Raw genomic sequence first — 144179 nt, 5'->3', positions numbered from 1 at the left:
GACCTCTGAATCGCTGCTCATGTCAAAATATTCAAAATGAATGAACAATCCTGGCAATTCAAACTGAATATTAAGCTACTGCATATGACGGAGGACAACACATTTGTGCCCCGTGACACAAATGTCATGCAAAATAACCCCTGTGAGCCAAAAGTGCAGGCTCCAGGGTGCTTGAATAGCTCTGTTGCCATACCCACCTAGTATTCAGACCTTCTTCTTGAGAGGGGCAGCCACTCAAAATAAGATTTATTTAAAGGGGTTCTTCTCTAAAAGGGAAGGAGCTTGTTTCAGAAAGCAGGTAAGCTGAAAGACTTTGCAGTGTTTCTAACTATCGCTCATGCAAAGCTACTTTAGTAGAGTCTGTGTATCTGAGTATTTGAGTGCAGATTTGAGCTCAAACTGCAGGTGCCTGACTCCTGGGCATGTTTGCCCTGAACGAAGAAAGTGATGCGTCTCAGAAAGCAGAGCCCACCTGATCCTGAACACAAGCGGAAATCGCCTCCTGTGTATAAAAGGACAGCTGTACAGGCTGAGCTTCATCTGTGGATCCACTGAGTCAAGCCTAGGATCAGGTGTTTGCGCAAAACACACTTTAATTTGTTCCCAGACAAAGTGGGTGGTGAATCAGCTGGTGGGTGGCTCTTCCAAAGTGGTAATCTTGTAGACAGGAGACAGACCACTGATGATGTAGGGAGTTGGAGGTGTGGTGCTGAGTGAATAGCCTCATTTACCAACTCGCTCTGCTGTTAAGTGTACAGTAGCCAGTGTTTATATTCAAAGTCTGGGTTTGATGTTTCTGAACTGAATCACCTCCTTTGACCCTGCCAAGGTCTCCAAATGAAGTAAAGACTGACATTAAGTTTATTTGTTTTGAGCTGGATGTAAAAGTGGTTTCTGTCTGGTTTAGGTCAGGCAAATGTCATCAACATAAATGGATTTGTTATTAAGGCAAATAGCAGCAAGAATGTATACTTGTGGGAGTCAGTTATTCAATCACAACTGTCCAACTGAATATCCAGCTGCTGACCAGAGTTCTGGTGTGTAGGGCCAATAAATAAAATTGATTTAGTTAATATGGTTTAAACTTCTTCCAGGTCAAACATCTTGTTCAATGTTAATTGCATTAGGAAGCAGCTGCTGGATAGAGTATAAACTCTGTGCTTAAATAATTTTTTCATACACTAGAAAAAGAAAAGAAGTTGAAATAAATGAACAGGCTGCTTTATGTTACATTTAACTTCTGTTTACATGTAGTCTGAAAACTGAAATCTTAAATATTAAAAGAAGGAGAAGAAAAGAAGACAACAAATAGACCATAGTTGCAAAAACTGTGCATTTTTATGGGACCCTGTTCTGTTTTATCCTGGACATATCCCTCCTAAAGCCAGTTCCAGCTCAGCACTCCTCCAAGTTTACAGCACATCAGTCAAACTGACATGTCTGAGCTGGCTAAACTGGGATCAGGAGCCTCTTCCTGGTTTGTGTGCATTGACACTGATGCAGGCTGCAGAGGAATGTCTGTGCAGCACTGACAGGGATGTTTGCATAAAGTTGATGAGGTTTATTTAACGCCAATTTCTTATGTTTTCTTTTCCATAAATGCGTTAGTCTGTAGCTGATTATTCCACAGAAGATTCTGGATTAGTTGCCCTTTTGGATAGAGTGCTGGCTGCAGTTTGTGGGCCGTAGCTGCAGTGGGTGGCATTGATTTCAGCTTGACTTGTCTTCACTGCTAACCTCACTAAAACAAGCAGACCTGCAAAGTGCTTGGCGAAGGCGACGCCGAAAAATGCGATCTAAAGACGGCACAAAACAACCAGCAGCAACTAGGATTTTCTCTGCTGTCATCAATCTGAAAGCACAAACCGGTATTTAAGCACACTGTCACATTATACCATTTGAATCAGTGTGCGGGGTCTTAATGTGGCCCTTTCTTTTGTACAAAGCCTGCCCTAGAATGATTCTTAGTGCTTTGAAACTTCCTTCTCCATCAATGAAAGGGGTGAAAGAAAGAAAAGAGAAAAAGCAAGCAAGTGTGCCAGTGCCCTGTCCTTTAATTTTCCCTGAAGCCCTTTGTAAGGGACTTGGTATGAAGTGAAAGCACAGTGTGCAGCTGTCCTCTTGGCCCGCTCCTCGCTTTTTTTGTGAAACGTCTTCTCAAGAATACTAATAGTGATACCAGCATCATGGAGTCCACCCAGCTGGCAAGAAAACAGACAACAGTTATTCTACCATCAAAGAAGGCCATTTAATGTGACACAAGTTACTGAGCTGTGTGTGCCGACTCCTTACCAGGGATCTACTTGATATACAGGAGGTCAATTCTTGTAGTACCGTACCTTGCAGAAGACAACTAGAGGCTCTGAGGCTCATATTGAGAAAGTTTATGGAAAAAACTAAGTGATGTGATAACATATATGGCTGTTTAAACCATCATCTTTAACGCTCTTTGCAAATTACAGCTTTATTGGATCGGTGGTATCAGCAAAGCACTAATCAGTGCAAAAGCTCCACCTTCCTTAGCTGTTAATGACGGAGATTGTGATCTCCGTCATTACAAGAACAGTAAAAATTAAAGATTATCAGTGGTGTGATTGTTGCTACTGCTGGACTCGATGTGTTGGATTGTCTGCGCTGGGTTGGGGTTTAAAATTTGGCATTGTAAAAACACACTGGTCTTCCACTAAGAAACAGAGATCCTGTTAGGCACCGGATAGTCATGCTGATTAGAGAGCGAGAGGGAGAGAGGAAATTTAAATCCACCAATCAAATGTCCACCAGCTGTCAGTTGCTTCCACCTGTGTCACTCAAGCCCGGTTAGTTACCATGGTCATGGCATTTTGTGTAACTCAGAGTATCCAACCGTCCAAATCTCTCAAACGAGCTTCGCTCACCTCTTGTGAAACTGCTTATATCCTCTACACAGGTTTAAAAAGCATAAGGATCCCAAGTCATTGCTCCACAGTATCTGTAATTTTTTTTTAATGTTTCTGATGTTAAAATTGTGGTCGCAGGGGTGAGATAGAAATAGAGATCACTTTCATTTTTCTCCAGAAACCCTCGATCACTCAGATGCCTTGAGATCTAAAAGTGCAAGTCTGTTGACTTGGAGGAACAGAGCATTTGAAAAAAGACTAATTTTCCTATGAGTCAGTGATAAAATGACATGTGTGGCATGAAAATTGTGGCCTCTGCCACAATTTTAAGTTTCTGCTTCTCCCACTATGTCAGTTAATCACTCGGTATACTGTAAATACTAAACTTTCTTTTGAAAGAAAACACAAGCAGGCGTCACAGGTTTTTACAGTGCTTGAACTGTGTTTCTATGTTTTTTTTGTACAGCAATATACAGTCAGATTGCTTGCTTTGCAATGGTGCCACCGGTTATTACCACCAGCCTCACATTGTACACATCCTCGTCATGGTGCCAAAACAGTTCTGACCCATTTGGGCACAGAAGGAGACCAGGGAATCCTCTGGGTCCTGTGGTTTGTGGGCTGGGTCTTAATGCGATCAGGATTATTTAGGCGTCTGTCGTTGATGCTCAGTCTAGTTATGCTGTTGCAGAAAGCATTCTTCTGTTGGGGGAGAGTGCTGCCATCGTGCTGTGCTGTTCGTTTAGGCTGAGCAGAACATTGCAGTATAATGAGATTATTAATGGTATTTACTCCAACTTCAAGTGTTGTGGCTGAAGTTAATACTATAAAGACTTGTATTGTACAGTGTAAAATTTCTGTTTTATAATAAAAGAAATTTCTTATCCGACAACTTTAGGTAGCAAGATTAAAGGTCTAACCTTGCACTATCAGTGTTTCTGGTGAAGTGTGAGGTTGGTTGAATATGACACTGACAGGAATACTGATGAAACACCTTGACGACTGTTGAAACTGTCCAGTATTTAATTGTTTTTCAATGACGGCCCAATCAGGAGGTTGTGTGAAGTCGCTGTGGATGTCTTGCCACGGCTGCTGGGTTAATAACAGGGCCAGGCTGGTGACGGAGAACTGGCAGGATGCCGCTGGGCTGAAACGCCGTGTCATTAGCTCCTGGAGGTGATGAATGAATTGTGGTCAGGAACCTCTGCTTCCAGCTTCCTTTCGAAAACCAGAGAAGTTGGTCTTTTATACTGTATGGCTGAGCTTTTTTTGGGACACGTGTGTTTTACTCAGAGCTTCTGCTCCAAAGTTACAACTTAAAACAAAAGGTCTTTCTCACAAAATTTTATAGTTATTGTATTTTTTTAATGTTTAAACTCTGTTGCCAGTTTTCTAGTGTGCTCAGCTAAAACTAATCCTGACTTATAGGAAAAAGGCCTGCTGTAAATTGTAGTTTTATGAGAACCATAATGCTCAGTGTTTGTTGAAGCAGTTTCACTGATGTGTTGAGGCCAAGTTTATGGTAAATTTAAAAGCTCTGGTATTATACTGAGACCTGTTTCTGACATTTTATGGGATAGAAATTACATTTGTGCAGCTAATAAAACATTATTACAGCTCCTTTATGTCAGCGGGATAACACCAAGTCTGTTCAATATAATGTGGATAGTTATTTCAGTCTTTCAACTGATATCCTGAAAACTGAAACTGAATCCCTCAGTTTTCTTATGTGTCTGGGACATTTGTTCCTTCTTATAGGTTAGATAAGATAAGATGAACCGACACAACATATGACCTCCGATGTCAGAAATCATTGTACTTATTAAAAATCCATTTTTATTTAATTCTACATATTTGTGAAATTGGAAGAAAAATATCTGCTTTTCTTCTTCATTTTATTTATTTTATTAATATTTTATTGTGTTTGCCTTTTTAATCTCCACAGACATGTGCAGATACTTCCACTTCTTTATGCAGTCTGCCATCTCACACTGGCCTTTCCCACCCAAACTCTACGGTACACATACGGTACGGTGTCTACATTTCCCCTGATCACTTTTTGATTCCATAAACAGAGACTACAAAAGTGCATTGAGAAGTGGGAGCATGATTCACTTTTCTTTTCTTTTTATTAATTTCCAGATGAGGTGGAGCAGCTCCACGTGAGCATCCCCCACTCAGGACCAGTTGTTGCTCCACTGAGCAGCTCCATTTCCATCCCTTGTGTGGTGTCTCTGTCCCCCATCTCCAACTCCACCTCCGCGACGCCTGTTGTACCGAGGGTCAAGTGGTCAGTCATATCAAGGGGGGTTGAAACGCAGATCTTAGTGGTACGGGGTCACAAGGTGAAGGTCAATGAAGCGTACCGAGACCGAGCGGCGTTGCTCAACTACACCTCCTTCCCTGATGATGCGTCACTTTGGTTGGGAGATCTGCGCTCCAGCGACTCGGCTCACTACCGCTGCGAGGTGCAGCAGGGCCTGGAGGACGCCAGTGACCTCGTGGAGCTCAAGGTCAAAGGTAACGCGATGAAAGACATGGCTCATTAGTAAAGTTTGGGGTAGATTACACAGAATTATTAGAGACTGTGTTTTTTAACTACAATTCTCAGAAAAAGAAAGAAAAACCACAAGAAGGATACTGACTCTGCTAAAACTCCTGTGTTTTGAAATCATATCGCAGTTTGATTATTGGTTCCACACTGTGATTTTGGTAAGAAAATATCTGAATCTCTCATCTTAGTAGAATCCACTGAAAACTGCCTGAACCCAAAGATACCCAATCCTCTGTGTAATGATAATTAATGAGTTGTTTCTAGTTGTGTAGCTCAGTTTCCAGCTCAGTTTCTTTCCATTTAGTAAGATGTCTTTGTTCCTGGAGCTTTTCCAAATTATTGACTTAAAACAGTTGAAACAGGTAATGCAGTTAATGTATTTGTAGGTATGTTATTATGTGCATGCTGTGTGTGTTTTTAGGTGTTGTGTTCCACTACAGAGATGCTTTGGGTCGGTATGCCTTCACCTTCCATCAGGCCCAGAGGGCTTGTGAGGCCATCGGGGCACGAATCGCCACCGCCGACCAGCTGCTTGCATCTTATTACGACGGATATGAGCAGTGTGACGCGGGCTGGCTCGCAGACCAGTCTGTCAGGTATTTCATCACCTGTGTGCCCTCTGTATCATGCTCACAGTACAACTTATTAAAAAGACAGAGATAGATAAAACATATCTTACAGGCTCATGCAGCTGATATAGATGTTTTTGTTGTTTTACTCGACTTCTTGATATAAGTTTGTAATCACTGACGTCTTCATCGGTCAGACAGTGTTTCAGAGGTTGCTTACTTACAAAGTATAGCGGTACCGTTCTCCACCTGCCCCTCAGGTGTGCTTCACATCTCAATACAAACAAAATTATCTTACTATGGTAGCAACATTACAAAACAATGTCATATTATACTTACCTAACATAAGAAACCACTCACCAACCTCTAAACTGACCCATTTATGCACCTATAACAACTTCATTAGCAACACACTGTCCACCCTCTTTAACTGTATAGTGCAATATTCATTTCTGTTAAACATACACCCATACAGTAAAAGAGGCTCATGACAATAAAATCTAATTTATATGAATGACACCATCTAACAATGATGTAAAAAAACATTTTATATAGTAGAACAGCACCTGAGTATTGCAAGGGACCCACAAAACTAGTTTACTGTATTTAGAGACTATATCAAAAATGTAATGTCAGTTAAATAACTGTATAAATGTACTTAAGGCAATGAGATTTGAAACTATGTGTCAAACCCACAAGATCAAAATGGCATGCCATTATATGCATGTTGTCGATATACATAGGTAAATTGGAGTTGGAGTGGAGTTATGAAATCCTGTATTACCTACCATCCATCCATCAGCATAAACAAAGGAAACAATAAAGTAGCATGGGCATGTAGGCCTTTTAGTATGATAAAAAAAACCACCCAGACTCTTAAATAACATTATAGTTATTGTATATAGTTATTGTTATATGTAAATACATTATATTTGTGTTGCTCTATAAGTACCCATGTGTGAGCTGGTTATTGAGTGGCCACAGAGTAAACGTGTCATAACATTACCAGTTGGTAATGTTGCAGATTTACCAAGCTATCGCCAAATGCAGCATTGATGTTATGTCACATGTTTGTCGAGTCTTAAGTGAGGATGATGGTTGTTTTGCTGCTTTGTTGCAGGTATCCAATCCAAGTGCCTCGTGAAGGCTGCTATGGAGACATGGATGGGCAACCAGGAGTGAGAAACTATGGGACAATGGATCCAGATGATCTGTTCGATGTTTATTGTTATGTAGACGAAATTAATGGTAGGAATTTAACAGTTTAATAACTTCTATATGTAAATAGTAGGATTTGGGTTTTTTGTTTTTTTGCCAGTAGGCTTAATGCAATAATGATACATCTGGCCTAATTTGTCAGTAAGTCAAATTATACATTTTACATTTGGAAAACGGCATTAGGGATCTGTGATGGACAATAACTATTACAATGATTTTATTTAGTTCAAACATATAATTATATGTTTTTACTTTCTGTAGTGAAATGTCATGCGTCACATCAGATAAAAACATGCCACTTACTATATACAAATATCCATTATAAATTAAGACTGGCACATAATTGCAGTCGTGCCATTATGTGCCAGCATTTTACTCACTTGTATCCAGAAAAAGTAAAAGACTGAACAAATTTTCTGTCTGTAGGGGAGGTTTTCCATGACTTCATCCCACAGCAATTAACATTTAATGAAGCGCAGTCGTACTGCAGAGCTGCAGGGGCAGAGCTGGCTACAACAGCACAGCTTTACTTGGCTTGGAGTGAAGGACTGGACCATTGCAGCCCTGGCTGGCTGTCTGATGGCAGCGTACGGTACCCCATCATAACCCCAAGGGAACGCTGTGGGGGTGCTCTGCCTGGCGTCAAAACTCTCTACCAATTCAGCAACCAGACTGGCTTCCCAGAGCCATCCAGCCTTCATGATGTTTACTGTTTCAAAGGTGATAATGTTGTGCCTTTAAATGCAAACTGTTGATTGTTAATTTGACAAAAACTCTAAAGTGGACCTTTTATGATTTTCCCTTTTTTGGCTCGTATTTACTCAGTTTCTCCCTGGGATTAATACAGTTTCTCTAATTTGATCTGATTTAACAAGGCCACAGTTTGATATAATAACATCCTGCTTCAGATTGCAATAAATACCTGGCTTCAAAAAGGTCTGGTCTGTAATCTACAGTGGCTTGCAAAAGTATTCGGCCCCCTTGAACTTTCCCACATTTTGTCACATTACAGCCACAAACATGAATCAATTTTATTTGAACACGTGAGAAGTGGAACAAAAATCATACATGAGTCCAAACATTTTTTACAAATAAATAACTGAAAAGTGGGGTGTGCGTAATTATTCAGCCCCCTGAGTCAATACTTTGTAGAACCACCTTTGCTGCAATTACAGCTGCCAGTCTTTTAGGGTCTGTCTCAACCAGCTTTGCACATCTAGAGACTGAAATCCTTGCCCATTCTTCTTTCCAAAACAGCTCCAGTCAGATTAGATGGACAGCGTTTGTGAACAGCAGTTTTCAGATCTTGCCACAGATTCTTGGCTGGATTTAGATCTGGACTTTGACTGGGCCATTCTAACACATGGATATGTTTTGTGTTAAACCATTCCATTGTTGCCCTGGCTTTATGTTTGGGTCGTTGTCCTGCTGGAAGGTGAACCTCTGCCCCAGTCTCAAGTCTTTTGCAGACTCAAAGAGGTTTTCTTCCAAGATTGCCCTGTATTTGGCTCCATCCATCTTCCCATCAACTTCCCTGTCCCTGCTGAAGAGAAGCACCCCCAGAGCATGATGCTGCCACCACCATATTTGACAGTGGGGATGGTGTGTTCAGAGTGATGTGCAGTGATAGTTTTCCGCCACACGTAGCGTTTTGCATTTTGGCCTAAAAGTTCCATTTTGGTCTCATCTGATCAGAGCACCTTCTTCCACATGTTTGCTGTGTCCCCCACATGGCTTGTGGCAAACTGCAAACAGGACTTCTTATGGTTTTCTGTTAACAATGGCTTTCTTCTTGCCACTCTTCCATAAAGGCCAACTTTGTGCAATGCACGACTAATAGTTGTCCTATGGACAGATTCCCCCACCTGAGCTGTAGATCTCTGCAGCTCGTCCAGAGTCACCATGGGCCTCTTGGCTGCATTTCTGATCAGTGCTCTCCTTGTTCAGCCTGTGAGTTTAGGTGGACGGCCTTGTCTTGGGGATCATTTCTGAATGATCGCTTGAACAGTGCTCCGTGGGATATTCAAGGCTTGGGAAATCTTTTTGTAGCCTAAGCCTGCTTTATATTTCTCAATAACTTTATTCCTGACCTGTCTGGTGTGTTCTTTGGACTTCATGGTGTTGTTGCTCCTAATATTCTCTTAGACAACCTCTGAGGCCGTCACAGAGCAGCTGTATTTGTACTGACATTAGATTACACACAGGTGCACTCTATTTAGTCATTAGCACTCATCAGGCAATGTCTATGGGCAACTGACTGCACCCAGACCAAAGGGGGCTGAATAATTACGCACTCGCCACTTTGCAGTTATTTATTTGTAAAAAATGTTTGTAATCATGTCTGATTTTTGTTCCACTTCTCACGTGTACACCACTTTGTATCGGTCTTTCACGTGGAATTCCAATAAAATTGATTCATGTTTGTGGATGTAATGTGACAAAATGTGGGAAAGTTCAAGTGGGCCGAATACTTTTGCAAGCCACTGTATATGATGGCATCTGTATATGAAGATAACCTGGTAATCTCAAACACAGCTTGAAACTTGGCTTGAAGGGAGATGGGCCCAAACATATTGATTTAGACAGAGAATGAACTGAGAGTTCATATCAAAGCCCATCATCAGATAAATAAGCATTATTTTGACTGTTATGACTCATGAAAAGCTACTCTAGAAGGGAATAAAAATATGATGTTGGAACAATATGTAGTGCATATTTAACAAGAAAGAAAGCATAACTAGATTTGTTTGTTCCATATTTCACATGTTACATTTAATTGTTTGTCTGCTCTCTGCAGAAAACAGAAATGCTTCCACTGACTCTCCGATGGACTATGTGGGCACAGAACCTGAAGACATTGAACACAATGTTGTTATTCTTACGGAAAAATATCAAGAAATTCAGTTGAACCAACTAGCAGAACAGGTGGAGCGAGAGGCCCAGAGCATGCTTGAATCATTGCCTTATTTTACTGTCTCTGTAACTACAGAAAGCCCGGTTGATACACACCCAATGCTGATATCAGACACAACAGAGTCTCCCCTCCACACAACGCCTGCACTACACGAGCCGCTCGACCAAACTTTATCTCCCACAGAAATGAGCTACGATTCCCAGCATCCTACAGCACTGATGAGCAGCACTATCACAGAAACCCACAATTCAGCAGAGAACACATCATTTCTGCCCACTGATTACAATGAAACATATTCCAGCCAGAACTCGAGTCTCACCTTTCAGCAGTCTGAAAGACCCACATTTGAGCCTGAGATGCAGAACCAGACAGAGCCAGACACAAATATTGAAGTAAACACAGAGCCATCTGGAACTCTGAATGAGACCAAAGAAGTACAACAGACCACCCTGTCTTTTAACAAATCAGAACCCAACTACAGTGAGACCGACAGCAACCGTACTAAAGAGGACAGTTTATTGGAGGCTACTACTTTAACCCTTAACCCCATGGTTGAAGTGGAGCTGGAGGAGACCCGTGTAGACTCTGAGCAGATGTTTCCCCCAACTGAGGCCTCAAAAGAAGAAGAAGAAGAGGCAACACTTCTTACACAATTATCCCAAACTACTGAATCTACTCCGGAGGTGCTAACCTCAGTGTGGGCTCCTTTGGATGGTTCTGGAGATATTTCTGAAGGTATGTGCATGTCCCACAAAAGTTCAAACATTATTATCTTAGATAAATTACTTTCTTGTCAAGAGTTAGGCTAGCATGAGATATCCATGTCACATTTTATGTTTTTTATTATAATAGAAGAACTAAAAGGGTTATATTCTGGACTACCTTCTGGCTAAGAGCTGTAACGTCCTAGAGTTTGGTCACCTATGTGAAGAGGGCAGATTTTGTTACCTTCTGAAAAGCTAGCTGTTTTCCTGTTTCTAATCGTTTTGGTCTGAAGGTCAGAGATTGACAGTAGACTTATTGTTTCTTCTAATTTTTCTCATCCAAGCAATTAAATATACTTCTCAAAAACAATATGTAATCCCATAATGTTCTATGCTCTTTTCCAGAAAGCAAACTCGATATGAGTCCAGCCAGTTTCATCTCCACATCAGATTCCTCAACTTCTGGCTTCACCACTCACCCGTCTCCCATTGCTTCTGCCAGCAGCACCCATGCTGAACCTCAGACAGTGGTTCCACATTTGACAGCCTCATCTCAGTCACCCCTTTCTGACAAACTGGGCTTGGATATTCTTTCTACAGCCTCACAGCTGTGGGAGTCCCCCAACTCTAAACAGGAGGGAAGTGCAAGCTTAGAAATTGAAGACACGCTCAGTTTGGAAAATGAGGATAAAATGCTGCCCACATCAAAATCTGAAGACCTGCAAGTGTCTGGAGCAAGTTCAGTTACCACTCGCTCTCCAGACGTCTCAAACACTTCTCACTCATCCACCAGTTCGCCCACAGCACTATATCTAACATCAGGCTACAGAATGTATTTGGATACTGTGACCGATACTTATGAAGAAGCAAGTGGTCATGTACCTGATACACTTAGGACCACCCTTCAAGAAGACATAAAATTTGCTCCAACCTTTGAAGGTGAAGTGTCTTTAACTCTTGAAGAGGAAGCCAACATTTCCGTTTCTCTGGAAAAAGAAATAAAAATTTCCCCAACCCTTGCTCTTCAAAAAGAAGCAAATTTTTCTTTAAATTTTGAAGAAGAGAACATTGTTTCTCCAACGGTTGATTTTGAAGAAAATGTTTCCTCAGCCCATGAAAGTAATGCTGTCCCAACTGCTGTTTTTAAAGATGAAGAAGCTAATATTACGCCTACCTTTGAGTATGAAGAAAAGATAAATGCTTCTTTAACCCTTAAAGAGGAAGCTGATGTTCTCCCAACTATTGTCCTTGAAAAAGAACCTAATCTTTCCTCAAACATTAGCTTGCAAGAAAAGGCTAACACTTCCTCAGCTCTTGAAAAAGAAGCCAATATTTCTCCTACCTTTGAGTATGAAGAAAAAGCCAACACCTCTTCAACCCTTGAAGAAGAAGCTAATGTTTCTACTACCTTTGAGTATGAAGAAAAGGCTAACACGTCCTCAGCTCGAGTCTTTGAACAAGCTAATGTTGCTCCTTCCTTTGAGTATGAAGAAAAGGCTAACATGTCCTCAGCTCGAGTCTTTGAACAAGCTAATGTTGCTCCTTCCTTTGAGTATGAAGAAAAGGCTAACACGTCCTCAGCTCGAGTCTTTGAGCAAGCTAATGTTGCTCCTTCCTTTGAGTATGAAGAAAAGGCTAACATGTCCTCAGCTCGAGTCTTTGAACAAGCTAATGTTGCTCCTTCCTTTGAGTATGAAGAAAAGGCTAACACTTCTTCAACCCATGTCTATGAACAAGCTAATGTTAGCACAGCTCTTTTTACTGAGAAAGAAGCTGATGTTTCCTCAGCCCTAGAAGAAGATAGTGATTTTTCCGAAACTGTTGTGCTTGATGAAGACGAAGCCAACGTTATCCCAATCCGTGTCTTTGAAGAAGAGGCTACTGTTGCCCCGACCCTCGAAGATGAAACTAATGTTTCCCCGACATCTCAAGAGAAAACTGATGCCTCTGAGGACTTCGCCATCTTTCCTTCCAGTTCTCAAACATCCAAGTGGGATCTGTTGACCAGCACAACTCAACCCCAAGAATCTCGCAATGAGTACAGCCAAAAAACCTCCACAGCAGCTTCAAGTTCTTCTCGAGGTACAAAGCCCACAAAGACGACCACTGTCGCCACCACAACCACAACCGCAGCTACCACCACCACCACCACACACCGGTCCAGGCACACCTGGAGCCCAACCACCACCACCCCCAAAATGTTGATACCACCAGTGGGTCACGCTCTGGAAGATGTTGACATTACTTTCACCCAGCCGCCAACTCTGCTTATCATGCCCAATGAGAGGGCAGCCGTAGGCGGTACTGGGAAATCTTCAGGTAATGTTAATGCCACTTTCATCAGTCTAACCGTCCTCTTCCTGCTCGACACAGTGATGCACTAAAACTCCTCGTCTTTCCTCTGCCCAACCTGCCTCTGCTCCATTTTCTGTAAAACACCCGTCCTGCTTTTCAAATGACTTCCCACGTTTTTTTCACCTGTTGTCTCAGCAAGCCCACTCACCCTTCTGACTCTTCCCACTTCCCCTTAAACACTCCTTACTCCTCTCCTTGTGACTCCCCCGCTCTACCCTCCAAGATTCTCACACTGGGACAGCTCCCATTTGACATTTGTCCACAGTCCAGTCTTGTTATGCATTATGTTTTTTCCTCATCCAAAGAATGACTTCTGTGAAGTACTGTATTTACTAGTGTTTTTGAATGACGGGTTTCTTCTCCAGTGAGGACCTGCCAGAGTGATGGTTATAGCTAAATTCATCAGATTTTATTTGTAAATCATCCATCTCTGGACCTAACAGGTGCAAAAGATATTATAAAATCATTTTCTTCTTGCTATCTTTCAATTTTCATAGTATCTTTTCCATTAATTGGGAAGCAACATAATAAGGGACTTAATCGTTCTCTGGAAAGTAACAATTACTTTGAATGTAACAGCACTGACCAATGAAGCTGCAGTAATGCTTTATATTTAAGTCTTAACTGATTTTCTTTCTTCTTTTTCATTGCTGTTTTAGTCACTGTGGTACAAAAAGCACAGATTATTATGTTTACAAGCACAAAACCTTTTCATTGTAGATTGCACGAGTGTTTGCATTTAGCAACATGTTCACGTGTCCTTTTGTCATTAATGTTTCATACTCGACTTAAAAATTGTTGTTTAATCACAGTTGTTCTAGATTTGTATTGTGTTTTTAGGTCTAATAATGATAAAGGCAACAAATCTTTATTGGTTTCTTGTCTTACCACAAGTTGATAAATGCATTACTTTATATTCCTTCCCTTTGGTACATTCGTTTTTTTGACTTCATGTGGCAGCTGTGGATATTGATGCATTGTATGGAAGCTTATTTGTTCCACAAAACAAACAAACAAACATAAAACACAGTTCTCATGGTTTTAAATTCATCTTTTAAATGAAATATTTTTGAATTTTAATTCTCTTATTTAAAACTGCACTTTATTTTTCCATTGGAGCACTTGGCTTCCATATAATCGGGTTTATTGAATCTTCAAAAGAAGCAGCTGCCATTGTGGACTCAACTTCAAGAAATATGGGAAATTTAGGATGGAAACTTATTTAAGAGAAAAGCTGCTTTTAAGCTCTTAACATCCACCAGGTCACCAACAAACCATTTAAGGCTTGACTTGCATTTCATCAAGCACAGTTTCAGAAACTGGAAAAAGTCGACCTCAGAGTTCTTCTATTAAGATTTCCATGTGGGTATGTCAATAAAGGCCACTGACAACCTGGTGTATGTTAATATTGTAAGTCAAACACTATTCAGAATAATTCAGCTTTTGAAAAAAAACTAAGATATCGTGTGGATCTTGAGAAACAAAATATTTACACTAAAAATCTTTACTGAATGTAGAATTCGAGGTAAACGAAATTGAGAACTGTAGATTCGAAATCACAGCAAAAAAAACGTTAAAAAAAATCAAAATCACAGTCGGATCCAACTTGTCTCATGATGTAGCAGTAATGTTTATTGCCCCATGTGCACTCCTGACAATGTGACAATGTCTGGTCATGCTCCTGACTCGATGGCAGGTGGTGTTGTGGGGGATCTACTCCCAGACCTGAATCTCAGAGGCTCTCAATAAGATTCAGGTCTGGGGGATGTGTGGGTAAATCAATGGCATCAACGCATTGGTTCCCCAATAACTGCCTATACACACCGGCCACCCACTCTCAAACCAGAATGCGTAATGTTTGTCACAGCTTTTCCAGACTTTTTCGCCTCTGTCACAGAAGCTCAGTGTGAACCTGCTCTTTTTTGTGAGGTGAAAACGGCTACAGTGGTGGACCTGCCAGTACTGGTGTTCTCTGGCAAATGCCAATTGAGTTGTACGATGCTGAGCTGTGAGCACAAGTCCCAGTAAAAGATGCTGTACTGTCACGCCACCCTCATGGAGTCTGGATCTGATGGTTTGATCAGAAACACGCACATAAGTAACCTGCAGGAGGTTAAGGTTTTTGATAGTGCTTCTCCTGTTCCTCCATCCACATTGGAGCAGAAATTATTTTGCTGTTGGCTTAATGCCCATCTACAGCCCTGTCCAGCTCTCCTCACCGAAAAACATGTGTACTGGTATCTCCTCCACACTCAATAGTCACAATAGTCTGTGGCCGCCATATGCCAAACCTTATTACTTTAATTTGGACCCAAGCGGGCTTTACTTGCTGTTGTTTTAACCTCCTGAGACCTGAACTCTTTCATGGCATGCATTTTTAATTTCTCTTTGCTGTTTGGGCTGATTGGGACCTGATGAATATAAAAAAACAAAGAATTACCAGATTTTTTTTTACCTGATTTTTGTTTCTGAGAAAAATGAGATCCACATATGAGGACATTCATTTTAAATTTTGATAGCGCAGTGGAAGTATAATGTCCTCGTAAGTGGATATTAGGCCCTTGTAGAGCAAAATTTTGTATTTTGGTTTAGACAGCCCAAAATGTGATGTCCACATACAACACATGTGGATGCCAGGTCCTAGGAGGTTAAGTAAAGTTTATATATTTTAAGTAAGTAAGTAAGCTTTTCATGGTTTTACTCCACAAATGGACTCATAAAGATGAAAAATATGGAAAACATGTGCATTCTCCAAGCTGCACTTCTATTACAAGACAATTTTCAAGCATCCAAACTGTTTGCCTTCCCCCCAAAAACCTCAGTATTACATAGATTAGTGCATGCAGAAGCCTTTCCTATTTCTCATACATAATTTCAGCTTCAGCACCATAATTAAGCCTTTTTTGGGGTGAATAATAATCTTTATACAATGGACTCTTCATGGTGATAAAATACTGCAGTCGGCAGCCTAAAGAGGAAAGGAGGCAGAGAAACACAATGAGAAAGTCATCAATCATTCAGTAATTGAAATTACTAGCCTTGCATTGTCGTCTGCAGACAAGTTATTGTTGTGTTGTTTGACAAAAGGGAAGGAAATCGGCTCACAGATGGAGCCGTGAATCTAAACTCTGTTTCTGTTGAAAAGCAAACAAAAACAAGTCTCAGATGTGAACACCGTCACAGTATAAAGTTTCATTTTTTGATAGGTAAGACTTGAAAGGCACCTCAGTGGTTTTCCATCCACCATCTGTGTATTCTTCATCAAAACTGAATGATGGTTTAACTTTGAGTGCACGTGAATCTCATTTGATTCGTGTAAAGCAGTTATTACCTTTCATACACACGATCTGAGCAATGAAAGAGATTTCTGAAGAGAGCAATATGTGGGGATAATGACAGGCAGCACATAGTTCTTGTTTACAGGGTGTCAAAGGAAGCAAACAAACCGAATCCACTTGTAAAATGTTTAATTCCAGCTTGAACACTCATGGTTTCGTTTTTCCTTTGTTTTACAAATTTAGAAAAGCAAAATGAAGCTTCAGAAGTGTTTTTCTCTTTAGATATCATCTGATTGTGATAAATATAACAAGATGCCAGTAGACATTCCCCAACCCCCCTGCAGACCCAGAACTAGATAAGCAGTTAGGAAAATGGATAAATATACAGTACACACGAAGTATTCACAGTGCTTCACTTGTTCCACGTTTTGTCCTGTTACAGCATTATTCCCAAACCCACTAAATTCCTTTTTTGACATTGAAATTCTACATACAATACCCCATAATGACAAAGTGAAAAAAGTTTGCTTGAAATTTTTGCAAACTTATTAAAAATCAAAAATCAAAAATATAACATGTACATAAGTACTCACAGCCTTTGCTTACGACTTTTTTGAAGAACCTTTAGTAGCACTTAAAGCCTCTTTTTGACTATGATGCTACAAACTGGGCACACCTGTTTTTGGACAGTTTTTTTCTTTGCAGAACTTCTGGAGCTCCATCGGGCTGGATGGGGAGCATCGGTCCGCAGTCATTTTCAGATCTTGGGTTGAAGACTGGGCTCTGGCTGAACTAATTAAGAACATTCACAGAGTGATCCCGAAGGCACTCCTTTGTTTCTTGAGTTAGTGCCGAGGGTATTTGTCCTGATAGAAGATGTCCAAGGTCCACAGTACTCTGGAGCAGGTTATCAACAAGGATGTCTCTGTACATTGCAGTATCCTTATTTCCCTTGACCCTGACTACTCTCCCAGTTCCTGCTGCTGAAAAACATCCCAGCATGATGCTACCACCACCATGCTTCACTCTACGGATGTTATTGTCCATGTGATGAATTCTGTTTGGTTTCTTCCAGACATGGCACTTCATGTTCAGGTTAAAAAGTTTAGTTGCCTTTTAGCAAACTCCAAGTATGCCCTCATGTGCCTCCTACTGAGCAGTGGTTTTAGTCTGGCCGCTCTACCATACAGGCCTGACTGGTGGAGTGCTGCACAAATGGTTGTCCTCACAGGGTAATGCTGTTACTCTGTCAATGTGAACAGAGTGGATTCTTGGTCACCTCAATGATTAAGGCCTGTCTACCCCAATTGTTCAGATTGGCCAGGAGGCTAATTCTGAGTCCTGGTGGTTCCAAATTTCTCCCATTTACGGTTGATGGAGGCCACTGTGCTCATTGGTACAATCCTGATACAATCCTGTCTTGGCGCTCTACAGACAGTTCTTTGGACTTCATGGCTTGGTTTGTGCTCTGGCATGCGCTGTTAGCTAAGAGACCTTATAAAGACAGTTGTGTCTTTCTAAATTGTTTCCAGTCAACTTAATGCACCACAAGTGGACTCCAACTAAGTTGTAAAAATGTCTGACTTTGATGAACAGTGGAAACAGTATGTAACGTAGCTAAATTTTCAGTGTCAATGCAAAGGCTGTGAATACTTTTATGTTTTTGCAGACATGTGATGCAAACAGGGAATTTGCAGAGTGCCTTCTGGTGGACAAACTATGCAATGTCAACATTTAGCACGGCTGAAGGGTGTTTCTTTAGTTTTTTTCATCTTTTTAAAATTTTCACTTATAAATGTACACAATTCAACATTTTAATGAAAAGCAGCAGCAGGTCAGAAGGTGGTCAGTTGAATATTACTGTCCAATGACTTTAAAAAGGGCATGTTTTTCTCATCTCATCATCTCATCTTTTGATTAAAATGGTAAACAAAGCAAACAAAAGAGTTCATTGTACCACTGGCACACCAGCAAATCAGTGCATACCGCTTAATAAAATGACCAGTGGGCCCTTTTTTTAATTGTTAGAACCACAGGGCTCCATATTATAGGAAACAACCCCCCCCCCCCCCCCCCCACCCCCCCAACATTAATACATCCATGTCTAGATTCCCTCTTCCACAAGATTTTTGAGAGCGTTTATTACTAATGAAGAAATGAAGAAGAAAGAGAAGGAAGCATCGCACACATGCCAGAAGACGATTTGACGATTTTTCCCTCTCAGGCCACGCTGTAAAGGTTCTCCTCTGCTGCCATCTGTTGGCTAACATCGACCCTGATGCCCTTTAGTTTCTAAATGGTTCCTGCTACATTTACTTACAGCTGTTTACCTAATGTCAGCATACGTGCTTCAACTGCCTTCTAATTAACACAGGCACCAATTAGACTTACACATAAATGAAGGCTGTCTTCCTGTACATGTGTAATTATTCAGTTACATAACAAATGAGTCTTTGACCAGTGGTTTCAGGTGCACAGTGATTTAAAGTTGCCCTCTGTTGTGTTTCAGATGCCTGTTTGCTCAACCCCTGTCTTAACGGAGGCACCTGCACGGACAGAGGTGGTCACATTAAATGCCTCTGTTTGCCGACGTATGACGGAAACTTCTGTCAGGCCGGTGAGCTCGCTTCTGCTCTTTAATGGACGTTACATATGATGGGAATCAGCCAGAAGTTTCCAAACAAAAATAAGCCAAGCAGTAATTTTCTTACAATGCAGCCTGAAGTGAAAATTATATAATTATTCAGTATAAAAGCCTGCAGATACATCTGAAGACTCTTGTTGGTTTGGCTGTCCTGTTCTCTTCTCTGTGATGTTTTCAGACCGGGAGCGATGTGAACCGGGCTGGGATAAATTTCACGGTTTCTGCTATCGACACTTCAGCCAGCGTCTGAGCTGGGAGGCTGCAGAGCAGCATTGCCGCATGATGGGAGCTCACCTGGTGTCCATAATAACCCCTGAAGAACAGGCTTACATCAACAGTAGGTTTCCTTAACACATTTGGGAACGAGAAAACAATGTGGCTTTCATTTCTTTCCTCATAAATTCAATTCCACTTCTTGGTCAACAGACAACTACAAGGAATACCAGTGGACCGGTCTGAATGACAAGACCATTGAGGATGATTTCCACTGGTCTGATGGGAACCCACTGGTGAGGAGGTTTTATTATGTGTGCAAAAAACAAAACAAAACTGCAGAGTACAAAAAAACAAAAACAGGGAAATGCTCAAACTGGAGAACCAGACACCCGGTGTATTAATTAAGATCTACTTTCTATTTATCAAGATTCTTTTTCTTTTGCAGCCACGATAACTAAAATATATTGTTTCTTTGTGTTTGCTTCGTGATTAATTTTAGTTGCCTTGTAGTCTATTTAAGTTACTTGGAAGTTTTGATGTCAGATTGCATGCTATCCAGCACCTGTGCTTAGTTACATTTTTCTGGGTTCTAGAACATCTGAGGGTGACGGAGAATGAAACACTGATGCATTTGCTAGGCAGGCACTGAGATGTGACCGTAAAATTGAACCTAAAAGGCAATTATGTCAAGTGGTAGCACAAACAACAAGGGAAAAAAAAAGACACAGTGAAAACAGTGAGGAATCCAGCGACCCCTTGTGAATAAGGGAGCATCTGAAAGTAGCACATCTGTAGGTTATTATTTATGATGGCCAGGATGATCATGAATGAAAATCTATTATCATAACGAGTTTTGCTGTTTATGTTTTTCTTTTTGAAACCTCTTATGTAAGACACAAACCAAGCAGGATGCAGGAAGGCACCAGACTATTAAATATTAACTACCTCAAAGAAGAAGAGGAGAATGAAAACATTATGTATATTATGCTTTTTCAACTATTTCTATTGTGATTATTGTTTCTTTGTATACACATAAAAATAACATACATAACACATACCTCACAGCTTTATGAGAATTGGTACAGGGGTCAGCCAGACAGCTACTTTCTCTCCGGAGAGGACTGTGTGGTGATGGTGTGGCACGATAACGGACGCTGGAGCGATGTGCCCTGCAACTATCACCTTTCATACACCTGCAAGAAAGGCACCTGTGAGTAACACTAATGGGACATCATTAAGAGCACTTCATTACTCATTAACTCCCTCGTGAGCTTGATGCTTCGAGCTGTTTTCTACTTATTCTAGCCCAGAGAAGGCACTTAAGCATCTTAACTCCTCCCACAGCCTCCTGTGGACCACCACCAAGGGTCAGAAATGCCTCCATATATGGAAAAGCTCGACAGACTTACGAGACCAACGCCGTGGTGCGCTATCGATGCGCAGAGGGCTTCCAGCAGAGGTTTAACCCCCTGATCAGGTGTCTGTCTGGAGGGTTCTGGGAGAGGCCGCAGATCCTCTGCTTGACTGGTGAGATAAGAGAAAAATCAAGAAAAGACATGAAACATACATTTAATATTCAATCGTCTTTTAATAGCTGATATGAAGTGATTAATAAATGTTAAATTAGAAGAAAAAAAGAGCAAATTCAGTCTTAACCACGGTGATTTTTTTCTAATTCAGAAGACGGGGGCCTGCTGTCAACGACCGACAACGATTTTGCTGCAGCCGAAGATGATTTTGAGGCCACTAAAGCGACGCTGCAGTACTGGGACATCAGGTTCTAAAAGTCAGCCGTGCTCTTCTTGTCTTGCTTTCTCAAACTTTGTTACTGTAACGTGACAGGGTGTAAAGAATCAGGTGCTTTTTACCAATGAACCAATCAAAACAGGATAAAAAACCCCCCACAGACGCACAAAAAGACACAAAGCAAAACTTCCCACCAGCCAATGAGAACAAGACTGAGTGCACAGGCAGGGAGATGAAACGCCCTATTTCTTGTCCTTTGTAATATTTTCTACCGTGTTTGGATAAGTATGCTTTAAATAGTTAGCAAAAAAAAAATCAAAAATTCTCCCAGTGATTCCCTGTTAAATCCCTTTGACTGAAAAGAAATAAATGTGTGAACTGTTTGTTACCAGGTCAGCTCTAAATCTATTTTTTCTCATTGTTATATCAAGAACCTTTTTAACAAAATGGTGCTAAAGTCTTTGAGACATTTGTAAAGTATCCAGTAGAAATGTTTTGCTGTTCTTTGTGTCGTCTTCCTTCTTTGTCAAAGATTCCTAAAACTCCAAAGTGAACCTTCAACAAACGCTCAATAAATACTGTACATAGAGTCCTTTTCAAATGATGTCCGCATTTTCCAGAGAGAAACTTTTCGTGTCCGGCAGACGCAGTTTTGTTCGTCAGCTTTATGTTGTAATAAAGTTTTGTAGAACAGAGCAAAGAATAAAGCTTTCTCCTATTTCACCTTCAGTGCTGTGTGTAGACTTCATGTCATGTATTGTATTTTCTGCCAGTGTGTTACCTGAAACTACAGTCGTGAGAAAGGAAAAGTACACCTCTGTCAGTTCTGAGATTGTCCGCATAAGGACATTAAAAAAATCATCTGGTCCTTAGCAGGTCTTAAATTGATTTAAATACAACCTCAGATGAACATCGTCACATGACATATTACAGTGTGTCAGTATTTATTTAAAAACTAAGCCAGAATGCAGAAGTAGTCTGTGAACATTGCAACACCTTAAATCATTCTGTTGGAGATTTTTTGCTGTGCTCGAGGTCACTGTCCTGCTGCATGACCCAGTTTGAGCTTTATTTGTCAGACAGATGGCCTCACAGTTTACTTTACAACACTGTGGTACACAGAGGAGCTCATGGTCGACTCACTGAATGCAAACAAGCCCAAATCATTAGCCCTCCACCACCGTGCTTCACAGTTATTTGTCTGTCATGGACTTTGATTTAACATGTTAAGTGAGGCCTTTGGGGTTTTTTTTTCTTTTCTTGCACTATCTGACCTTGGGTTGAATTTTCTGAGACACCCACTGCAGGTAAGATATGATTATTTGTGTTATTACACACCAGTAAGAGTGTACTTGCAGTACAGGTGAACTTGGGGTGGGATTTTTCACATGCTGATTCTGTATCTTGGCTCAGTATTTGTTAAATACATAATGTAATGGTGAGTAATTTCATGTTTTTAGTTTCCTCATTACCTCGATTTTGACCTGTTGAGAAGAAGATGATTAATGTTCTAATTAATGTTCTAACATGTAAAACCTTTGAAATGAACGAGGGTGTACTTTGTTTTTCAAAATTGTATATTGGTTTTCTGCAGCGGCTGACACTCTGTTGTGTTTCTATGTGATTCCACTTTAGTAAGATATACTATAGACTGTGTTTTTAACTAGGTTTTTTTGTTAACATAAGGAAACTCTGAGGATAATATGGCTGCTCATTCTTTAGAAATAAATCACCTTCATATTTGCAGCTTACTGAATTGTGACCTGTTTCTCCTATACCATCACCAGAGAAAGAAAAAGAAAAAATATCAGTCAGTAAATCAAAAACTGGAGACAAGTTTTAAACAGGTGAGACTGAAATTTAATTAGTGACACTAATTTATGATACTACACAAATTCATTCATAAGCTAGACGAGTTTTCTTTAGACGAGATGATCATTTCAAAGAAATACAGATCAGTGAAGTTAAAAATGAGGGAAAGGCTGTTCTTAATACTCTTGATAAATTAGGTAAAGTCTAAGAAAAAATAACCAAGAAAAAGAAGAGCTCTTATTTTGAAATTTCCTCAGGGTTTAATGCGTATTTAGTGCACCCAGGAGTCATCTACTATAAATTTACTACATGAATGTTACTTTGTGGTATTTTAATTCAACACAGCTTTCTTCTGCCGTGTGAGCACTGCCGTGTACATAAACAGAATCAGTGTGACTCTCATTTTTATTTCACGCAGTTTAGTGAAGTTTTACTTGCAGCAGAGTAAAATAATCACAAAACATTGACAGCATTAACTGATATGAGGTGAATCCGGTTAGTTTAAACGTAGGTGGCTGCTAAAATCAGGGGGGGAGGGGGGTGATTGTATAGACGTTCCTATTGGTAATCGAGTGATCAATCTAAATGCTCATTGGCTACCAAAATGTGTGTCGTGGTTTCGGGTGGGAAAGTAAGGAAAATTGAGGAACAATAACAGCGAGAAAGTAAGTTTTAATGCATTTTTAATTTATTTTTTTAATTTTTTGTTTTATAGCGGATTAAAGTGTCAGTGAATCAAATGTGCAGTGATAATTGAGAAAGGGAAACTGAGTGTTTTCGGACGCTAGCATGTGCAGCGTTTCAAAGTAAAAGGTGAAAAGCGTCGAGAGAGCCATTTAAACGGGCAAACAGACATAATTGTAATTAATTAATTATTATTTACCGTAAGTATTATTGCAGATACACCAAGTTTCTATTTCTCGATTTGTAATTAATAATAATAAAGAATTTTAACCAAGCGGTATTTTTCAAAGCGATCAATCATAGCTCACGTGCTGCACGTTACAGTTTTTTTCTACCACCAGGTGGCAGCATTGTTCCACGATTTGTTGCACGTGAGAGACTAAATGGCAAACTGTCAGGAGACGACGATGGAGTGTTTAATGTCACAGCTGAGCACTTACAACAACAACAAAAAACGTGTCGCTGACTGCCATACTAATAACCAGAAAGGCTCAAATAAACACAGCTGCTATGAGACTCAGGCACTGCAGTCTCAGTATTTGTTAAATCTTCTTCTACCTTGAATTTTCCACCACTTTCTTTCAAGTAAGTTTCTTGAAATAAAAGGAATAAAATCGTTTGCAGCTATAGAGAATAATCCATTTGGGAATTTCTAATCTGCAACCTACCGAGGTCATACCTCAGACTGCTGTGGATTATAATGCGTTCAGTTTAAAAATCTGTTTTATCTCCTTATTCTTGTATTTCCTTTAATTTACTGATAGAAGGAGGCTGAAACTTCCAATTAATCTTCAGTGTAAGCCTGAACTCTGATTTATGCTAAAAACCTTTACTAATAAAAATTAATCAGTTCATTTAGGATGTTTAGCAGGAAAGTATAAAAGTATAGAATTGTCTTGGTGTGCCGTTCAACACAACGATACTCACCTGCTTTATTAATGTCAACACCTTTGTGTGTTTCAGTATATTTGTTACATCTTGGGATTATTTAAAAGCAAACATGTCTAAGCACAGACTTGGATATGTCTGCTCCACCTCTTCCAAGTGTTGAATTTTCTTTCTGTAACACGTGAAACACACATGTTGTATTTAACTTTCTTGCAGTTGTGTTTTTTAGATTTGCACCACTCTCTTGCACGTTGTCAGTCTTACTTTTTCCTCATCTTCAACTTTATATTTGTTTTTTATTTTCTTTGTCTTTTTTATCACTGCTGTGTATATATAAAAACTGCACGTCTCACATTATAAGCCCCTCACTATGCACTTGTGGCACTTATTTATTTTAAACTGTACTAGTTTTAATGTTTATTCCGCTGCTGTAACGCAATAATTTCCCCTGTGGGATCAATAAACTATCTATCTATCTATTTATATTGGATAGCTTGCCCTCAAGGAATCAGTAAAATCCCAGCGTAACCATTTATAATAAATCATAATTTATTTGGAGTTTAGATTTGCAGTTAAAGTACAATAATTAAAAGTAGAAAGTAGAAAGTTAGATAATAATAAAGTAAGATAAAAGTAGAGGTTTCAGCCACAACTGACGTAACTTTGAAAGAGTAGTTTTGTGTGAAGAAAAACAGGAATTGCTTTTCTTTCCCAGTACTTCCATTGATTTACTTCTGCTTGAAACAGTTCCTCATTAGTGCTGCTCACTGATCACACGTACAGGTCTGTAGTTGCCCCAGGCAGCTTCCCTGCTGTGCACTATATGTGTGTGCAGTTCAGGTCTGTACTATCTGAAGTGATCGAGGGGTGAAGCTGAATTCACAGAGCAGAGCTGATGAGAGTGGTGTCCCTGCCAGAGCAGGACCACAGTTCTCAGGCCCTGAATAGCCTCACACAGCTCGGCCTGAAAGCGGGAGGTCGGTATCCGTCCCCTTTGTCGTGGAGCCGATAACACCGTTCCGGACGGGAGCGCATTGTGGCCTGTGACCCCCGAGGTCATGGGGTGAGGGGAGAGTGAACAGAGGCCAGGCTTTAAGGACTGCTTATGGAGTTCCTCTTTCTTCCACGGGACGCGTGGCTCGCTAATTGAGGAACCACCTCCTCAAACCTCAAGTGTGAGGCGCTTGACGCCCAAAAGTGACTGCTGCAGAGAAGTGCAGGGAGAGGAGTGAAACAAAGGGACAAAAATTGAGTGAAGAGTACTTTTTGTGGCAGTTTTGCTCAGCTCCGTTACTATTTTTTACAATTATTGGTTATTTTTGGCATTTATAGGTAATATTTTAACCTTTAAAATATATACATGTAAGTTGAGTCTTGAAAACTCAGTATGAACTAAATATATGTGTTTCCTAAATGATTATAAAGCTCAGAAATTTGGGAAATCTCCACATTTTTAAAAGCTAAAAATAGAAAACGTTTGTACTGAAATTAACCCCCAAAATTAATGGTTTCTTTCCATCAGCCAATCAGCTACTAGTCAGAGTGAAACTATTTCCACAGGCAAATAAAATGTAATAATAAAAAAAAAACATTTACGTTAAAAATGAGACCATAAATATCAAAATAAAGAATTATTGCTCTTCAAATTTTCTCAATGAAAAGCTTTCTCCACATCACGTGTGGCAGATTTTACACGATTCGATGTGCGATGGCGGCTGAGAGTTTCAGGAGAAACGGAGGATGATTTACCCCCGAAGATATCGCTAATGATCGGGCAATCCTTTCAAGACTTAACACGATTGCGTTCGTCTGCACAAGTAAGAGAAAGAAAGAGGGGGGTGGGGGGGGCGAAGTTGAAAAGGCGTGCCAAGTTGGCTGGGAACCTCGGCACTGAGCTGTACCCACAGCCCTTCCTTCACCCCACCATCACAGCTCGCTGGGATACAAACAGCCTTTGTTGCTGCTCGTGCTTCTGAATTCCAATTTGGAAAAATGCAGAAGCTTTCTGTTTGTTTGTTTATTTGTTTGTTTTGGGTGTCTGATTTCTGGACTTAATACTACAATATTCAGGGATGTAACTGACATGTAATTGCGTGTGTGTCTACAAATTGCATTTTCTTAATTTTGCATTTAAAAAAAGAAAATCATATTTACATTTTCAAAGGTGCTTAAGAGACAGTAATGAACATAGACCTCAGTAAACAGACTGAAGAATTTCAGGCTTATTTTACAGTAATCGGTGAGCTGATCAGAACTGCGGAGAAGGAGGGAATGACCTTTTTTTGAACGTTCGTGTGTATTTTGCAGCAGAATCATTGGAATGGATGAGATTTAATTTAACGTGATCCACAGGTCTGAATCCTCACCAGTTTTGCAGCCTGTTACTGACAAAGACTTTACTCTCAGCATGATGTACCACATTAAGCCTTATGATGGCGTTAGGATAATAGCATTTCCAGTAATGAAAACTGAGATGGTAAATTGCACTTTTTTAAAAAGAGATCTTAATCCATTCATTGTCTGTAATGTAAATGGATGATATCACAAAAAAATCTAGAAAGTAAAATTATTTGGGTGTTTTTAACGTAGGTTATTATGCATTGGTTTTACTGCTTCAAACTAGAGCTTAAAGCAGTTTGAGACCACGGCTCTTGACTAAAATGTCACTGGTTAAGCACTTTTCATGCTCTAAATGTGCAATGCTGCAAACCATACGACTGCCAGTGATGGCCATTAAAGGCTAAGCTCTTGTTCAGTTATTTCTCATAAAACATAAAATAAGGAAGCATCTGTGCTGCTTTTTCTTTTGTTTGTAACACTATACACTGTTTCATGAATACATATCTAACACAAGCATTTCTCTCTCTCGCTCTCTTTTTTTAAAATTTTCAGTCCTTACTGTTTCTCGCTGTCACAGCCAAACACACAATTAGGCCTGCCTCCAGTATTGATTACTAAAGATTAGAATTATATGTCAGCTAGTATTCTTTTTAAAATTAATCATTCGTTGCAAACAGCCAGTGACAAATATCAGAAGGAGTCGTTAGCTTCTGTGGAGTGTAAGGCGAGTGCAGGCTGAGGCTGCAGCAGCTGGATGCAGCTGTATCGGTTTCTCAGCACGATGCAAAGTACGGGCCGCCTGCAGACTGCAGCTTTCAGATCAGCTCCACTGATATAATGGCTTCTTAAATCCGAGCCAATTAGACCCCACGGGGATCAGGCAGTGGCTGTTTTCACACTGCACCAATTTGCGCTGGGGGTGGGAGAGCTGATTGACAGGCAGCCGTGTGAACACGGAGACAAATAGGTTATAATTTGAACCTGTGGAGGTGCAACAAGGAGGAGGCGGCAGCCTGCGTGGGAAACACTTCACGTGGGAGTATAATTTACTGGGGTCTAAACTTTGACCACGTTCAGGGGTTTTTTGGTTAAATGAAATATTTGCACCGGTGAGGTACTTCCTGAAAAACGACTTTATTTCATCAGTTTATCTTCCATGTTGGAAGAGTTGTTTGCATGTTGATGTTCATTATTATCTGAAACCCTCCTTCCCCGTTTCTTTGGAGTTGCAACCCCCATAAACCAAACTCCCCATCTTTGTTTGAACATGTTTATGAGCTGCAAAGAGCTCTTTTATAAATTTAAATACATAGATTTTAAACAGGTATCTCCACAATAGCAGCAAAATGATTTTGATCTTTATTTCTTCAGTCATTTAAAATGAATTCTGCTCCCTCTCAGGTTTATCTTGGCTACAGGATGAGAAGAAATCTTGAAATGCTGAAGCTATAATAAAAAAATAAGATAAAGCAGAATTTCTAATTATTTCTAGTGCAGTAAAAATAATTAAAATCATTAAAAAAAACTTCAAATTGGCTGTTTTTAGTCATTTAGAAAGGGAAAAAAAATCACATTTTTAAATTTCAAGATCAACATGATCGCCATCTGTGTTGAAAATCAGAAAATTATTAGAAGAAAAGTTCAGACACATTGGAAGTCATATTTTTTTTTTGGTCCTATTTTCTGAGTGTTCGGACCTCACGGTGCTGCTCAGTAGCTGCAGTTGCTGCAGAGCTCCAGCAGGAGGCACCAGGAGCTGAAGTTGTACCTCCTGGATGACTGCATGAGAGTCATTCTTTTTGAATATTCATCCTCTGTTTGTGTGAAAATGTCCTGGGGGTGATTGTCAGTGCTCACATCAGCATCATACACGTCTGTTCTCACTGCTATTCCTCTACAATAGCCTTCATAACACTTTTGTGAGCGTCAAACCCCATTTTTAGTGAGATAGTGTAACATTGTTCTATTTTGTGTAATATTTAGTGTATTTTGAGGGTGTTGGGTGGGAGGGTTATTTACTTTTTTATGTAGATGACAGTAAAGACTTGGTGGGGGAAAGAGAAACAGCAACAAAAGGTCCTTGCAGTCTCAAGCCAGCGATACCGTGATTACACCATCAGCTCTCATGTTGTTGCTGCATGACCAAAGTGAGTCTTTAAATGCATTAGCTGGTTAAAACTCAACCCACACACCCCTGATTTTTTCTTTTTTTTATGACACTCTTGGGTTTCGGTCAACAGTGGCATTTTGAGGTCTTAAGACCTCCTCAGTGCTGGTTGTGTACAGTTAGGTCCTTAATTTGCTTGACCAAGACACATTTTGCTGCAGTTTTTGCTGCCGTAGGCACACCGTCACTGAGGATTTTAAATGAAACACACAAAAAAAATCTGTATGTTGTTGAAAGGTTAGACTTTCAGCTTTAATTCAAGGAAGGCTACAAATATGTTGCTTTAACCGTTTCTATACATAAACCACTATTTTCAGAGGCATAATTTTATACTTTTAGATTTAAGGGTTGTTTTTATTGCTTGGATGAAAATCATTTACAGTCAGTGACTACCTGATGTCTAGAACCCATAATCATCACCAAATACCATTTTTTCTCCCTTGAAATTCTCAGCTGGCCCACCTTCCCTGGCTGCTTGTTTGTGGGTCCTTCCTTCTTCAGTTTTGTATTTAATAACTGGAAAGCTGGGTGCTCTGTTAGGTTGAGATCAGCTGACCGGCTTTGCTATCGAAGCACATCACAATTTCTTTGCCTTGAGAACCTCTTAGACTCATTTTGCATTATCTATTGGGTCATTATCCTTTTGCACTGTGAAGCAGCACTTGGCTGAATCTGAGCAGCGATTATAGCCCTGTACACTTCACAGTTCATTCTGCTGCTTCTAACAGCAGTCACATCACCAACAAACACCAGTGAGCCGGTTCCACTGGCAGCCATACGTGCCCGTATGACAAGACTGCCTCCACTGTGGTGCAGTATGTTTGTAAGCCTGTCTATCTAAGCCCAGGACACACTCACAGGAAAAAAAGAAGATTTAGGATTTATCCTCTTACTTAAACAAAGGTTTTTGTTGTTGGGGGTTGAGATGTGTCCTAACTAGTTCACTTAATGTTGGGTGGATTCAAATATACCAGTGTTTGAAAAGATTTTAGAGTGTTTTATTTTGTAAAGTAACAAGTAGTGTCAGATGGCGTGGCATTAAAGTGCAAAATGCCTATCTGAAAACACTGAATTGAACATGAATCACTCAGTTAAAGGTTTTACACCATAATTAATATATTCCTCTTTCCACCACTGTGCATAACATGCTAATAACTGACTGGCTATGACTCTCTAAATGCAGCTGGATCATCACAATTGTCTCTACCACCCTACCCTGTTTCTCTGTATTTTCTTGTGTTGATTTTAAACAGTTAGCACCCCGGTCTCATTTCTACTCGCCAGTTAAGCAGATGCATCCATCAAACGTGAGTTTACGACACATTTCACTAAACAGTGTCCTAAAAACATTATAATCACCACTGTGTTTTTCTTGTGCCGTGCTGGAACATTAACATGTGAAAGCATCGTGTTCCTGTGAACTTATTTGACCTCTGACCTCCCCTCTATGTTTCACAGACAACAAATAGCTGCAGCTGGGATGGAGGGTTCCCAGTTGGTTCTCACCCACGGGCTGACTTAGAGATGTCTGCTCCAAGCAACACTGAGTGAGTAAGAATAAGTGATTATTATAAGTGGTTGTTTCGACCGTTAACGACTTCTTGGGACACATTCTATGTAGTCCCTGATTCACTTAATGTAGTTTAAACATGTTGGAGGCCGGGTCAGTCTAAAGAGACACGGTGGAGGCTAAAATTCAAACAGTTAAACTAGGGTTAATATCAAAACCTGCTCAGATATGTAGTATTTAATGTCCTGAAGAGGGTGCTGTGTTGAAATGAGAGGACAAATACACAGTAGACACTTCATGAGGGACATCGTTCAACTGCCCGTTAACTCCATTATCCAGTCAGCCAATCACATGGCAGCAGGGTAATACATTTAGTCATATTTATATATAATCAAGACAGCATGCTGAAGTCCAAACTGGGCATCAGAATGAGGAAAAAAGGTGATTTTAACTGATTTTGGACATGGTTGTTGGTGCTGGATTTTCCCATTTTCCCACACCACCAACAGAAAATAAAAAAATAATAAAGAGAGAGAAAATCCAGTGAGCGCCGATTCTGTGGGTGAAAATACCTTGTTGATACCAGTGGCCAGAGGAGAATGATCAGACTGCTTGGAAATGATAGAAATGCATCACTCAGAAAAATAACCACTCGTTACAGCCAAGGTATGCAGAAGAGCATCTCTGAACACAAAACATGTCAAACCAGGAAGCAGATGGGCTACAGCAGCAGAAGTTTTCTGAAAATCTTGTGAATGCGATAACTGCTTTCCTTACCTTTCCTAAAGGTCATAAACAATAACACAGGCGATAGAGGCGTGCACCTTTCAATGTTGTGAGGCAAACTTTCCAGATATCTTGTTCAAAGGAGTTTTTCAACTTCACATTTGCACCCTGGTTTTTAAAAATGCTTCATGTTTGTGTGGATAAAAGGCCAAAACAGATAGAAAAAGCTAAGTTTACCAAAACATGGGTGCCTTAGAGACACTTAAAAACACATTCACCATGTTAAATATGCATAGCATTTGACTATTGTACTCTAATAAACTAATCAAACTCCTATACAGCTGTCATGAATGATATGTTTAAGGATGCAAATATATTTATTTCTTCTGCAAACTGGGTTCTTTACCATGTGAAATCTGGAGATTGACTCGCTGTTGGAGCCAGCCTCAAGTATCCACTTTCCCATGTGTTTCATTTCTCCGTCAAGGTTTTCAGTCAAACAGTTTTACGTCATACATACTTGTGAGCACATTGAGGAATTTTTAATGGATAAACAGAGTTGGAGAGCTGATGTAGTGATTAACACATTTGGTTGACAAGTGAAAGTTGCTGGGTTGATTCGAGTCAGACACACTGATTTCTGTTGGGTTTGTGTCAGGAAGAGTATCCGGCATAAATTCTGTCTGATCAAACAGCGCTACTTGCTGTGGTGGCCACAGGGAGCAGCCAGCAGTAGGTTTTTTGGGGTTTTTTACCCCTCAGCCATTAAAGATTGATGGAGTATTTTCGTTATTGTGCTGGGCAGGCTTGACAGACAGGCAGACTTGAGAACAAAGCGATGTAGAAGTAGAGGTGTTTCTCCTAAAGATCTCAGATGAGCTATGATCTACATATGGGGGAAAAGGGTTTATTTTACAGCATAAACATTAAAGTCGCCATTGTTTAAGAAAGGATTAAACACAATAAAGTGTAAAGTCCAGGAAAGCCAAAAATAGTCCCCTTATGAGGGTGCAGGGTGGCAGGAGGTTAAATTTCAACCTCAGCCATGTTTACATCAGGCTAGATGAATGAACTACATTTCATAATATTGTAGTTTGACCACAGCAGAACACATTAACAACGCCAGCTGGTTAGTCCTGCATCTGAGCACCACGGCTCTCTTTCACCTCATGACGTTTTCCAGTTAAGAGTTTTTAGCTCAACCTTGCAACATACACTCCAACTTCAGTTTTAAACAAAGCTACAACCTGAAGCTACAAACACTTCATGTAAGCAGTGAGGCTCCTCGTCACCCTCAAACAGACCTCGAAGTGCAAACTTCTTGGTGACTCCTTGTCGCTGATTTCTCATAGTTTGACCTTGTGGTATATAAATAACTTTTAGAGAAAAATGATTCAGTGATGCTGATAATTTAATCTCTGAGAATAAAAAATAAAGAGCAGGGGGAGGCCTGACAGAAAAATGTAATATGATGTAGTATTTACCTTCTTTGCTGCTCTGTTAATCAGTCATGCATCTTAATAATCTCGACCCCCGCGAGGGTTGAATCTGCTGGCCGACAACGGCGCGATTCAACCAACCGAGCTCTGTATTCATGAGCACGTATTTTTAGCATGTGTTATTGCTTCATACCACAAAAGTAGTTTAATGTTTTTATCTTTAAGATTCCCATTCTGATGCTTTTTGTGTGCTCTTAAACTGCTGCATGTGTTTCTATGTGTGTGTGTGTGCCGTACACGTCTGGTTTAAAGCAGATTTACACAATCAGACTCCGTTACACCAAACAAAAAAAGCCACCACAGCGCGCCTTAAACATGTTATTCAATAACTCACACGGATGCACCAGACAGACACATTCCTGCACGCAGTCGGACGCAGACCCACACAGGCGAGACTCAGACATGCAAACGACACGGCGCACACTTTCTCACAGCGCCATCCAGACACACACACTCCCACAGTGTGACGCAGACAATTTGAAGGGCCTCATCTCGCCAGCCTTTCTTTCCCTGTCTGCTCTGTCTGACCCAGCCTTTTTATATGTCTAATTAAGTAGTCAGACCCTCCAGCGTGCCATGACATACTCATGGCTGATTTCTAGCCATGTTTTGTGCCGGTGTCTTCGCCTGGATGGATCGGTTTTTGTTTTGTTTTTTCATTGCAATCTATGAGATATTGTTTCCCCATCGAGCTCGCCGCCCCCCTGTCAATGGTCTGAAGGATAATTCACAAAGTGTTCACCAGTGTTCACTAGACATGGGTTTGTTTTTTTTAATGGAAAACTAGCAAGTGAAGGACTTCTGGGTGGAAAATAAAATTCAGACAGCTTTCATTTGTGGGGAAAGACTGAGCCGAGCATTCCCATGCATGATCTCTAGCAAAACGTGGCAACAGAAACTAAAGTCAGGACATTCTTTTTAACATGTGTGTTTATTGTTTCTGCACCAGCCTGAACATATTTGCATACATTTAGAAATTAACCGTTAGATTCTGGTGAGCCTGAGCACGCACGTGTTTTAAGTCGACTGCCACCGTCCGCTGAGGACCGACGACACGCTTCATCCTCCTGCCCACCGTCCGGGGAAGACTTCCCCTTTGACCCCTCCTAACTGAGTCCCAACCTCTGAGCTTTCATCACAAAGGGGGGCAAGAGGTTAAACTCCAGGAGACCAGCAGGTCAACAACCTCTTTATCCAGCACTGACCCCCCTGACCCCCACCCCAGCCATGGACAGGATGTGTCAACCTGATATCTGTCTATTATTTCATCAAAACGCACTCCCATCAAGATGTCATACATTTCAATTTACTTGATTTTTGTTTCATTACCATATATGGTACCATGGTTGCGTCCATTTACCAAGATATTTTTCTACAGAGAGCCTATGAAGAGGGGTTTTCAACCATTGCAAACACGCTACCATTTGAGATAGATGATACAGCGTGTTGGTAGAATGCTGATTGGTTGACTAATGAGCCAGAATAGGGATGGGATCGACAGTGAAGTTCATCGGAAATAGGAAAAATGTGAAAAAAGATCAGAGATTGAAAAAAATGCAGTATTAAAAGCACAGACTGGCTGTAGTGGACATTGTTCATCATTTTTAACACTTGGTTTCACGTCAGCTCTTTGTGTTATAACTTTGCTGGTTGGACCAAGAGCAGCACAAGCATGAGTGGCCCACAGAGAGGTTTCGCCTCATATTTTTGACTCTCTGCAGGTACACGAGCACTCAAAGCTGCCAAGGGGCCGCTCATGTGCTGCCTCGGCTGAACCATAATTTCCCCGTTAGTCTTTAAAGAGAAGTTTGAACTTTTTGACCAAGCACAGGCAACTGCTGTTTATTTTGAACCTTTTTCATTATTAGTTTCACAGGAAACGCCTATAACTTTTAACTTTAACAGCTCAATGATTTAAAAAAGGTTCTTTAAGCCTTTATAAAAATGTAGATTTTTAATGTTTGAGCAGTTAATAGGAGTGGATCACTGCTTGTAATGCTGCTACACTAACTTGACTGTTTCATCCCCTGCTCACTGTCCATTTCAGCAAGAATTAATAATACTAAATCAAGCGTGTGAGTCAGCATAAAAACCAACCAGCAGGATTTCACAGGTGTCTTTATGGGAAATCCCAAAAGACCTGCAAGGAAGCAGAACAACAATCACAGGGATCAAAGGTCAAACAACTTGTGGATTTAAAAGGCCATCAACAAGGGTTATGCAGTGCAGCCTCCTCCCGTCACACTCTCCCATGACTCACAAACACGCACACACATGCATGAATGCAAACACTTAAACGTGTGTAGAAAGGTGATGAAGTAAGGAGGAAGTGACCATTGTCCTTGTGCCCTGAGGTCAGACCTCTTGATGTCACACTTAATTTCTGACCTCAAGCAGGGTGAGGACGTTGATATATTCAGAGTTTGTTTTGCATAATCTTTATAAACAGCTTCCATTTATATCTGCGTATTTCTGCAGGTGAATACCTAGTGGTGTGGAGAAATCTGTCCATCATGGTGATTTAAACCTTTACCTAACATATATTTAACATGTTAATATAACTAAAGGTACTTACAAATTCCACATGAAAAACAATAAAGGAAGGACAGTCAGTCCCATTCATTGGTAGATCTGTTGGCTGACATTTAGCATAAAATCAGCTCAAAAATGGTATATCCCCCACCAGTAACTAGTAGAACCAGTATATTAAAAAATCAATTTCTTTTAATATCCCATGACAACGCTTTTATATGGTGTTCTTCCAAATCATTCGATTTATTATGTTAAAGATGTTGCCTCTCTGAAGTGAAGAACTTTGTCTAAACCTGGTGATTCAGTTGGTAGTTAGAATAAGCACAGAAGAGTGCAAACAGTGTATTGTACCCCATCAGTCTTTTATATCTGAGGGGTATTGTTGGGATATTCACGAGGGGCAGGTGTGTAGCTTGGACATCCAAGTTTGTAAATGCGATCATTTCAGAACTAGAGCATGTAGCATTTTGAAATTGATACCATAGGTGGATCTATTAAAGATCTCGGAGTTCAAATATTAGTGAACTCAACCTCAAGGCCAACGTCAGAGGTCAGGTTTTCTGAAAATCTTATAAATGTGATAACCTGAGAATGAGGTAACGTGGAATTTTGAAATTGATACCATAGGTGGATCTACTAGGAGGCCAAGGGGTGGAACTGGCCTGTATTTTTGCCTGTATTTTATATAATCCTGGAGGATTTTAGTCTGAGAAACTTTATTTTCATTTCACAATCCAAGAAAAAAACAAGTAATCTGTAGGATATGTGCGTTGCTGTTGTGTGGTTTGTGCGTTGATCAGTGAGTGATCGGGAATCTTAGAAATCTGTGAGAAGGTTTTTGGCATTGTCAGTTCTGATCTGCAGGAAATTTACAGTGTTTTGTCATCAGCTGCTTGCCATCTAATCCACTCTTTAAAGGTTATTACTCCCAGCTGCACAGTGATTTAAACAAATAGAAATATTTGATGCCAGCTTGATGCTGAGATTCAGAGTATTTCGATGTACTTGTGAACCAAACACTTGTGTAAATGTTTAATCTTCGCATGTTTATATTTTCTTCTTTGCTTTGGTATTGGCTTCAACTAGTGATGTCCTTCTTTGACACGTACTCGTCAGTGGTAAATGGAGTTCTGGTGAAGGAGAAGGTTCCTCTCTGTTTAGTTTCATTTGAACACCAGGCGCACTCAGATGGGATGAAGTCACAGTTTGAGTCAATCAGGATTCTTCATTAAAGTCTTCTTCTATGCTTCGTCTTCATCACCTCAGCACGCAGATGGGGATTTGCTGTTGAACTTGAACCCAGTTCCCTCGCGCTGCCTGATTTCACGGTGGCAGCCTCGAGCCCCCCCGACACCTCCCCTTGTCTCCCCCTCCTCAGCACCATGCCTTCCTTTGTGAAGCTGTCTTCCTTGACTTTCCACATCCCCCGTCTGGCCCTCTGCAGCCTCTTCTCAGCGCCCCCTCCCCTCCCGCGCAGCCATTCTTCACTTGTGGGTCTGGGGGCTCTAGGAGACGGCCTATGGGGACTCGCAATACAGAATGCTAATCAGGCCCTCGGCGGCACTTCCCACGATTTTCCTCCCAGACATGGTCTTTTGTTTTGTTATTGATTCCATCGTAATCAGACGGTTCCCGTAACTTTCCTGCTGTCTGGAGGCCGAGCTGCAGCGCTGACTGCAGCAGAGGGCCTACCTGTCATATGGCACATTCATTCAGGATTTATCTTTTTCTTTAAAGTGAGTGTGCGCACTATTAATTCTCACGTTTACCACAGCAATTGTGGCGCCTAGGCTTACAGTAGCGGTGGCATGTTCAAATACATTTAAGTTGGCACTTTTAGCAGCTAAATTCCCCGAAAAGACATCGAATTTAGACAAATGCACGAACTGAGAAATGTTAATAATATTTTAATCGTGTTGAAAGTGACCTACATCAGACTAGAAACGGCCTTGATCTTGATCGCTCTGTAATTAGGCTCCTGTAAAAGACAGCACACTCTGTAATTGGGCTTACAGCTGAATTCAAGTACTGTAATTTTCACACGAGGAGGCTGGACTGATGCTTTACGATCAGTGGTTTCGCCGTGTAGTTTGCTGCAACATTGCTCACATTTAATGTGCGGGTACACTGAGTTGGGTGACCATCCATCTCCTACAACGCAAAATTATGTTAATTTTCGTGTTTGCAGAACAAGCGAAACTAGATCGTTTCCAGAAATGACAAATGATGCAAATGGTCTTAAAAACACTTTTCATTTCTTTCTGACATTATAAATTATTCTGTGTGGCTGATGTCCCCTGCATTTGTTATTTTTCCATGTATGGTAGACTTTTTTGTCTCTTTAAGACCAAGTTATCCAGTATATTTGAGTTATAATTGAGCTGACATTTGGCTCTCGTGATGACTGCTCAGCTTTTAGAGCCTATTAATTAAGGTATTGGATTGTAGCTTGCTAAAGGCAGGTGAGAGGTCAGTCAGTGAAGCACATGTGCTGGAATCATTTGTAAGACAGTCTAGTACTTCTGCTGATTGTGATTTTCACTTACACGTACAGTATGTGGGGTTGCATGTGAAATTTAATCAATAGCATTATGAAGTAACCACTTTGGACTTTTAGTTTTATTTAGAACAAATCACACGTATTGTTATTAAACCTAAAATGTCAAAATGCACCATGTAGACACATTAGTTCATCAGCATCTGTTACCAAAAGTCATTTCTCAAATTCGGAAGTAATATAACAGGTGTTTTAGATACAGCTTTGTTTTTAATGCTTCCTGATGGTTTGTTAAAGTCTGGTCATCATTAATGTTTCAGAGCTCTAATGTGCAGCGAGGCACAGAGAGAGCGCTCAGCATTAAAATAAACATATTAACTGCAGCAATAATCTCTTATTTACAACAGCATTGCCTTATATTTTTTATGATCTTTATTTTTAGTCACCATTTTATCATCATCTGATATTGTTTCTGATTAGAGTAGGTGGCGCGCTCACAGGGATCATTTTGTGTGGAAGAAGAGTCAGGTAGCCTGTGAAACGCCCTCTTTGTTTTTTAGCCTGAAGCAGAAATCCCAGCCAGCTGACACAAAGAAACCCTCGCTGGATGATAGTTGTCTGTTTTAAGTTCAAACACTCAGCTTAAAAAAAAGGAAAAGAAGGAAAAAAGAAACAATCATCATTTTTATTAATCTTTTAACAATGTGTAAAGTCTGAACCATGATACAATTGCCAAAAACTGGAGTGTTTCTTGAACTTTCTGACCATTTTTTTGCTACACCTGGCATTTTTGTGTAAGTTATTCAGGAAAAAAAACAAACATAAAATGACGTAGCTGTCTCAAAAACTGGCAAAAACCTCGTGTATCAAATACATTTCACTTGGTGTTACAGGGTTAAAATTAGAAATGTGTCTTTTTTTTTTTCACTGATAAGAAGTTTACATGCCTAATTAAGACCACAAGCAAAACAATTATAAAAAACACACAGATGACTGATCTCCATCACTCATGCCGCCCTGTATGAGAGCTGAAGGCCACTTTAATACTGTAGATATTTTTATATTTGTCGTGTTTTTAACACCCAAATCCAACACTCTGGAACCTCTTTTCTTATTGTGACCTTTAACCCTAAAGTGTTTGTGTAAGGAGGTTGTCAAACCAGATGTTTTTTTTAGATGTTGCATCCATCACAGAAGCACCTGGATCCACTGGCCTGCATGTATTTTAAAGCAGCTGTGCCATCCTGTCCCAGACACAACACATCATCCAGATGTGACTCCGATTATCGGCAATTGTGCATTGCGTGTAAACATTGATCAGTGGATGTGTTCAGGAGTTTTCCAGACATTTCTGAATCTCCAGTCATTTTTAAGAGGGCTGTTTGTGTTTTACCAATGCATTTATATTTTTTGAGTATACTGTACAGTGTCATATTTATGCTGTCTTTATTATTAGCCAGTAAGTGCCACTAGAGCCAGTTTAAATTCCAACATTTTACACAATATTTTATTATATACTGAACTACTAATAGCCACGATTTTTAATATTTAAAGTCTTCAATTTAAAAACAAAAATTTCCTCTAAAAGTTGGTTTAACAGATCTATAGAGCATGGACTCATTATAAAACATATCAAACTTCTGGTGTAACATTTTTCTGATTAAATTTGTGCAAAAGAAACAAAATGTTAAATGTATGAATGCTTAAAAAAAAAAAGCAGCTTCCTCATTTCCACACAATAATCAAAGAGACTAATTAATCTTTGACTTGGGGATCTGCTGAGAACACCTGGGTAATAGAGGGAAAAAACAGGTTGTCTTTTTGACTGTCGTTGGAAAAACTGCAGGCAGCCATGAGCTTTGGAGCTGAAGGACAGAACTGAAGGACAGGTAGCGGTAGAAACAAGCTCATCTGGCTGTGTTTCATATAAAAAGTAAATAGGAAACAGATCAGGGTTATCAGGACTACTGGGGGTAAAGCTGGTCATCTAAGCAGAAGGTTAGCAGTTTGAGGCTTCTTCAATCCAAATGTTCAAGTGTACACGATGCATTGGACATTTCTTCTTCACTCCCCTTTTTCACTCGCTATGTGTTTATACACCACTCCGCATTTAATCATTAGTTTCTCTTCTGCAGTGTGTCTTTTTTCCTGTCTGCCTACCCTCCACCCTAACAGATAGGTGCCCCTCCCTGAGCCTTCTTCTACTGGAGGTTTCTTCCTGTAAACCGGGAATTTTCCTTCCCACTCCTGCCAAGGCCTTGGTCATGGGGGTCACTGGATCGATGGGGTTCTCTCTGTTATTGTAGGGTCTTTACCTTACAATGTAAATCCCTTTAAGGCAACTATACAAAAACAGCTGAGCAATGATGCAATCAGTTTCAGATTGTGAATTATTTTCAGTGCTTGTTATCTTTGGTTCACAGTGTTAACATGTTTGCGATCAATTGACAAATTCTTGAAAATGTAGTTTTTTTACCGTAAGTTTAAGCATTCACAAACTTGCTACAGTTTAGCAATAATAGTAGTATTTATTCAGTTGCATCATTTCTAAACCCCAATAATTCAAAAAGCAGAGACACTTTGAATCTTCAAATTAAAAATTAATAAAGAAATAAATGAAGATAGATAATTTTGGTTTTTTATATCATTATCTAGAAGTTTTGAAATTTTAAGATGCATAAATAAAAACTGTAAATTTACGTTTAATTTACACTTTTGAGACCAGTCTCAGTCATACTGTTGAGTCTTATTAGGTACCTCCCTGATATCAAATCATCTCAGAAAACACCATTTAAAATGTTGTGGGATTGAAAGATTAGTGTTTGCATGAGTTTATATAAGTTATAGACACTGTTAATATTGATCATTATTGCTTTATGATTACCATTCACATTCTAGTAGAGATGGCACAATACCACTTTTTTTATGTCCGATACCGATATCCAGAGGTGTGGACTCGAGTCACATGACTTGGACTCGAGTCAGACTCGAGTCATTAATTTTATGACTTTAGACTTGACTTGAAAAAATGTTCTAAGACTTGTGACTTGACTTGGACTTTTACACCAATGACTTGGGACTTGAATTGGACTTGAACCGGTTTACTTGAAAAGACTTGATATTTTACCCCAAATATAAAATTTAACATGCATATTATATAGAGATTGAAAATGTGACGTCATTCACGGGTAGAACCGCAAAGGATTCTGGGAACTCGTGGCAAGCGGTACTAGCGCACGCAGGCTTTCAATTAAAATCAGTTATACAGCGATAAAAAGAAACACAAAAATGTCAAGAAGCCGTTGTATTATTAACTGCAATAGCCGGTCGCATGACAGCCACGGGAAGCCGACGGGTAAAGAGATCGGTTGTTATCGGATTAGTCGTTGAAGAGAAATTGTTCGAGCCATGTTTCCGAAGTAACAAAGAGGCGACTGGATTGCAGCCATTCAAAGATCAAATATAACGTCCCAGAACACTCCAGCTCACAGGTTAGTCTGCTCCAAGCATTTCCACAAAGGTCAGTCTGCTGTTGTAGTTAATGCGTCATTTTTCTTAACATAATTGGTGATATAGGTTACAAGCAAGTCTGGCGCTGAACAGAAATTGTCGCGCTATGCTCCTTTATTTATTGTGCATAAATAGTGAATTGTCCTGACACAATATTGCGTTTCGCTTCTGTTATTATGGTACATTGACAAAAACATATACTTTTATTCACAGGATAAAACAGGTTTTTTGTATCACTAATTGCCCAGTACGATTACAGCATACAATATTATTGTCACTGCTACATTTCTGTGATGCTACCAGAAATTATTTCCACTGCTAATTAATTACCATTGAGCTCAAAGGTCCTATTAATAAACGGTTAACGAATGTGTATTTATGACGACGATTTGTGAGACTGGTAAACTTTTAAAAAAATATCATTTATTTATGTATGATATTTTTGTCATGCGATTTTAAAGCCGGTCCTACAACCGCATCCAAGAATAACATGCAGCTTATCTCAGAACTGTCGGTGAAAATTATTCTTGGAGCTAGGTTTAATTGAGCTGCATTTTAAAGAGGTGCAATTTCACAATTTGTGTATATTTTCTAAGTTCACTATTTTGTCATGTGTTGAGAAAAACACAGATTTAAAAATTACATGGTCTAATATTTACATTTAGCATATAACTGCAACATTATTTTTTCGTTTTTTTTAAAGACTCGAAAGGACTTGAAATTCAAAATTTCAGACTTGTGACTTGACTCGGACTTTTACACCAGTGACTTGAGACTCGACTCTGACTTGCCTGACATTACTTGAGACTTGACTTGAGACTTGAGGATAAAGACTTGAGACTTACTTGAGACTTGCAAAACAATGACTTGGTCCCACCTCTGCCGATATCATAAATTTGGATATCGGCCGATACCAATATGAATCCGATATACTGTGTTTTTTAATAAATAAAACTGTTTTTTTAAATATCTTGCTGCATTTTGTATAAGTTCAAACTCAAGTTAAAAAAATAAACACTAAAGCTATTCTGTTACACCTGTATGCAAAAAATACACTGCACCCAAAATATTTCATAGTTCAGCAATACTGATCAATCTAATAAACTTAAACCTACTCCATCCTCCCTATTCTGGTATTTTAAAGAGTACTTAGCGTAAATATTAAGCAACCTAACTAATAGGGTTGAAACTCCCAGCAAAAAAAAAAAGAAAATAGGGAACCACCCTCCACCTCGTGATGCTTAATCGACGTAATCAACTTTAATTTGATGCAGTGTGAAACAAAATGAACAGAAATAAATTATTTTTCAAGAATAATTAAATAGATTCAACATCTTTCTTCAACAGAACTGCAGACTGCACAGATGGTACCTTCCCAAAGGAAAAAGTACTATAGCTTACTAGGGTATATTAGACTTAACAGTTACTATATACAGTAATGGACTTCTATACATTTTCCATCAGATTAAAACTGGGTGTAAGATTCAGATAATTAATTATTTAAAACTAGACATTTTAAATGAGAATAAGAAAGAAAAGTATGTCTTTGTGCCACCTTTTCCCTGTTAATGCCCTATCGGCCCCCCTGGCTAAACTTTGCTAGATCCGCCCCTGCACAGTTACCAGCCGTCAGCTACGTAGAAAAAGATCCTCGAGTAGAAACTAATATTAAATAAATTCTAACAACAGCTGATCAAGCTTAAACGTCCTGCTGTTGTTCAGCCGATGGTTTCCTCTTTCTGGCACGAAGTGGGTCAAAAACAAGCAAGAGAGACGGTCAGAGACGACAGAAAAGCCGATCAGCTGATCATTGATCAGTTTCACGATTAAAGTAGCAGCAGGAGAGGGAGGGAGAGAGAAGAGGCAGTCGCTCCATATATCAGTTGTTAAGCTTAACGCTGGAATGCTTTACAAACATTCAGAGATGAACTTACACACTTGCTTTACTTCTCTCTGGGATAACTTTCTCGGAGATGAAATACTCAACCAGACCACCGACAGGTCTCGCACGCCACAGCCGCTCTATCACGTGATGCATACTGCTCCGACGTGCCATGTCGCAAGTTTTGTGAGGTGCTTTTTTGATATTTAATGGATCGGATTACATTTTTTATTTCTCTCCGATATCCGATCCAGTAATTTAGGTCAGTATCGGACCGATACGTAATATCGGATCGGTCCATCTCTACATTCTAGCACACATTAATTGCAACGTAGCTAAAGAAAATCCACATATAGTCCACATTTTTGTCTCACTGTAAACATGAATACTTTTATTGATTATATTTAGAAACAGTTGCATAGTACAAAGTAGATCAAGTGCAAAAGAAGCTTCCAAAACTCCTGAGACAGTAGTTTATAGTGCATAATGTTACAGTTGTCCACATTACTCCTAATACAGTTTTTTGCTGCATCCACACAGCATATTGCACAAATTCACTCAAATTCTCCACATTAAAACAAAACAGAATCCAGTGCAGTCGAGCAGTCGTATCAGATTGTCATAAAAGCTGATTTGACTCAAATGAAATGTGGAACAAACGCAGATTTCAGTGTCTTGAGACTGACAGTGCAATTACCGAACGCCACACATCTCCCACTAATTGTTTCTACCCCGACTGACAAAAAGAACAAAAAAATGCTTTTCAGCAACATCCGGCAACACACATTGCACCTGTGCTCATATAGCGCTCATCTCACTCAAACTAAACGTGTACATTATGTGCTATTGTGCAAATATAGCATCAGTACTCGTGTGCACAACACTTCCACAAATAATGCAAATCTAACGCCTCCTACTCGCTTTCTTTTGCATAGATAAAAAGTAAACATTAAGTCGTTTTGATTGGACAAAATACCTCCTGCTGTGATAATAACTACCTTGATTTTTAAAGTGTGCATCACAATCAGAGTGCAATTTAAAGATTAATAATAGATTACTGAGGTAGCGCCAACCCCACAGTACCTTTTTGTACATTTAAAAAAACCTCTTTTTTTATGCTAACACATAAGAAGTGTACAGTGAACCAGAGCTTTAATCCAAATTATTTAGTGTTTTAAACATTTTTGAGAAACCCTGCCATAAACAGAAGCATAAAAAACACTCACATACACTCACCAAATGATACTGTTAAAAATGCGTTGCACACTGTTGTTGTGACTGTTGTTTATTTTACTATAATTTGTGTTCAACGCTTCGTACCCACATATCTGCGCTTTTTAAATAAACATTACGTACTTACTTATTAGACGTAATGTTGATGGACATAAATGTCAAAGAACTTACTTGATGCTTGCAGCGCAGGTAAAATTAAAAACATTTGTCATTGCACTTAAATATCAAATTTAGCTTGTTTCAAGTAATCCAGCCAAACTGATTGTCGACAGTTTGATTGAAACAAAGTTTTACATGAGACAAATTTATTTTAAGGTTAAGAAAATAAGAAAATAATGAGAAGAAAGAAATGTCAATTCTATTCAAATATTAAAATCCTCATCTAAAGAGGGATAAATTGCTAGCATTACTACTAATAATTATACTATTTCATATTTACTGGTTTTTGTTTGTATTTTTCCTTTTTCTCTAATTTCCAGAAATGTACATAAATCTCAGTGATGAGGCGATGGATTTATTTTGGTGTGTTTGTGTGTGTGTGTGAGGGAATAATCTAAGCTGTGACCTACATTAAAATCTAGCGCAGATGTTTCCTGAACAGATGCGCAGAGCCCCTCTAAACACACACACACACACACACACACACACACACACACACACACACACACACACACACACACACACACACACACACAGTCCACTGTAGCATCCTTCAATCTGAGTTTCCGCTTCACAGTATTCAAGAGTCTGTTTGTTTACTTCATTCAGAGTCATCTGTCTTCTTGTTTCTCTCTGTCGTCAGACTGATAACGACGTTCTCGGGCGCACAGGGACCTCTGCGTCCTTTAACAAGTCCAGGCAGTTTTAACCGTCCACTGTCAGGTTGTCCACTGACAGAAGTTGTTACTGTGTTTGCTTTCTAACAACGGTTAACAACGGTGGTTGATGATGTTGTAGTCCTGTGTGAAACGGGCGTCATCACTGACTCAGAGTCTTTTAGTCGGTGTCTCCCAACGCGAGGCAGATTTGAAGCCTTAAAAGAAGAGATGGAGAGGACGTTAGAAATAGCCCAGTAATGATGTACACATCAGTATACGTAAAGACAAAAATATATATATATATATAGGTGTTCATAAGTTTCTGTTGTTATAACAGGAGAAACTGAATATTTTTACCACCAATTGCTCAGATTTAACTGTGTTCTAGTTTACTGCATATACAGTTTGGTTTCCTGCAAGGGTATATATCCATTTTTCTACACATTTTGTGATGCTGGAGATGTTGTTGATCTGGAGGAGCTGAAGGCAGATTTTCAGGATCAGATCATGTGCAGAGACTCGAGCATTTGTAGGGCTCTGAGCTAAGCCTGACATTAATTATCACAGAGCTCAGCGTTACTGTATTGCCTTCTACGCTATACTGTAAGCTCCCAATCATGCTGCTCATAGATGGTACAATGATAGCAGAAGGAACACACACACACACAATCAACCCCTGACAGACAAGAAAAATTCCCTGCAACCCCCAAAACACCCAAACTGCAAAACAATCAAGCTAAACACAAGCTGCTGTTCCAATCATGAACACAACATCTCCTTTCCTTTCCTCCATCATCCCACCATTTTTGTTTCACCCAACAAAGTGTTTTTTTTCCCACGCTTTATTTTTCTCTGTCCTGTTTGTAGCCAGAGAGGAGGAGGAGTGGTGGTGGCTTGAGAAGGTGGAGAATGATGGGGGTAGTGGTGGAGTGTGTGTGTATATGGGGGGTGGGGGGGGGACTGATGAGGTCGTCATGGCAACCCCACATTGGCATGCCCCTGATTGGAGTATGTGGTGGCTAATTATTCAGTGCATATGCTTAAAAAAAAAACAATAAAGTAGGACGTATTGAAATGCAGAGCCGAGCATCGCGTTGTGTGTGATTAACATATGAGCCCAGCGCCGCTTTTGAAGAGAGCAGCCTCGTTTCCAGCACTTAGTGTATAGCCAACATGCGATTTTAGTGATGCAGTGGTGATGTTTTTAGTAACATTTGATCTGTATGTTTAATTTTTTTTCAGTTTATGTTAAAAAAAAAATCACATCTGCAGTCATTTAATCGTTAACTTTGGTGACCCTTCTTCATCTTATTGGATAGCGGCATCTAAACAAATGCACGGGAAGGTTAATACTTGTGTATGATGTGATGATCAAGCCAAACTTTACATTGAGGCTGAAACAAACAAACAAACAAGAACAGCATGCTAATGGCCCTTTGAGCGCTGGCATGGCAGGCGCAGTATATATGTGTGTGTGTGTGTCAGAGGCAATGGGGATGGAAGGTTTGCTGTGTGAAAGAAACCAAAAGGGTATGGGTTTGTAGGAGGGGGGTTACGGTAACAATGGCCGGCATTGTTTACCAATCTCCCTCGTCCATTAATCAGGACGATCCGGCTCTAATTGGCGTTTTGGTTAAGCTGGTCTCCAGACCCCCGTTCCCTCCACTGGCCTAAATAATGGCGTTACGCCACAAGTGCCGCCACACATTGGGGAGGACAATGTGTCGCTTGTCTGAGAGCCCAGGATAGGATCCCCACCCTCTTCTCTTCCCCTCCTTTCTTCGTGCCCCCTGCGCCCCCCAAAATAAACCTTACATAGAAACACAAAGAAGGCCTCTCACTATTGAGATCTCACTGTCGCAGGCTCCCCTCTCCCTGTCTGTCTGCCCCCCCACACCCAATCCGACTTCACTCCCCCCTCCTCTGATTTTTTTTCTCACCCACTACAGTTTTCAACATATAGGAGCTTTATTCTTTCCTGCCAGCTTTAGCTTTAGAGTTGTGGGCTCAGTGATCAGGTAGAAAAACCACATGGGAGGCAATGATTTAAATTCCTGTTAAACTATTTGAATGAATTTACACTGTCCTGTGAACTCCTCTTGACTCCAAATTAAGGGATTGTTCACATGTTCACACTTCAGTATGTGACCTCTTTAGACGCAAATACTGGTGATCAAAGCATACTTGCAAACCCCCCAAAAAAGTAAAACATAAGACTAACATTGCATAATCTTACTGAAAAGCACCACATTTTGATGCAAATTCGAGGTAATTAAGTGTGTTTTTTAATAAAATCTCAAATGCTAGAGCTCCCTTCCTTTTTAGAAATCAGTGTAAGTTAATTAAATTGTCAGATAATTCATGTGGCTACACACCAGCTCATGGATTGTATGCTCGTAATGCTAAAAATAAATAACAAGCCAGAGGAGTTAATATGAACGTAATCTGAGAGCTTCATTTGCGAGCAACAAATGAACAAAACAGAGGTGATATTTTGGGTTATTTATGTCCGTTATTTAGGTTAATTTGCATGTTTCTTCAAAAAATCGGTGCAGCAACACCATTTCTTTGTCAGGCTTTCACACCACAGGGGTTAACTGCTTGTCTGAAGGTTGAGATATTTCTCAGATCCTGTCAAAACCCAATGGTTGGCATCATAATGCATCTTCGTGAAGCCAGAAAAGACAGCATGACCTTTCATCAAATCCGGACAAATTGCGACGTGACGTGTCGTTTAAGGGTTTGAGGTCTTAATTTCCACAAGGAGCGTGCTTTCGTCTGCGAGCCAAATAGGAAACGTGCTGCACATGTGTGAAAACTGTTAAGTGTGAGATTTATGAAGAATGCTGTGTTGCTAATTATGGCTCCTCGAGGGTGTGAGAGAGCATGTAGGTGTTTTTTGTTTTTTTTTCTTCTTCTTCACATCATCAAATGAAGCTGTCTGCACGTGCACGCGGCACAAAAACCACGTGGATGTTCCACATGCAGAAATACCACCACTGGTGCAAATGATAACTCTTTGTAATCACAAAAAAAAAAGGCGCTGGTATAATTTAATGTTGCCGAAGCAAAGCAATCCTAAGAGTTTTCCGCAAAATGGTCGGTCTGCAGCGTGACGACGGGCACAGCGAAAAAGCGACGCGGGAACCGCAGCTGCCCCTAAAAATGCCATCTTGTCGACACTCAAAAGCCACGGGCAGCGCGCTTTCCTCCTATCTCATCCCTTCCTGCATGTCTCTTGGGGCGATCTCTACAATTAACACACTGGCAGTAATTAACACTGTCTTGAGGCGACCAATGGCGCGGAAACGATCGGGACCAACATGAAGTGGGGGGAAGGTGCAGCGCTGGCTGTTCACCGCTCAGCTGCCATTTTGTGCCAGTCTTAACACCTAAGATGGTGGCAGGACTGTGACTTGCCGTGTGGAAGAGGAGGACAAACTGGCACGGGAGGGGTCGGAGAAGAGGAGGATTATGGGATTGAAGAGGGAGTCTCTTATTTTCACTCTTGTAGTCGGTGCATTGCTGAACGGTTACCAAGAGAGGTAGGGAGGGAGAAAGAGGCATGATCGGCAGATAGCTGCCCTACACGCACCGCACATAGAGGAGCAATTCTGCCACACATGGACGCACAAAGACGCACACTCACATCACAGAGGAAGAATAAAGTGTTTGTACAGTGTGGACGCCAAACACAACACCCTGTGTTGGTCTGCTCGTTAAAGAAAAGAAAAAAAACGTGTCATTTACATGTGCTTAATATACACAGCACACATGTGCCCATGCATGAACACACACACACACACACAAACAACACAGCCGTTCTCATGGTATGGTCTGCCCCTGAGCATGCAAATGACATTCATTATGCAAATGCATACAAATCAGAACCAACCATCTGAGAATCGAAGCTGGGAAAAACCACAAAGAATAAAATTAAATGAAGAGGGGGGGGGGAGTGGAGGGGTGCTGTTTTTGGGTGGGGGGGTTACAAAAGTAAGACGGAGCGTGGTGGTGAAAGTGGAGAAAGTACAGTGCGGTCAACCAAAAATAGACAATATAAGCTGCTTCATTAGGCCACAGATACCCAAAGCTGGATAAAAGTCGGTTTTCCGTGTGCAGATGCCAACGAACTCGTACATTTCAGGATCGGCTCAGTAAAGAGGATCTTCCCCAGCAGCCTCATGACTGCTGACGAGGCCCAGATAAACATGCTTTGTGCTTTGTTACATTAATGAAGTCGCGATGGAGCGTAAGAGGTTTGAGAGGAGATGCTGTACATGTGGCTTTAAAGATTTCTATTAAGTATTTCGACAGAGTTACACCAAAGGTGGGATGAGGCATGCGCACACATACACACACATCATCTTTCCTCACTGCCCCTCACTGCTGCCTTGTTTGTGACCATTTCTTTCCTTTAGCAGAAGATCAGCTGCAGAGTGGCATCAACTGGAGTGGAAATGATCCAAATGATGGCAAAGTGCCGCTAATTGCCTCTCAAGGTGGTCTTTGTTTTGTTTCACCTCTCTCGCCACAGCCGCTGCCTCTATAGGACGAGCTCTCTAAAACCCCAGAAGGGCTGCAATTACATTATCAGCCTTTATGAAATGAATCATCCAAACTATTAAAAAAGAGAAATGAAGCCAAACACTGATGAGTCTGAATCTCTCGGCTGGAGATTAGTTTCTGTATTCATGGTCAAAAAATACACGCTGAATAAATGAAAAAGGCCATTATGGGAGGGTGATTGGGAGATACCAACATGTTCTCCTCCCAGGGTGTCACATGCAGCTGGTGCTGCAGGGATCTAACCCAGCCTGGCAGGTGTGTGAATCAAACACCTCTACTATGACCACTGCGACAGAAACACCACATTTGTGCAGATTATCTGGTACAGCTGAGCAAACTCAGCTACCCTAACTGAACAATTGTTTTTGTTTTAGGGTTTTTAAAAAGACTTATGGTCTAAAATGTGCTTATTTTTTTAAATAACTAGATTATTGAGCTAAATTGCTGAGTTTATTCTCACAGCCAAAAACCCTTAAAGCACCTGGCAAAGAAACTTGATTTCACAAGAAACTCGACTGGATCTGACTTCTGATCGAGTGGAGAAAAGAAGACAAAAATGCTGCTATATTACTGCGGACCCGTAATTAGCAGTTTGGGATTGGCCACAAAAAGATTTGAGATAATGAAGCTATCTGAAAAGGTGAAACTAACCCTGGAAAGTGGCTTGTCCTGAAGCGTCAGCATCAGCTGTTTGGAAAGAGTTTGCAAAACAATTTCTTGCAGAGACTCTGAATACATTTAAATTGATCTCAATCGCTTTGGACTTCCTAAAATTGAGGAACACCAATTAAGATCTTTTACTTTCCTAGAGGAAAAGTTTGTTATGGATGTAAATCTGTAAGATCGTTTTGCCAATTTTGGGGCTAATGAGTCATTTTACAGTTCACTGTGAATTCAAGTTCACATTTGGCAAGGACAAGAGAAACCTAAATGTTGCACTCACTCCTGAATGTCAGTCGGAGCTACAGAACGAGAATATCCACGCACTCACTCACCAACCAGCACGAGAACAAATGCAGCAGCACAGGCTACACCCACCACTGTACTATTGCAATGGTTTGTATTGACAACAAGCAGATCTCAGGCATTTTGTGCAAATCAAACACTTATTGTCTTTTTTGCCTCCAGATCCTCCATGAGACACAACACCCCCCTCACCCCCCCTTCTCGTTAGCCCTTATGTAACACAGCATCATACCTTCACGTCATCGCTTAGCAGGATCTTTTGTCCACCTCCCGTCCTCCCGTGCTGCTTCTTTATGTCTCATTTCTGTTGTTTCCTTTTTCCTGTGCAGGCGTGTAATGGGATTCTTGTTACTTTCGGTTATCTAGCTTTATGAAGAATGTACGTCACTCATACAGCTAGATAACCAAAGATAACAGACAACCCCTCAGGCCTGCGTACACCGCTCTCCTCCAGCAACGCTCAGACACACACACACACAACCTCTGATACACCTGTGAGGACAAACAGCGACAGGGGAAAATGCATTAAAGAGCTAATTCAGCAAGACAAAGCTAATTTCCTCCGCCTGCTGCACCGCACGCATTCCAGAGGTGGAAATAATGATAATAATAGTCATATATCTGGAGTGTTAATTGATCACATGGTGTTAAAAACACCTCAGTAAAACGATATGAAAAACAAAGCATGACTAAAGATTCACAGGGGATTCTGCTGGGAAAGCACATTTTCCGAGCTATTAAGTGTTTTTTATATGACTGAAATGTGAGCGTATTCTTTGAGGAATTCAACACAAAGCGTTACAGCCGGCCATCCAGTGAGCTAAAGACAACAACAGTAAAAGTCTTTACGAGGGGGACGGAAGCAGGATGTAAAAATACCCCTGAGGTGAGTCATACACACAAATATCTTTCATAGGGTCCTAAAGGGAAATCCAGAGAAAAATAAGCATATTTGTTTGTGTTACAGCAGGTAAACACAAAGGTGTGTAAAGTCTTACATGGAATTATTGTAATCCTTAAATTGGTATTCATTATTGTGAAAGAAAGCATTTTCAAGCTGGTGTTAAAATCGAAAACTGTGGCTGAACATTACTAAAATATTACTAATGCAAACTTCCACAGCCTTAAAATATTTCCTGGTGACTTTTGTTTAAAAGAAGTGAAAAATCACTTCAGTTTTATGTAAATATCTACAATCTACCAGCTATAGAACAAACAAACAAAAGCTTTACAAGAAGGTTAAAGGCTTAAAAAATATAAGGGGAAAAAAAATCTAAAGGCACTGTTGAATGTGTGGTTTTTATTTAATTATTATTTAGAACCATTAACATCAGACTCCACTTTTTTATTATTTAAAATAATAGAAGATACAGCCTGTGTGTGACATCCTCCACTGATTTATTTATTTATGGAGTTTTGCTGTCATCATTTTAATAATTACTCATTCCTATATTTCTAGATCATTTTGTGAAATAACAGAATAGTCACATAATTATCCAAATGCATAACATCGCATCTCTTTTTAACGTTACACTGTAAATTAAAAAAAGAAAAAAAGGTTTTCAATATTTTTTCATGAAGTCTTTGTTGTGTGTGGGGTTTTTTTTTTATTGGCTTTTAGCGAGAAAGCGAGGATGACGTCACAGGCATCGCTGGCTTTCAATTAATGCGTTAGCAGCGAGGTGTGATGCCTAATTAACACACACGCGCGTACACACTCAGACACGCTATTATGGGGAAGATGTTCTTTGATGCAACATCGTGAAAATAGGCCACAGCTCCCGTCCTCACATCAGTGTCCGCAAAACACACAAAGAGCAGAGCAAACAGGGTGTTTGTTTGCCGGGTTTTTTTATTAAAATAAAAATAAACATGCTTTACGTTTTATTTTGCCCCTGCTCCAAGAGATTTCCGGTAAATGAAGAGAAGTTTTGGGTTTTTGGGGGGGATTTTTTTTTTTTCCAGGGGCATCCACTGGTGGAGATCATAGTGTGGAGGCCGTGACGTGTTAACATCACTTCGAGGTTCTCACACCTGAACAGCGTGGTTTTGTGATTGTGATTCATTTTCTCCCCCATCTGCTGTGTGTGTGTGTGTGTGTGTGTGTGTGTGTGTGTGTGTGTGTGTGTGTGTGTGTGTGTGTGTGTGTGTGTGTGTGTGTGTGTGTGTGTGTGTGTGTGTGAATAATCGTAATATTCCACTTCCTTGTTAGCTGCACTGTGTGTATGTCGGATTTCTGTCTGTAGTAACGCCTGTGACAAAATCATTTACCTGTCACCTGACAGAGAGGAAAAACAAATTTTATTTTTATTTTTTTTGATAAATAACTCTATTTTAAAATGTTAATATTTTCATTTCAAGTGTATTGTTTAGATTTCTATGTTAGGTGTTAATTAAAGATATCCACACATGGTTTATGATTTTAAACAGCTGGACAATAATTAACTTTTTTAAAATTATTTTAATTAAATATTTTAATCGGCTATATGTATTCATTTACTGTTTATGTAGGCAGCGCATGGGCTGATGCATCGTTTAAAGAGGCAAAAAGAGATAGTTTCATTCGAATAGGTTTTCTGTCCCTGAAGGGAAATTACACTGAAGTTTCTGTTAGAGGTAACTTGGCAGCGATGCTGTATAAAATGTTCTGCTTTAACAGATTTCTGGGACCATAAAAGGCTGTAAATGATGAAAATTTGTGCTTCCCTAAAGATTGTTTTTTGTTGTTGTTGTTGTTGTTGTTGTTGTTTGTTGGTTTCTTTGGGGGGGGGGGGGGGGGGGGGGGTATTTCCAAGAGTCACCGCGTTGCTGCTGCTGCGGATCTTTCGTTTAGGTGTTGGTGAAGAAGATAAACAGACGGGGGTTTTTTTAACGTTTTTCTTAAACTGCAATCCAGTTTAAATCACCTGCAGAGTCATCGGGAAGTGAAGATGGTGGAATCATTTATATTCACCTGGAGGTTGGAGAAGAGCCTGGAGTTCCTTTCTGTTGTTTTTAAATGTGAGTTTCTGCAGAAAAAAATGTTAAAGAAAATCAGTTATTTGAATAAAACTACGACAAATGTAATAATAACGGACTGACTTTGAACTCAATTCCACCACGTGAATGGGATCCCTCTCCTCACTCTGTCGTTGGAAAATCCCTGGAAAGCACCCTGGGTGGGAAATCTGCCTACTCGGCTCCTGACAGCTACAAACTGGGCCTGTGTGTGTGTGTGTGTGTGTGTGTGTGTGTGTGTGTGTGTGTGTGTGTGTGTGTGTGTGTGTGTGTGTGTGTGTGGTGCGCAGTCATTCAGCCGCACCTGCAGCTTAACTGACTCTGCACCGGCAACGCTCCTGAGGTGTTGCAGCGGTCCCACTTCAAATTAGCAACTTATCCACTTGTGCATCAGCTGACTTCTCACTTGTGATGCACTTCCGTCACCGGGACACGGCGTGAATGTAACCTGTGGGAGGAGGTCAGTGAACGCTTGATCGTGCACCTGGATTCACCTGTTCAGTTTAACTGCTGAGTCATATTGACACCTATATGCCGGTTCCTGTTTCTTATGTTGCAGGACCACCATCACTACCACCTGGTCCTTTGCTGTACATGTGCACATGTAAATTGTGCTGTTCTGGGGTTCAGTAATGAAGAAGACAGCAAATGGATCCTTTGCACGTGTTTCTTTTGCAATCAGAACAGTTTTTATTGAAGAGAGGATCTAGAATGAGCTCCAAATGAGGGAGCATCTTTTTGGAGGAGCTGCGCGTAACATTTCAATGTCAGTCAGATGTTAAAAAGTCCAAACACACACATGAAGTCTGATTCCCTCTCACACAGATTAAGCGGGCCTTATGTAAGAGCTCTCCGGGCATAGCGCTATGCTGGCACCGGGGTGTATAATCCCGGGCTACATGAAGCCCTGCAGGAGCGCTGCTGGGTTCACGTACAGTAATCACCTTGGCCTTTTTTCATGCTTGCTTCACTGCTTAGCCTTTCCAGTGCGTAATCGGCTGACAGCAAACAGGCCAAACAACACAAGGCTGCAAAAGGCTATGGCGCCCGAGGCCACTCCAACACCATCACCAACACAGGCCGGTGTTAGGCTCTCACTACCACATTATGATTACATATTAGATCAGTTAGAGGAGAACTTATGTTCCTCCAGTCTGTGAACTCTTGAAAATGACGCAACGTGAACTTATGCACAATAACAACACAGCATATGGTTGATCCAAGGTCGGCATCAACGGAAAAACGGAATAGTCCAAAAAGTAAATTCAATGTTGCTTCGTTTGCGTCAGTAAACACCAACCCACTGCTACCAAAGAGTCACCTTTTAGACAAAGGTGGGCTAAACAGAGGGAGGGGAGAGGAAAAAGGGGATCTCAGTGACCATTAATCCCGAGCGTGCAACATAAAATTTTATACCAACAAACGAGAGAGAAAACTTATCGAAAACAGATCACCTGTGACCAACCGTAAGTCAAGAAAAACCCGCTAAACTCACTCCTGCGGTCAGATTTGTGCACACATGTGCTTTCTGGTGCCAAACAAAAGTGTTTGCAGCCACAAGTGAAACTACACGTCTGCGCTGCTGCCATCGTACCATCGTTGGAGCCTTTATCTCAGATGCTGATGGTGCGCATCGTCCGCGCATCTTTTATCTATCAAAAACAAGCCTCACTTGAAGAAAATCTCAAAGCTTTGCTGCGCCTTACGAGTCCTCACTTCATGCACAATGGGGACAAACACATCAGCATGTTGTACCCTTAAAGCCCTCAGTGCTGCTCGGCTCCTGCAGCTTTCTGTTTGTTTTTTTAACCCCGAGTCGTGCCGTCACACACACACACACACACACACACACAAATCACTTATTACACAAAACACGGTTCTTACTTTCTCCTACACGGGTGCAGCAGGGTGTGCTGCACTGGGTTCAGCTGAGCTCCTGGAAAGCGCTGGTCTCTCCGGACGTGCGGCATGCTGGGAGCCAAATGAGCGCGTTCATGAGCGGCGTACAGAGCTTTGTGGCGACGACGCATCGTGACGTCCCACCGGCCCCGTCCATTTTTAAAAATTTTACGGGTCCTCTTTATTTTTTTCTCTCCACTCACATGTCGTCAGACGGCTTCCCTCTACATCCACAGCCCCGGTCCTCCCCGCGGCACACGGGGGAGTTGGGGCTGTCCGCCAGGATGGCTACATCTCCAGCACCGTTGTCTCCAAGTGGTTTAACATCTCATTTGTCCAAAATCATATACGCTGTCCAAGGCCCACCCCCTTGTGAATCAGTGAGGTAACACTGTTCCCACCCTCTGAGATTTTTGATATTATGCAAGACGGACGATGTAATTATCATGCGAACCTATAGGAGCGACTCTCACGCCCCCCAACAGACGCATGCAGAAGTGCATGGTGGCACATCACTCATCCATCAACCAAACATCCCTCTAATTCCTATAGTGTGTGTGTGTGTGTGTGTGTGTGTGTGTGTGTGTGTGTGTGTGTGTGTGTGTGTGTGTGTGTGTGTGTGTGTGTGTTATATGTGTTGATTCTTATTCTTGTAGCATCTCTCTGTATCTTTGCAATAGCATTATAAATAACTGCTATAAATTATAGCAGCACCACAGCTGACAGTCAAAGGAATGCAGTCCCCGTGTCCCCGTGTGTCCCTGTATTTTTATGTTCAGCATCCTGAGGATATTCCCACTATATTTAATATATTATTTGAGTCAGTGGGCCTAAACAGGAGCTTGTATCTACTTCTCAATAGTGCAGCCTGTAGCAGAAGCAAAAACATACTCTCCTGCACGGCTGAATATGGACATCATTTGAGCCTGCCTTGTTGCTTAGTGTTGAAATGTTTCAAAGGTGATGCTGTCTGCAGCTGAAACTTGTAGACAGACTTGAGAGGCGCTTCGGCTTGGCTAATTACCATGATAATCACGCCAGAAGTCTTTTGAATCCGTGAAAGACGAGAATCCTCTCAAACGTAATTGTATAGGATCTCAATATGTCTGTATGCACAGCCTAGACGTGCTCGACATTTGCATAAATGAAGCTAACCCAGCCATGTTGGTCTGTCTAGAACACACCAAGTGTGTAAACTCCATCTACCAAGTCCTTAATGAATCGCTGATAACGATTCTAGCTCTACTCTACACAACAAAGTGCTTCCATTCATGTTTTAATTAAAGGATACAATTAAATTTATTTTTGTGCTTTGTGGGACATTTTGATGAGAAGCCCGCTTGAAGCTCCTCTCCTTGCATGCTGCAGATACTCTGAGCACACTGTTAGATTTGTAGTTTCATCACTGGAGGGTCAGAAGGGCTTCAGGTTACCCGGTTACCCGGTGAAGAGTTGAGGGATCCAGAGCAAATCCAGACACGTTTACTAAACTGAGAATAAAACAGAATTCAGGTTTATCCTCCAGCAACCAACAAGTTCTCTGCAGCGAGGAGAGGCGCGCTCACAGCCGCACCTGCGCGCGCCTCGTTGCCAGGAAACCAGTGTAAGCGCCGACGCGCTCTGAACCCCGAAAAGGCAGAAACGCGGATATTTTACTGTCCCGAAAGTCAACACCAGTGAGCTCACCAGTTGCTTACTAATGTGAATCCTGGCAACTGGGATGTGACTTAGTCCAAGTCAAGTCAGATTCAAGTCTCCTTAGAGAACATTAAAAGAGGACACATGTGTCTACTGTTCAACAGCTGATTGAAAGAAGGCGAAGGAACAAGCTGCAAAAAAGACACAAAAAATCATAAGGAGGAGAGGGAAGTCATCTCTCCTCCAGCATGCACTGCGTGGCGCAGGTGTTGCCTGTTATAATTAGCTGCGAATTACAGACCAGACATGAGCCGCAGAACATAGCACCACAGACAGAGGTAATTTCCATCACACGGCACAGTGCGACGCATCCGACAACTAGAAGATAGCGCTGAATAGCACAGCTGGAAGAGTTGCAAAATATCTGAGTGGACAGTGTAGTCTGAACAAAATGTAGTAGTTAGCCTACAGCTACAGACCTGTGTAGAAGTTAAAGCCTCTATTTACCCCTTGAGTCTACAGAGCTAAAAGACGCTTTCAGAAGAAAACCTTATTACTAATCACTCCCGAGGAAAAATGCAAAACAAATTAGGCTAAATGTACAAAGTCTGAGTGTCATCTAGATTGTAATTTCAATTTGAGCCTGCTGCAGTAGGCTGTGCAGTATTTTAGTCCAGTGATTGACTGAGAAGAAGGTAATTTCACTACTCATTTGTTGCAGTACGTTGTGTAGTTGCCCCAATAAGCCTCATATGCCCAAATAATGGCGCACTTCCAAGCTGAGAGGCAGATTGCACATTTCCCTGTCAGGTGATAAGGAGGTCGAGAGTTTACAGGTTTATTATTAAATATTATTCTCTGCTTCCATGTTATCGCCTCTGGATCCAGTTCATATGGCTTTTGCGGGCTGCCTTCCCAAACTTTATTTGGTTCGTTAGAAACTGGTGAAAAATAATCGTCTTCAGTTTTCTTTCTCCAGGCCGTGGGAAGCAGACAGTCTTTTGGCTGCTGGGTCAAAATCTGTCTCAAACCTTCCGACAACAGTAAACCATCCTCACCATCACCCCATTGATTTTACTGCTGCCAGTCCAGACGCCGGATAGTTTCGCAGCAGCGCTTCACTGAACAGAGAGGAGGCGGTTTTTACGCACATTGTCGAGCGCACGCAAAGGACGCTTCACCTGTCGGTAAAGATGTAAATATGAACTGTAATACATTTTCGCCACCACAAGGATTCAGTGTGTGCATTTGTGCCCGTGTATGCGCTGACTCGGAGCTGGCACCCTCTCACCCCACGTCGCGCCAATATTCAAATTGGGATCCTGCGATTTGAATAGGAGCTTAATGAGATGTGGTGGTGTATATTAAATGAAGGGGGGTGAGGTACCTCATGAAGCTGAAATCCTGCTGCAGATTTAGTGGAGTTATTTAAGAAATGTGTTTTACATTTGAACATAGATGTGTAGGTGAATGTCTGTGCAGGTGTCTGCAGGTCACTGTGAAGATCCAATATATTATCTGACAGGAGACACTTTTCTTTCTTCACAGTGGAAGGCAGTTTGGATGCTTGCATGATGAGGGAGCACCAGCTCTCCATCACCTTCTGGGGTCAGAGCACTTGTCACATATACTGCAGAGACTTTTACAGAAGGCTCTTTTGTGTTGCACAATAATTCAGACAACTGAGTAAAGACTGCACTTTCTCTCGGGGTGTGAGCACTGGAACCAGAATTTGTGACTATACAAAGATGTAGAAGTCTGGCTCTGCATGCTTCAATTAACGAAAAACTACAGTTGTTGAGGGGTTTTTTTCTAAATTAAAATAATATCTCTAGAAAATTAGCTCTGCACCATGTTACATCTTACAGACCCAAATAACCCAAGCATTTTATTTTTTCCAGTTGTTGAATTCCCTCAGCCGTGAATTGTAGCTCAGGGGTGGTCACAGTTCACTGTTGTGTGCAGCCTCTAGTGTATTTTCCCATGTTGCTGCAGTTCCTTAAGAGAAAGTAAAACTAGATCTTTTTCTTCCTGTAGACATCAGTGTCTCAAGTACTGAACCTGTTCAGCTTCTGCTTATTGCTGCCAACCAAAAGCCAGTTTTACACTGTGTAAGACAAACCCCATACAGAGTCCTTTCATCCTCTTGGAACCAACAGGAGCACATGGGGCAATAATCAGCCAATAATCCAAGTTCTACCAAAAACTAACAGATCAATTATCTGTAATTATAAGGTTTTACTGACATTCTCTGGTCTGGAAGTAGATTTTCATCCCCTCATTATGTGGCTCTCCCTGCATGAATGACCCGTCCTATTTGTTAGAAATGAACTTTGCTATGGACTTTTAGTTGCCTGAGAAGCCGTGCTGGCCTGTGCTCGTGAATAGTGGTAATGAAAGACGGTGGCAAACTCTCTCTGACTCCAACACTTGTATTTATTGCTGTAGCTGATTTAAACATTGAGGTGGGTGCTCCAGAAAAAAATACAGAACATTTGAATTTAATTTAAAATGTAAGATATATTTGAATGTAAGATATTCTGAGGATTGGTGTTATAAAAAAATTAGATTAATAAAAGACAGTTGGATATTTTTGAGTTGTTGATGAAGGCTGAAGTTGGCTACACACCATAACAAATTCAATAAAAATGTTTTTTGATATATCTGTATTTTTATAACAGGATCTTTTCTACTGATAAACTATATTTAGGTTTTTTTAAAACTACATTTTTAAATAAAATTGCAATTAAATTTCATGGGGGGGCATTATGAATGAACTGTAAATAGTTAATTACACTAATGTTGATAGGTTTTAGTGTTAATGAACAATATAATGATGGCTCTAATTTACAAACTGTTATTAACATCATAAACTGTAAATAACAGTTTGTAAATTATATATAAACATGATCTGGAAGTTGATCTGGACGTAATTCTTCTCATAATGAACCTATAAGAAGGCAGGTTGGTTGGTGGAAATAACAGGATTGTTAAAGAGTCTGAGCTTTGTGTCCTGCTTTATTTATTTATTTATTTATTTATTTATTTATTTATTTATTTATTTATTTATTTATTTATTTATTTATTTATTCATTAACTTGTCTGTGTCTATGTTCCCTTTCCTGGCTGCTTGATGAAGTTTAGGAACCTAAAATAATTGCTTAGGTTTACGCAAAGGTCGAGGTTTGGGGTCTGGAGTGAGACCAGCCTAACTGTTGCCTCCGCACATGCTTCACTCACGGATTTGCACTAAAGCAGCCAGGCTTGTGCGTCACTCTGACCCGCCTGCAGCAACTCATTGCTGGCTAAACAGCCATATTTGACGTCCTGTGCATGAAAACTAACGAGAAATTAAACCTTTACTTCAAGATGCCTCTTATCGACTATGAGACCACAATTCTATACAATCCATAATAATCTATAATCAAATTTTGTAATACTCAAATCAAATAATAAATCGATCACGATACTACTAATATTCTAATTCTATCGTTTGTTAAAACTACAATAACTATTTAATATTTATTATCAGCGCTGATATAACTCATCACCGGTGTTGTGCCAAAAGTGATTTTCAGTATTTGTGCAAAAAACAAAAAAAAGATTGCCCGTATTTAAACTCCTGTAAATGACTTGTTGGCCTATAATATGTCAAACATGTTTTTCATGAATGATATCGAGTCACTGTGAGCCACAAGCGACGTTTCTGTCACAAAGTAGAAGCTGCAATCAGATTTTATGGAAAAGTGACTTTTATATATCTTTTATTTGTCCAGCTAAAAAGTATCATTGACATTAAAATGTTTTTTAAGAGTGACCTGCTGAAAAAGGGAATTGCAATAAATAAAAAAAAATTCACAGTCTTCTAAAGATAGTGTAAGTGGCACCAGGATTGGATTGGACTCATTATAATGTAGACACAGAGCCAAAAAGATCACGTCTTTGTAAAACCAAAAGAAGAACGAAAAAAAGCGAACAAGCACTGAAATATTTCAGACTTTCAGCTTCGCAGGAATTCAACAGGCTTTTTACCTCAAAGGAAATATAGAGTACACGAGTCGTGAGAAAATAATGTAGAACATGAGATCAATTCATACAGCCTCCATCTTAACTCGGGTTTGTCTTGTTTTTGTAGCATTTTTTCGTATTTATTTTAATCTGTTTTGTGTGCAGCTCTTTGTGAGCACTTGTCTGTGTTTGATAAATAAACGTTTCTTTTTTTTAAACATTTATTTTTACACGTATTAAGTGGAAAACTTGGAGAAATATAATAATCGAAGTTGCCTGGATTCCGTGCTGTACCCAGTGAAAGTCATGCTTAAAGGTGATCCAGCAGATTATTCCTGTGTCCACTCCGCATTCAGACTGTGTAGCAGAACCACGCCTGTCACGCTTAATGTGGATGCTCTTCAGTTTAGTGATACCTTGCGAAGTAATGCACGTATAAACAAATCAAATCAATTTTATTCCAGAGTTAGAAACAACATTTTAATTCCTCCTCTGAAGATTTTTGAAGAAAAAATAAAAAAAGAAGCTCGCTATTAAAAAAATTTCAAACCTGCTTTTGATCTTTTATCTTTATTTCTGAAGTGTTTAAAACAGCTTCTAGTTTGGGACAGATTGCCTGGATATTATTTTTTAATTTGATTTTGAATCGCTCTAACTGATCTCTGATCTTTAAATCTTCACGAGCTCGCCACAGAAAACAAGCCACAAATCAGGTGAACTGCACCTCCAAAGCGGTCACTTACCTGTCCTGTTGTCTCACCGAAACTGTGGTTTACAGCTCACGTCTGACTTTTTTAATCTTTCCATTGTTTCCTTTACTCTCCAGTCATATTTAATCACTTATTGATCACATTCATCTTTGGAAAATGCTCAGAAAACGTTATTATTATTGTTATTATTATTATTATTATTATTATTATTATTATTATTATTATTATTATTATTATTATTATTATTATCATTATTATTATTATTATTATTATTATTATTATGTCTTTTTAAAAAGCGCTGCTGGTCACATGAACATGTGGTCACAGTCTGTGAGGCCACAATCTCTGGTTCTACAAGGCTGTAAACACATTTAATATAAATGCATTTTCCTGCTGAGTGAACACTAAGAAACAAACTATGAGCACTTAAAAACTGAAGTGTTAATTTACCTGCGTTCTTGTCTTGAAACCAGGTGGTTTTGTTTTCTTTTCCGCTTCTGCCATCATGCGGACGTTTTGTGTATTACAGCTAAATGCCGTCTGAATATTTGACTTCTGATCCTCTGCTGCCCCAACAGGATAAAGAATGTACATACGGGGCTTTTCACTGGATGAGTAATAACTACACGAATACGTATTTCTTTCATTTTATTTCCACTGCATTTGTTATGATGTTATGAAATCGTTTGCACAGCTGGTATGAGGTGATATCCTAGGCATTACGGCTAACATCTGCACTTTGGTCTCAGGCTTCCATAGCAGATTGTTACAGTCTTGTGGTTTGTTCAAACTTAATCTGTGCTTCCAAGTTCTTTCAGAGAAAAGAGGCTTTTTACTGCAACCCTTCCAAACGAAGCTATATTTGCTCAGTCTCGTTTTAATCGTGCTGTCATGAACTTGAGCATTTAACATGGTAACTAAGTTGGGTGACCATATTTTGATTTCCAAAAAAGAGGACACTTGACCCAGTCATGAAGAACTTTAATAATACTGTTTGTTTAAAGAGAACTAACATATTTAAACGATACCTTATCTGTGCGGTTAATGAATGGTGAAATAAAAAATGTCATATAGGCTTTTACAAGTCAACAAGTTAAAAAAAAAAGGGAAAAAAAGAGGATGGTTGGTCACCCTATAACTGAGGCCTGTGGAGTCTTAAGATGTAGCACTTGGGGTTGCACGGTCTCGGTTGAACTCTGATGTTGGGAGATCCATAGTGTGTTACCACACACCTGCATGCTTCAGACCAGCAAACTGCCAAAACCTCTGTTTTATAGAGGTGCTGTTGCTTGCAAATGATCAGTTAATTGAGGGCATTTGATTATAATCACCTGCCTGCTACGAACCCTCTTAATTCTTATGGAAGCAGTAAGGGAAGTCCAGAGGAGGCTTTGAAACAGCCCCTTTTCACCATCAATAACATGGAAGAAGAAAAAACCCTGTTTTTTGATAGCTGTTGAGATTTTTTAAGCAAAGCTGGAGGAATTTGGAAGTCAGCTTTTCTTCCAGATGTTGTAACAGTAGGTACAGGACATCAGTACCTCAGCTCTTTTTGTAGCCCCCCCATCCCGCATCATCACTGCAGATTTATAGATGTCTTTTGTGATTGCTGAGAACAAACAAAAGCAGCCTGTCTTCATTTTCGAACTATGTGACGGCATTAATGAGAGGGTGTCTGTGACCTCAGGAGCAGAATGCTTCCTGCAGATTATAATCAAATTCACAGCCGCCGTCTAAAACCTCTCCACCGCTCTCGTTAGCAGAACATCATGTGGTATGTTTGTTGTGACGTTCGAAAACACAATCAGAAGATTTGAGTGTAAAACAAAGCACACATTTTCACAGAATGAAATGTCATTAATTTAGTGAGTATACAGTATTGTACTGTAAATATTGCCTATTTATATCTTATTACTCCCTTCATTATTATCCCAATCACAATATTAAGCTCATTTCCATCTTCATATTTCTGTTCTTGGACTTTACTATTGTCTTTTTTCATGATTCACAGTCCAAAATCATCTAATACATCTTGTTGTGGGTCTTGGTACTGCTTATAGCTTTATCCTCTGTTTGAAACAAGCAAACTTTAACTTCTTCTGATTGGCTGCCCCTCACAAATAGGAGGTTTGAGCAGCATGTGGGAGGAGCTTCTGCGCTCACAACAAAGCTGTGTGTCTGAAATACAATACAATACAATTTTATCTATATAACATGTTTATATCCCTACTGGCCATAGTGGGGATATTCACTCTCACTGACATCACATAGAGCCAAGAGTAGATTTAGTAGATTTTTTAAAAGAAAAAACTGTCTGAAACTAACTGTTTAAAGCAATCTTCAATTCCCTCAACATCTGAAGCACTGCAGTTTTTAATGCTAACACACCTTGTACTTCTGTCATACACTCATATGCCTGGATTAACCACCTGGGGGGCTCCTAGGCAAACTTTTGTTGTTGCAGCCACATATCACGCTAGCACATAGACTGTTGCAGGCTCACATTTATTGTTTAAGTCATTTTCTTTTCAGTGTGCTTTTTACTGCTGTCCATAGTTTTCTGTGACAGCAAATCCAGTACTTTTGTACTCTGACAGGTGATCCACAACACTAAAATGAGCAGAAACTAACTTGGGCTCAAAATAGAACTTACTACACACATTTGAAGCGCCATGGTTTTATTTTTTGAACTGGTCCTGGGTGGCTTTGTATGATTCACAGTCCAAAATAATACTTGTTTTTCCTATACCGGGCCTCAGTGCACCTCTTCGGTTATTTATTTCACTGTTTGAAAGTATTAGCTCCTTCCCCTTTCAGCTAACTTTCCTCTGATTGCCTGTCTCTCACAAACAGCATGTGGAGAAGCTTCTATGCTCACAGCTACAGCTGTGTGCTTAATACGAGCATATAGGGAAGTCCCATACATCTGACAGGTACAAGAGTAGAAAAAACCAAACCTTTAGCGCAGTCAGGGGTCACCTGTACATGCATTAAACTTGTTGTTTGAAGCTGTTCAATGCTGAGCATCACCACTGCAACAGTCTACATGCCAGAAAATAGCAAAAAGCAAATAAAGAAGAATGTTCAGACTTACTGCTGTGAATAACAAGCATTACCTTGAGCTGATTGTTACCAGACAAACAAAAATCAGAATCAGAATCAGAATCAGAATACTTTATTGATCCCTGGGGGAAATTATTTTTTGTTACAGTGCTCCATTTTAAACCAACATTAAGACAAGACAGACAATACGCTAACTAAGAATAGTACAATATATACATATATATACATACATACATACATAAGTCACTTATAAATAAATATTTGGAAAAGAAACATGTGTAGTTGTAGCAGCAAACAGTGTGTTAAGTGGATGCGTTGTACAGGGAGATGGCCACAGGCAGGAATGATTTCCTGTGTCGTTCAGTGGTTCTTTTCGGTAATCTCAGTCTCTCACTGAACGAGCTCCTGTGACTGACCAACATGTCATGGAGTGGGTGGGAGGTGTTATCCACCCACTAAAAAGAACTGAATTCAATTACTTCTTTAAGATCAGGGTCACAGCACGTAGGTCTATGACCTGCTGCTATGGATTAATAATTCACTGATGTGATTTTCTGTTGGAGGAAGTGAGTAAATGATGGTCTGGGGGCTTTAGGGGCTCCTGAGCTGTTGAACACTTTATCGAATTTGTAATGTAGACACTCATAAACACAGTATCTTCCTTAAGTGTACTTCTTATTCACTTTGGGGAGATAAAAGCTGGTTATCACAGAGGCTAATCTGGATACTAATGCTCCTTATCAGTCAACAGGCTTCCTGTTGGGATTCCTAGTTTGGGCTGCTCATGCTGCTCTACAATCTTTGTTACAGCACATTACCACAATGCATGCACTAAGATCGGTTTATTTATATAGGCCACAGTCTTTACAGTCTATAGAACTTCTATCTTTGGACCTTCAGTTTACATAAGAAAAATAAAAATCCTCCACATTTCTAGTCCACTACACACGTAAACAGAGAAAATAAACAGGCTGACAGTATAGACAACATCTCTTGCTCTCAGGAGACTGCTGCATGTGTTTTAGTCAAATATACAGAGAGGAGGCTAGAAAAGAAGGCAGGCACTTCTCCTACACTCTTAGTTTTCTCCATCTTTGTGAGATTTTTCCTGTCATCTAAGGATGGAGGCCCTCAGCTGTTTTTTTCCCTTTTTCTTGGCTTTGTTTGTTATTCACTATTTGAGTCACTGTTTGGCTCTCCCTGGTGCCGTGTTATGCCGACATAGTTTAGGTTCACTTGCCCCCTCACTCGGGAGGGTCACTGCAAATGACTGCAAAGTTGTTATGAGTGATCACTTTTGATCCTGTGATGAAAAGTGTCTTTACTAACGGGAGTTTTCTCCATCAGGGTGACAGTGATCCAACCTGCATAGCTCGAGGTGTCACTGAGTGGTTCAACGAGTATGAAAATGATGCAAATCCAGTGCCCTCGCAATGCCCTGTGTTACAAGATGTCAACCCATCTGAAAGCTCTTAGAGTGTTATAAACACCAGTCCTCAGCAACACCATCATAAAAACACCAAATGAAGATTTTTAAAATTTTGGGTTTCAACATAGACTATTTTTACATTTTTCTGAAAACTTGGGAAATTTGTGTGTAGCAGTATTTTTGTGCCTTGTGCCAGCTGTCAGACAAATGCAGCCACTATGAAAATGAGCAAAAATGAGAAAAGAAAATCAAAGCTTGAAACACAATTTCATACAAGCAACACGTGTTATAATTGCTTGGATTTTTTTATTACAGAGTTATGCTTCAAAGTATAACAAATCTGTAGAAGAAGCTTGCAAAGCTGGCATCTTCTACCTCCATCCTGATGGTAGCATGTATTCACTACAAAGAGGATGTGTTGCATCACTTAGGATTTGTCGTCCATTTCCCCAGCAGGACTCACAAAGTTGTGTCATACTGTTTTGCTGGTGACCTGCAATCTTACTGCCCATATTTACAATTTTATTTAGTTTGTTCTTATTAACTACAGACAGTGAAACAGTACTGTGCAAAAATCTTGAGCAACCCTCTATTTCCTTACATTTTGCTTCCAAGGAGCCAGACTTTCTTGTAATTTTTAAAGCCAACATCCAAGGAAGAGCTGCGAATGTCCTTCAAGGAGCCTGGAGAACGATTCCTGAAAACAGATAAATTACAAGAAAGCTTGCCTAACAGAGTTCAGACTGTGCTGAAGAAGAAAGATGGTCACACCAAATACTGGATTTTAAACTATTAACTCAGTTTTTTTGCCTTATATACTTTAGTTCCATGTATGTTTGCACCTATTTCCCATTTAATAAAACAAATGAGGGATGGCTCAAAACCTTTGCACAGCGCTATACATTCATTAGTATATAGACTACATAAAACACGAGATGTAACACTGCCCAAGTGTTAGCAGTAAAAGTAAATAATACTGCAACACTTAACACACTGTGGTCTATCTGTCAAAAATGACTTGACCCATCTGATGGTTGTGGTGGTCACCCTTAACTGTGACCTTTGCATTAAGATATTATGTTGTAAGTATAACCATAGAAGATTGCTAAGACAATTTGTTATCATCAAGACTCTGATCAAGACATATATGTTGGTCTGGGTTTGTTTTTTTTTCCACCAATCTGATCAAAGAGTAAATGTAAATATTCTACCAGATGTCAGAGGAGCTCACTACTTTTCTGTGGTTACATCACTTATAATAGCAGGTTTTCCTGGATTTCATTCGCTATGCTCCTGTCTGATCCTCTGAAGAGCCACTGGAGTCATGCAGCACTTCCTTCACTCTCTTTTTTATAAATCAGATTTTTTTAACCAGTTTATCTATGATGGCTTAAAAGGAATATCTGGAACACTGCAGCCGAAAACTAAAGTCTCAGGTCTTCTTTTGGAGAAAAGATTAATAGTAAAAAAATGCATACAGCAGAGCACTGTATTGTACATACAGACTGTCATTCTAACATTTTAGTGCAAACATAATGTTTTTGGCCTTCTAAAAGCATGTGAAATAATCAAGGTATAAAAGTTATGAATTATTAAAAGATAATGAAGATTTATTCTGGCTGTCCTGTCAGATGCTTTTGCTTTATGTTGGTTTATGTTCATTTGTTTTTGTTTATTTGTTGACAGCTGAGTCCTAATGCTGTGGTTTTTATCTTGTGAAATCACTTCTGAGCTATGAGATTTTTCTTTTTGTAGAGTGGCACATTTATGGGTGCATTTATCAGCGAAAATACATTTATGAAAAACACAAACTCCCTGCAGTAATATAGTGAGGGCAGGCTGGAGGAGCATATTATGTTCAGAGTTACCTAATGGTGTCATTTGTTTGGGCCTCATTACTCAGAGCAGGGAACAGTCCACCGTGAGGAGAAAGAGCATGCAGGCAGAAAAAGAAAATCTGAAATGTGCCGGGCTGTCTCTTTCTTTGTCTGAGACCATTTTCCAGTAAAACTGGTTTTCAGGATTTTGTCTTAATACTTTTGTCTCCTGACATCTTGAGTAAATTACTTTTTACTGTTTTTCAAACTATTAAATTAAAATATGCACTTACCTGCCTCTTTGTTCGAAACACCTGACTAACTGCGTTATTAATGCAAATGTCTAATCAGCCACATGGCAGCAGTATAATGAATTTAGTGATGTTTGTGTTTGATGAAGATGATCTGTTGACGCTCAAACTCAAACATGTCCCTTTATATTGTCCTTTATAACCACAGTGCTCCCATCTTCTGATGGCTGCTTCCAGCAGGATAACGCGCCATGTCACAAAATCTCAAACTAGGTTCTTGTACATAACAATGAGTTCACTGTACTCAAATGGCTTCCATAGTCATCAGATCCAATCCAATAGAGCACTATTGAGATGTGGTGGAGAGATTCACATTATGGATGTGCGGTCAACAAATGTGAAACAACTGTGTGATGCTGACACTTCAATATGGACCCAAATCTCAGAGGAATGTTTCCAGCACCTGGTTGAATCTTTATTATGAAGAATTCAGACAGTTCTGAAGGCAAAAGGGGCTCCAACGCAGTTTAAGGTGTGCCTATTAAATTGTCAGGTGAGTATATTTAACAAGATAGTGGTACTTAGGGGAAATGAAAGGATTGCTGAAGTTATTTCGGTTCATCCTGAAGGGGAAATGAATATCATGGAGTAGCAGTGGGGCTCGTACCAGATGTTTATTAACAATATATTTATGTAATGATGAAATAAAATAAAAAATCTTACTGTTTTAATAAGTAGGCATGATCATTTTTCACATGTCGACGTGTGATAGTAATGTTTAACTTCAATCCTAGCTGATTTAGCTCAATACTAATCACAGCAGATACCTTAAGTACAGTTAAAAAGTAATTGCCTGGTTCCTGATTTCTTAGCTTTTTTGCATATTTGTGGCACTTAAATGTTTCACACCACCAAACAATTTTTAATAGTTGATAAAAATAACCCAAGTAAAAAGAAAATTTAGTTTTTAAATGATGATTTTATTTATTAAGGGAAAAAAACCTATCGAAGCCTGTGTCAAAAGTAATTGCCCCTGAAACCTAATGACTGGCTGTGCCACCCTTGGCAAAAAAAACTGCAATCAAGTGTTTGTAATGACTGACAATGAGTCTTTCACATCTCTGTGGAGGAATTTTGGCCCACTCTTCCTGTTTTAATTCAGCCACATTGGAGAGTTTTCAAGCATGAAGATCATGTTTAAGGTCATGCCAAAGCCTCTCAATCAGATTTAAGTCCAGACTTTGACTAGGCAACTCCAAAACCTTTGTTTTTCTTTTTTTGAGCCATTCACAGGTGGACTTGCTTGTGTGTTTAGATCATTGTCCTGCTGGAAAACCAAAGTGAGCTTGATCTTTAAGGCATGAACTGATGGCTGCACTATCTCCTTCAGATTTTCCTGGTAGAGAGCAGAATTCACAGTTCCAGCAATTACAGCAAGTCATCCAGGTCCTGAAGCAGCAAAGCAGCCCAAGACCGTCACACTACCACCACCATGTTTCACTCTTAGCGTTAGCGTCATGCCAGGTGTAAGGGGAGTCAAACCTTGCAAAAAGTTAAACTTTTGTCTCATAAGTCCAAAGAATATTTTCACCAAAGTCTTAGGGATCTTTTTGGTCAGCAGTGGTTTTCTTTTTTTCTTCTTGGTGCTCTTGGACTAATTTGGTAAGCTGGCCACTCCTGTGTGGGTTGTTCCAAGTTTTCTCCATTTGTGGATAATGGCTCTCACTGTGGTTCACTGGAGTCCCAAAGCCTTAGAAATGTGACCCTTTCCAGGCTGATAGATGTCAATGATTTTGTTTCTCAGCTGTTTCTTAAGATCATGGTATGATGTGTTTCTTTCTGAGATCTTTCCTCAATTGTCAGACCGGTTCTATTTTAGAGTCTTATTGATTCAGTAGGTCTGGCAGTAATCTCTGGGTGTGGCTAAGAAATTGAGCCTTGCTTTCCAAAAATGTGGTTAGTCACATTTAATTCATAATTTAACAAGGGGACCAGCTACTTTTTCAAACAGGGCCAGGTAGGCTTGGATATTTTTTCTCCTTGATAAATGAAATAATCATTTAAAAACTGCATTTTGTATTTACTCGTGTTATCTTGATCTAATATTGAAAATTGTTTGGTGATGTAAAACATTTAAGTCTGACAATGATGCGAAACACTAAGAAATCAGGAAAGCAAATACTTTTTCACAGCAGTACATTCAGTATGTCCATGTATGTTTGCACATTTTCCATTTTCCTAGGAAAATATAAAGGAATAAAAGGTGGCTCAAGACTTTAATCTTTATTTTTCTTTGTACTGACAAAATTGATCAAACTGATGGAAAATAAATCTAAAGACACCTACACCGTGGTTTTATTTTATTTTATTTCACAACACTATTTTTAAAACGACATCTTTTTTTGTGTCAGGTGACTAAAATGTTTTCACCCCTAGGTTAAGTTTTGTCACCTATAACAACCTTGGTGTGGTTGCGTGTTGATATTTACATTGGTCTTGTTTTCCATAAAAACAGGCACCTCATATTTCTATGCAACAGAACCAAGAATTGCACCTATTTCTCATCACAGCAATTCAATCTAAATTATAGCGAGTACTAGAGAATACCCTTGTGAATAGCCTCCATGCTGAAATGAAATCATGAAAGAGTAACATGATGGCAGAGTGGAGTGTGTGTGGGAGGGAGAGAGGTGTGTGTATGTGTGCGTGTGGGCGGCGGAGTGGGGCAGACCTGCATGGAGAGCACTTTGGCTTGTTTTTGTCATTACCGCGGTGAAAGTAAAGCACATTTCCAGGCATGCTGATGGGATAAGATGACCCCCTCCGGTAAACTCAGATTATATATATGGAGACGCGCTTGTCAAACAATAGGCTGCCTTGTTATGGTGGCCTTTGCTCAGGTTGCACATGTGAACACTATGGCTTGTTTACAGCGTGTACTGCACTGTGCGCACGCTCAAATATTTGCTGAAAACTCATGGATTTATAACCACACATTCGATTTAGGCTCAAGGACACTTGCAGAGCAGAAGCTGGAGGATCAAACAAGCATCCAAACAATTAACCTGCTCTACCAGTGAATGTGCAGCCACTGTAACAAAAAGTTCAAACAGTTAATCTAAGCTTTCCTTAGCTACTATCGGATATTTAACGGATGCCTACATGTTTTGTTTTTTTTTAACTTCTTTTGGAGTCCAAAGCCTTTCTACTTCTGAATCTTTCCTTCTCATGCAGCCAGATCTCTCTGCCCTCTGCACTGCATTTCATTTCTTACATCTGTCTCTGGACACTGTTATGCTGCAGACCTTGAGCTTCTGCATTATCCAGGTAGCTTCTATGTGCTCCTCAAAAGCTGCAGGTCATCACAGGATTCCTGCAACCCCCTTTCTGCTTTTCTTGGTGGATTTAAGTCCATTAACATGCTGTCTTTTCTCCATTCGACTTGGGCTCTCTCATCCTCCTGCGGCACAGCTCTTCTGCTTTTCTCCTTGTCCATAGTGATGGTCAGGTCTGTACTGGTTCTTGTTAGATCTGAGCGTGATGCTTGTTTGAAGTTTATGGCTTTGAGTTGAACAATTTATCTCAGCCTTTGATACTGTGTTTCTAATCCAAAATGTCGTTTATGAGGCATATTTCCAAGGTGTCAGTTGTTTTATCTCTGTCATCCTCTATTCCCTGTAGTGCCTCAGCACTGTGTCTGATACAGCATATGTTCTTAAACTAGGACATGAGTTTGCCTAGAAAGGCAGAGGAAAGAAGAAGAAGAAAGATGTGGGCAGCACATTAGTAGAAATGCAGATTTTTTTTACTCTCTAGAGATCCGCATGCACATCAATGTGATCTGACTTACAGGATGAACCTCACCCACTGGTTTGCCACTGGCAGCATATATATTTGCCAACTGCCATGACTGGGTTAACACATTTGTAGGCCCCAGGGCGAAAATTTGCAAATGAGCTTCTGCTGACCTCCTCCTACCTCTGTTCGATGTTTATGTGCTGTTTATGTCACCTCTGAATCGCTCCGCCAGTAAAAACGTTACAGATTCTCTTACAGCGCTAGCTTTCGTGTTTTCAGTTCTTCCTTGAGAGCAAAGGTAGAGACCAAGACAGCTTCATCATCATCCAACCAGACACCAGTGCTTGTGTAAAGTTATAATGCAGCGGCACTTCTGTTATATATTTTCAAATGTAGTCCTCTTTTAAAAGGCTCAACAGCAGTAACATGTCAAGAATAGTAGGTTTCTCCTTATCTGTTCTGAAAGACTTACTTAAAGAGCCTGTCAGGATTTTTCATTGACAAGAACAGGATGGATACGGCTGCCAGCAAGCTAACAAGCTGCTGTTGCTTGCTGCCTGCAGAACTCATTTAAATGAAGCTGGGCATGGTAGTAAGCTGTTTTACACCTGTCAAAGTCAGCACAGAGGATTTTTACTTTTATGTAACAAAGTGCTTAGTCATTATGATTCAAACCCCATGTGTAACAGAGGCTTTCTCTTTGAAGGTGCCACAGTAAAACAACTAAAATTAAAAAAAATATATGCAAAATTCAAGCAACGTGTATACATTCAAAGGTCTGTAGACCATATAGTATCTGTGCAGGGAATGCGAGAGTCCTTTGCAGTGCAAAGAATGCTCTAATAAGTATTCAGGGCTTTAAATGGAAAGTGGACAGCTGCTGCGCAGGGAGCCCAGGAGGCTTGCATTGCTTAGCAATGACTTTGTGGTAATTTGATTAACTGACATTTAATTCAGAAATATGCATCTCTAAAGAACTGAAATAGCAAGAGCGCTGAGTATTATTGAGGGGCCCTGTGACAGTATAAAAGATGTATGACTCCTGGCTCTGAAAATAAAACCAATGCTGAAGTGCCTTAGACCTGCATTCTTTTAAGTTGCTCCCAGGGGGCGACACTTGCGGTTGCAAAAATACTTATGCAGAGGTCCTCTTAGTTCCCTTCCTCTGTGATCTCAGTAACACAGAACGCAGTCAGTTTTGAATCATTTTGAATAAAACATGAAGTCCATTTTGTAAATTATAGGGGATTATCCAGGATATGCCCACTGGCTAATGCCTTGTCAATCACAAGTCATTAGCCAATGACTTTTCAGATCCACTGTGGAGGCTTAATAACTGGACTTCACAAACCATCAGGTGAATCACAGTGGCTATGTCCACATCTTATACTGTCTTTTGTTAGAACTCAGTATGAAAACATTCAATGCCATGCTTATGTTGTGAAGAAGTGTGGAGATTGGCTGGGGGACTGACATAGGTACTCAAAGGTGATGAGGCCCCTCGGCCCGCTAACGTGTCAGCTTTGCCCTGTAATACTGTACACCAGAAATTACTCTGCACACAGAAGTCCTTTTCTTTCCAATGGATAATTTATTATGTGTACACTTCTTACACATTATAAATATATGCACTAGTGCATGTGTGCTGGGCTATAATATGTAGTCTATACACTCACTGGACACTTTATTAGGCACACATGGATTCAACAAGGTGCTGGAAACACTCCTCAGAGATTCTGGTCCACAATGATGTGATAGCCTCACACAGCTGCTGCAGATTTGTTGGCTGCATATCCATGATGTGCATCTCCCGTTCCACCACATCCCAGCAGCATATTATGACTGTGGAGACCATTTGAGTACTGTGAACTCATTTTCATGTTCAAGACGCCACTTTGAGTTTTGTGACATAGTGTGTTATCTTACTAGAAGCAGCTATCAGAAGATGGGTACATTGTGGCAATGGACTGACAGTCAGCCACATTACTCACGCTGTGGTGTATAAATGATGCTTAATGTGATAATCAGCTGCCTGAACAGGTAGAATGATTTCATACTTTCATAGCAAATTCTGAACCTACTGTCTGAATGTTGCAACAGAAAATTGTCTAACTGTGAATTGCAGCGCAGATTGTAGCCTGTTTTATGTTTTCTGATCATTCTCTGTAAAATCAGGATGTAGTATTCCAGCATTTCATCAGCTTTTGAAATAATCAGAACAGCCCATCTAGCACCAACAGCCACCCCACATTGAAAAAAGTCACTTAAATCACATTTCTTCACCATTGTGATTCAATTTCAGCTTCACCAGGTCATCTTGACCATGTGTACATGTTTAAATGCACTCATTTGCTGCCACGTAACTGCCCAATTAGATATCTGTGTTAAGAATCAGTTGAACAGGTGTACCTTATGAAGTGGTGTTTTATATATGTATATATCAAATCAAATCAAATCACTTTTATTGTCACATATGTCACATATATTATTGTCACATATATCTCACCGATTTCACCACGTGTCCCTTTATTTACTCTTAAACAATACGTGGACATTTCACCAGTCTGATATCATAGCGTCTGGTATACCGTTAGAAAAGAAGCACTTGAGGTGAAAACAATTTAAGCGGTAATTGCCTCACAACATTCAACATTTCCCACTTTGACAGCCTTCACATGCCGCAGCAGGCGGTTATTCGCCGCTAACAGGGCTGTGTTGATTGCAGACGTGAAAAACAAATGGGCTAGCGGGCTCTCTTATGGAAAGCAGGCAGGGCACAGTGGGGCTACAGTGACATTTTCCCCACATGCAAAATCATGCAAAAGGTAAATACTGAGGCGGAGGGATACCAACACTATTGCAGAACATGGCCGTCACCTCCGTCATGTCCTCTCCCGCAGACCGACCCACTCGTCTGCGATTGGACGAGAAGTTTGCACGTCAGCTCCCAATTGGACGAGCGTCACGTCGATCACGTGCTAATGTCAATGACGTCGATCGTACACTGGGTACGCTGTGTCGCCTGGGTGGATAGTATAGTTACATCAACATTAAAGGGAATAAAATGCCGCGGATTCATGTAAATAGAGACTTCGCTTCAGCGCTCATAATTAATGTTTCTTAATTAACACGGGTCACCTCTGGAGCCGGTAGTGGCAGGCCTATTTTCGGTGTTTATCAGCAATATTTCAGGGTAAGTGGAGTGATACATTTCCTTCCTGCGTCTTTTTTCCTTCACACGGGTGCAGACCTGCTTGCTTTATTATTTAAATACAAAAAAGTAATAAGCGAGACTACTGTGTTATATCACACAGATACCCAGTCTTCACGTGAACATGAAATATCCGTGATATGATTAAAAGTAGTGCGTACTCCAGCTCGCCCTGCCGAGTTATATGGAGAGAGTGAGGAAGGTAATGGCTGTCGGTCGGACTCGTAACTAGAAAATTGTGAAATGGCCTGTGTAGAGCAACGTTAGCTCGTCCTTTGCTTTCCATGTTGGCTCCGGTAGTTATGGTGTCCTAAACGGCTGCGTTAGGCTTTTAAAAAGCACGAACCGAGGATCTGACACTAGGTTTTGCCTCCAACATGTCAGATTAGATCCTGTAGGGTACCTGTCTGCCGTCAGTGGGCCTCCTCAGTATCCAGACTCCCATCTGTCATCATGGTTAGACAGTTTGGACTCCTGCACCCACTTTGTTAACAAAAAGGGGGGAAAAAATCCACTTTAACCTAATGTGGTCTTCACATACCAGATCTCACACGGTTATTAGTTTAACGCCATTAAGGAGAAAACAGTCCAAGTGCACATAAAGGAGAGCTATTGTTCAAAGCTGTTCACCCTGCTGCTGCATTTTTTTTATTATTATTTTTTAAATTATTTTTTAGCTCTTCACAGGAGCCCGAGGGAAAATATATTTCACTTTCCTGCACTGGTTTACGTGTGTGCAGAACAATGCACATAATATTTAAAAGCGCTAACAATCAGTGGTCACACTACAATGTCCATATTTGTGTGGTCTTTTTTGTTGCGTTGTTTATTAATACTTAAAAGTAATTCCAGTGAAATTGGGGCTCTGATGTGGTTTAGCAGAGAGGCTGGCCCGTGCAGCCATGATTTTTCTGTGCCCTCCTATGGTAGATGCCAGTGCTGCTGGGCTATAAGTAGGCCACTTTGACAGGGTGATCCACCGCTGTGAGGCGTCCCTGCAGATGGATTCATATCAACATCCCTCGGTAGTGCAGCCCCACTGACCATCAGCACAGATTTTACACATAATTTCTCGTTTATCGTGATGTGTACTGTATGCTGTGGATTGAGCACAAAATCCTCATGTTTAAATGTTTCAAAATGTCACCTTATTATTTGGATTGCAAATGCTTCCCAGTCCTGGTCCTCTGCTGGCCTGGCAGCAGGATCAACATGCTGGCAGGCCAAAAACTTTGCTATCTTCAAGTGAAATATCTGATTAAAATGAGGAAAACAACATTGATATAGAAGCGTGTTGCCACCTCGGGGTTAGGATTTAAGCTGACAATGCTGGTAATGGTTGCCAAGTTGAACGGAATGAAATAGTTTCTTCACAACAACAAATCATTAAGATAGCATCGTGCTCTTAGGTTATGAGCACCCTTTGGGCTGTCAGAATGTAAGCTTTTGTCTCCTAGATGTGGTAAAGATGTGACCAAACAAACAGGCAATGGTGGCACATAAAATTAGGCAATATCCATCCAAATCTAGGAATTTTCCAGTTTTAATAATAATACACAGTGATTGCATGCAAGTTTTGTCCTTCTGACCTGGCTGAAATAGTCCATCCATGTTTTAATAGTTTTAATTTGTTTCCCTTTGTGTTTAGTGTGCCTTGAACTGAAAGCTCATTAAAATTGCAATAATTTTCCACTCAAATAACACCTCATCACATTGAATTTATTAAGGCTTGAGGCAGGTCTAAGAAATTTGGCTGTTTTTGCTTTAGAAGCATAATTTGCTAGAGTAATGACATTTCTTTATATCTTCTTACGACTTTATTACTTACATGTCTAATGCTTTTTGCTCTTAAACAGTAATATTAGTTGGAAGGTTTTGGAAGGTCAGACATTGACTTGTTTGGTAAAGTTCATTTAATAGGAAGACACAGTGTAACACTGTCCTAATGCACAAGGGTTTAAACTGGCAACATATGTGAGTCCTTAGTAATATTTTTTCGCTTTTAAAATGACAGTGTCTAGTTAAATCTCGTTCAAAAAAAACAGCTTTATTTAAATTGGAAAGCTTGGAGCCCTAAAGCAATTAGGTGGTTAATTGAGGAGTTGAGTTACGAAAAAATGGAGACAGATATGCGAAACACTCCCTGAATTCAGCTCCCCAAATGGTGCTTTTTTTTCTTGGTCCTATATGAAACCTAAAGATGCTACTTTAGAAATTACAAAGAGATTTTTCTCCATTGCCTGAGATTTTCTATGCAGCACCTTAATAATCAATGTGTTGTTGCCTTATGTTGTCAGGTGGATGCAAAGTCACAAACTGTGAGTGTAAATCAATTCTATCCACCTTTTGGCTGTGGGAGATTGAGCCATTAAGGCCATCAAGTACTGAATCCTTGTCTGGGAGCCGGGCAAACCCCATTGCTAGTCACGTTTGAGGCTCCGACCATTTATCTCAGGGGTTTGGCACATTTCATTGGGCAGTGCGTAATCCGCTAAAGGTCACTGTCACTAATTACACTACTCCAAAACAGGCAGATGCCTACCCTGAGCTTGATTGCGCCACCCTTCATTAGGAGACTATTCAAGGGTTGCATAAGCATCACTTGCATGATTCGAATAACATATGTGTGGCTCTTTTTCTTTTTCCTAACCAGAGTGATCAAATGCCTTTCCTCCTACGATGATGAGGCACACCTGGTCCAGCTGAAAGTCATTCATTTGCCACTGTCACAGACTTTTTAAATAGTGTCTTTTAGATCGACTTGCGCCTTTTCTGGCTGATTGGCTTCCTGCGTCTGAGCGAGATTGGTTCGACTGGCTGCAGGGCTCAGTTTTAGCCCAGCGGTGATCTCGTTATCTCAGTGTCCAATCAGTCCTCCGGCCACCTCCTAATTGAGCCATCGCGCCTTAAGGGGGAAGAGGAGGGATGAACGTGTCAATTACAATAATGAGGGGGCAGCCATGCAGAGGGCAGTCGGGGAGAGGAAGGCTAGACAGAAGCCTTGCAGCGTCGCCCCGTTATGGTCAATTCACGACTAATCAAAGATAATATTGTAGCCTGACAGTGCCAAAGTTAGCAGAGTCAGTAGGGAAGAGCATTTTTTAAAATCATTTTCCCCTCTAGCTGTGGGATATTTCTACATGTCGTGTTGTGGTAATTGTTAGAGCCGCTGAGTGATCCATTAACACTGCTGTGGATATAGATTTAATATACGGAAAGCTCGGTCTAAGCACAACTCAAAGCACCTAATGCTCATGCATCTGTATGTGTCAAGTAGCTTTTTGGGCTCGAGGGTTATTGGATTAGTTGTTAGCCTGTATTTAAAAAGGTCCTTCATAAAATGTTGTTTAATAAAGGACACCAATATTAGCAGTAATAGTAATATTATTATTACTGCAGGCTTTGTGAGCAGAGGACTCGTGCAAAAACATGACATTTTGAGCACTTTTTATGACTTGACAACGATGATGATGCTGACGCTATTAAAGACTAGTAGGTACACTCATGAACGGATTCACAGCTAATAAGATGAACCTGTGTGTCGATATGGCAGCCACTACTGCTGTTTATACACATAAGGTACTTGGAAAGATTTAGCTCATTAGCAGCTTAATCAATCAGCCCATTAATTGATTGGTAATTACTCTGTGTTTTCCCAGCTTCACAAAGCTGCAGATTTTTGGTGTTGCTTTAAAAGACTTTAAAAGCTCAGATGGTCACGCAAAGCATGATGATATGAAGATGTCACATTGGAGGCTGATGTGTCACATTGGTTTGATTGTTATAGAAGTGTTAATTTCCTGTTTTTATATGTGGATTTTCCATATATTGCTGTAAGTTGCTGTTATCATTTCCATTGCATCAAATAATTCCTTTTTTTTTGTCACTACGGGTCTTTTTTAGTATTGGTGCATAACGAACCATAGAATCTATTGAGCGATACACTTAAACAAACCATCATTATTCAGTTGGTAATGCTAGTGTTGTGAAGGGGGTTGTATTTTAACTCAGACCACAATCTGTAACACAACCGGACAACATAGTTTTTGCTGTCTAAACCTAACCAGTGAGTGAAAGCAAAAGTAAAAAGCGAGCGCAAACAAGATGATCATCAAGTGAAAACAAAGCACAAAAGTCAAACATCTAAAATTTTGTAGCTGAGAGTGTGTTAAAACCAAGGATGCTGTTTCTGATATCTTTATCTATGAGGAATCTGCATTATATCGAGTAACAAAAAAACACTTACACTTCCGTATAAGCCAGAATTTAAAAGTGATTGGAATCGTTTTTATGCGAGCTGACACGGGTACGGGGGCACGTCACAGCCCGCTGTGACTAAATGAATGTAAGTGATAGTGAAAATACACTGTATGGCCACACCTGACCCGCTCAGTGAGATTATTATTTTCATCTCCAGAGAAAATTGGTTGGCTGGCGAGCAGAAAAGTCATAATGGATAAATTGAGGAAAAGAAATGATAGCAGCTGCTGTGGGTTCAGGTGGCGGTAGAAGAAATTCAAAGTTGACCGAACAAAGTAAAAAAAAGACCAGTTTAATTATTTACACGATCAGGACGTCTTGTATGAATTCATAGGTGCAGCTCTGGTTTGAGTTTTCACCAGTTAATTCTCAGTCTGGACATTTGTTAAAATGTGGGTTATGTTTTTTGGGAAGCCCCATGTGCACTCCAGTGGCGTTTTCATTTTTTCCGTCTGGCCTAACAACAGTCCCACAGGAAAGCTCGGATGCAGAGGGTCAAGACTGGAGGGAAAACTTAACACAATTGCCACAGAGCCGAGCCCACATGTAGGAAAGAGAATGGGGTTTAGGTAATGTGTTTAGTAAAATGTGAGCTGAAGATAAAATTGGTTGAGGAAAGAAAAGTAGTTTTGCTGTGAATTTTCAGGCCCGTAAGGAGATTAGAACAGGTTAGTTTTGGGGTCCATTTCACAGGTGTGATGAAATCTGTTTAACATATTTTTTATTACATAAAAACATAGATTTTAAAATAACAGAGATTGCTGGAACTCGGTCCATTGACTGTTGTTGTCAGTAAGATCACAAAGAAAAGCAACACTTTCTGAAATACCAGGATTTTCTGTCCTTCCACTAATTAATAGACAAAACAAATTTTCCTTTCAGCTCAGGGTAGCGCTTGATTTAATGTACCACACCAGGCAGCTCCCATAAATGCAAAGCATCAGCATTGCACCTGACTGAGTTTAATGAAATGTTCTTGCTAAAACTGTGATTAATGAATGATTAATTGTGCATCCCGAATGTAATATAGATTAATTAAAAGCTCTCGCTGCAGATAGGATAAGTGCACCTGTGCAGTATGTGACTCTTAATGACTTTTAACTCATTATCATGCAAAGTAAAAGTGGCCAACTGCTTATGTATTTGTAAATACATAAGCAGTTAAATATTTGTAAGTACTGCAGCTGTTATAAGATCGACCCTTTAACAAAGCTCATTACCCCGGGTGTCCCAGGTACAATCACAAAGTGCCAAGTCACTTCATTCTCAAATCTATGTTTTTCCCAAGTAGCAGATTAGAGCTACAGTGGAGTTGTTAAGGATTTCTGCCAAAAATGTGTTTTTAAACGTGTGTGTGAAAGAAAAACTAAAATAAAGTTTTCAGAGGCTTGTAAACCATCCAGTAAATGTCTTCATTAGCCGATAATAAGCCCAAAGGCCTGCTCTTCAAACTAAAATTACTTTGATTATTTCCATGGTGTCACTGAGTAACCCTGAAGGGCTGAATCCTGGAGAAAATCATACTGACAATTATCTTCACTGACGTCACGTTTACGTTTTTAGTCCTTTGGAGGACTGCATTAAATTTGTTTTAAGAATGAATGAATTTATTCTATTAACCACAGTTTAATAGATTTTAAAATATTAACCACAGGTTCCTTAGTGTTTTGTTTTGTTATGCACTTATAAACCACGAGTCACTACGGGTGACCTTTTGATAAATGTAACAGTAATAACTTCATGGATTTTGGGGCTTTCAGTGGTTTCAGTGGAAATTAAAAGCCATTTGCAGGCTGCTGGTAGTCATAATGTTGAATTGGTTGCAAAGAGGTATACAGTGCTGCACCAAAAACCTCCTTGCAAATGCTTTGATCACCTGTAGTTTGCGTGGGAAATGCTTACTCGTCAGCTTTTATTTTGAAGGCTAATGCTTATCATTTTGGGCTTGCGCTGCTGTTTTTCAAGTTTCACTACCGCTCCGTGAGTAGTTAACAAATGTTTTTGGACAAGTTTGCAAACTAAGGGTGACCATGGCAACGTGCTATTGACCAAAGCAACCAAAAGGAAGTTTTTGGTGCAACACTATATACCTCTTTGCAACCAATTTCACAATGAGGCTGCCAGCAACACTCTCTAACTGGTTGAGGAATAATCATTTTTTGGCCCTAATAACTAGAGGTCACCAAGGGGTCACTAATCAGTCTATAGGCTGTGTGACTTGGGTTAACTCTTTGGAAGTAGAAAATCTGTGATTTGGTCTAATCAGTCAAAATTTTATTTATTTATTTTTTGGGGGAAATCGTGAGCTCTGCCTCCAGGTCCAAGGGAAGAAGGACCATCCAGCTTATTATTGATCAGCGCACGGCTCAAAAGCCGGCATCCATTGTGGCTGGAGGTTTTAGTGCATATTGCATGGGTAACTTGAACACTTGAACTGCTGCAGAGAGCATCATTTTTCAGGGAGGACCTTGCCTATATTAGCAAAATAATGTGATTGCCAAACTGGCTCGCGTTAATTCAGACCATAGAAAACATTAGTTGAATTATAAAGAACCAAAAATAGAGCAAAGCCTATATGTAGCACAATTTTGCCTTCAACATAACAGCGTGAAATTTGTAACCTTTAAGATAGTACTAACACGTTTAATATGTCATTGATTAAATATGAAGTTTAAATGATTTACAAATGAGCTCTTTCTGCTTTGGAACTGGGGGATGGACATATTTTTTGCTTTAGTGCTTGCTTATATTCACAAATTTTGATTGCAATGACTAAAATAAATCCCTTTCTCATTTTGACCTGCTGAAGTGAGTGTAAACAAAACACAAAACATCCGGCCTATCTTAGACCTGATCTGTTAGCTGTTACTTAACACTAAGGATGACAAAAAATCCAAATCTCATCATCAAATTCAATCTCTGGGAACATTTTCTGAGCTTGAACGCCTTTTCATATTTTTAATGCGTTGCCTGAAGAGATTGAGACAATGGCAGCCGATGAATTTAACCCATCGCGGTGGTGTCGTGTGTCGCTTGGTGCCCCCTGGCCTCATAATCAGACAGCATTGTTTCCTCAGTTGTTTTCAGGTTAATTACAGTTGAACAAGTGGGGTTAGTCATTATTTTTTTCACACAAGTGAATGATAACTTACTGATTTCTGATTGCATGATTCCCACCATTAGATATCCATTGTTTTCCTTTCCTCTGTTTGTGTCATACATAAAGAACCTTCCAGTAAAGTCTTTGTCTCTTTACTTTTCACAGGAGAGGAGTGTCGTCATCCTCACCACAGCAGCTGGGGGGTAAGTTTGTCACTTTAGTCCCCGTTGAACAAATGACGAACTGAGAACCATCTCAACCTCAAGCGTCTCCGCAGCACCCGCTCGTTGAAGGAGTCGACCACGTTGCCTCGCCACACTGGACAGAGAAATGTGTCTGTGCGTGTCCTCGAGTGCATGACCGCATCTCAGTGTTTTGTGGCTGCACTTCCTCTCTCACCTTCCGAGAGGCACTTCTGCACTTGACTGACTGCAACATTTGTCTTCATCACAACAAAGCATCATGGGTAGGAAAAAGATTCAGATCCAAAGGATCACCGATGAAAGGAACAAGCAGGTGAGGCATAATTATTTATTTGGTTGCTCGTTTAATCTGCTGAAATGAGTCATTGAAGAGACTGCAGATTGAACCTCGGTGCATTTGTCTGTATGTAACACTGTGATACATATCCGATTTTTAAAGCACACAGCTCCAGCTTGAGCATTAACCTCCAGAGTTAAGGCGTTATTTCAAAATAAGGTTCTCGTTTTTGTTACTTTTGGCTCTGACTCTGCATGTGCTGAGATTTGCGCCTGATCTACAAATTCAAATGTCATATTAAAAGCTTACTTTTCTGCTAAATCCACTAAGAAGGAGGACACTTTTTTCCATATAAATGGAGCAGAGCTGTCAGCCAGTTAATTAAGAGCTTTAATCACCCGTGTGGTCAGGAGTTATGTGCAATTTTCTTAGTTCTCATGGTTCTAATTGTGACTGCTTTTCTTACTTGCGTCCTTTGTTTTTTCTCAGCAACACATCGTGTTTGCTTCGTACGCTTCAGTGCACTTTATCAGTGACATTTGGCGCTTGTTGCCTGTCCCTGCTTTGGTTAGTATGATGATATGTAAAACATGTAAAAAGGGAGATCTGTATGAAAAGAGGAAGGGAAAAAATGAGCAATTTCTGAAAAATTTGTTTATTAAAAGTCTCTTCAAAAGCTGTTCTGGAGCTTTTGATCACATGACGTGACTTTCATCAGCTGAGGCAGTTTTTCTTGTAATCATAAAGTGACATCTCAGCCAAATTTGCTTAAAAGTTCAGATAAAAAAAACCAAACCTAGTTTAATCAATGAGTTAATAAAACATAGTGTAACCAGTGATAAGCTCACTTACAAGTAAAGAGTGCACATGGTTGCAGATTACTACATTTTTTTTATTATAGGTAAAGCAAACGCACCGGGTCACCCCATTTTTGTTTCCTTTGAAAAATCACTTGTGAAGTGTTCTAAAATACAGCCAATATTAATTTTAATGGTTGACTCAAAAGACGAGAGCCCAGTGAGGCTTTATTTAGAAATCCATCTGTTTTAGGTATTATACAATACTGTTTTATAATAGTGTTTTATTCTGTGAGCTGTTTAATCCAAAAATGGTGTTCTCCGGACAGTACTTTGTGAGGACTGATCTGATCTTAAACAAAAAAACTCCATGTTTTATTGCCAAAAGTGGTGAACGTTGTGTGGTCATAGAAAGGTTCAGCATGCGAAACAAAAAGAAACCAAAAACTTGCATATTATAACATGATTAGAGCTGTTTACTGCTAGTAGGCGCTGGGACAGTTTTACAGGGTCAACATAGCTGTCTAGATGTCACAGATTTCAAATGGCAGTAAGGTCATGATTTTGGGCTGGCCCCACACAGCTTTGTGATGTTGTTTGGCGTCCACATTCAAGTCCTGCAATGAAAGGTCTCAAGTACTAAATCAGGCTGTACCCCAAAATCTGCCTTTTCAGCTCCATTTGCTTCCTTTCTCTTCTCACTGCATGAGGCTGCCACTCCACTTCACAGTAATGATGGTGCTGGATGAGTGATGAGGTGATTCCTGCCAAACAGAATGCTTTGTATGACAACTGAAAACTTCAGTTTTGTTTTCATCACACCACAGAATATTTTGCCTCATGCTCTCAGGCCTCCACGTGCTTTTTTTTTTTTTTTCCTTTGGCAATCTTCAAGCTCATTTTTTCCACAACTGATGCCTCCAAGACATTTTGCTCGAAGACCAAATTTAAAAATCGCTGCATTGATTTGTCTTTTCAGAAGATCGTTTCTGCCAGGTTGGACGGTAGCTGTAATTTGAATTCTGTACTTTTAATTTCTTCTCTCTTTAATCTACAAAAATGTTTGACGTTCTCATGCCCTCCAGCCCAGACTTTGTGGACATAACAGACCCTGAAACCTTTTCAGATAATGTGTGACAATGGAGAGGCCAATTTCAGAGGCTGGAATTGGCCAAGGCCAGGGCTAGCCATAGAGTGTAAAAACGATGGACTGATCTGAAATGTGAAGGCAAAACCCAAGTGCCTTAAACCTGGATTCTTTTTAGCGGCCAGCAGGGGGGGTGACTCCTGGTTGGAAAAAGATGGGAAAATAGGTTTAGTTTCCCGTTGCTCTGAGATGACTTTATGGCCTAAGACGCTGTTTTCAGGTCATGTTAAAAAGAACAGAGCTGTTTTTGTTAATTCTGGTTAATATCGGAGTTATCCAGAATGTCAGTCTGATCCACCCCTTGCTTGTCACTTCCTGCTGTCTGTTGGTGTTGCAGCTGCCGGCTACTGTTGCCTGCGTCGGCAAACCTGTCAGGCAAAATGGCCACGCCTTTAACTTTAGGTCATAACAAAATCTAAAAGGATGGGAGGGGGGGTCCAAAAAGAAAGAAAATCTGTTAATATAATGTAATAAATTACAAACAAGCTTTACAGTTTTAAAACAGGCGTCTGTGGGGATTGTCCTGCTTTTGGAGCCTTTCTAAAGGGGCCACTAGAGGAACTGTAGTTATTAGTACTTAACTTCAGCTCTGTAGGTTACCTCCGGGTTAGGTAAAGCTACTTTCACCTGCTCCCTTGTCACATTTAAACACCACATCTCTTCACATCTCTTTTTTAGCAGAGTTTGATCCAGATGCCTTTCCTGATGCAAAAGGGGATTTTTTTTTTTTTTTTTTGTCTCGTGCTGGAGTTGAATTAGTGACCTTTCTAAATATAGATATTAAATATAAAACAGGTCACCATGAAGCACAGAAATGACTGAGCATTCAGTTGCACAATCTATGCATCTCAACACTGACCGACTGATTCACAGTCAGTTGGGAAACAAATAAAAAAATAACACAATATAGGAAAAAGTTTATGACCTGCAGTATTTATGCCAAAGTGTGCATCTCTAGTTCAACTTAGACCACATCTAATTATAACAGAAGCAGTGAATAAATGTTAGGCTAAAAATATCAACAAATATCAAAACTGTTTGTAAACAGTTATATATATATATATATATATACACACACACACACACACACACACACACACACATATCAGGGAAAAATGATTATTGACTGTTTATTGTTAGCAACCAGAGTGTCTGAAGGCTATTTATTGTGATGATAAAGGGCCACAAAAACAAGGATGCTTCAGTATCGATGCTGAAAACTGACTCACTATGCTTCATTGATGCCTCTTTATTTATGATGTTATTGCTATTGTTGTCACTTGTACACTGTTATTTGTGTGTGCTTTTACCTAATGTGTCTATCTGCTGTGTGAAATATGTGTTTGTGTTACAGGCAGTTGAAATAGTCATAGACTTACTTTGTCTTTGTAAAGATTTCATTTTATTTTGCAGGCCTAGACCTGTTTGCGTGTGGTGCACAGAAGACCTGTGTAAAGGTCTTTTATAGGAGTTACAGCGTTAATAGTGCTTTAACCCTGAGAAACCGCTGGGATTTTTTTACCCTGCCCTCTGCTGTTTTTACAAATCCTTTCTTCTGTTTTCTTTCAGGTGACATTCACAAAGCGAAAGTTTGGTTTGATGAAGAAAGCCTACGAGCTGAGTGTATTGTGTGACTGCGAGATTGCCCTGATCATCTTCAACCATGCGAACAAGCTGTTCCAGTATGCCAGTACTGACATGGACAAGGTCCTGCTCAAATACACAGAGTACAATGAGCCGCATGAGAGCCGGACCAATGCCGATATCATTGAGGTTAGTCGATGCATCCTCACCATTTGTGCAGAAGTGAGTAAGCTAAGGCCTTGATTAGATTTTAAATAATATGGAAACTGTCAGGGCTGAACTGTTGCACCAACTCTTAAAACATAAAGAGCTGTATAATGCTGGCAATATCCCATTTAATCTGTTAAATATGTAGCCATATGCTGCACAAGTGATTTGGTTTTTTTTGGTCTTTTAGCTGTATTGTCATCATTTCACCAGATTTTGATTTATTTGCTGTTTGCTTTTGTGTTTTTGATGTGACAAAACCAACAAGATTAAAAGCTTGGGCTTCTTGAAAAAGGCTTTGTGACTGTTGTTTTAATGCAGTCTCTGAAGAAAGAATTTGAAGTGTTATCTTTGTGTGATCAGAGGCAATGTAACCGGCGCACCTCAGTGTCATTGTCTCACGTCACTGCCTTCATTCAGGGGTGTTATAGAGAAAGTAGTTATAATTAATGGGAATTGTGTTTCTGACTTCACAACCGTGATCAAATAATTTTCAGTGGCAGCTGATTCTCTTCCACCTACATTTTCTGAAACACTTTAAATGATAAACTCATGATTCATACTATGATTGCAGTATCATGTCTTCTCACTTCTAAAGCCCAGTTTTTACATTTACAGACTTTGAGAAAGAAAGGCTTCAACGGCTGTGACAGCCCAGAGCCAGACGGCGAAGACTCGATCGACCAAAGTCCCCTTAATGATGACAAATACCGGAAAACCACAGAGGACCTGGATGTTCTCTTCAAACGCTACGGAGTAAGTTTTGTAAACTTCACACTTAAGTCTTCTCTTAATTCATGCAGCATTTTTTTTATATTGCAGTTTGTTCTGCTTATTGGTCAAACACTTGTCTGTTGTTGTTGTTGTTCTGCTTTGTCTTAAGTACTGACAGGAAACTGCTACTGGTAGGAAGTTCCTCTAACGAGTTGTGTTACACTTTACTGTGACCTTTATAAAAAAATGCAGATTGCTTGATTCGTGTTAGAGATGGTGGTATTATTAAGAGCTTTTGTTTGGGGGGGGGTTTGGTCATTGTTTTGAAGGCAGTAAATGAGTTAGTCTAACTCATATTATTCACAAGCGAGGGCTAAAACTCAACATCTGTAAAACCATTGCTTTTTGGTTTTTCTGGCCATGCATGCCTTCAGTTCTCTGTATTTTTCTGTTGTATGCTGATGATACTCACCTATATTTTGTGCTTAAAGACTCCAATTAAATAATTGTGCTTTTTACAATAATACCATGTTCATTTATAGTCAATAGATCGGAGTTAAGATCATAACATTTGTACACTGTATCAGCTGCACGCCAGGAAATTTGCACACAAAGGGCATTTTGAAGACAAAAGAAAGCAGATAGCACTTCATGTCTTTTATTTAAATGACAAAAGATTACTTGCATCAACATGGCTGCTATTGTTGTATGATTTTTAATTGACCACAGATGCATCAGTGGAAGCAAAACAGGTAATGAAAAGTTGCAGTAATAACTGTAAATCATTCAGGAACCTTGTGTCATTGCATATTTTCAGGTCCACCAGCTTCATATGAGGGAGTTGATGGTGTTCACTGAGTAGTCTGCTAAAAACTGAGAGAGTGGCATAACACTGCTATCTATAAACTGAGACGTCTGTTTATTACCATCAGTAGTAAACTTTGTGAGAGTTCTTAAAATAAACTTTAAGGCTTCACTGGGTGCCACTTGTTCCTTTCTTTCTCTACCTTGGCACCCACCATTCACCTTACTGCATTTACCCCCATTACTCTACTGGATTTGAACAAATTTGTGTCAGACATAAATACAACACCGTGTAAGGTGGAAGTTCACATGTTGCTTCATAAGCTGTTCAGGCAGGGTTTTGATGTTATAGCCTCATGGATCGTTAACGCTTTCTCCCCATAAAGATGACATTTGATGAGCTCCCCTGTACCCGTAATAATGTGTTTGACAGCTCAGTATTTATCAATGAACATGTGGTTTGATGACATTAGAATAGTTTCCAGTGGTAGCTGTATAGGCAGAGCTCACTCTCACTATAACGTCTGATGCAAACACAGTCATTTCGTTCTATAAGAAGCCCTCAGATATGAAACCACTCAGTTCAGAAAAGAGCTTCAAAGGTTACTCCTAGTCAGCTTTCAAGGGGTAAAGAGTTAAAGAAAACTGATTAATACCCACCATAACTGCATAAATACCTTCCTATTTCCAAATGACCTCTGCTTTCAAAAATTCTTGAAAAAGTGGTTAGTAGGCAGCTCTTAGGGGTAATAAAAGGCAATAATTTCAGTCTGGTCTTAGAAAAAAAGTACAGAAACCACTTTACGTAAAGTTTTTAAGGACATTTTAATGAGCACAGATTCAGGCAACATTACAGTTTGTATTTTACATTTGGTACAGCTAGAGTCACTGTGGACAGTTTTACCTTGTTTACTGCACCCTCATGCCATATTGGGTCCCACAGGGCTCAATCCTTGGACCTATTTTCTTTAGTTTGTGTCTGTCTTACCTCTGTAATGCTGATTATTGACATTCGCTTGTCTTATTTAGTAGAAAAACACAAACATGTAGCTTGCCTGCATTCCTGCCTTGGTGCCATTAAGGACTGGATGACTTCTAATTTTTTAAAACCAAACTGTTATTGGTACTGAACATCTTACTAATAGTGTCATTCCCCGTTTTGGACAACTAATAACTGACCCAAAGCAAACTACTCATTTTTTTTTTTTTCAAGCTTCTCAGTTTCAACTGTTATTTCAAATCTCTCAGCCCAGTCTTTATATGGGTTAGTATATTACAAAGGTCAGATCAGGACTTCTGAATAATACAGCTGAACACCTTATCCACTCTCTGATTTTCTGCTGATTCGATTATTGCAAGTCATTGTATATATTCTTAAATGATGCAGCACTTTTGCATCTACACTTGGTACAAGACTACTCACAAACACTTTGCGCTGCAAATGCATGACTCCAGTCCTCACAAAATTTCTTTGGCCTCCCATTCAGTGCAAAATTCAAATTAAGATTTTACTGATTACTGTTAATAGAAAGGGGGACTGCATTCAGTTTTAGCCCAACAAACTTCCTCTTAAAGTTAGCTCAGCACGATCAGTTCCTCGTTTTAAAAAAACTTTTAAAAGCCCACACTTGTATATTGGCTTTTATATCGTGGTTTTAATGTCATTTTATCTATTTATAATTTTCTAATGCTACTTTTTTGTGAAAGTGAAAGAAATAAAGGTTGTTATTCTGATGTTCATCAAACAGAGAGCAATGACAGGTTTATATTTGCATTTTTTTTACTCTTTAATAATTATATTTTGACTTGTTTTTCTTTACTTTTTAACTTACAATAATAACTTAAACAATAACTTAAAATAATATTTTATAACATTGAAGGACCCACACAAGCCAGTGTGGGTCCTTCAATATTAAAACTTCTCCACTTCACAATATGTCATACGGCAACGGTTTTCAGTCGTGCTTCTTCCACAATGGTGAAATAAGGAAATGCCTGTAGACCCATATTCATATATTATGTGCACCTATTTGGAGCATGACAATACGTCTTAATTTTACCGTATTATAATAAAAAATAGGTATTACAGTGCCTAATTTTTCTTTGAAATTAGATTTGATCTTTTACAAATGAGATGACTAAAACTCTGGAGACAGTTTTTTCCATTACATGCTTTTATATTTGTAAACGATCGTGTAGTTTGTTAGTTGAAGCTGTAAAGTACACAACCTGCCAGTTTTACCACATTTTTTTTAATTCCAAAAAAGTAGCGTGAGGCTAAATCTAGGTAATGTTCTGATTGTTACCGAAGTAGTGCGGTAATGTCGCGCAGTGGGACTAAAAGTGACGTTTTCTTAATTTCGCAGCAGTCAACAGCTCCGCCTCAGACGTTCTCCATGCCGGTCACCGTCCAGGCGTCCAATCAAAGCACACTGCAGTTCAGCAACCCTGGCAGCGCACTGGTAACTACCTCCTATGTAACATCATCATCGCTCACGGATACCCACCTCCTGTCGCCACAGCAACCGGCTCTTCAGAGAAATACGGTGTCTCCTGGGTTGCCACAGCGACCAGCCAGTGCAGGTGAGCGAGATGAGGAATGGCCTGTAGACCAGCAAAAGACAGTAAACAGTCTTCAGCGCAGGGATTTTTCTACTTTTACACGAACATGACTTTTTTAAGTTGCTCATGTTTTTTCAGTGTGTTTGATCTAAAACAAAAGAAGTTGTTTAAAAAAAGAAAGATGACAAAAAATTATCCATGTTTGTACCCCCATAGGATTCATTTTGAATTCTTTGTAAACACAAGTAAACGTTGGCCTTTATTAGTTAATAGCAGAGATAATTACAAAATCAAGCAAGGCGACACTGTCAGGTAATCAGAGACTATAGCAGACACTGGAAGCATGCAGCTCCATATCATTATGCATAATAAGCTGCTTCATTCCTCGGGGAGAAATGCATGCCGCTCTCCTCTGGACTAATTTGCTCTGTGTGACATTCGCTACACTTCACTTACACTCTTTTTTTTTTTCACGTTTATATTAAATTTTAGTTGATTAGTTGATGCATGCAGGGGAGACCTGGAGTTAATATTTATTTAGATTATACTCAATTTAAAGTCCTTTTTTTGGATATACTCATACAGTTTGTGTAATGAAATGCATGGTGACATAATGCATGTGCAGCACTGGCTGGAGCTGAAACCTGAGGAGGGAATGAACAACTGTGTATAAGTCAATATTTAAGATAAAACAAAGAAACAAATAGAGTGCATATAGTATACAGTGTATGCATGAGCTGGGGTCTTTTTCAAAGTACAAAAGATTAAAATGTCCACTGTGGTAAAATGTTATGTGAGAACAAAAGGCAGTTCTCTCATATTTTGAGGCTTTTGTTGCATTAGAAATCACTGAGAACTCCATGTATTACCTTTTCTTCCACTGCCGAACCTTAAAGTGATGTTCTTGTTCTTAAGTCCCAACATTTCTATTAATTTAAGCTTTTATCAATAGGCGCTCTTCTTGGAGGCGACCTGAATAATTCAAATGGAGGATGTCCAAGTCCAGTCCGTGAGTATTAAAATATCTGAGCGCTATCTTCCACTTATTTGTTGTTTTTCACCACAGATCGTCCTTCTGTTATCCGGTCTGTATTGGGAGTATTCGTTCCTGCTCTCCTCCTCTGCACCGTCTGTGATTGTATCTCACAGGGATCAGGGGAAGCCACCAGTAACAACAGAAATGCATGGGATTCCCAGCACTTCCTGCGGGGAATGCAGTCAGCCTGGCACATGCCTTAGTTCTTTATTTCAAGCCTGCACCAGGAAAATGTTTTCATTTACTTACTTTATATTGGATTTCTAGATTAAAAATGTCCAATCTTTTATTTATTAGTACTAGAGCACATTTGCCTCAACATATCCAATAATCTGTAACATTAGAGGGCTTTTACTCCTTGGTTCTGTTTGCACGTCTTTGAAAAACTGTTTAACAAAGAAACCTTTGGGAGGATTATGTAAGCCATCGTTGAGGGGGCACACCGTCTGTACCCCGCCGTCTGCTTTCACCTGTTTGATTTTCCTATTGATTTCTGTCCATTCACACCTCCGTCTCCCCGCAGCTAATGGATACACCAGTGCCAGGGCCTCCCCAGGCCTCCTCACCGTTTCCAACGGCAACAGTCTGGGGAAACTAGTTCCGGCCAAGTCTCCACCCCCACCTCCGAGCCCCCAGATGGTCAACAGCCGCAAGCCAGACCTCCGAGTCATCACCTCACAGGGCGGAAAGAGCCTCATGCAGATGGTGAGCTTAACTAAGCCGAACTTGTGTTGTCTGGGTCGGTTTCTTTAACGCTTCGATCCTTAGCATAACACCTCCTGCCTTCACTAAAGTTACCCACGATGTTGAAGCAAAGACAAACGATGAATCTGAAGGATTATTTCAGGACCACGGGAGGATTATTTTCATTTCTTATCTCAGGAAAGTTTTGTGAGTGAGATGGAAAACCATACAAAACTCTGGGAATTCATATTGATGTGTTGAATGAAATTCAAGAATTACACAGAAGATAAACAGTCTGTTATAGAGGAATGCTTGCCATCAGTTTTGTGCTTTAGTAAAGACCTGGGGGAAGAGTTTTTGTGCTCAACTCTTCTCATTATTTAGTCTAGGAAAGTGAGTAAAGTCGTGTTGAATCAGCCTACTCCCACCGACACACCGATGAGATTTCTCTCCTCTCTTTTCCTGAACCAAGCGTGCACCCACGTTTCTTGGAGGCATGTTCAGCAGTGTCTGTGCTAACAAAAAACAGTCTTGGTTTCATCGAGGACTTAAAGTTCATTTCAACAGCGAGGTCCATTTATTAGCTGTCCTTGAGTAACATAAACGTGGTCTTAAGAACTTAAAAATAAGGGGACTGTACTTCTATAAGTTTTTAAAAACATTTCACTTTCTTCAGATCTAAAACCAAAAAAGTGGAGAGTCTCAGACATTTTAAACCCTTGCGTGCTTGTCCCTCAGGTGGTCATTGACCCACTATTGATCATGAGCGTCACCACATGACCCAGGGTATGAAAAAAGGCATGGGTCATTACCACCAGAGATTTCAGGTGAATCCACCATGAGACCGATAGGTTCTCCGTCCAAAGTGTTGAACTGAACTGAAGAAGCCTCTTGGATGAGAGGTACAACATCTACAAGTACAATTGCCTTATTTTCAAGCTTTAAGACTACCCTGCCCTGGATGACTGAAAACCTACACAGCTACAAGATAAACATGCACGAACTGCTGGTGTTTTAAGAGCAGAAAGCAGCCTCTGCTACCCAGCAGTATTAAAGATTTTTTGCTGCTGTACTACTTCACATTTCCTGCAGCTTTTCCTGTTTTCTCTTAGCTCGGTACAAAGTGATAAATATGTTGACACTGTAACGGCTGAGGGCGATTGTGTGAACGAAAGCTCCAGATTAGTGAGACCAGTCATTACATTTCTAATGACTGTAGGCAGGCAGAGTGATGGCACCGCCGCACATTTCATAATCAGACTGCAAGTATGTCATTGTTAAGCAAGCCACCAGTGAAGTAGCTGCCAGACTACAGTAAGTAGTTTCATTGTTGTTCCATATATCTTTTTTAATTACCCCAGAGTTGTAACCCTCTCTGTTACCACCCTTTGCAGACAGAGGATGAGCTGGAATTGGTAAACGAGGTGATTTCCCCCACGTCAGTCACTCGCATGAGTCGATGGCACATTAATAGCATGGATGCAGTTCTCTTATAGGAGTTTCACATTGTTCTGGTCTTGCTCCACTCACATTTCTTGGGATAGTCTTTCAGTTTGTGGTTCCCACCTGACTGCATGTGGTTCAGGGCTCATGGATGTGTTGTTCCAGCATTTCTTTAGTCGTGGGCTCATAAACCTGTCAGTGATCTAGAAATACTCAAGTGATTCAGACCTTCACATGAATCAGTTTTGTTTCAGCAGAAGTGTCATACTGTAATGTGCTCCTGTAAGTTTTTGAACCATGCAGGTCCATTTACTTCATCATACGATGCCACTTTAAAAGCATGGATGTCTTCTCGAGGCACCACGGAGCATGCTCCCTGCTCACTGACACTCACACCGACTCATTCCACCATCCTCCAAAAACTGTGTGAAGTACAGATGTTTAAGAACTAACTGGCATTACATTAAAGGCATTTCCTCTGTCACGTATGCATATTTAGCTCTGAAACACTAGGATTTAAACATTTTAGGATTGTGCACCTCTGTATTTATGGTGTTACTATAACAAATTAATTAATGATTAAGATGAAATAAAGCTAATTAGCTATGTTTTTGTGAGGCGATGGCTTCGGCTTTTTAAATGGGACAATTTTGTGTTGAGATTTGTTGAAAACAAGCTATTATTCCACTGTTTTCTGACTATTCATGGGCAGGATTATTATTTGAGACAAAAAAAAATGTTATAGCAACATTTTACTTTCATTGAATATTTGTGAGACAGAAAAAATACTTATCCCACTTTTAATAATACTGGGGGGAAGAAAACATTGAATTTTCTTGTTATTCTAAAAAATCTGCCTTTGATTTAAGCTGAGTTTACACAGAGAGAGATGATGGTTGCTGCTGATGGTGGTGGTGGCTGCTGCCGTTCCCCCTCTTTCACAATTCCTCCCAAAGTTGACAGGCAAGATTCTCATTTTCCAGAGAAGAGTGATTAATTTTCATCGCTCTCACCTCGCCGCTCCTCCTCACTTCTTCACAAAGGCAGATAATTGAATCCGGCTCCTCTGTCCGGTCTGTCTCTTCTCTCTCTCTGTGTAAATTCAGCGTTGCAGTCATAACTCTGTCCGAATGTTTCCTCTCCGGATGATGAGCCTCAGCATCGAGAAGAGTAATTCCAGACCTGAATTACTGCGTCTTTGGCCTTTTATTCGCAAACCTTTTATTATTTCCTTCTGTTAAAAACCTCCATCTGCTTTTATCTGTGATATAATTCAGCTCAACCTGACTCTGGAGGGTTGTGTTTCTTCACAGATTTGTGTGTTTCAGCGAGTGTACATAATAATAATAAAACCTCAGGGCAGCAGTTCCACAGATTTAGCAGTGTGACTGTGGCACCTGTGTTGGAGAAACACTGAATATCTTGTCATGTAAATGGGTGACTGGATGTGCAAACAGTCATCTCCGTGGCTCCTATAAAACTGAGTGATAGAAACATAAACAGGATGCTTTACCACTCTCGCAGCGCACTGCAAACCTTTACTGACATCCACTGGAGAATCATGAGATGAGCTCTGCATTGAGGCAAACAGGATCAGCTTCACGATAGCTGCAGATAACGTCACCCGTTTGTAGTTTATTATAGTGAGACTGGAGAGTTTATTCTGAAATTTACCATTTAAAATTAAAACACACTATATGCACAGTAGATGATATTAAAATTGAAATGGGAGATTTTATTTCCTATTAAATGTTTATGCCATTTTTTTAAATCGAAAGGCCAAAAACACAGTGAGCAACTGTATGTATGAATACGATGGTAAACTGAATGAAGAAATCAAAGAGCCATTTTGGCTGCAAAACCCTGTGATGTACTTTTATCGCTTTTGACCTTTTTAAATCAAAAAAAATCTTGATTTATCAAGAAAATATGGCAAATACGTGCAGATGATACAGACTGGGAGGAGTTTCTGCCATGTGAAAAACTAAGTACACCCTCAATGCTTCCTTAGTTAGCATGTTACATGTTAAAGTTCATGACATTAGAATAAGAAAAAGACAGAATGAGCATGGCTTGTTTGGGAGGGTTAACATAAGACATCTTCTTCTCTCCAGGAAGAACGTGGCAGCACAGCTTAGGTTTGCAAAGCTGCATCTGAACAAACTGCAAGACTGCAAAACAGAATATCAGCACAAACACCCCATACCAGCTGTCAAGCACAGCGGTGGAGGGGTGAGGATTTGGGCTCTTTATGCAGCCACAGGACCTGGGCACCTTGCAGTCATTGAGCCCAGTGAAATCCTCTGTATACCAAAATATTCTGGATGCCTGCAAACTTCAGTGAACTGAAGCAGTCTTGTAATGGAGAGTGGGCCAAAATTCCTCCACGATGATTTGAGAGACTGATAAAGTCATACAGAAAACTATTAGTTCAAGCTATTCCTGCTAGAAGCGACTGAACCATGGGGTGTACTTATTTTATCACAGAGCTGTATTGACTCCTATTCAAACTTTTTCACATCACTGTGGATGTTTATATCCAGATAAGCCATATTAAACTTAAACAGTGATTGTATAATTTTTATTGAACATATTTGTGTAGGTTTTTACATAAAAACAAAGAGCACCAAATAGAACAGTAAAGAAAAAAAATGAGACGAGATGGATCCAAATTTTGCTAAAATATTTTAAATCTGTTGATGTTTTTTAAAAATGCATTGATAAAATATTGAATTTCTACAGAGTCTGTGTCTCGTCAGAGTCGATCTGCTTGGGAGGTTTTACTTTCACATAATCTTTTATCTAGTTAATTGATCTGATTTACATTTTGGTAATTATCATTAATATTCGTGGAAGCTTAATTTGAATAAAATGTGGCAACTGAGGGTTGAACAATGTGCCTTTAATGTAATTCTATAAATCACCGAGAACAATGAAAGTGTTTTTGATGCATGTCATCAAGAACGTCCCGACAGTAAATCCACACTTAACTCTGAGATTTACTCCATGTGGAACGCCATTATGAATCCAGCCATGTGCACATCGTCATTCCCAGCATGTCAGAGTGTACATTAAACAAAAAATAAGTCTTGACTCCTTTGGGTCACATGTGGAAGTTTTGATCCTTTCTGTCCTGCTCTCACTAACATGCTGTGGTCCTCTTTGGCAGAACGCCCAGCGACTGGCAGCTGGAGCTCAAACTCTCACCACGCCAGTGGTCTCTGTAGCCACACCGAGCCTCCTGGCACAGGGGCTGCCCTTCTCCGCCATGCCTACAGCGTACAACACAGGTGAACTCAACACGAGAGCTTTGGCAGCAGCAATATCCTTTTTAGATGAAACAGAGTTTAATAATTAAATAACAAGTTTATGTAATTATTCACCCTGATAGCTTAAAGAAGAAATCTATTTTGAATTCCTGCTGTGACCTTTGCCCCCTCTCAGAGTACCAGCTGACCAGCGCGGACATCACTGCTCTACACGCTCTGGCGTCACCAGGAGGCTTGCTGCCCACCGGCGTGTCCACATGGCAGCAGCAGACGGTTTCCCAGCCAAGTCAGCAGCAGCAGCAACAGCAAACACAGCAGCAGCTTAACTTAGCATCACTCAGCAACTTGGTGTAAGTCTGCTCTTCATCTTCAGCAGTTGAACCTGCACTCAGGTCCAGAGACGGTGGCAGCTGAGACGTTCCTGTAATGCCTCTCTAACCCTTTTAATGCTGATGTACTGAATCTACAGACTCTCCCATTTAGCTTGCATGATATCCATACCATGACCTTTATATGCAAGCAATCCACATCCTTTTTTTTAGCGATCTGGTCTCTCACCAGCATCTCACCATCTCAGCCTTCTCATAACATCAGTCTGAACACTGTTCGGCTTTTTCTGGGTTGATTAAAAAAACAAACATTACGTGGAATGAAGAAGTGGTTTTATTGCCTCACAGTGGAAACAAAATGACACAACTATCAGATAATTATTATTATCGAAACCCTTTATCACCCACACGGTTCTCAGTCAACTAAAGCTCCCCTGAATAACCTTGTTAGGCAGCGTGTTTATGTACGCTCAACTGACTAGTAAACATCAGGTGGCTCGCTTGGCTGAAAAGGCACTACTTTTCCTGTTAAAGTGAATCTTTTACTGGAAGTCATGCTCCTGTCATTGGCTGTTATTGGCTGTAGACCACTGAATAAGTCTCTTTGTTTGCCCCTGTTGCGTACAACTTTCCCTGAGCCATGCTGAGACACAAATAAAGAAAAAATATCACAGCATGAAAAACAAATATGATGAAGCTGCTTCCAGCTACACTGAGAGCTACACAAACTCCTTATATTGGAAGAAGAATACAGGTCACTGCATCTTTAAACTGTGTGCACAGTGAAATGTAGTACAATGTCTTACGTAAATAATTATAAATGGGATTGTGTGTTTTACTTCCTACAGAGACAGAGTGCAACCTTTCATTCTGCAAAATATCGTTATAAAGGCCAAAAATATAGAATTTCATTATGTCAAAGGAATCTTTTAGGCTATTGTCTAGTTAGCTGTGGCGAGTTATTGTTAGCAAACTTCTGTGACATTTTATGCTGTCCAAGATGAAAGCTGATCAGTGTGAAAGAATCAGGATAATATCCTCAATCGTGGCTACAAAACTGTGATTGTGCGTTGTACAGGGGTAAAAGTTCAACAGTTTTGTAAGCAAAGATAGCGTGGGACAAACTTAGGATGACCCTGCTGCCACAGCGTTTATCTACTCACATTCTTATCAACCAGACAGCACCAAACAAACTTAAATCGAATATATGGAAGTAAAACTTAATTGCCTCAGAAGCAAAATGACACAACGTCAGATGATTTGCACCAAACTTGGAACAGAAAAAAAAAAGGTTAAAAATGAAATCTATTTGAAGTTTGGCAGCAGAAAGTTGTTTGTATGATCTATCATCCAGCTGTTATCAGAGCCAACAGCCATTTGTCTTCATCCCAGTTCAGCATTAACCTCGTAGAGTCTACATTCATCAGACTTGTTCTACCCAAATGGATTAAATCCAGGATTCATAGCGAGGCTATATTCACCTTATAAAGATGCTAAAACTGTCGAGTGTGTGTAGGCATTTCATTGCAGACATAACGTTACAGCCTTCTGAGTTACCCACAGTTTACAAACTGACACAATCCTTTAGCTTCATTTAAAAATCATAGCAATGACAAAGTGATGTTTAGATATTTAACCAATCAGCGACAAAGTGGTGTCTGTGTACTGACAGTGGGTTAGAGCTGCGTTAAATCTGAGCTGTGGCAACATTGTAACTCCAAACCTTTCTGATACCCTCCGTAGTAGCTTCCCTAAAAAATATAACTACACGTCACTCTGATGTCACATACGTAGGCTAAATGAAGGTTGACTGTTGATGTTATGCGGTTTTTACAGTCTTAGTCTGGGTCACTGAACTCTTCTTGGTGGAGGCACCTTCACTAAATACAAATTCACAGGTTAGGTGTGTGATGGTAGGACCTAAATGCACTCTGTCTCTATAGGTTTAATTCAGCTTTGGTTTCCCTCAGCTCAGGAGGGAAACACAAAAAGGATTTCGATCCTTGGTAAACTATTTTGTCAGTCAACCTGAAAATTTATAGGAAGTGAGAAACTGTTTTAAAGAATCGCCACAGTTCCTCGGTCCTGATGTGAATGGTTCCTCATTTTAGGAAACAAACCTGCCCGCATTTGTTTGTCAGCACAACTTTGGCTCGTCCTTCATGAAAACATTCAGTCAGACTTTGCCTCATGTGAAGATGTTAGATCTTCTGCGTAGGAACGTAGGGGGAATAATTAAATGTAATTTCGATGTAATTCGGGACTTGCATGCACAGTATGATGCTATTTTCAATATGGAGGAAATGCAGTGATTTAGAGAAACTGTTATCAAGTTAAGCAGATGGTTTCACTGTTTTTCTCCCTTAATAAGCAGCATCTGGACTGGATTATATCAGTGCGGTGTGGGTGTGACTGAAGAGCTGTGTGAGCTGGGTTGGGGTTTGGTAGCGTGAACACCAGAGCCTTGAAGTGTGTTCTCTCCTCTCGTCCACAGCATGTGGGGCGTGGACAAACAGAGCAGCGAGCTGTCTAGCCAGGTGTCCAGTCTGGCTGCCAATCTGAGGTGAAAAGCCACTAATAGTGTGTGCGTGTGTGAAATGTCATGACCTTGTCTGTAGGGGGGGCTGTAGTCCACTTTGCACTTGAATGGGATTCTGTCTAAAACACAAACAACACTCAGTGCGTGCTGCCGTAGACAACGTTTCTTTTATTCTTTTTACTAACAACCGGCCTTAAAAATAAACTTTTTGAGCTTATTATTAATTTTGGGAAGACAGAGCAGGAAGAACTCTTCAATAAGAGCTTTCAAGAATATTTAGACTGTAAAAGAAAGGATTGCTCCGTCTATAATAAAGGCCTTGAAGCTACTCCTCATTTCTTTATGTTTTCTAGGAAATTTGGAAATACATGCAGCAGTTTATTGACACCCGAATGGGAAAAGAGTACATAAGGCAAAAAACTGCATGTTTTGTGTGTTCATCATCAATTTTGACATGATCCTCAACATCAAAGAAGGCCCAAACCATGACAGAGCATCCTCTGTGTTTCACTTAAGAAATCGGAACAAACTCTGTTTTTGTGACAGGCAGCTGGTAACGACGTCTCTAAAAAATACACTTCTAATTGGTTCTTTGCTTAGTTGTCTGTTATGCATAGAAAACATTTAGGGGCTTTCTTATGCTTGAATGATTCACAGGTCAGTGTTAAGTGGTTTAACAAACAAAACAAAACAAAAAATGCTCAGGTACAAGGATTGGACCGGTAATGAGTGAAAAAACAACCAATTTCCAAAGAAACACTTGGAAGGAACTTCAGAAATCCTGGAAAACTACTGTTCAAGATCAAAATACATTAATGTCTTTCTACTTGGAAGCAAAATATAAAGAAATGAGGGGTGACATAGGTATTTTACCTAATTGTTTTCACAGTGTATTTCCAAATTAGGCCAATAGATATTTACTTAAATTGATCATTTATATATCTTTTTTTTAATTTAAACATACATGGATACGGTGGCCCTTAAGGATCAAACAAAAAGCTGCAAAAACTGAACCAGCAATTGGACAAAAGGCACAAACATTAAAAGTAATAATTTGTACCATGTGATTTACATGCCATCATGTTCGCCACTCTCAAGCTTTGAAGAAAAGAACTTTGTCCATGTTTTTGCATTCGATCTTGTACTCTGTTACTTCTTTAGGGCCACCGTCCACACTCAGGTTTTCCGATTAACACGTGAATTCCTGCATAAACGCTCCACACGTTGTGTATTGTGTATTTGTAGATCAGAAAACAAGATTTTCTTATGGGTTTTGTTGTGCTCTTGCTTCCAAAACATTATGAACATTATTGCTGTTGTTGAAAAGAAAACGTTGCCCGCAATAATGTTTCACACCTCTCTCCACACATGCCTTCTCGTCCACCTGTTCCCTTTGGTTTGGGCTCCAACATTTTGTTTTCTTCCCACAGTGTTGGCTCTCCGTCCAACCTGCTCTTGGGTAGAGATGAGTGGTTGGGCCGGTACTGTATCACACTTCCTTTTTCCTGTGTGTCTGTGCGCTTTTGGCTGCCTCGCTCTCTTAGCATGTCTGGTGCCGTCTGCAGTCAAACAGGAAAAGAGACTTAGTTCCGGCTTCCGCCATGTTCTCTAACCCGAGATTACTTTGTGTTTTCTCATTCTGGAGTTTCTACACCGTCACAGCTGACTCATTGCAAACCACCCTGTCACTCGAATCATTTCACGCTTCTTCGGCTGTTCTGTTGATCTTTTGGGAGCAGTTGGGATCTTAACTCCTGCTTTTAAAAGGCTCAGATTTGATTGTTTTTATGGAATAATGGAGTGTTGCTTTTCCCTGTTGGTGCTGTGCTTCGTAATGTGGGTTATGTCTTCACATGAGTGGTCTTCCAATTTTTCCATATTCCCTTTTGTCAAGTGGCTAATTATTTGTAAATTGTCTCTTGCTTTTCCTCTTTGTTCTGCCCTTTGTCTTCCTTCCATTTTTCTTCCTCTGCCTCTGTGACCCCATTCTCAGGCCGGTGACCAACATCCCTCAAGGCGCCATGCTGACCGTCAACACAAGCTCCGGCGTGAGCATCAAATCGGAGCCCATCTCGCCCGGCCGGGATCGCAGCACCCCTTGCCCTCCTCCGTCTACCACGGCATCCTCGACCTCGGGAGGTACCATCCTGACTGCTCCGCCTCAATACCCCGGCTCCCTGCTATGCCTGGAGCCCCCGACCGGCCGCTCGCCCGCAGACAGCGTAAGCAGCAACGCCAGCTCCTTCGAAGGCAGCGACCGCGACGACGCTGGAGCAGCCGGAGGTGGCACTGCAGGTGCGGGAGGAGGAGGCGGTGGGACCGGAGGTGGAGGTGGCAGCTCGGCAGGTCCCACCAGCCGGTCCGTGCCGCCCGAGTTCAGCCCGTCGGCCGAGCTCCTCAGGGCGTCGAACGAACAAGACCAGGAGGGAGGAAACATCAAGCGCATGAGATTGGATGCCTGGGTCACATAAAGGCACCAACACCTTCTCTCTGCACCCACAGTGAAGTTTTGGTGACTCCCACAACACGCACCCACACTCATTCTTAGTCCCACCACCACTGCCCCGACCCCACTGTCATGTGACACTATCATCACACACAGTTATGTTACTCAGCTGCGTCACTCAGACTTCAGAGGCTTTGCCAAAAACCCCATTAAAAACAAGCATAAAAATCCTGATGGACGGCTCCGAGCTCAGCTGGATATTTTAGCCCCTCGGATGGAGGGACAGTAGATTTTTAAAGCCTTCTTGCTTGAATGGACTCCCACATATTGATATTTTTCTTTTTCTTCTTTGGTAGAAATACGTTGTTTAAAGTGAAACCACGAAACAAACATTTCTCTTTCACACGGTTTCCGTATCGCCTCCATGTATTTACATCGACCTCCTTTCATTTTAATACAATGTGACTCGTGGCCTGTCGACATTACGGGACTAATGCCGCACGACTCGCCACTTCCTGCTCTCCAGAATCCAGCGTTTATTTAGGCTGCGTGCTGTCGATTCTCCTGTAAGGCACTTCCAAACTGCACTAAAGGAAATAACTTTATCTGGACAAAGACTGAGCAATTTTTGGCACTGACCAAAACAGACTCAAGCAAAGGTCTTTCTAGGTAACAATATTTCTGTGTCAAAGGATTTTTTATTTATTTATTTTTTTTTGCCTCTGCTGCCACGACCTCATGCAACCAGGCAGGCCCCGAGCCCCTCAGGTGGCACTCTGCAGCTGTGTGAGTCGAGCACCTCGCCAGAGTGCCAATATCAACTTCTCTTTGAGATTTAAATAAAAGAAGAGAAACAAACAAAATGCCAAATGCCCCTGTTCTCTATAGGGACATGCTATCGCTCGCACTGTCGTGAAACATTGAATTGTATTGGCGGTCACTTTGTTCACAGACTGGGGTGCTCCTCCCGTCCTCTCACCTCATCTCCTCTGGAACTCGGATGGAAATCCAGCCGGTTACTCAGCTTATTAGCAGGAGTAGATGCCATCCAAGTGAAATTCAATAGTAAGAGTTTTTTGAGCCTCTGTTGGCTCTTTTTTTTTTTTTTTATTTGATTTGATTTTTTGGAGTAGGGAAGTATTTGGTTCTCTAAGTCCAAGTGTTCTCTATCTGTTGGTATTTTAAAACTCTGTTAGTCGTCCAGAAGTAGGAATTCCGACTTTGTATAAAAATCACTCCTTATACAAAAAAAGCTTTGATGTCCTCTTTAGCTCTCTATAGCTCTCCTTAGCTCTTTGCTGTGTTTCGAAAAAGTGAAAGGAAAAAGACATTTTTCTATATTTCTACCGCTTCAGTTGGCGACAAAGTAAAAGTAGCTTTTCGGCTTCAACGACGTGTATGTACATATGAATATATTTGCATAGACTTTGCTAGGTATCCCTAAAAACAAGCAATGTGTTGATTCTCAGTGGATCTGTTTGCATATATGAGTGTGCATTTGATATGTTTTGAGATACAGGTGCAGGGGTTACGCCGCGCTGGGTGGTGCCGGCGGATCGGACGTGTTTCAACTAAACCTATTTTATTCTAGTGTCGATGGTGTGTGCACTTTCCGTCTCTCACTCACAGAGGCCTGCTTGGTTGTGGTGTCATCATATTCGCTTGCCACAGTTCTTCTTCTTTCTTTCTTTTGAAGAAAAGAACCCACGATCAAAGAAAGAATCCTACACCGTGACATAAACTTATTATCAGGACACTGCCATTCACTTCTAGCGTAGAGAGGTAAAATACACTTTGACGGACTCGTGTAAAATCTTTTCCACGTCACTGTAAGCTGACAATTTCTTTTTTTTCCCATCGGGAAAACCAAGTTTGACGTTTAAGTGTAGCTTTTCTTGAACAAATCTGTTTTTCGTTGAACCATTTCAAGTGTGTGTATTGGTGTGTGAACCCAGGCTGTTTATTGCTCTCGATTACTTTACCTTTTTTTTCCCCCTGGAGACGATGCTCAAAGTGCAGACCGGCTGTTATTTAAACAATCCTACACCTTTCCGTCAGTGTAGGTGAGCAGCGTTTGACGCCGACTCTGGGTTCATGCTGCGAGTCGGAAAAAGACATTGGGGCCGCGTGGGATTTTCTCCAAAAGACTGACGCGTCTAGCGGCGGCGTTGCTGAGGTATTTCATCGTCATCATCATCATCATCTTTCCTAGTATGTGTGGAGGGTAGTTTTTCACTCCACTGATTTCAGGTTAGCGCTGCTTTCCCCTCTCAGTCAGCCACGGTTAGCAATTTAACAGCCAACACTTTCAAAGAGCGCTTATTGGAGAAGTTTTTTTTAAAGGAATACTTATACAGTGAGTGAGAACGAGGAGATCTGTGCTTTTACTTATGTGGTCAGTATGTACACAAAACACCAGCCAACACGCCTGATGCTTACCTCTAATGCTGCATTTATGAAAGTGAATTATTTACATTATTTACAGCTTCAGATTCAAACGTTAAAATACAAATTTCCCAAAAATCACTAAAGAAAGTGAATAATGTGTGATTCCCTCCAGAGTTTGTCAGAGTCGGGAAGTGATGCAAGCATGAAAGCTGTCAGTAATCTTTAGTGTCTCTTAACCTTATAATGCCCTTAATACAGGAGTTTCTGAGACCTCTATCTCATTAACATGATCAATACTTGCCATAATTTTAAAAACTTATGGATAAAACTCTTTTTTTTTGGTCTAAAATTGACATTGTTGTTAACAAAAAATTGCCAAAAACACCCAGTGTATCAAACGCGATACAAAGAAATATATAGCAAGTATATAATCAAAATATATCATACACAACGTGATATAGCAAAAACATTTTTTGTTGATTTTGCTTTAAGGGTTAATGAACATCTCAGTTTGAAAAAAATCAGAATTTTCTGGCTGTTTTTTGATGGGTTGGGTCTTACAGGATTAAAAAAGGGTGCCCATTTTTCTCCTTATACACAATATGAGTCTAGATTCGATTGTTTGAGGACCTGTGTGCAAATTAGATATGTCACCAATCAAAGCATTTTACGTGTATTATTTAAGCATCGGCCTAAAGTGCAGTAAATCCAAGTGAGAATCTTGAACCGTTTGCAGGCCTGTGTCACCATTTGGATAATTTTTACACACTTAAAATCAATTCAATTAAATTTGTTGTTTTTATCCCCCGCTTGTATAAAATGTACATAAATAAATTTGGATGTCTCCACCTGACATGTCTTGGTGTTAACGACCATAAAGTCAGCTCGAGCTCAGTTATGCGTCGTCTGCATCCATTTTCACAATACTATAAAAGTATCGAGCTCAGGCATTTACATTACACAACTACAAGCCGCGGCACATCTCAGAGTTGAGATGCAAGATCTCAAAATTAATGCAGCACTTTTTTTTTTTTTTTAAGTTAAAATGACAGAGTGAGCTTTAGAGGTGCTGGCAGGCAGAGTGTGACCGCTGGACCGTCGCATCGAGCCTCTTCTCCGGCCTACATCCCATCAAGAAATTTCAAGATGTCAAACTATTCCTTTTGAACACTCGGGATGCGTGTCCGCCTTCCTGCAGACAGAGCTAACGATCTCCTCTCGTACCACCCGCTCATTTCCACTTTTAGAAAAACTCACCTTCAGTGGCATCTCTTCGTTTCTGTGGGCGCTGATGTTTGACTGAGATGTGACACCACACCGATTGGCTTTGTTCATGTACAAAAGGAAAAAAAAAGGTTCTCTGTCCAATCTAGCAGTGTAGTCACAAGACAATCTATATGAGAAATGAAAACCTGCACCCCTGTTACTTGTTGTGTACAATGTTTTTTAGAATCTCACTATTTTTGGATTAATTTGTGCTGGTGACAGTTCCATTGTCTATTATTATTATTATTATTATTATTATAATGATATTATTATGGAGCTTTTATTTTATTGCTATTTTTTGTGTAGGATAGCCAACTGTTTTTAATTTCCTCTTTCTTATTTTTCTCTTCCGTATCATAAACATATAGTACTGGTTTCCTTTTTTGAGGCAACTTTGCTGACAATTGCACGATCAGTTATTGTGGTATTAGCAAATGCAATGAAGGAAATACCAGTTAAATGCTGCAGTTTTAATTAAGATACAGAATATATTTATAAAAACGGGAAACAACTGAAATTAGTAAAATCCTGAAATTTGAAACATGTAAATGCATGGGATACAGGTAACAATGACATATGTTACGTACAGTAATGATAAGGACATGCATCAGAGATGAGTTTTAAAACAACTCAGAATAATGTAGCATATGAAATACTAAAGATGAAATTTATAGCTAATATATTGTGTTGAGCTGGTCTGCTTTGGGTTTTGTTGTAAAGAAAATATTTCTTTTTTTGTTGTTTTTTTTGAGAATGATATACAGTTTGTGTATATTTTCATATACAAAGTATGCACTGATATGTTATTGAAATTCTATACCGCTTTTACAAAAAAGTGTTTGTTGTACCAAAGTATCCAAGTCCCTTGAAACCTTATCCTTTTTGCGTATGTTTTACCGTATTTTATATATTAAATAGACAAACTGAGTGAAATGAATTTGGATCTGTGATTCATTTTTTTTGTTGTTCCTGCGTCGAGGTGGGGGCAAAAGTGCTTTTATAATGACTCATCCGGAACATGTGGCGGCACAGCAAGAGGTGCGAAATACCCAGAAATCTTTGTGAATTCAGTCCATTAGTGCATTCACGTGTCTCTCTTTCCTTTTTTCCTTCACCTCTTCATCCTCTGCTTATTGTCACAGTTACAAACACGTGAGACGGAGGTTCGATTCGCACATTCGACAATAACCAGACGGCCAAATTTAGCTCATCTCTCACAACCTCTGAGGAGGTGAGCAGCAGCTGTGCATCAACAACATCTGAGATTTAAGAATGAATAATTGTAGTTTTTCTAAAAAGCCAATATTATCTTTTAAGGCGCTGTTATTGTATATGGACTTCACTCATTGTGATTTAAAGGGTTTGCATTGATGTTTCACAGGGGGGAAACTGGTAAAAGCAGAGAAATAAAAGCTGTTTTTAATGCAAACAAGTGTGGCATTAGATAAAAATTGAATTACTGTTGCAGGACTTTAGATCCAGACTATAATTTACACTCGACTTCTTGGTCATCAGTTTAAACAAAACGTAGCCACACCTGCGAACAAACAAACAAACAAACAAACATGTTTTTCACTGCAGGCTGTTGCTGCTGGATCAATCCTCAAAGTAACCGCCTGACCAGACTACAGCCTTAGTAACATTTGTCAGTTCTACTAATTTACAAAAGAAAATAAATAAAATGCAGAGAGAGAAAACAAGTCGGCAAATGAAGGTGGCTCTAAACTCCCTTCAAGGGTAGTTCCCGATCGGATTGTGAGTTTACTGGGATTCCTGGACAGATCACAACAAGCCCAACATGGAAAAGTTTGATATGGAATAATGGGTGTGTACACGCACACGCATGACATGACAAAGGCTGGGGAAACTAAAGCAAACATACCAACCAAGACACATGTCTAAAGAGGCAAAGGTGTGTGTGTGTGTGTGTGTGTGTGTGTGTGTGTGTGTGTGTGTGTGTGGGAGAACATTCAAGCAGCTCATGTCCACCCTTCAATGCTGACAAGCCTTGTATTGTGATTAAGGAAAAGTACATTGTGCAATTTTATTGCAACTCACAAATTTTAGCTCGAAAATGAATCAATAAATGACTGCTTAAATAAAGTTACACAGATGTAAAGCAGCTTTGTGTTGGCACCACAGTTCTGGGATGTTTGAGGGACTCTGTTAGACAAGGACTGAATCTATTGATTTGAACACATCGTTACACTGATAATGTTAATGATTGATATTGGATGGGCAAGTGGAGGGTTCACGATCCCTCTGATAGCAGACGCAGTAATGGACTTCAACCCTGTGGCACTGACTCAGAGTTCATTCACGTCCGCCGTTTGCTGGTTTTGATACGGCGTTACTCACGGCGTTACTCACGGCGCTCCTCGAGCTTCGTCGGGTCACCGCGATCGTGGCTCTGCAGTCTGCTTTTCAGGACTGGGGGCATTTTTCAGCTTTACATTCTGATGTTGCCAAAACTCAGAACATTGACTCACCCTTTCCCGGACAGAATTGATGAAATGAGGCATTTTAATCTGAATCATCAGCTGCACTGTTATCATGTTTCATAATGAAGATTTATTGAACTCATTCAGGGGCCCAAATATTGACATTTTCTTTACATATTTACCACTCACAGCAGGAGGGGGGGGGGGGGGGGGGGGGGGGTAAACACAAAACATCCTTTGGACACAAAAAAAAAAAAAAAAAGGACAATCCAAAAATAGCATTTCACTTTGTGCTGCTATCAACAAAGAAAAGCCTTTGATCAAAACAACAAAGGTGCATTTAACAGGCACAGTTATAAATATTAAGTTTAAGAAGCCACACAGCTGGCAGCAGCAGTGTGAAAATAAACAAATAAGTGAAAGACAATGATTTGAAAATCTTTTAATTCTCTTATGTCGAGAGTTCAGATTTTGTTTTAGTTTGTGTATTTTAAAGTTTAAATCACTAAATATGACCTAAAGTGAAAAAATAACAAGTAGATATACAAACATACAAAAAAGTACTACATCAGCACAAAACATGAGACCACAGAGTTGTAGCTCACTAAGAACGGATCGTCTCATGAGGGCGTCCAAAATGTTAAATCTATATAAACCGGATCGTCTACGTCAGTCTGCTCAAAGCGAAGTTCAAAAACAAAAAAAAAGAAACGACTGTACAGAGTCATATGTTTTATGATTGGACGGTTGATTAAATGTTTCTGATTTTGATGATTTTGACGCTCCGGTTTTTAAAGTCACTTTCTTCACCCACAACATAACGAGCTCGTACGTTTGAATTCTTTGTAAACAGAAAAAGGTCCGAGGAAACATTTCGCACTAAGTCGTGATCCTTTAGCTTTTCATGAAGTCACTGATTAACAGCCCCGTATGATGAACTGCATCAGGGCTAAATTATACAAAAATATATATATTTTTACACAACACTGCTGATCAATGATCATAAAGCATATTTAATTCATCAGCAGATGACTTCTTTATTAAAACTTGGACCCACCAGGACAGAACGAGCTGTCTGTGAGCAAAAACTGTATCGTTATACTCCAAGTATTATATTACAGGTTTCATTGTCTCTTTCTGCTCCACGCCCTTTTAACCCCACCAGCGCTGCCTGGGTGGAGGAGCAGAGGTGGGCAGCGCCACGTCAAAGACGCCGTCTTGTCCCATCGACGAGCACACGAAGTAGAGGTTGGTGCCCAGCATGACTAGTATGGGGAAGAAGGAGAAGCCGAAGCCGAAGCCTCTGGCGCTGCTGCCCAGGGAGAGGCAGAGCCAGTAGATCAGCCTGCAACGAGAGGGGGATGAGACTCATTTCTGTTTGAAGCACAGTCACCAGCAGCTGGACACAATACTGAGAGAAGATCTGATCACTGCCCGCATCAGCCCACACACCCACTCTCTCCTTTCAGCAGGAACATTAGACAGCGCAGCTCCTTTATCCTTTTCATCTGTTTTTGTATCGAGTGCTTGATGACTCAAAGCTGCACTAATGGCCTAATAGAGGCTTCTTTTTTTTTTTTTTTTTTTTTTTTTTAAAGTGTCCTAATTTTCTGTCATCGTGTTTTCGAGACTGTCAGATCTTTTTCAGGGCACAATGTGATGGAGTACTGGAGATTTGAGGCCTTATTTTTCAGTATGTAGCTCAAAGTGCTGTGGTATAGGAAGAATTAATTATCGTCTCAGAGCTCTCAGCCCGAGTTGGAAATTAAATGTATTCATTATTACAGCAGTTTTTAAAATCGGCTGGCAGCAGACTGCTTATGAAAAGCAGAACGTAGCCTCGAAGCTTGTCCACGTGTGTAGGTGACATCATCAGCTCAACGAAGACTCGCTGCAGAAGTCTAAATCAGCTGTTACCTATTAAATCTGGTTTATAAAATGCTAAAATCTATTCCACACCGTCCATTTATGCTCAGATGTAACAGGTTAACAGAACATTGGCTACAAATGGGAACCAGAGAGCTTCTGATGCCAAATGCAGTGGCTTGCAAAAGTATAACTTACCAAGACAAGGCCGTCCACCTAAACTCACAGGCCGAACAAGGAGAGCACTGATCAGAAATGCAGCCAAGAGGCCCATGGTGACTCTGGACGAGCTGCAGAGATCTACAGCTCAGGTGGGGGAATCTGTCCATAGGACAACTATTAGTTGTGCATTGCACAAAGTTGGCCTTTATGGAAGAGTGGCAAGAAGAAAGCCATTGTTAAAAGAAAACCATAAGAAGTCCCGTTTGCAGTTTGCCACAAGCCATGTGGGGGACACAGCAAACATGTGGAAGAAGGTGCTCTGGTCAGATGAGACCAAAATGGAACTTTTAGGCCAAAATGCAAAACCCTACGTGTGGCGGAAAACTATCACTGCACATCACTCTGAACACACCATCCCCACTGTCAAATATGGTGGTGGCAGCATCATGCTCTGGGGGTGCTTCTCTTCAACAGGGACAGTGAAGCTGGTCAGAGTTGATGGGAAGATGGATGGAGCCAAATACAGGGCAATCCTGGAAGAAAACCTCTTGGAGTCTGCAAAAGACTTGAGACTGGGGCGGAGGTTCACCTTCCAGCAGGACAACGACCCAAACATAAAGCCAGGGCAACAATGGAATGGTTTAACACAAAACATATCCATGTGTTAGAATGGCCCAGTCAAAGTCCAGATCTAAATCCAACCAAGAATCTGTGGCAAGATCTGAAAACTGCTGTTCACAAACGCTGTCCATCTAATCTGACTGAGCTGGAGCTGTTTTGCAAAGAAGAATGGGCAAGGATTTCAGTCTCTAGATGTGCAGAGCTGGTAGAGACAGACCCTAAAAGACTGGCAGCTGTAATTGCAGCAAAAGGTGGTTCTACAAAGTATTGACTCAGGGAGCTGAATAATTACGCACACCCCACTTTTCAGTTATTTGTAAAAGATGTTTGGAATCATGTGTGATTTTCGTTCCACTTCTTACATGTACACCACTTTGTATCGGTCTTTAAAGTGGAATTCAAATAAAATTGATTCATGTTTGTGGCTGTAATGTGAGAAAATGTGGAAAAGTTCAAGGGAGCCGAATACTTTTGCAAGCCACTGTATGTTGCTCCTAATTGGTTATACCAGGGGTGGGGAACTCCAGGCCTCAAGGGCCGGTGGTCATACAGGTTTTAGTTATCACCCTGGGTCAATACAACTGAATCGAATGATAAGTTCATTACCAGGCCTCTGGAGAACTTCAAGACATGTTGAGGAAGTAATTTAGCCATTTAAATCACAGTTGGAACTGTGTTGGCTCAAGGACACATCTAAAACCTACAGGTCACCGGTCCTTGAGGCCAGGAGTTGCCCACCCCTGGTTTATGCAGATTACCCAAAATATAATGACGTGCACAAAGGTAAAAAAAACTAAAAAAAATAATCTTTGAGTGCAATTTCAGACTGCAATTTTTGAGAAATAAACCATGAGCTACCCTTGACTTATCACTAGTTTTCAGAGTCCCACAGCACACTCTTTGAACCAGGGATCGATACGACTGGCTCACTGTTTTTTGTAAGCAGGCGGCACTGTGATGTCCCCACTGCAGATGTTTTTCTTTTGAATGCAAGCTTTAAACTGTGGATAAAGTAACTGCAGCAGTACGGGTGATCAGACAGGTTTAGGGCAAATCCCCAGTTGAACCAGATGATGAAAGGCAGGAAAGCAGTTAGAGGCATGACGAGTCCAACAGAGAAACAGCAGGAAGTAACAGGTTATATAACAAGTTATTCACCCTCTCTGTGGTTTAGATAATATATCTTGTTTTAATCGTGCTCGAGCATGCAAATAGTTTCACTGTATTCAATTTAGTAAAACTGATCGAGGGGTCATGTTTGTTTGTTCAGCCACTGACTGAACAAAGAGTGAAACTTTATTTAAAAGGCTGTTAAAAAGGCTTTTTGGGCTGATGATTCTTTAAAGTTTGAAAAGAAACTTTGTTCTTCAGCTTCTCCTCATTTATTCATTTAACTGGGGCACAAAAACAGTTTGTTTTTTTTACAAGTGAAGATGATTATCTGTTCTTGCACAGTACAATTTGAAAGTAATGGTTTCACAGTCTTTACCTCATACTTGTGGAGCTAATGTGCAACCAAATAAAAACCAATTAAAGCATCAAGCAGCATTTTAAAGGGATTAGAGTTCACTGTTGTAGACCTAAAGATCAGAGGAGTAATCACATTAAAAGCTTTTTAAAAAACACTCACTACAGCCGCACTTTGTCTCACAGAAATTTGACCTAGTCAGTCTAGTGAAGTCGTAGTAATGACGGAGTCTGAGCACGCTGACTTTGCAGCTTTAGTTGGACTTTTGTCTGCTCAGCACCTTTCCCAGGTTTCACAGAGACGACTGTGACAGTCGAACAGGTTTAAAACTTTATCACAGACAAAACTTTCATGGATTCAGATCATTGTATAGGGACAATCATAGCTAATGGAGGATAAATCGTACTGACGTACAACAGCTCCTGGATTTTAGTAAAGTAACTGCAACAGTGTTGTCATCAACCCTCCCCCTTAGCATGAACTGTAATAGGTTTGGTCATTATGACGTGCGGACATCTGGACAAACTTTTAGTTGAGGTTTTTTTTTTTTTTTTTTTTTTTTAAACAATCCTTCAAAAACTGCTGATGATTCCCTTACTTGGCACAAATTATCAAAAGTTAATGCAATGCATGGTTAAACTCCAATCATACGAGCCTATTATGATCGACACACTGGTTTTGTCAAGCACAATGATGTGACCACCTATACTGGTACTGAGGACATGCAAAACTTGCACTAATTTCCTTAATTTACTTTTGTGACTCAGACAAAACCTGCCCATCAACACATGTAAAAGACCAGAACTTTAAGGTTATGTATATAACCCCGGTTCTCTGAGTACCATGAGTGAGCCTTTCACCAGACAGCCTCCTTGCTATAGAAGCAGAGAAGAGGTGTGACACCATGTCAGCTTATTATACCAGAGGTCCTAGTCCCTCCTGATATTAGTGTTGCTGAGGACATTCGAGCTTCTGATGAGGTCACACAAGAGTGACCATGTTGCACGCAAACAGTGACATCACCACAAACGTATAATTTATCTCCACTGTACCTCTGCAGCAGCACTGGTACAGCGATGCAAGTATAGACCAGAAACAGAAATACATGACATTTTCTTTGGAAAGTCTAATCTTTTCAAGCTCTTAAAACATCTCCCTCTGTATTTGTTTGGGATTCTTTGAGCTTCTGCACGGTCTGTTAGGAAGTTGGAAAATCATTCCATCCATAAAATTCCATCTATATCAGCATTTTCTTTACCATTTATCTAATTCGGGCTAAGGGAAGATGACCCTATACCAGCTGACAGTGAGCAAGAAGCAGGGTACATCCTAGACAGATGCAAGTAAAAACTCTCACATTCACACCGCTGGCCAGCATCACAATCACACTTTAACACAAAATTAATATCTCTGGCGCTTGAGTACCCAGAGAGCACCAATGCAGGCTTGACACAGAACCCTCCTTTACTTAATCATTGCTGTGCTCCATGTTTAGATAGTCTGAAAAGTCTTATGAGAGATGAGTCTTATGAGAGTGTCATTCAGTAGGTATAAACTAATAATATTTTCATCACTGAACTACCAGTTGCTGACAACACGCACACAAACACGTACCTGCCAAAAACAAATACGATGGTAAGCAGCGGCACCAGTTTGATGAGGTCCTGGCTGATGTAGGTTGCCATGACAGCAAGCTGCAGGAAGTAGAAGAGGAAGAGGCCGAGCGATTCATTGACGTAGTGCCAGTGCACGGCCACTTGTATGTTCAACAGGTTACTCTGAACGAGGGGCTTGACCGCGCTGTAACGCAGCCGGGCGAGGCCCTGCACCACCACGCCTGCAGAGAAAGATCATAGTCACCTCATTTTCTTATTTGCATGACAGATTTGCTTTGGTGCATTACAATTTTAAACACAGGAAAACACTAAAGTCTCACCGAGCAGGATGGGCACGCTGGCAAAAAAGGCGCAGCGCAGTGTGTACACCACCCTGAGGGGGGCGCTTTCAAGCTTTGGCGAATCAAAAGGTATTAGGGCGTAACCACCCCACACCAGGAAAGGGAAAAGTATTGCTGCAGCTACCATCGCCAAAACCACCCTCAGTTTCTCCTTGCAGATATGCTCACACAGGTCTGAGGAGGAAGAACACAGTTACGGTTTATGATTAGCCAAAGTAACTCTGCAGGAAGGAGACTGTGCCAAAAAAGATGACACAACATATCCTGAAGCCACAGCATGATTCACCTAAAGACATAATTACGTGTCATTAATTCCAGTTAAGCACCAAAAAAAAAAAAAGGGAGATCTAGGTCGGGTCACCAATGACTTTCTCACTGGGGGAAAATGCGCTCCAGAAAACACGCTAACCTACTTGGAACAGAACCAACATGTGATTAGATCATCAAATTAAAGCGGACCTATTATCCTCAATTACTACTCCATATTTTTATTCTTTGACTTTAATAGAGTAACTTTGCATGAGTCACACTTCCTGATTTCTCTCATACTTAGTCTTGATGCAGCTCCTCAGTTCACCCACTGTGTGAAACAAGCTCCTCTTCTGATTGGCAGCCCCTCATGAAGGTGGAGCTTCTGTGCTATCAAGTAGAGCCTCGAGTCTCAGGTAACCATATAAAGACAGATCCAAGAGTACTAAAAAGAGTACTATATAGCACAATTCAAGATTTTATTGGTGTGAAATTAAAATACTGTTCTTTTTGTAAGGTGTGCTAGGTGCGTAAAAGCCACAAATAGGCTGTTTCAGCCAGTTAGTAGGTTGTTAAGGAATGCGATGACATCGTAATACCTGATATCAATGATATGTGCCTGTGTGCCAACTTTGGCTGCTCACCTCATGACTGTGATGGAGTTTTAAATACTTTGAAAACAAAAATGAAACAACTTTTCAGAATAAGAGCACTAAGCACTAAGATTTCAGCGGTGCAAGGAGTAGGTCCTTATTAATGCTAATAAAAAAAGTGGGCTGGGTGTAGCAGAGTCTGGGTTGGTCGGGATACTCACAGTACTTGTCGTCATTGGTTGTCCACTCCGGGTAAAACTCTACAACGGAGTCGTGCTCTATCTCCGGCTCCACCTCCTTCTCTCCGAGTGGCCTGCTCACCTCGGGAACCTCTTTCGTGGAGTGATTCAAAATCGTGACTTGTGGCGTGAAACCTGGAGATGATTTTTCCGAGACCCATGTTAATCCCCCTTCGTCTTCCTCTTCCTCATCCTCATCATCTGCGAGGGAGCCGTCCTCTTTATCACCCTGCTTCACCTTAATCTCATCGTCCCTCCACCTCTCCCCCTCGGGCATGCTCTCCCTCCATTTGGTCTTGCTCTTCACATCGCTCTCTTCCTGGCTCTGCTCCTCTGACAGGTCCTGGCTCCCTCTGCTGATTCCCGTGTCCCTCTCGTCAAGCTCTGATCCTCCTTTTTCTGACGAGATTCCCTCATCCTGCTCTGTAAGGGCTCTGCTGTTTCTGCCTGCCGACCACGGTAAAGTGCTTGGCTCCAGAAAAGCAGAGCTGGTCGCATCATCATCTTCTTCTTCTTCCTCCTCCTCCTCCTCATCATCTGTAAGCTTTCTTTTGTCCTCCAAGCCGTTGTGTTCTTGTGGCTTTTTACTTACTGGCGTTTGTGGCTCTGCAGTTGAAGCAGCAGGTGAAAATGCCAGCTCCTCACTTGTGTTGTTGATTAGGTCAGCCATTCTTGGTGTTTCTTTACTTCTAGTCAATACCAGCTGCACTGCTGAGAATCTGTTGTTACCAGCTCCTAAAAGTCCTCTTTGTTCGCATTTCTCTGTGAGAGAGGGAACAAAACATTATAACGATGCTTGAAGCAGCAGCCTGCTTCAACTTGAGCTTCATAAAAACATCAAAGTTCACCGTTTATCATGGGCGTGTTACCAGATATGGCTCACTCTGTCGTCACACATACCAGCACTGTGCATACAACATGTTACTGCAGCTCTGATTTATGTGACAGGATTAATACATGAATCACTACGTGTCTGAGTCGCAAATGCAATAAACGACTAATCCAGAGGGTGAACGGGAAAATTATTAGGAGATCACGATGTACACTCAAAGGCCACTTTGTTAGGTACGCTTGTTGAATTTATCTTTAATGCAAATATTTAATCAGCTAATCACATGGCAGCAACTTCACCAGCAACTACCGCACTGCTTTGAGCTGATAGGAAGGTAACAGTAACTCAAACAACCACTTGTTACAACCAAGACATGCAGAAGAGGATCTTTGAATACACAGCACAACACTTGAAGCAGATTGGCTACAGCAGCAGAAGGCCACACCAGGTTCCACTGCTGGGAATGTCTTGGTGTTCCCAAGGACAAGCAGGAGGAGGTGGCAGGGTAGAGGGAGGTGCTGCCCCCGCCACCCAGCCCCGGATCAATCATGCAGGAGATTGATCTGTTCTGCTGATGTCTACCTTCAGAAATGTTGACGATCACTTTTTGCTCAGTTAACTGAGATACTGGGTGGGCGTATCGTGGCCTGGTTTGAAATGACTCTGATCACTTCTGCCTGAATGGTCCTTTCCCATGACTGCTTCCAAGTCTAGGTCCTATTCTCCTGCCTACGGTGTACCAGAAGGCTGTTTCCGTCCCTCTTCAGCACAGTTTGAGCACTATTAAGTACTTTTTTGGATCATTCTATGCAGATGACGTTCATTTGTATGCCTCCTTTAAGCCCCAAGATTTTTCTAAGTTGTATAGTTACTCTTGGATTTAGAAAATATTAAAAGTTTGATGTTTGACAATTTTCTTCTACTTAATGAAGCAAAAACAGAAGCCTTTTTTTGTGCTTTGAAAAGATTTGTGTCTAAGGTTATGGACATTTTTGATCCTCTGCCACGTTAGCTAAATCTTCTCTCAGGTGTAACTTCTGACTCGGCCTTTACTTTGAATGCTTACGTTAAATCTCTGGTTCACTCTTGGATTCTACTTGAGAAATATTACCAAGTTCAGTTTCATTGGGTCACACTCTGAAGGGAAAATCGTTATTCACACCTTTATTTCATCACATTTGGATTACTGCAATTCATTGTTCACTTGTCTTAAGAAAGCTTCCTTGAAACTTCTATAGGTTATCTTCTAAATCTCCTGAGTGCTCCCACTTCACAACATTGTTAATTCAATCGCCTTGACTCCCCATTATCTTTAGAGTCTACTTTAAGGATCTGGCTTTGACTTTTAGAGCTCTGCACAGACAAACTTCAGGTTACATCAGTGAACTTTTACATCCTTGCATTCCCAGCAAGGTCCTGGAGGTCAAGTGATCAGGGCCCGCATCACACAAGGCTGAGAGCTTTTTTAACAGTGGCCCCCAGATCTGCAATTACATCCTTCTGAGCCTCTGATCAATGGATTTGATCCCTTTTAACAAGCAGCTAAAAATGCTTCTTTTTAAACTTGTATTTGATTCATTTTATTGTTGCTTGAGATTCTTCTGAAAATGTCCTATACAAATAACATTTTATTTTGAGTCTCAATTTCTACTGCAACATTCTGATTGTACGATCAGAATTTGGCAGAAATGTGAAAGCATGGCTCCATCCTGCCTTGTATCAGCATTTCAGGCTGCTTGTGATGTAACAATTTAGGGGACATTCTTGTGGTATATTTTGGACCCCTTAGTACCAACCTGAGTACTGTTGCTAACCATCTCTCTTTGAGACCAATGTACCCATCTGCTGATAGTTGCTTCTAGTAGGATAACGTGCCACGTCACAAAGCTGAAATCATCTCAAACTGGTTTCTTGAACATGATAATGAATTCACTGCACTGACAGTTACTAGATCTCAACCTAACAGAGCACCTCTGACATGTGGTGGAACAGCAGACCCATAATGGATGCGCAGCTCACAAATCTGCAGCAACTGTGTGATGCAATCATATCAACATGAAGCAACATCTCTGAAGAACGTTTCCAGCACCTCTTTGAATCTATGACATTGAGAACTAAAGCAGTTCTGATGGCATTTCACCACTTTGAGGCCTCAACCAAGAATCAGCTGCATCGTCCATTAATCTGATTTGAGCTGTTCAGGATTGAAAATATCGAGCAAAGTCGTTAGAAAAAAAGATCTAATGTGTTATCAAATGTTTTGTTTTCTTAAACATTTAAGAAAATGAGATAGGAGTGCTCAAAGCTGTACACGCATTAAAATATGTGAGGCAGCCGCTGCGATTTCTCAGGAAATACTTCTGCTTCTGGACGACCGGTCCACATTATCGGTATTTCACTTTAAAAAACAAAAACAAAAAAAAACAACAGGTCACTGTTGATCAAGTTTATTGTCTAGAGTTTGCTGTGAAGGCTTAAGGTGTCACAGAGACGTTTCTGGGCCTTTAAATGCACTGTAGAGTAACTTTAGAAGCCCGTGAAAGAAAAAGTAGCTTCAGCCAGAACTTGTTTAGCAACTCTATATTTAGTACGACTCAGCCCGTTGATTCTTCGCCGCACCGGGTTTTAAAATATATCTTTTAAAAAAGTTAACGGTTGATTTACCTGTTTTTAAATCCGGTCACATCACTGAGACAATCCGTACCTTCGTTTAAAAGTCGCCAGTTTTGCCGTTTCCCGCAAGCGGAAACAAAGTTCCAGACAGGTGAGGCCAGGTGCTCTTCCACTGTTTAAACAGTGCAGAAGTATCACTCCGCCCGAGAAACGTCAACATCCCCGCCCTCTCTCAAAGCGTTATTGTATCGGGGTTCTAATCAAAGTTAGAGTATTTATCTTTATTATTAATCTTTACGGTCTCTACTAAAAAGTCACGTGTTCAGCTAATCAACCTTTATTCCAGAGCTGAAAAGCTGCAGTTCCTCTAGTGAACACTTGAGGAGCTGTCTTCAGAATAGTTCGATCTCTAAATGTTAACATGCCCAATTTTACAGCATAAAAAGCATGTTTACAGCCTCAAATTTACAACAAAAAATTTCCTTTTTCATAACAAACGCATTTCCCTTCACAGGCTAATTTATTCACCTGAATACAGAGGCGTGGCCTGTACAGAAACAGAAGGCCAGGCCTCTCCGTGCCATACATCATAGCAGGTCTCGCTACCATCCTAGAAACTTTCACCTTCATTGTTGTAACTATTCTTCTGTCACAAATCACCACTGACACTCGTCTCCACGCACTCCACCCTAGCACTCGGCCCTTCACCTCTCTTGCAAGCTGTCCATTGCATTGCATTAAACCCAGATATTTAAACTGATCCACCTTCACTACTTCTGCTCCTCGCAGCTTCAGCTTTCCATCTGTCGCTTTTTCATGCACACACACATATTCTATCTTGCTTCTACTAACTTCATACCTCCACCTCTCCCACCTTCCTCATGCAGTACCACAGTTCCTGTCTTGGCATCCTAATATAAGCTTTCTCCACAGTCCTCAAATACCAACACACTCAACGCTCTTTCTCAGCATTAAGTCATAGTGCTCCTCATTGATCATCACCACTTTTCTTAACTCTTTCTCATCTCTTCATGGCATGGGTTTTCATGCATCCTCTCACTCTCCAAGACTATTAAACAGACTAGTTAAAAATTCCACTGCCCTCTCTCCTAGACATCTCTACAGGTATGTCATCTCAACCGAGCGCTGTTCCACTCTCCTTCCTCTTCATAGCTGCCCTCTCCTTCTCCATAGTAATCCGCTGCACTTCCTTATTCACTAGCTCTCCTCTGCTTTCTACTCTCTCTCATCAGCACCTCACTGTTCCAGCAGCTTCAATTATGCATAATATATGCATAATTGAACTGAATAATTATGCATTATTATGCATAATAATTATGACTGCATAATACTCACTGAGTCAATTTTTCATGTGCTGCAGTCTGATGTTGCTTCCAGCTGACAGTATGGAGATATTTGCTCAGAAACAAAAAAGTACCCGTCCTGCTACACACCCTTAACACAGCCATTCCCCCCCCCCCTTTCTCATCCTCATCGTGTTCATGGTGCATATCTCAATAAAGTTGTAGTCCTGATAAATCAGCCTCTAGCTAATGTTTCAGAAATGTATCCAACTTCTTCAGTCTGAACGGTTTTTTGGTTGCTTTGGTCAAAGGTTTAGGACATCTGTGATGCTTTACACTATGGAAGATTGTCCCAAAAATCTTCTGTTTGGGTGTTTTTGTGAACTACAGCCTGGTTTCTATTCGTGAGTCTTGCAGTGAATTACCTCATCCCACAGCCATGAAGTCATCAGGTTGTTTTGCATTTTCTAGTTTAAAATCACAGCTGTTTTTTCATAATAGCCCCACCTGTTCATTATTACTGTATCCAAATGCACGCTCATCCCTTTGCTCCTCATATTAACAGACTCCACTGCTATCTTAATAACAGCATTTCTGTGTGTGTGTGTGTGTGTGTGTAAACTAATGTTGCAATGGCACACAGATGGAAACGAAAAACAATTATTTTTAAACGCTGTACTTTCTGTTAAAAAGGCTGTATGTCACAAATAAATCTGTTCTCTAAGCTAAGATTTTATTCTTAAAATGGCAGTAAAAAAGGCATAAATAATGCTCACATATTTTTCACCTGTAGTTCTTTTTTTTTTTACCTTCAGATGGTCCATTTTTTGAGATATCGACTGTGGAAATATGCCTTTTCTTGAATTTAATGGATCTACACAACTATATATATGGATAGCTACCTGCTTAATCCAAAAATCCTTGTTGTACGATCAAAGAATTCCAAGGCACTTTTGTTTTTTTAAGTTTACCTTTAAAAAAAAAAAAAAACCCCTCAAGCACCTTTCAGCTTAAACAATGGCTCTTTTGGTTGTCCTTTCACCAACAGGAATCTCCCACCTCGGGTGAGAGTGGAAAATTCCACCAGTGATTCTCCTAAAGTAGGAATTTTTAAAACCTGGACCAGGTGTAGGAGTCTGTCTGGGTCTGTAATTTATAAACATAAAAGCTTCCCTTTGGTTAACACGCCTTTGTCGTGTCACCTGTTTGTCTGTGTGTACGGAGAGATGACAGACAAAGGATTACTCTTATGAAAGTCAAAGGTTTGGACTCATCCACTCATTCATACAATCATAAATAAATAACTAGTAGAAACTGGAGTATCATTGTGAGTGATGGTGTACTGAGGCAGACTCTTCTTGAACCACCATTAATCAGTTTTCTGAGGTTCTCCACTCCTGTGCAGTCATCTTCAACCAGACACCCCAAAACACAATGAGGTCATAATTCCAGTGCAATCACTTTATAAGCTAAAGTTTCTATGGGAAGATTTTCCGCTGGGAGAACAAAAAGGTGTTTGCAAAATAGCAGAACACACAATTAACTATTTACTATTATTTTTAAAAAGAAACAAACCTCTTTCTAGAGAGGCATTCCTGTTATTTGTGATCGATCCTGTCGTGTGTTGCTTTTGTAATTTTGATTTAAATGTGATAAATATTGTGGGCTTTCTGTTAACATTCACAATTGAACATAGAAAAGGTTTTTTGGGGGGGGGTTTTGAATTGATGCCAGCAGCACATCTCAAAAAAGTTTGGACAGGGCAACGAAAGGCTAAAAAAGTAAGACTAACATTAACTAAACTATACCCAGTTGTCAGTAACACCGGGTATACGCAGAGCATCTGAGAGAGGCAGTTTCTCAGAAGTATAGATGGGCAGAGTTTCACCAGTCTGCACTAAACTGCACCTACAAGTTAGAATAATGTCCCCCAGTGTAAAACTGTAAAGACATAATAGCACAAAAAGTCTCTGTGTGCACAAGGCTGAAAATCAGCTTAGGATGTCTATAATATTCAGGCCGTTGGGCGGTATTGCATTAAAAAGCAGGCATGTCTGTGAACTCAGTTCTCCTCACCATCTACAAATGCAGGTTATAGCTCCATCGTGCAAAGAAGAAGCCAAATATGAACATGATCCAGAAATGCTGTCGTCCTCTGTGAGCCAAAGATAATTTAAACTAGACTGAGGCAAACTGGTCTGTTCTGTGGTCGGGAGAGTCGAAATTTTGGATTCCTTTTCAGAAAACATGAATCAGTGTTTAGTTCAAAAGCTGCATTTCTGATTGTATAAACCTCATACTGCATCTATTTTAACAGCATAGCTTTATAGTAGAAGCCTGCAGTCCAGACCTTTCACCTTCACCAACTGGAAACATTTGACACACCATGAAATAAGAAATACAACAAAGAAGACCCAGGACAGTCGAGTTTCTAGACTCCTACACCAATCAGTCAGTTCCCAGGTTTTTACAGACTGTAGTTAAAAGAAGAGAGGATGCTACAAAGTGGTAAAAAAAAAAAAAAAAGCCGTGGGCCAATTTTTTGAGATTACCTCAAAACTACCTCATGTTTTCTTAAAAAGGTAAATTTTCTTAGTTTAAACATTTCTTGTTTTCTGGTGAACAAAATATGAGTTTATGAGATTACCAAACCATTCTGTTTGTATTTACATTTACACAGCTTCCCAACTTGTTTAAAAGTTGTGATTTTTAAGGTCAAACACAAAAATAATAAAAGCGCCATGGAGATCTTCCCTTTCAGAGATGAAGCAAAACAATTTGCATCCAGGAAGCGTTCCTTCCCCCAAAACATTCAAAGCCTTGTTGTTGTCAGTTTCACGCAGGAACTATTTTCTTTCTGTCTACATCTGCTGACAGCTGGCTAACAAAAGAGCTCAGCAAGGGGGAAGACCATTAATTTTTACATCCCGTGTATATAGTTTGCAGGTGTAGTTCGGTAGGGGGAAACTAATTGCTACAACAAACAGATCAAAATAAGCTCGCTGATATTTTTTCTTAGTAAACTGTCCCTTTAAATGTAGCGCCCATTGCTTTGTGCCAAGCTGAATATTCTAATGTCTGCTGGTATTGCTTCCATAGTTTGGAATGACTCATCTGTCACTACACATACTACCTTTGCTCCGGCATGACTCGGGTGCATAGTGCACCAGTGCAGTCATAAACAGGACTGGTGAGAGTGGAGCAGCAGCATTTTGTAATGAACAGATAACTGATGAATCTTCCTTTAGTCACGTAAACTGTCTGAAGGCGATGAACAGCCCCAAAATAAATAAATAAATAAAATAATGCTGATGGACAGAAAACAGACCAAAACATCACACCACGCTTTGGGAAATAAAACGGCAAGATCAACATTTTTATTTTAAACTCGACCATAATCTCACAAATTATTGGCTTCTTGTTTAAAACACACACACACACAAAATGCAAATTTCCACTTGAAATGATTCGACTTCACAAAGGCAGGTCAAATATTACTGGGATGTGTCTTTTTTCCTTTTTTTTTTTAACCTCCTTCGTTCACGAAAAGCACAATCCAGCATTTAGAAACTTAAATTCTTATTTGACCCAAACAGAATCAGTATGAACATGTCACACAGCTTTATACAAGGTCGTCCAAAATAAGTCAGGCAGTGTTCGTGAAACCAACCCAACAGCTGGATTTTGATCTCACAACAGTTACAAAGATTAAACAAACAAACGAAAGGCTTCACAGCTACACTAACATTTTGAAAAATTAGTGAAATGATATCTGCAACAAGAGGAAAGTAAAAAAGGCTTAAAATGGTACATGTAGAGGAGGAATGCACGGGATGGTACATTCAAAGCTTTAGCGATTAAGGCAAAAGAAAGATGAAGCTACCGTCGACCGTGGACCTGCGTAGAGGACAAATCATGACATCATTTCAAACGTTAGTAACCTCCAGAGGCTGTAAACTCTCCTCTCGGATACACAGGGCCATGTTTGAGAACTTTTCAGTAAGGTTTTCTTGGTTTAATAAAACTTAAAATAAATAACAAGAAAATAAAGAAATCTTTAAAACAACATCAACATTTGCTTTGTTGCAATGAGACAAATGGCTAATAATTCAATCTTACCAAATAGTTTCTGCTTTATTAAGCATTTCTGTTTGAATAATTTCATATAGAGTACAAGACAGTGTGGCTGAAACCTGCTACAGCTCATAGGTTTGACCAAAAAAAGGACAAAAAAGTAAAAAAGATCATTTTAATTTAAACTCATTACTAAATAACTTTTAATCATCAAGCACATTCTGAGCTGGATTTAGAACCACCTTGCAAATATAAACCCATGACATGCTTTCTTTTACCTGTTAGCTGCTACAAGTGACTGGGTGACAAATTAAAGGAAAAAAACCTAAATAAAGTGCAGAAACAAGTGTTTTCACAGATGTGCGCTATTGCTATGTCCAGAGGTACTCGGATACTTTTTTTAAACCAGGAACTTTCCGTTTTTTTGTTTTAAATCCCATCCACACGAGCATCGTTTAAAAACATCATGACACAGTAGCTCACAGATGAGCGTGAAATGACACGCTGACCTTGAGCAGAAATTAAGTGCAGACCCTTTAAAAGATTGTTGTATAATCTGCTAACAACATCCCCACAGGTGGAAATACAACCACAAACGTATGGAAATGTTGGCTAATAACCATCCTGAGCAAATAATAACATGGAGCACAAAAAAACAAAAAAACAACAAAAAAAAAACAGGTGATAAGGGTGCAACACCTTTGAATTTGCAAGAAAAAAAAAGTTTTCCACATGAAGTCATGAAAATTTACCCGGAAGGTTTTTTAAAACCTGTTTTCAGGGAGCTGACACGCCTTTTGTATGTGGACAAAAGACTCAGCTTGGACTGTGGGAAGAAACACGAGTACTCTGGGAGAACATGTAAACCCAGCCAGATGATGGACTCAAACCCAGGACCTACTGGTTTTGAGTCTACTGGTCCCATCACCCTTTGTGTGGGTCTCGTCTTTAATTTGTCACCCATCTTTGCATTAAGTTAGTTGGTAACGTTGGTGCAGGCAGTGAGACTGGGCCAAAGTCAACAACATTGGTTAAACACAAGACTTTATAAGTCGAGTACGGCTGCAGATTCAGGTGATTTTTCACCTATAAACATTTCTGTTTTCACATCTTCAAACTGCTTTTTACAAAAATATCCGTCACAGCAACTTCAAGCACACAATAGGGGGGAAAATATGTATATAAATAAGTTTAAAATGTTTGGCAAATAGCTCACTGTTATCGGATTTATATTGATCTTACTGCATACATTTATCCAGTTAAATGAGATTTGGGGAAACAAACTAAAATTTGCCCGTCTTACAATCACACTTGGTCAGTCATTTGTGGGACTTGGACAGCAGAGCAGTATCAGTGTAAGAGGTGTGAGCGAGCACGCTTAGCTCTGCATTTTTGTGTCAGTTTATGGCATAAATATGGAAAACAAATCCCTTGAAAACATTTCTTTTCTTTAGGATGAAAGGCTTAATGAGAGACTGCATTGTCGTACAAAAGCTGTTTATAGTTCTTCTTCTCCTCCCTTTCATCGTCCTAACATTTATTTGGACTTTCATCCTGCCTCTAGGTTATTCCCCAGTAACAACAAAACAAACACTACATCTGAAAGCTGAATGTAAACTGGAACAATCGGTCTATAAAAATCACTTCCACATGTCGGCTTTAGTAAAAGATTATTAGTACTTTTGTTTACTTGGATGACGGAAATAAAGGTATTGAAGAAAAAAAAAAGTAGCACGATAAAAACAAGATGGACACGTTAGTCAGAAAAACAGAGGAGCTGCTGGATATCTAGCCTAGCTGATGGCAAAATGTTAAAAACATGTTTCTGTCTATATGAATGGATCCTATGTTTTAAACAGCAATTACTACAGCAACATTTCTTTTTGGTCACACCAGGATCGCTCATCAAGCCTGGCTGCTAACATCGAAGTTTACATCCTGATCAATCAGAGTTGCTTCTTCATCGCTTGCGTGCTCGATGGCCGGCGTCTCCGTGTTGTGCTCCATCTCCTCCTCTGCCAGCTCCGCCTCCATCCTAACCGCAGGCGAACCGCTCAACGCTTTCGAGTGGTTGGGGAAGGTTTCGCTTCTCGATTTATTTTTGTTGACCGAACCTTTAGGGCGACCCCTTTTCCGCGGGACCTCGCCTTGGCTTTTTGCAGTACTTGGAGGACGGCCCCTTTTTCTCGCAGGTTCATCGATGGGGTCTTGCGGTGTGAATGGAGCGGCAGGCAGACTCTTGCGTAAATGAGCGCCTTTCTTAGATTCTGACTTGCGAGGCCGACCACGGGCTCTGCGAGGGGGGGGCAGAGATCCCTCTGGGGGATCCACACGAGGGTATTTCCTCGGTCTTCCCAGCGGCTTCCACACTTTTGGCTTTTTCTTCTCCTCAGGCGATGGCAGGGGGTACTTCCTCGGCCTCCCCCTTTTGTTTGGTGGCTTTTGTCGCGGTTGACCACGTTTTCTTCCACTCACAGGCAGGATGTGTACTTTCCGAGGCCGGCCCACTTTACCATGGACCCTATATGCTGGGGGTTTCTTGTTTAAAGACCCTTTAGGCCGGCCTCGCCCCCTCTTTACAGGCTGGGAGCCATCTGTGCCCAGTTTATTTTGTTCAATACTTTTTCTTGGCCTTCCCCTTCCTCTCTGAGGCGTATTTGAGATGCCATTCGACATATCTGCCGAGGTGTTATTCACCACCGCTTTCCTGAGTCGTCCTCTTCTGTCCGAGTTTAGGCTCTCATTTAGATCTAAGATCCCCACAATGCCAAGCTCGCTCTCCAGCCTTGATTTCTTATTAAGCGAGCCCTTCGGTCGACCTCTTTTCCTGGGCGTTACAGAGCTGCCTTCATCATCTTCCCCACTTGTTAAACTCTCTGACTTGCGCTTTACCGATCCTTTTGGACGTCCCCTTTTTTGCGTATCTGAGCCACCGTTTGGTAAGTCCTCAGCAGGAGCCTCCTCATCTGTCACAGACTTTCGTGGCCTGCCTCTTTTCTTAGGAGAATGCTCTGTCCTGTCTTCATCGCTGGCCTGACTCTTGGACCCTTTGGGCCGGCCTCGACCCCTGTGAATTTGGACCAAACTGTCAGCATGGTCATCTCCTGAGCCCCGCTGCTCTGTCTGTTTTGTGCCAGAGAGCTTCGGACGCCCTCTTCCCCTCTGTGGTTGTGTGGACTCGCTGTTGGAAACGTTCAGCTTCTTGGAGCCTTGCGGCCTCCCTCTTCCCCTCTTCACTGGATTGCCTACACTGGCCTGCCTTTCATTGCTCACAGGATCTCCTTGTTCTTTAATTTCTTCTTCCATACTGCCGGCTTCAGCGTGGACTACTTCTGTTGGTGTGCACCTGCATATTTAACAAAGAAATTACAGTTATTATTTAATATTGTTTTCATTTTACTCATTATGATTCATTACATAACTGGACGTAATAACATAATAACTACGTGTAGGTACGTGGAGTCCAGACAGACCACAGATTGTGTATGGAAGATGATAACCCCTACCACTATTTAATCTTTTAATTTTTCAAATCAATTTTTTGGAGGGATAAATCCATAGTAAATGTCTCAGAGGTGGAGTGACTTAAGTCAGCTGAGGCCTTTCTGTGTGGAGTTTGCCTGTTCTCCCTGTACCTACACGGGTTCTCTCCAAGTACTCCAGCTTACTCCCACAGTCCAAGGACATGTTTGTTTGTCAGTTAGTGATGCTAAATTGACAATAGGTGTTAATGGTTATGCCTATCGCTATGACAACCCTGTGTCCACTGTGAAGCCTGCATATAGGCTCCACCCCCATTATTCTGAACTGGATAAGCAGCAGATAAAATTGATGTATAGATGAAATTAATATTAAAAATTTGTGTCCCTGACAAGTGGGCCTACCTTAAGCTCTTAAAATGCAGTTATAGATATAAATGTAAATAAATGCCTTTCTTGTCAATGGCTGATAACCTCTCAAGCTGAAATTCAGCTATTATGAGTTACTGGCTACTTTTACGATTACTTCTTGTACTGACACATGTGACAAAAGCAATAAAAATGCTGACTCTGTTCATAAAACTGCACATTACTTACGTTTAATAAGTACTGGGCCTTTTATTATTTTTTTTAAATTTACATCGTAGCTTCAAAACATTTCCCATCATCACCGAAAAGCGTGATTATACTCATATAACTTATGATTACACAAAGAAATTTGGTCTGCATTGTAAGACAGCATATATGAACATTGATTATATTTTCATAATATCATTATGAAGCTAATAATGTAGTTTGCTTAATTTTTGTTATTTAACTCACACTGCTCTGACACTGGCTTCTTATGGGGATTTTCAAGTCCACCTTAAAAGGGGCATAACACCTATAGAGGGCAGTATTCAGTCATTTTCATGTTGAGTCAGGGGGACATGTTTTCATCAAAACTTTACATACTGTGATAGGTTAATACTGAAGACTGTTGAGGTCCTTTTTAATCATCATAATCATCAAATTACAGAGATCTTAGAGACCACCCAGATTTGCACATTTATACAGATTTAACACATTTACAGGGCAAAACTGGCCGATTCTATTTGCCTCAGCTAACCATCAAAGTCCTTATCCCTGTAAAACAGCAGTTCCGATGCCTTTCAGTCAGGACTTTTCCCATTTTAATGAGAGCAGTCTAAGTGATGTGAGGTTGTCAGAGTCACAGTTGTGTTTTTATTGGATCTTAATGCTCTACACCTGCAATGTATTAAGATTGGACGTATTTATCAACCATGGACAATAGGCTGAGCCTTTCAATGGTCGTTTTTACAGGAACGATTTATTGATGTATTTGCCCATGAGTAAGTTTGCTAATTGTGTTGGTTGAAACTAAAAGAAGCAGTCAACGGGAAAAAATAATAGGGCTATCTTAACGGCATCCTCTTCCAGCTGATATTGAGAACCACCGACCTTCTGATTAGTGGCTGACCTGCTCTGCTACCTGAGCTACAGCCACCCTATGTATTACTACACATGCTGATCAGAAATGACATGTTTAAGTCTACAAAACTTTCTTGGAGTTCCCCAAGGCTCCATTTTGGGTCCTCTCGCATTTACCATGTACTAACTCAAAAACACGAATAATATATAACCATGTAATTACTTAATTATATGTAACATTATGTAATAACTATATGACTGCATAGTTGATGGACATGGATTTGAATAATATGAGCAGAGAATGACATTCCTTTTAGTCTGAGTCTTAAATAACAACCACCACGAGACCACAGGCTGAAAGTCCTCAGAACTCCAACAAATTAATAGAAATACAAATAAGCAGCCTATCAATAAATGTGAGTTAAACCAGCTTGTGATAACAAGAAAAATTCTGAACAAAGGTGGCCTCTAACGTCTCCTGCCATATCTTCTACTGGGCTTAGAATAAAAACAGCGTAGTGGTTTACACATTCGGCCCACAAGACAAAGATCCAAATAAAGAAGAAACAGAAAGTGAAAAAGAAAAAAAAGTGCGCACCAAAGAGGTTTGGGGCTTCCAACCAAGGAAAATCTCCAGGACTGTGATAAATGTTTTATTATCAACGATCAAACAAAAACACAGGAAGTAGCATAAACTAGGATTAACTAAAATGTTAGATTTTAAAAAGGCTTGTCTATTTGCAACCCCTGAAAAATCCAGCTTAGACCATAAAAACTTAATAGCTTAAAAATACAGAAAAATTATTTAAAATGATTTATATTTTTAATAACGAAAAAAGCCAACTAAAGTAATCATTACAGTGAATTTGAATAGATTCACTTAACTCGTGCATCAATTTAAAATGACTAAACGAGTCCCTCTGCAGGCGATTTAGCACTTTTAAGGTGGACTGACGGGGAAAATAGGATGCCATGCTCAGCGTCTTATTTAGGAGATGGGGTCTGCACGGCTACGTCTATTTTCTGGGTTACAACCTTGCAACGGCGGGAAAGTGTAGCCGTGGTCTGCTGGTGTTGAGGTGTCCCACTAATGACGTGCACAATTAATATCCCTGCATGCAAAAATCTGTTATTTTGTGCTTTAATGGTGCAATTTTTACAGATTAAAACTTGTGCAACTTATCGAAAAAAATCACACAGACCCCGTGCATTCTCAGCAATAACTACAGGGCAATACATTTAATTGCATTTAAGGGCCTTTAGCAGAAGCTATGACTGTGGAGCAGACTGTTTTTCAGGTAATAGCCTGTTTCAAAATCGACGGTGCTGAAAAGAGTAGCTAACGCTGTGAAGCGCACAAAACAATGCCGTCAACGGGCTGCGTAACTCACCTTACATAAATATCCTGTATGATTTTAGTTTAATTTTTCATAAAATATTGATTCAGCAGACATACCGTAAAGTGAAAGTGCGCGTTTATTGTTGCTGTGATGGCTGTTCAAATTTGCGACCGCTTCCGGCCGTACGTGACATCCACGCGGCTCCGGAGGAAACTACAGCGGAGAATTTCAGTTCCGCCCCAGCAATTCCTAGGGCCCTAGGGGGACCAGGATCCCACTTTTTGATTTGATTTTGGTGTTACTGCAAGATATACATTATCTTAAAGTCTGTCTTTTATTTAACATTAATAATTGAGTAAAATCCATAGACAGTATAAAAGGTTTATATTGTATCTTATCATGCACTTAATTTATGGATAAATTACACAGACAATAAAAAAGATATGTTTTATTTTAATTTTACCTTATATATGGATGAAGTACATAGACAGTAAAAATAAAGAATTTTTATTGTATGCTTGCCAAAATTTAAAATTGATGTAAAGATAGCAGCAGGGAATTTTTAACCACTGAAAACAATATTTTTATGTGTAAGTCAAAATTTTTTGATTATCTCAAAAAGTTGATTTTTTTTACGTTATTTATTAACAAGTTATTAACCCACACTTCAGAGAAAATAACTGGAAATTTCAAGCTATTAAGTCAAATCTTTTAGCTTGAAATTATGACTTAGCTCTGCCTGGCTTTTGGTTTTTTCCCCTTGCATAAGGGAAGCCCTTTATCAATGTCTAGTGCAGGTTTATCTGTGGAAATATGAAAATCACCACAAAGGGATAAGCTGTGAAGATTCTGGCCAAATATGATGGAAACTAACATGAAGAAAAGAAAGTGAAACAGTGGAAATATTGAGAAACTACCTATAACCGGGTGAAGCTGGCAGAAGGTGATTCTCAGGAGGTTTTGTCTCTTTTGTTAGAGTCATATTTCAGTTTGGCACATTGGAAAATATAGTGTGAAGTGACACAGGAGGTGAGAGTGTCATAACTGATGCTGCAGGAAGCATCCCCAGGTTTAGATTTGTGGTGCCAAAGACGAGCCAACTCTGACAGTGCTCAATCAATCAAGTCTTTATCTCAAACAAAAAACAAGTGTTCATACATTAAACGTGAAATCAAAGTCATCATTTTCACGTGGAAAAAATAAAAATGTTGACATTTGCTGTTTGAAAAGGAGGCGGCGAAAACAAATGCTTATGAATTCCTAACCCATATTTTATCTCGGTTTTAATTATACAATCTAAAATATAATATATGCTATAAATAAATATGCCTAACACACAGATTCATGTTGTACTTAAATACATTTTATATATAACTTCTACAATTATTTAACCACCATATTTCATATTTCCAGAAGTATTGCTTTTTACATTACACACAATTATTTTTTAATGCATCACCACATAAATATTCAATACGCTATCTCATCCCTATTGTTGAAGTTTTAGTTTCACTGTTAGTTTAGCATAGGTGGGAAGATTCAGAAAGTATTTCCATAAAAATAAAACTTTTGTCTTGTCAGTTGTCTAAACCCTATTTTTCACCCTTTCGAAGTCTATGTTTTTTTTTATTTTTTCGTACCAGTTAACCAAGTTGTTTTTTCCCCGTGACTAAAGTATAAAGAAGGGCTACTTTATTTAAAGCCTAGTTTTGCTTTTCATATTTTAGTTCTATACATTTCATAAATATTCACAAGTGCTGTTTTCATTATCTTCATTAGTAAATGATGGGTACGAGTGTGTTGTCTCAGTTTTAATTAAAGTATAAGAGTACTTCACCAGATGAAGGTGAAGAGTGACTAACTCAGCTCTGCCCTCCAGAGGCTCATTTGCAGATTTTAGAAAATGTTAGCTGGTAATGGTGCACACAGGCATAAAACATGTTAAAGAAGGACTAAAATGCTTTCACATATTATAGTGTAAGACAAGTCACTTACTATTATTCATCGTGCCAAGCATTAAGCATGTGCAATGCATTTAATCAATGTAGCAAAATCTCTGCATCCAGCAACTCGAGTAAGAGGTTTAGAACAAAGTCCTTTATTTTTTGTGCCTCAAAACAAGATCCCTATAATAAAACACCTTTTCACTGGAGCTTAACGTTTGACACTTTATTCAACAACACAATGATATCTAAATGTTTTTAGTTTGCACAAAATTTTTAATTTCTTGTACCAAGTTTTTTTTTTTAAACCAGGACTCTGTAGCTTTACAAGCTTCTTCAGCTAAAAGAGTTAGTCTCACATTTTATTTTTTACTCTTTGCATTACTTTACTTTGGATTGCAACACCTTGATTTTCTTTTTTAGGCATTCTGTAGATTTGCTCCAGTTCTTGGGAACATTATCATATTAAATGAACCAATTTCAGTCATCTTTTAGCTGTTTATAGACGATGTGAAGCCATCTGAGTGCATGGCCGACTCAGTGACTGCAACGTGCACATGTCCTGTTGCTGCAAAACAAGCTAAAATCACGACCCCTCCACCACTGTGCTTGACAGCTGGTATGAGGTGGTGAGTTGATATGCCACGTATGGTTCTCTCTGTTCTTCATGGACAAACATCTCTACTTTGGTCTCATCTGGCCAAAGGACATTGCTCCAGAGGTCGGGTGGTTTGTTCAAGCCATGCTGCCATGTTCTTTTTAGAGAGAAGTCTCTTGAAGCATTTCCAAACAAGTCGGTCCTTTTGCAAGCGAGCTGTTATGAACTTTAACATGCAGTGGCCTGTAGTCTTCAAAAGAAAAAATATAAAACAAACACTTCACACAGAAACCCCAGCACGCTACATTTCAAAGCTTTGCTGTCTAACCTCGAGGTAAATTTGCTAAGATGCCCACTCCTGGAAAGAATAGGGCATGTTAACACTCACCTGCATGCTCCAGAACAATAAAACCGCTGCTCTTATAGAAGCGCTCACGCGTGTATGAAATAAAGAAAAGACTCCTCTTAAATGTACAAAGTTTTATTCAGAAGTAACAAAGTGGACTCTTTATGTACTTACAGAAGTTTCCACAAAAAGAATCAAGGCCCACAAAAGAAAGGCTGAACTGTGATTTGAGGAGGGTGTGACTCACTTTAGATAAACTTTGATCCCATGCAGGAAGAAGTGTTAGAGCTGAAGCAGAACAGAAAAGTTACCTGCTACATGGACAATGATCAGCTACTTTGGTCGAAAATGAGAGGAAGGGGGGGGGGGGGGGGGGGGGGGGTAATTGTTCTACGAGCAGGAACCACATAGACAAAGAAAAAGGCATTTGGTGGGGAAAAAAAGTAAATTGGAGGCAGATTATGTTGTGCTGGGAAGTTGGATAAGGGGGTGGAGTATGAAGTAAGGGCAGATCGGTGAGGTCACCATCAATCAGAAGAATGTGAGGAGAAAAAGAAATATGCAAATGTGTTTATGTGTGAGGAGGGGAGCTGTCAGTTCAAAAGAGGGAGAGAGGCTGAGAGAAAATGACAGACGTGGCCCGAGGAAAGGAAAGGCGCGTTTGAGAAAGACAACCCCTGGGAGGCTGCACGGTGAACCCACTGCCCCGTCTCAGCCCTCCTCCTCCTCCCCGCCTGTGTGCTTTGCCATGGTTACCAGACAGGGCTCCCAATGCAGCCAGTTAATGCGTTTTTCAGCAGCAGGAGCGAGCTGCGTACTAATGTGTCTCAGTCTGTCTCCTGCACAATCAATGTCAACTGTCCTGGGATGCACAAACACATGGAGGGCTGCGAGCCAGGGAACACAGAGCCACCCTGGCTGAGCGTCAGAGGCTGAAAGAAGGCTGCATCGCTTTCATTTTTAGTCACCTGGAAAGTTTTACTTGCATTATCTGCAGAAGCCTTGAGTCACATGTCGATCTTTCTTACACAGGTATGAAATGTTGAAAAAGTATCCCACAAGATAAAGGAACACAGCTTATTAGTTTGAAATGCTTTCAAGTGCTCTTATATTTATTGGATTCACAAGGCATTTAAATACAATAACACATCACATCCATAAAAATACTGGATGTACCAACATCTAACTTAAAATTTGCCAGTTTTCTGTTAACCTAAAGAGCTAATTTAGTCTTAAAGTGTAGAAAAGAAACATGAATAATTCCCTATCGTTTTCAGGAATGTGTTAAAAGGGAACTCGCACAAATTTTCAGCTGCCATGAGGAGCTTAAAACTCTCCCTAAAGGTTCCAATGTTGTAGTTTTCCATCTCTGGAGTTAAAGAAGTCCTGTGCGAATCATATCGGGGTCACGACCATTGGCTGTCTTTATTAAAAGATGGCTGATACTCAGAGCACAAAGCCGGCCAAAAGGTTCTGCCCCCTGGAGAGAACCATGCTGTCTCTTCTCAGCTTTTCCAGGATGAGTGGGAAGGTTAGGAAACTCTCTGGAGATCATTCTGCACACTCTGGAGCTTTTACTTTTGCTGGTCTTTATTAAAGAACATTGTTTTTGGCATCCAGAAGCAAATGCATGCAGCTTTGTTCCCAAGGACCTCACCTGTGACCTTTCATATCATCACAGGTTAAGGGTCTCAGGGACAACGAAGCACACCGAGAGCTGCTCGCAGTCAGGTGTCCGTCAATTCTACGTAATGGACTGCAGTGACGTGTGCCATCTTTTTGTGGTTAATTCATAAGCATGTCATGTTTACGCCACTATTATGCAATTATGTTAGATACATGCCATCTTACATTACGGGGAAAGAAAAAAAATACTTTAAAATGACAATTGATGCGTCACATGAGACGTTACCATTGTTGGTTACCGATTCCGATGCAGTCCGATCGTCTCGTCCGACAGAACTGGATCAAATCCTGTGAAGAGAGACGGATTTGATTAGGACACGAGTCCGCATATAAACATCCGTTATCGGAATGTTACACGTCTACATTTTGTTTTCAGGGCCCCGTCTGGCTGCTTTTCCTCCTGATGTAGCCAGCGCCTGCTATTCAGTGCAGGTCTGTGCAGCAAGTCGTTGAAATAAAAACGCCCCCTGCTGGCAGACAGCATTAGTAGACAAGTACGCAAAGAAAAACCCGCAAATTTATCGTACAAGTCAGGCCTTATACGGACGAGTTAAACTCTAGAGCGGTCGTGCATTTCACACACGCAACGAATCTTTGTGCACATATATGTAACATCCACGGACAGCTGTGCCTGCAACCGCAGACACTGTCGTCTTACATTTCCTACAGGCCTTGTGATCTCACAGGATTATGCAATCACTCCCCCATGACAAAGATGTTCAGCCTTGAGGGAGTAGCACTGATTTACTCTTAGCCAGACAAAAAGTCACACAAGCCTGACACGGCAGATACCACACAAAGAATCGGGCAGAGTTCAAACAACTCATGCACAGCTGAGAAGCTCCATTTGCATCACACGCATGTTGTGTCCAGATGACTAAGCTGTCACCTGCCAAAAATCCAGAGCATGTCCTTAATATACCAAAAACCAGCCTGTGGACAGGTGCACGCATGCAGACAAACATGCGACAGTGAGGTGCTCACAATATAAAGCCTTTTTGCAGTCTGTGTGAGAGTTTACACTGCCTCTCCCCATTTCCTCTTTGTCTCTGTGCTTGGAGATATTTTCCTCTGCCCCAGTTTTATGAGCTTCTCTGCTGCTCTCAAACATCGCATGACAGACAAAGAGCGGAGGATGTGAACCAGAGGCTGGAGGGGAAATGAAGTGAAATATTCGAGGAAAAAAGAAAAAAAAAAGACCCTATAACAGAATGAACATGAAGGTGGACATAATGAAGGAATATGGCGGGTGGATGTGGTCAGTCAAATCGCTCGATTTGTTAGACGGCCCGCTTGAGTCATTTCGAACTCACCATTTGTTTGCCTGGTGGTCCCTACATGAACACACTCATTCCCTGTGAACACGCATACAACAAGTGCATGTACACAGAACAGGTATAAGCGCACACACTCTTACGATGAGTTATTGATCCATTCTTGCTTCTTACAGAAAAAAAAAAGCCAATTAATCCAGCGGTAAAGAACAGCGCTTGATAAAACCTATCCTGCCTCATCTTCAGTCTTCCTTTTCCTCTGAGTGCAGTACACAGCGGCGACGGCGAACAGAAAAGCTATTCCCCTCTCGCTACCCCTCCATCTCTCGCTCTGCTCTTTTTTTGTCTCTCCTCTTCCTCTATCCCTCTCTCAGGCGCTGTCCCTGGCTCTGCTCTGTACCCGTTTCCCTCTGCCAAGTCACATCATTAATTCTCCAGGCGATTAGAGTCCGAACAGACTATGAGGCAGGTACACCACAGTAAAAAACAGACGATTGCATTGATTCCATTATCTGGTGCTGTACCAATAACCCCACTTCCCACCACCACCACCACCACCCAGTAACCACCAACAGCGCTATGACCCCCCACCCCCTCCCCTTCATAAATCTGTGTCACCTACATACAAACATTCACTCTCTCACACACACACAGGCAGACACTTATGCAAGCATGCAGTATCTCCAGCTATCGCTCTCTTCTCCTGCTTGAACACCCTCTATCACTCTGTCCCCGCCTCCCCCTGCTTCATCTCAGCCCTACCCCTCATTTTCATCCTTCCCTCCTCATCTCTGCACCCTTGCTTCCTCGCTTTCCAACCCCCCCTTTCATTTCTTTCCAGGCCTGACGTCCCGTCTCGCCTGAAAAGGGAAAAAAAAACAACAACAAAAAACAAACAACAACCCCCCTCCCCCCAAAAAACCCCAACTCTACGTTCACATGATGCAGTGTGTCTCTACGTGGGTGTCTAACTTCGTGTGCGTTTGAACTTGGGCTGCTGTGCTCGGTGCATCTGGAAGAGAGTCAATGTGTTCAGAGGGAGGGGCGTGTGTTTGAGGTGTGTGCGCACTTTTGTCCTCGTGCACGCATGCATCTATGTCAGAGTGTGTGCAGGATAGAGGGGAATGAAGGTGTGGGGGTGGAAGAGGCAGCGTAGGGAGCTCAGACCAAGGCTGTGGATTTTACACAGCGCGAGGATCAAAGCCACAGCAAGCCCAAAGGTGATTAACCTCCCAGCCGCTCTGACCACAAAACTGCTGCTTCTCTTCTTCAGTCTTTCATCAACACAACCTGCCTGAACCATCTACGCATCAATTCAGCAGCTTTTATTCCACAACTCCTGAATACATATAATAATAAATATTATTATTAAAAAAGTGTCAGTAAACTCCTTTGACAGAAGAATCTCCGAAATTAGAAAACGAGTGAGAATTTGAAGTGGCAGACTAATAAAGTAACCAGAAAACAGATGTGTTAACGGGGAAAACAGTCACGGTGTGAAATGTGCTAAAAATTAAAGACAAATGGAGACTTGAGCCGCCCTTTTTGTAAAACAGCAGGTGGCAAACAGCTGAATTTGGAGTCAGAAGATGCTGGGGAGTAGTTTCTTTGTGTGCTCGTAGAAAAGAGCAACGATCGGCAGAGATTGCTGATATGTGCTCTTCCCCTCCTCTCCCCCCCTTCCTCGTTTGAGCACTGCAACGCAATGCGGATACTGGGTGTCTGAGCCACTAGCCAGACACACTGGGGGACAGAGCAGGGTGGGGGAAGGGGGTGGGGGTGTGAGGGAGCAGTAGGAAGGAGGCGGAGGCAGTAAGCAAGTTCACATACAGCCTTGTGCTCGAGGACACGCTGATAGGAACGTCTGGGCACACTGTCATTATCTGCCATGACTACAGAGAGCAGCGGGCACAGTTCATTTTGGAGACTTGTGTCAGCCGGATACACACAGCCACAGCTCTGCCATATTCACAAACTGTTCATATACTCAAACTGTTACAATAGGGGACTTAAGGCAAACTTGAATTACATCGTCACTACCAGACCATAAAATGTTTCTGACTCTCAACGAAATATTAAATTTCCACTTTTCCTGCATTTTAGGCTCCTCACATTCCAGCCCAAAGACATCAGGAAATATTCTGCGTTCCTGTGCATGGCGTGCTAACAAAAGCCCAGAAACAAACCGCTATTGATAGTTTGCTCTATACCCCGTTGGACTGCACCAAATAAACCAAAGAGCACTGCAGAGCAAGGTGGATATATTGATGTCTGGATTAGGTGGGTCTCGACAGCAAAACCCAATTAGTATTTCAGATGTATTAGATTTAAAGCGGTTTTGTAGCTTTTTTTTTTCCTCCACCCCCCTCCATGTTTCATTATAATTATTGGTGTGAAATTGAATTTGCTGAAGGAGAAATTATTTTAGATCTGATAACGGACGCCATCTGTACAGCATGGAGCATTGGTGCATCTTTTTGTCGTTGACTGAAAAGCCAACAGAAGTTTCGTCCAAAAGACCTTGAAAGAGATTTTAAAAATGTTGAAAGTGTTGAATATAAATATATAACTACAGCCCTGAAAACTCATTACCACTTTAAAAAAGGAAGTCACTTATTTTTTGTGCTCTTCTTCATACTTACCACATCAAGAGGCACGATGTGGATGCATTCAGGTGAAGTCTGGGTGACTCCGCAGGGAAAGCTAGAAGGTTGTACAGTTATCTCCAGGCTTTTTATTATGCGAAACCATACAACCAACTACCTCACACTGCAGAGCACAGGAGCAGGTTAGCACTGGAGTCTTCTTCCACACAGTCTTCTCATCTTTTGCTTCATTTATGATCTCAAAGCCATCAAAGCTTCAAATGTTTTACTGTACAATATTTCTAGTGACTTCTCTATTGCGAGGAATCAAATAAGCTTCTTGAAGTTTTTTTCCCCTCCCAGTCTCATTACAAGATCAAAGTTTAACACCAAAGTGGTTGAATTGAAATAACGCATTCTGCATTTTTGTGGACTTGTCTCCCTCTTGTGGGTAGACGCAGTATGTCGACAACCACCTCCCCCCACCAGAGGTGGAGGCAGACTTTCACCATCTATGAATACAAAGACAAGCACTTAACCTGCAGTTGCTCACTGTAGGCGTCTGCCTGACCTACTTCTGCAAGTGGAGCTGCTAGAATCTTCCACATCCTCAAAGATTCAATTCAGCACTACAGAGCACTATTCCACCATTTCTCAGAGGTTAAAGTCTAATAATCCTGTGCTGCTGTTTTTATTGTTGCTGAAGCCATACTTGTATTCCAGCACTGCAATCAGCTTTGAAGGTTATCACATATGACCTCCAAAGCTGATCGAAGGAACGTTTCTTTGTTCACTTCTATGGTGGGATGTCGAGACATAAATCCATAAGCATTCTTAAGCCTTTAGTATATACATGCACACAATAAGATTGCGCACCCCCCGATTATATTTAAGCATTTTGCCTATAAAATTTGCATAGTTGGGGCATCATTGACAAGAGCCCAAAGGGGAACGTTGGAAAAGCTGAAACTGAAGTTTCCTGCAGAAAATGATGTTATTCAAGTGGTTTTGTTAACTGGGTTAAAAACAGGAAATACAGAGACAGGTTGAGCTCGACTAAAAGGGTATGACTTGATTGTCAAAAGGAAATTGCCAGCTGTTTCAGTTAAATATAATCTTTTGCCTGGTCCCATAAGAGATCGTCATAGCAGATCACCTGCCTTCATCTCAGCCGCTCTTCACTTTTACTTATGTTAAAGATTGTACTTCAGTTTACTTTAAAAGGCATCTTTCAGAACTGCAGTCAATAAAAGACTGATCTCCATCTGTAGTAATTTATATTTGGCAGCATGGGTGTGTTGTGGGACTTCCTTGCCCTTTCAGTGTGCAAACATGGAAAGCAGGTGGCAGGGAAGGCAGCAAGACCCCAGCATAGAACAGGAGGAGGAATCGATGCCTACAGATAAAGTTGGAGACAGGATGGTGAAAAAGAGAAGCTAAAGTGGAAGTGGACTGCAAAGCAACTTGCAGATGTGCAGTCTCAAAACAATAGAGGGGCATCAGTTGAGCCATCAGCTGAAATGGCCTGGCACTGAGATGAGCAGTGATTGCTGCCGAGCCTGAGATAAGGAGCACCCACATACGAAACTCAGTGACGACCGGATACCACAAATTTGAGGACATTCAGCAACATCAAGCAGCCACGGGCCAAATATTGACTGGAGATGTTAAGTGGGTGGGTCCTGAGTTGAATAGCAGTATCCTTTGGAATAGATACCAATGAGAGCAGTCACCTCAATTGGTGGCAAGGACATCAGGGATTTACGTAGGCCAATGGAGCAAATTCCTTCCTGCATGGAAGCCCATTTAGTAACTGCCCTAAGCCAACACTGGAGTTGATTCCTGCACGTCTCAATTTCTACAGAGAAGAAAACTGCCTTTGTTAAACTCTACATCCAAGGCTCCCTCCTAAAAAAAAAAACCTGTAGGTTTCCTTACGTTTTACAATGCTCTAAAAAAAAGCAGCAGCATAGAGCTGTGCAAATAGAATTACGTAGAAATAAAATTCCAGCTGTGTTTTACCTGCATCATTTTAGCTCATTTTTAAAATTGACATTAAACCGTGTTTCTACTAGGAGACTTAAGCCATGTCTTAGATTGCCTTGTCCATCCTTAAATGAATAGGTTGTTTGGGTGCAGGGTTGCATCTAAAGTCTTTTGTAATTTCCTGAAAAAGACATGGCGGTCTTGTTGCCAGGCAGTCAGAAATGTGTTAGTGGGCAGCGTTTTCACCCTTTATTCATTGTTTGCTTGTGTACAACCAAGCACAACACGAGAGCCACGTGAATTCAAGGACAGACTGACTGCAAATGTGCTTCATTATCTTACTCCTCTGAGATCTGGCAATTTGCTCCACTGTTGCGTGTGGCCATTTGGAGGAGCCATCGCTTAGATTTAACACCAACTGCTATAGAATCTTCAAATTTACAACATCTTGGTACTTTCCATTAAGAAACAAAAATCCCACTTGTCGCCAGCCTGTGAATTACTGCAATCATTTCTCATCCCTTTAAAGCAATCAGACTAAACTCTTTATGCACATCCCTGCTCTCTATTGTTATCACATAAAGATAAATTATTCTCTGAAAAGTTTCTAAAAAGGCAAAACTGACCTTGCGGTGGTGAATTATTGTCAAGTGTTACCTAACAGAATTGCAGCAGTAGTGAACACATCACTGGCCTTGGGTCTTTATACTAACAAGGGCAAACCGAAACACAAATGTGAAGCACCCTGTGGAGTTGAGCAATGCTGCAGAGAGGCTTGTAATGCTGAAAGATGACTGTTGAGAACAGAGGACAATGCCTCCCAAGAGCAATCGAGGGGGCAAATTTGAGTGCATACATGAATGGAAGAATGAGATTGAGTCTGTAAATACAGATAAAAGCCGCATTTGATGTACATTCTGTCCAGTTGTCGTTTGCTGGTTTATGCATGACTTTCTTCCTCATCTGAATCTCAGGAAGGTGTCAGACACCTCTGTACACTGTAAGAGGATATGCCGATTTATGCTATTTAATAGGGTATTATTCAGTGTAATGCAAAAATTGGTGCATTGTAGAGGAGTTTTCAGTGTAGCAAACAGGATCTAATGGGTGAATAATTGGATGACAATTTGGAGTAACAGCACTATCCAGTCAATCTGCCTCATTATACTCCATAAATAATGGGGCGCACCCACACATTCGACATCTAGCTGAGGTGATCTCCTGCAAAAGCAGCAAATTGGCTGTTGTTAGCAGTCAATGGCTGTGTTTTGACACTGCTCCTGTGTGCCTCAAGGACTCATTGATTACTTGATAGCTGCTGCACAGCTGAGTTGCTAGGCCTTCCATTCAGCTTGGCCACTGCACAAAAAAAACAACAAAACAAAACATTAAATGCACAAGTCTTAGTCTCTCACAGAGCTGGATGCAAACACATAAGTGGAAATCACAGATTCCTTAAAGGGTAACTCACTGCTGCCTGCCACAACCATTAAGGGTGTATTAGTATACATTGCCCAGCATAGGTCTATTAGGATGATACATGGCTGTGAAGGGCCCTATCCAATTACATTAGCAGGACTAAAAGTAGTTTGTAAACTGTCTTATGACTGTACTAAAGATTCAAAAAGACTTAAAAGAAAAACGAGCCTGTGTTCAGGAAACTTCAAACTTCAGAGAGACTTGTTTTGGGCCAGCTTCCAAATATAAACTCATTCACCTCACCCCTCTGCCCTCCCCTCTGCCATACTGAAAGGCCCCCACGCTGCCCATCCTTCATTTTCTTCCTTTGGCCATCCTCCCACCTCTAAGTGCCTCTTATTTGTCCCTCATCACTGAACATTTCACAGAACAAACTCTTTACAACTTTTTTCCAGACAATCTCTGTTCATAACAACTCCACCACCCTCCCTTCTCTCTCCGCCCTCCATCCTCTTGATTCCTCTCCTCCCCTTTTTAAACCTCTCACCTCATTCGCAGTCGGATCACGCATGAATGCGGCATGGTTGTGCCAATGCCAGCTCTTTGCCAATCTGCTTGGGTGTGTTTGTGTGCCAGTGAGATTCTGGTGGGAAGCCCCTGCACTGGAGGCCAGGGGTGGCTTATAAGCCCGAACCCCAGCTGGTGTTGGGTTAGGTGAAGCTTCGCGAGAACAGTCGCCCCTTTGGGAGCGCGAGAGAAAGTGAAATTATATTGAGCAGAAGTATAAAGTTAGATGCAAGTTGCCACAAAAAGGTCATCAAATTGAAGAAAATGCACCAAAGAGCCCAGCTGTTATAACAAAGATATCTGTGCAGAGAGCATTAATTAAAATCTGTCATTAATGAAGCTAATCAGTTACTCTAGATTGGTATTGCACCAATTTAAAAGAAAAAGAAAAAAACAACAACAAAAAAAACACATTAGATTCGCATCCAAGCTTTCAACACAACAATGTAGCCCCAAAACAGTACTAAACGATTTCTCAAATTTAAAGATTTGTTTATGTGACACTGTGCCTGAAAAGGCTATA

The 144179-nt window shown here is 40.5% G+C and overlaps 4 protein-coding genes and 1 long non-coding RNA gene across 14 annotated transcripts in view; 2 read left to right on the top strand and 3 right to left on the bottom strand.

The window, feature by feature from the left end:
- Nucleotides 1-21803, top strand: part of LOC101483761 (brevican core protein) — a 23461-nt gene extending 1658 nt beyond the window's left edge. Inside the window, exons 3-15 of one of the 2 annotated variants that reach the window (XM_076879133.1) lie at nucleotides 4822-4904; nucleotides 5019-5396; nucleotides 5852-6026; nucleotides 7120-7247; nucleotides 7644-7937; nucleotides 10015-10866; nucleotides 11241-13154; nucleotides 18978-19085; nucleotides 19291-19449; nucleotides 19539-19621; nucleotides 20394-20538; nucleotides 20673-20855; nucleotides 21012-21803. In XM_076879133.1, coding sequence (XP_076735248.1) covers nucleotides 4822-4904; nucleotides 5019-5396; nucleotides 5852-6026; nucleotides 7120-7247; nucleotides 7644-7937; nucleotides 10015-10866; nucleotides 11241-13154; nucleotides 18978-19085; nucleotides 19291-19449; nucleotides 19539-19621; nucleotides 20394-20538; nucleotides 20673-20855; nucleotides 21012-21112 — 4603 coding nt within the window. In that variant the 3' untranslated portion in view covers nucleotides 21113-21803. Of the gene's footprint in view, nucleotides 1-4821; nucleotides 4905-5018; nucleotides 5397-5851; nucleotides 6027-7119; nucleotides 7248-7643; nucleotides 7938-10014; nucleotides 10867-11240; nucleotides 13155-18977; nucleotides 19086-19290; nucleotides 19450-19538; nucleotides 19622-20393; nucleotides 20539-20672; nucleotides 20856-21008 lie in introns of both variants that reach the window. The other variant, XM_014413838.3, reaches the window with a different exon arrangement.
- Nucleotides 21804-43491: 21688 nt separating this feature from the next.
- LOC106676721 (uncharacterized) lies at nucleotides 43492-55905 on the bottom strand. 3 transcript variants are annotated; one of them, XR_013095214.1, is made up of 4 exons: nucleotides 55589-55905; nucleotides 53614-53715; nucleotides 50940-51199; nucleotides 43492-45387 (listed from the first exon to the last, which is right to left on the bottom strand). It is a non-coding gene; the product is annotated as an uncharacterized LOC106676721 (long non-coding RNA). The 3 variants fall into 3 exon arrangements; XR_001342423.2 differs by having other exon boundaries at nucleotides 53661-53715; XR_013095213.1 differs by having other exon boundaries at nucleotides 53614-55905.
- Nucleotides 55906-75314: 19409 nt separating this feature from the next.
- Nucleotides 75315-107520, top strand: LOC101482893 (myocyte-specific enhancer factor 2D homolog). Of its 5 annotated transcripts, XM_004549111.4 has the most exons (14): nucleotides 75315-75510; nucleotides 83054-83091; nucleotides 83166-83404; nucleotides 86882-87085; nucleotides 87722-87859; nucleotides 90988-91204; nucleotides 92136-92192; nucleotides 92743-92924; nucleotides 94298-94327; nucleotides 97516-97636; nucleotides 97791-97965; nucleotides 100439-100507; nucleotides 101914-101964; nucleotides 102477-107520. In XM_004549111.4, the coding sequence occupies exons 3-14, from the start codon at nucleotides 83351-83353 to the stop codon at nucleotides 102952-102954; spliced, it is 1776 nt and encodes a 591-aa protein (XP_004549168.3). In that variant the 5' UTR covers nucleotides 75315-75510; nucleotides 83054-83091; nucleotides 83166-83350; the 3' UTR covers nucleotides 102955-107520. The 5 variants fall into 5 exon arrangements, with proteins under 5 accessions (XP_004549168.3, XP_004549169.3, XP_012774054.3 ...); XM_004549112.4 differs by lacking the exon at nucleotides 94298-94327 and having other exon boundaries at nucleotides 83054-83404; XM_012918600.4 differs by lacking the exon at nucleotides 101914-101964 and having other exon boundaries at nucleotides 83054-83404.
- A 1931-nt stretch (nucleotides 107521-109451) lies between these two features.
- tmem79a (transmembrane protein 79a) lies at nucleotides 109452-119905 on the bottom strand. Of its 2 annotated transcripts, none has more exons than XM_076879198.1 (5): nucleotides 119716-119905; nucleotides 116162-116941; nucleotides 115078-115272; nucleotides 114756-114978; nucleotides 109452-110369 (listed from the first exon to the last, which is right to left on the bottom strand). In XM_076879198.1, the coding sequence occupies exons 2-5, from the start codon at nucleotides 116847-116849 to the stop codon at nucleotides 110177-110179; spliced, it is 1299 nt and encodes a 432-aa protein (XP_076735313.1). In that variant the 5' UTR covers nucleotides 116850-116941; nucleotides 119716-119905; the 3' UTR covers nucleotides 109452-110176. The 2 variants fall into 2 exon arrangements, with proteins under 2 accessions (XP_076735313.1, XP_014269356.2); XM_014413870.4 differs by having other exon boundaries at nucleotides 119676-119904.
- Nucleotides 119906-124274: 4369 nt separating this feature from the next.
- LOC101481921 (uncharacterized) lies at nucleotides 124275-131488 on the bottom strand. Of its 2 annotated transcripts, none has more exons than XM_004549106.3 (2): nucleotides 131369-131488; nucleotides 124275-128348 (listed from the first exon to the last, which is right to left on the bottom strand). In XM_004549106.3, the coding sequence occupies exon 2, from the start codon at nucleotides 128306-128308 to the stop codon at nucleotides 126908-126910; it is 1401 nt and encodes a 466-aa protein (XP_004549163.3). In that variant the 5' UTR covers nucleotides 128309-128348; nucleotides 131369-131488; the 3' UTR covers nucleotides 124275-126907. The 2 variants fall into 2 exon arrangements, with proteins under 2 accessions (XP_004549163.3, XP_004549164.3); XM_004549107.4 differs by having other exon boundaries at nucleotides 131304-131437.
- Between the last annotated feature and the right edge of the window lie 12691 nt (nucleotides 131489-144179).

This window comes from Maylandia zebra, linkage group LG22, assembly GCF_041146795.1.
Source record: "Maylandia zebra isolate NMK-2024a linkage group LG22, Mzebra_GT3a, whole genome shotgun sequence".
NCBI classification, from domain to species: domain Eukaryota; kingdom Metazoa; phylum Chordata; class Actinopteri; order Cichliformes; family Cichlidae; genus Maylandia; species Maylandia zebra.
This window is presented reverse-complemented; position numbering and strand designations above follow the sequence as displayed.

Excerpts from the sequence above, each read along its gene's own strand:
- LOC101482893 (XM_004549111.4), top strand. The coding sequence starts at position 83,351 with ATGGGTAGGAAAAAGATTCAGATCCAAAGGATCACCGATGAAAGGAAC. Across the intron at positions 83,405-86,881 it reads CCGATGAAAGGAACAAGCAG|GTGACATTCACAAAGCGAAA; the intron begins GTGAGGCATAAT and ends GTTTTCTTTCAG. Across the intron at positions 97,637-97,790 it reads GCCTACAGCGTACAACACAG|AGTACCAGCTGACCAGCGCG; the intron begins GTGAACTCAACA and ends GCCCCCTCTCAG.
- tmem79a (XM_076879198.1), bottom strand. The coding sequence starts at position 116,849 with ATGGCTGACCTAATCAACAACACAAGTGAGGAGCTGGCATTTTCACCT. Across the intron at positions 115,273-116,161 it reads AACCAATGACGACAAGTACT|ACCTGTGTGAGCATATCTGC; the intron begins GTGAGTATCCCG and ends CTTCCTCCTCAG. Across the intron at positions 110,370-114,755 it reads ATCGTATTTGTTTTTGGCAG|GCTGATCTACTGGCTCTGCC; the intron begins GTACGTGTTTGT and ends CTCTCGTTGCAG.
- LOC101481921 (XM_004549106.3), bottom strand. The coding sequence starts at position 128,308 with ATGGAAGAAGAAATTAAAGAACAAGGAGATCCTGTGAGCAATGAAAGG.